The following is a 144,179-nucleotide window of genomic DNA, read 5'->3' on the forward strand; positions in this document are numbered from 1 at the left end:
AAATCACTGGCGTGTTGGAATGGGGAAAAAAAAACTTCTCTGTAAAATAGCAATACAATGTATACTAATAATATTATGGTCTTCTCTATCTAGGGTAGCCTCTTCAATGCTGCCACTGCTCTGGGCTATGCCATTAGCATTACCCGAGGCTTTGTCAGGAATCCATTTATATCGTCGGTCGCTGCCATTGTTTGAAAAGACATCTTGTTTCAAGGGCGTTAAAGGCACTTGACGAGGATTGAACTGACCACCAGTCCTCCGATTGAACGTCAAGAGTCTTATCTTGATGAATTTGATTGACATCACACGAAAAAAAATATCTCGAGGAACATAAACTTACATCAACGACTACTAAAAAATGGATAATAAGCGATGTCCAAACATTTTTCTAAATTAATAGGCTACCTCGTACATGAATATTACCACTGTGTTTTTTTTTTTTCTTGCAATTTTCTTTATGACGTAAATACACTCACGCGAATCGCACTTGTGTTGGTAGCTCCAAAGCGTGCTTCTTATCTCGGTCTGTAAGATCACATATAGCCCCAAGAGTAAAGCACGTGGAACAAAAGTTGTCACAGTTTGCCGATTCTGTTACAAGAGAAAACAAAGAAATTGACCGAAACGGAGAAAAAACTAACAAAACTGAACAAATTTACCATTTCCCATCAGTTTATGTTGCTCTATAGTCATCAACGACATAAATTGTTTAGTACTTCAAAGAGCATTCGTCCAATTCTTCTGCATTGAACATGCACAGAAATACGTTGAATTTCAAAATTATTTATATGACATAGTCTGCCTATCAACAATGTTTGATCAAGTCAAAACTAAGGTGAAGATTGTTGAATTTTCAAAACTTATATGCCTACCACAAAACCGTATGTCCGTCGCGTCGGCACACAGCGCCTCTGTGCCATTGCAGAGCGCTGTAAGGGGAAAACACGTGTCCGTAGTGTTCATACACCTAACGGTGCCTGCTGTGCAAGTTCCACCGTCGTCTGCAGAAAGGTGTAAAGACAGAAAACATTAAAGGACAAGTTCACCTTCATAAACATAAGGATTGAGAGAATGTAGCAATATTAGTAGAACACATCAGTGAAAGTTTGAGGAAAATCGGACGATCCGTTCAAAAGTTATGAATTTTTGAAGTTTTTGTGCAGTAACCGCTGGATGAGAAGACTACTGCAGTGTGTGAATAACTTAGATGTCACATGCGTACAACAATATAAGGAAAATATAAAGAGAATTTCACAAAATTTCATCTTATGAAAAAAGTTCACATTCCCCCGACTCGTTACCGACAAATGTTATGGGTAATTATTATTCCCCCTGCCTTTAGAAAGAGCCAAGTCAAGTGCTCTTTTATTATGTGAAAAAAGTGAAAATATGTTGAATTTTCTTTATATTTTCTTTATACTGTTGTACGCATATGACTCACAAGCTGTAGTAGTCTCCTCATCCAGCGGTTCCAACACAAAAATTTTAAAAATTCATAACTTTTGCATCGATTGTCCAATTTTCCTCAAACTTTCACTGATGTGTTCTACTAACATTGTTGCATTCTCTCAATCCTTATGTTTATGAAGGTGAACTTGTCCTTTAAGTGTTAATTTTTTTTTACTCAAGCAGTACTACATTTGATAAGGATTGATTGATGTTTGTAGGAGGGAAACTGTGTAAGTGGGAAACACGTGCTGACTGTATTCAAACACCGAACAGTGTCAACTGTGCAGAAAGATGTAAACACCGAAAACACTTAGTACCAATACTAAAGCTGCATGTACTATACACTATTTTGATAAAATTTGAGTGATGTTTGATTACCATTAAAGCGCTGATAGAGAAGAAAGTATCTCCATTCTACATTATAAGTTCGCTAATCAAGGCAATATGCCTACAAATTCAAAGCTATTATGATATGTACTCTTAGATATGTTGAATAACAAAGAGTCTATAAACTGCCGTAGAGATATAACTATGAAAATTGCATTATACATATCACATGCATTATTGAGCGGGATCATCAAGAAGATTCCTCTTCGTTTTCCAATATACAAAAAGAAAAATGCAGATGAGGTTCAATACTATCTTCTGCACGAAGATATAGATTAAAAGAGTGAAAATCCCTGGACAGTACAAGATTGGAGAACATGTTTATATGTTTGTTGTTTTTGTTTGTTCACAAAAACCTGACTTTTTCTTTGTCCCACTTCACACACACACACACACACACACACGTAAAGTTGATACGATAGCAACTCTTGCTGGAATTACAATTGTCATGGACACGACAAGAATCCTGATTGGCTGTTGCTATGGGAAGTTGCCATTCAAGTAAGAGTAGCTATCCCAACATCTTTTATGAAATGGGGCCCTGGTGGACTCACCACACATGAATTCGTCGTCTCCTTTCGGGCACAAGGAGTTCCCATCGCAGAGGTCTGATGGGCCGTAAGACAGGTCGCTCTTACTGCACGTAAAGGGCATCTCCGGCAGGAAAGATGTCATCTGCATTACCTCAGCTTACACAAAATGAAATGATCATGGAAATAACATGACCATGCTATTTTGTATCTATGCAAAAGTAAACTGCATACCCATTTAATCAGACTAAGATGTATTGGATTTACATTAGATCTACCATCAAGAGGGACACTCCATAATGCCCGGTTGACGTATAGCCTGTTGCGAGTATTCACAACTCTGTCTTTCATTTCACTTTATAGTTTTCACCATTATTTTTTATGATGGATGTTGATTATTCTGATGTAGCTACATCAGAAGAATCAACATCCATCATTAAAATGGTGAAAACTATAAAGTGAAATGATAGAAAGAGATATGAATACTAGCAACCTTTTTTGTTTTCATTCAAAATTGAAAATAAGACAAAGAGATGACGTCACGATCTCGTGTACCTTCTACTGTAGCTATAATGTGATGAGACGGCAGCCATAATCATACAACCACACATCACGTACGTCAATCGCCTGTCAATATTCCAAGTCTGCGTGAAATTTTGGCGCAGCTATAACATAGGAGCGCTTTCAATATGTTGTTGTTATTGTTGTTGATTACACAAATATAAAAAGACGAATAAAACAATTCAAAAAGTTAATATCTTGTTATAACAAATGGCAGCATAAATTTTTACTACATAAAAAGACAAAATCATTTCTATGTCCGTGACGTTAATTGATTTTGTGTGTAAGACCTTATTATTATTATTGTTGTTGTTGTTGTTGTTATTATCATTATCATCATTATTACTATTATTAAGTATGAACCCTTCTATTTTAGGAGAACCCCGATAACAACCTGATAAACAGTAAAGTACGTCTTTTTCTCCTTAACTCAAGTCGATGAATACAAATTTCTCTTCTATTTGCGATACCTCTATACGGACGAGATCATGCATATTTCACGCAGTTACACTGAAGGACGTATGTGGGTTGAAACCAAACGAAGTTTTAAAGCATGCATGTACATCCGCCCCTCCTATCAACTATTCATTAGCAAGCAACAATCGGTTAACTTCTCATCATCATTAGGATTTGACCTAGCCCGAGTCTGTTGAATTTCATCCCCATTATGAGTACTGTACACCCCACTCTGTAAAACGAGAAACACGCCCACGGTGGATTATAGCGAATATAAAAAGCATCCTTGGGGACGACGCCAGCTCGAAATCCTAAAATCAAATGGTTGACGTCATTGGTGCACCAAAAAATCTGATGAAACATTTTTGTTTTATTATGAGTAATGTATTTTGTTTCGTATATCCGAGATATTTCTTCACCATTATATTCCCAAAAGCAAAAAACAAAACAAAACAAAACAAAACAAAATGAAATAAAAACAAAAAACAAAAAACAAATTAAAACAAAACAATGCCATACAATACAAAAGTGACAGTCTAATGCATGGATAGACTGAACATACTTATCATCATACTATAATGGAAATTCATTTTTCCTTTATCACTTTTAGCGACATTCAGATTATTACATGATTGACACAAATTATGCTCAATGTTCAGCGCTTTTTGTGCAATTATACACAAAAAGGATTTTCGATATGCATATAGGGCATAACGAGAAATTATCATTTGACAATAGAATGATGTTTGCGAAAGGATTTCCATTGCTCATCGGGGATGCGAAAGATTTAGTATAAACCACGGCATGATGTAAAGATGATATTTAGGTACTCATTCAGGTCTCGAAGGCAGACTAGCTAGTATGCTAAAATGTATGGGCAAATGCCCATTTTCATCGATTAGGCTTTCAATTACGAGACTTAATGAATGAATGAATTGATTGCATAGGCGATGCAAATCTGCAGGCGCTTTCATCAACGAGAGGTAGTTATCAGTTTGGCAATGTTTACAGAGAAATTATTAAGTTATGATCAATTTCAGCGTCAAATAGGTCGTAAGATATAATAGTATGATAGGATCAACGTGTAAAGGAATACATAGGAATGAAAAAGTGACTGTCATGGCTGTGTATGATGTTTCCAATTTAAAATATGGCCTTGCTTCATATCCCAGCATCCTATAGCCTCTAGATACAGTAAGACGATGTCGCTTGCCCGGACAGTTTTACGTTCGGTATCTAACGACAGCATGCAGACGAGATTATAGTCAAAGATTGAAGTCAAAGATTGAAATCTGATTAATCAAAGTCAGATGCCATCCTGTCATTGCAAATAAATGTGAAAAGATTTATCGCAAAACGAATTAACTCCATTCTTTTAAATTTGAGATAAATGGGATTAAAGATGCCAAAAGCAAACATAATATACTTACTCTTACGCGTTTTTGTAATTAAAAGCTTTTTATGTACGTGCTGTATGTACTTCATTACTACCAGTATATTTAATTTCAATAATTAATTCAACATGCAAAGCTATTCTGCATTTGGTCACCTATACGGGTAGGGAAAATCTGGCACACTATAGAGATCAGTGTGTCGTTAGTCGAGCTTTGTGCTCATTTTCAATCTCATCATTATTAGAAAATTAAAATAAACTAAAGAAAAAAAACATACAGAAATGAATGTATGAAATCTCCAGTCAATTCCTCTTTGAATATCTTGTCTTAAGTAGAACATGATCTAAAATTTCACTGAGACTGTCATTAAGTACACTAATAAGGATAACCCTTCACCGCAAATCGATTTAGAAATAAAGACCGATAATTACCATGATTACGTACGGGGAAAGACTGGAAAGGACAGAACTATTACCTGTGCCACTGCTGATGTGAAGCAAGAGATGAGAGCTGTAATTATTGTCTGAACTGCCACTACTAGTTGAGTTTACAATTACCTGTTATATCATTACGGGCATTACCTATTCTTTTTATTTTTGCAGGAAAGGGCTAACTGCTATATAGGGGTTCCCCACTTAGGCATGGTGACTCAAACCCGTGGATATGCATACACAGAATGAAACCTGTTTTCATGTAATTTGAGTTAACAAGAAGAGAGGGGGTCAGGGACGTTAAAGAAGAACCAGAGGGGGAAAAAAAGGAAAACAAAACTGTGTCCTTGCCAAGGCAGTTTCTGGCGTTGAAATTGTCCCATTAGGAGTGACAAACACTGGTCAAAAATTCTGCACTTTTACTTCTTTTTCTTTTCTTTTTTTTAACCCACGAAGTAAAAGAAACAATAAATGTTTCATAAAATAGAGACCTCTTTTCCTGTTTTCCTATAGCTTACTTCCCATTAGCTAGATGGCCATCACGTAAATCTTAAATGAACTGTCAACTTCCTAATAATCGAGAAATTAAACTTGAATTGCTTACATCAAACTGCGTTGGTATGATCCAACGGTGATGTATTTTGATAAAGAGTAGTTGCAATCGTTATGTTATTCATTGACAATATGATTATGAAATTATAGATTTTATAAAAATGTATAGAATTTATTTTTTGTGTAATAATAAAGCGACAACAATGAGGGATTTAATAAAATGAGGGGGATGTTCGTTATTCCAAAGATTCGGTAATCTGAAAAGGAAACAAGGTTCGCTATTCCGTAGTTTCATCATTCAACCAAAAGTAAAGATCGTTAGTCGGAATGCATGCTTCATTACTCCGAAGGTTCGTTTTTTTTTTTTTTTTAACGGTTCGTTAATTCGAAAATGTAATAGAGGTTCATTATACCGGAGGGGGCCATAGTAGGAGCGTTCACGTCGCGGTCCCTGTCAGGTTCTTCTAAGTCCCTGCGAATCCTGCTACCACATTGCACACCATTTCACCATTTCATTAACAATTGCTACTTGAACTTTCAATTAGAAGTCATGTCATTAAACGAAGACTCTATAGAAATGCAAGACAGGAGGTCCTTTTCAGGACCCGTGATGTCAGTCCTGTCCTTCAACGTTGAGGGAACTTCAACAGCCAAGCAGGAACTTCTTGGTGATATATGTGTCCAGAAGCAGTGCCAAGTACTCTGTTTACAAGAGACCCACCGCGGCCAAGATGACAACCGGCCTCGAGTTCCTGGGATGAAACTGGTTGCCGAAAGGCCCCATGATAAATATGGGAGTGCTATCTTCGTTAAGACAGGCACCCATGTCCGCTCTACTGCTGTATATGCAGAGAACAATATCGAAGTCATTACACTCATCCTTGATGATGTTTCTGTCACCTCAGTGTATAAACCACCCATGCAGGTGTTCCAGCTTCCCCCTGGGTTGGTTGGCCAACACAGAAATGAAATCTTAATCGGAGACTTTAACTGCCACAGCTCACGTTGGGGCTACCAAGACACAGATGAGAATGGTGAACTCTTAGAAGACTGGATGGACCTGAACAACCTCCATCTCATCCATGATCCCAAGCTCCCTCCTTCCTTTAACAGCGGCCGATGGAGAAGAGGATACAACCCAGATCTCATCCTTGTCAGCTCCAACCTTGCACCTATGAGCACCAAACTAGTCCTAGACCCAATTCCCAAGTCTCAGCACCGCCCTGTAGGGCTGCTACTCCAAGCAGTAGTTCAACCCGAGATAACACCCATGAGAAGGCGTTTCAACTTCAAGAAAGCTGATTGGAAAGGCTTTGCTGAGGACCTCGACAAGTCCATCGGGGATTTGGAGCCCATACCTGAGATGTACGAACAGTTTGTTGACAAGGTAAAGGCGTCGTCGAGAAGACACATTCCTCGTGGATGCCGCACAGAATACGTCCCTGGTCTTTCCCAAGATTCTGCTGCCCTCTATGCGTCATACAGGGAGAAGTTCGAAACGGACCCTTTCTCAGCTGAAACCATCGCTGCGGGGGAAGGGCTTTCTGCTGCCATCTCAGCGGACCGGCGAAAGTCATGGCAAGACCTGATTGAATCTGTTGACATGACGCACAACAGCAAGAAGGCCTGGTCCACTCTCAAACGTATCAACAAGGATCCAAAGAGAGCCGCAACACTTCATACAACGCAACCGACGGCTGATCAAGTAGCCCACCAACTCCTTCTCAATGGCAAGACAGGAACAAGAGAGAAGCGACACAAATCTGCTGAATATCCTGAAGCCAATGAGGAGCTCTGTAGACCATTTACGATGGGAGAACTTGATGCCGCTATCTGCACAGCCAAAGCTGGGAAAGCTGCTGGCCTGGATGACATCATGACCGAGCAGATCAAGAACCTGGGTCCAGCCTCGAAACATTGGTTGCTGTCTATGTATAACAACTGCATGGAGAGGTGCTATATACCAAAGATTTGGCGCCGTGCCCGTGTCATCGCCCTTCTGAAGCCTGGGAAAGATGCCGCTGCAGCAAAGAGCTACAGGCCGATATCACTTCTTTGCCATACATACAAGCTATTTGAGCGCCTCATCTTGACCCGCCTCGTAGATGTAGTAGAACCATCTCTCATCAAGGAGCAGGCAGGGTTTAGACCTGGAAAGTCGTGTGTGGGACAACTCCTGAATCTTACCCAACACATCGAGGATGGCTTCCAAAAAGGCATCATTACAGGAGCTGTATTTGTTGATCTGTCAGCAGCTTACGACACTGTAAACCACCGTCGACTCCTACATAAAGTACTTGCCGTGACTCGGAACTCACACCTAACCAGAATGGTGGAGTGTTTGATCCAAAACCGACGCTTTCATGTTGAGCTGTCAGGAAAGAGAAGTCGCTGGCGTAAGCAGAAGAATGGGCTACCTCAAGGGAGTGTCTTGGCACCCATCTTGTTCAACATCTACGTGAATGACCAGCCTATTCACCACAACACCAGGAGCTTTATCTACGCAGACGATTTGTGCATCACCACCCAGACTGTGGACTTTCCTGAAGCGGAAACTACTTTGACTGAGGCACTTGACAACCTGTCCTCCTATTATAACGCAAATCACCTGAGAGCAAATCCATCTAAGACACAGGTGTGCGCCTTCCATCTGAAGAACATGCACTCAAACCGGAAACTAAAGATCTCATGGAATGGTACAGTCCTAGAACACTGTGACAACCCTGTGTATCTTGGCGTCACCCTTGATCGTTCCCTAACCTTCAAATCGCATGTCATGAAGTTGAAAGGGAAGGTGAGCGCCAGGAATACCCTACTTCGCAAGCTGAGCACATCATTGTGGGGAGCAAATCCAACAACCATCAGGTCAACAGCTTTGGCTCTCTGCTTCTCTTCTGCTGAGTATGCTTGCGCAGTGTGGGAGCGTTCAGCTCATGCGAAGAAGATCGACCCAGTGCTGAACACAAGCTGTCGCTGTATCACTGGCTGCATGAAGCCTACCAAGACTGACGACATCTACATTCTCTCCGGAATCGCCCCCCCTGATGTAAGAAGGGCGGTTGCAAGCAAAAAGGAACGCCTCAGGCAGATGGAAGACGAAAGACATCCCCTTTTTGGCCATGCTGTGATACCACAACGCTTGAAATCACGCAGAAGCTTCCTGGCCACTGTCTCCCCCTTAGAAAGCAACGTATCAACAGAACGTATGAAACTGTGGGATGACAGACTAAGGGAATCTGGATACGACAATCACATGCAAATCAATCCAACCGAGTCACTCCCTGCAGGTTCCAAACAGTCATGGACCACCTGGCGTAGTTTGAACAGATTAAGATCGCGCATGGGGAAGTGCAAGGCAAACATGCTGAAGTGGGGGTACACTGATAGCTCTGCAGAGTGTGAGTGTGGGCAGGGCAGCCAGACTATGCCTCATCTTCTGAGCTGCAATGCAATGTTACAACCTTGTACCGAGAAGGACCTGGCAGTGGCGAATGACGTGGCTCTTGCATGCGCTAGACATTGGGAAATGGTTGTGTGATGCCACGAGATGATTATACCGGAGGTTAGTGAATCAGAAAATGATAGGGAAAAAAGGAGAGCGTAACCTTATCTATTTTCTGACTAATGAACCTTCGGAAGAACTATCCTTATTTCACTTTCGGATTTTCGAACCTATAACCCGAGCGAACCTTATTTCTTTTCGGAATAACGAACTGTAGCCCTCTGATTCGAGGACAAAATTGCCGCATTATCTGATTTCCATTAGTTGTCATTGAGACCAATGTCACCTTTTGTTGCAACATATGAAACTTTTAAAGCCGATTTTGATCCAGACAAAAGACAACTCTTTTATTATATGTGCTTTATATTATTCAATGCATCATCGAAGTAAACTTGAACATGACGTGAATGACGCTTGATAGCAGGAACGGGACAACAAACACCGTGCGGCATTATGTTGTGCGGAATTGCCAATCATTCAGTTTTTCTTTGGTTTATTATACTTCATCAATTAGCAGGTTTTTGTGAGAGAAACAATGAATTAATGATGAAAAATGCGAAAACCAATCTTGTAAGTACGTATTACGTGATAATCAATGCTAGTCAGTGTATGCATTGTAAACTCTTGATTGATGTGAATGTTTCCAATTGGAGACTATACACAACAAGCGTATCAAACAAGAACGTGTACAGTATATCGGACGCGTGTGCATCCCGCCCTCCGATATCTTAATACCTAGCATGATATAATGTATGCCATAACTGAAGCTTTCGCGGCGTTGTGATTAGTCTGTAAGTCATGAAACATACACATAATTCATTATATTCAAGTAAAGAAAACGAAACTCTCGCTTTTCAAATGTAAGTGATATCATAATCGAGCTGCGTCTAGAAAAAATGTTTGATAATCAATCAATTTTTAAATCTGCGATAGCCAAAATATCGCATGGAAATTGATGTGGATAATGGCCTCGCATCAGGCGCTTATTTTCTTGGTTTCCGATTCGTTGATAGATTTCGCTTACAAGGCTTCTTGGCGGGCGCAGCTCTAAAGTTTGAAAAATTGAGTCTATTGTTTGAATTTACCATAGAATCTTGATTGCTACGTATTGTCTTTGGGCTTGTCCACTTGTTAACATCATGACCATCACGTGCACAGTATTGCCCGTCATGCGTGTGAGTCGTGGTGGAAATTTGCCAACTCTTACAGGAAACAAGTTGGCATGCAATTTTAATATCCTTTGCTTCATTACATTAAGTGCACCGCTTTTAATCAAATCACAGAGAAATTGCATACCCCCCCCCCCCATCTGTCGATAGATAGATTGATAGATAGATAGATAGATAGATAGATAGATAGATAGATGATAGATAGATAGATAGATAGATAGATAGATAGATAGATAGAAGTGTTCTGATATTTTTTTTTTCAGGGCAGGTCACATGTTGCTCGCTCCACCTTTTCCGCTGAGAATACCTCACACAATTGTAAATGAGAGGCGTAAACTCACAATTTATTGAATTTGCTCGACTGTGGACATGACACGCGTTCTGAATATCCAGTCTGACCTGGATTATCCTACCCTGTCTTATTCAGACTTACAACTCCTCCAAAACTCTTCTATTTTACCTATGATATAACCTACAGAAACATATCATTATTATGGAATTTACAGTAAAATGTTAATATTTCATGACTATGATTTTTAGTATAGGCTATAGCAAATACTGTTGCGGTGTACTTTACGCAGCTTCCTGAGTCGGCAGCCTATTGTACTTATTATACATAAACTTGGATTATCCTCCGTCTAAATCGCTTATACGGACGGGCGCCCTGGCGGTCCTGACAGAGCCGGATAAAAGAGGACGGACTGTATAGTTATACGTTCATGATGTTGGGTACTATACCCGTAAATTCTGTCAGTGCAGGTGTTGAGTCAAACGTAATTGCACTGTGCGCTTGTAATAAACACTTTATATGTCACTTTGGTAGTAATCTCTGTCTATGCATTTGAGTCACTGGACAGTTTCAATCGAAGATTTATGAGAATCGCAAGCATAAATTTAGTCAATGTTAATCATCATTTCAAGTGAGTCTGTTATGAAGTTACAATATCGACTAACATCCAGCGATGAACTGTCACACTCAACTGCCTTTCTACCACTAGAATGCGAATTTCAGGCAAGTCTTTGGAACCACGTAACCCATATAACATGCAGGATGTTATTTCATGTACTGTATATGAAAGGCAGCTCACTCGTTTGTAATCATTTCTTCGTTAGTTTTTGTCAGGCAGTGGTCCTTACTGGACGGGCCAAATATTGTCAACTGACACTCTGATGATGATAATGACCTGACATTAAAGGGATCGCACAGTTTTGGTTGAGACCTAATTTCAGGTTTCTAACATTTTTGGTGAGATAATGAGAAACCTCTTATGAAATATGAAAGAGAATGTAATTCTATAATATATTCAACGTTTATTTGATGAAAATTGGTTTTGAAATGGTTACGATATCCAGAAAAGATTATTTTAATAAAGCGTGGGACCCACACTCTACTACGATCGTTTTGTTTTACTTTGTTTTTTAATGTTTCAGTCATTCCAATCCCGATATTCATCAAACAAACTTTGAATTCCTCTTAAAATGGTATGCTCTGTACTTTATCATAAGTGTTTTCTTGGTATTGGTTAAAAACCCAATTCTCATCTCCACCAATACTGTACTATCCCTTTAATGCTCCTGATTGAACAACGACTTCCCCGGCCATTTATTATTCTATAAGCGTTTCTGTATACGGAGAGATCTATATAATATAAAATACAGTCATGTTGCTTTCATCACGTTACATAATATGCGTGGTGTTTTGTATTTTTAAGCCGACCTTACCTATACACATGTCTTCCTCACAATCACAGCCTTAGACATGTCGAACCTCTCACTAGAAGGGATAATCATGTCATGCCTGTAGAAAATGACACGATAGCGTGTAGAAAATGACACGATAGCGTGTAGCAAGGTGATCCCATCTTTATTTAAGATCACTCGCTGGAAAAGTTGGGTGAATACTCTTTGTTGATTGATATGACGCGTTGATAAACGCTTTTCTATTTTTTCACCGTGCGGAACGCCGTAAACAGATAGGCCTATAATAAGCGATCTCATAAACTGACACACAATGAGGGATATTTCCAACAAGATGCATGCCAGTGTATGGAGGTGTATGTTTGTAATCTTTCATGGTTGAACGAAAGCCTTGGATAGCTTCAAATTTCTATGCCAAAAGGGCAAACCAACAGGACAGCATACAAAAAAACTCTGACACACGTCATCACGTCACCTAAAAAGAAGATGTAAACGAAAAGGAAAGAACTCCATACACTTTCGCAGAACACGATGCCACACATACGAGCAAGTGTACACTGAACAAAAAAAAAAATCATAAAGATGATGATAATTACATCATGATCACATTATTGATATTGGTGGTGAAGAGTGTGATGCTGATAATGACATATCGGACGTTTTAACTTTAGATCAAAATTGTGACGAAGATGTAGCATGTCAGCAGCAATTCTGTGAAAGATGCTCGGTTTATAGCTTATAATCTTGCCTAGGTCTTATCATAAGACATTTGATAGCTGATGGGTTACATTATATATCGATTACTTTTTATGACACCGCCACGAGCATTTTGACGAAGTGTCGCCTGGGTCGTTGTGTTTTCGGGTTGCCCGTCCGTCTGTCCGTCCGTAATCGATTTTGTAAACGGTTTAACTTACGAACCGCTTGAAGTATCCAAATAAAACTTGGAATATGTGATCTATGTATGAGCGAACATCTGTCAACATGCTCAAGGTCGTCATAAAGTCATAGATCAAGGTCAATTTTTTAGATTACACTAAGCTCACTACATCTCTCAATCTCTGCAAAGACGGAAGGTATTTTCGTAAAATTAAGTGTCTACATGTATGTATTATCAATAGAGATTCTTTAGAAAATGTTTGGTTAAAAGGTCACAGGTCAGAGGTCAAAGGTCAATTGTCGAAGTCCAAGTGAATATGATAAACTTCACTTTTTCTCCATATCTCGCATAATATATGACTCAAGGTAGCTCTATGTAACCTGATAATGATTCTCTCATGAAGTTTTGGCTCATAAAGTCAATGGTCAAGGGTCACAAGTCAGATTGAAATTGTTGTATTTGATGCTGAAATTACAATTATATAGATTCTCCACACACCATGGAAATGACTCAAATGTATTATACTTCATGAAATTGGGTATGTACAGGTAATGCTACAGTCAAGATGTAGGGAAAGATTTAGGTCATGTGGTCAAAGATCAAATGAGTTAGCATTTCTCTACTTTTTCATATTGTTTGAAAATGGCTCAAAGTATTGTCATGGAAACTAGTTTATTATCAGATGATGACTACTGGCATTTGCCAATTGTGATGTAAAACGGTCGCCTCATATTGGCAAGACATACTGTAAACCTATTGGGAAAATAACGCGACCTAGCAGAGGCCTACCAGTTGTCATAGCGATGTTTAATTATTTTTCTTACGATGGTTATGTTAGAGTTTGAAAATTTCGTATTAAAGGAGGTGCTTACTTGCATTTTCCATGTTGGATTCCGCCAAAGCATATTGCCATAGAACAACCAGACATTCAGCAAGGAGACAGACATGGGCCGGATTCCATCGAGCCATCCTTCCGTCCTACCGCCGAACCGACCGCGACGCAATGCAAGAGCTCCTGTGTATATATCTTCCTCTGACGCACAATTCGACAGTGTCCGTTGTCACAGCCTGCCAAAAATCGGTCTGTGCCTGCACTTTTGGTACATGTGTCGTGTTTTCATCAAGAAGTTACTCTTACCGTTGTTGACGCTGATGGCGCATTTCATTTTACAGGCATAAAAGGCTACCCGGATGGATAATTCATAAAAGTTTATTCTAATTTACCCCGCAAAACTATTGCTGTATGACGCAGTTGATAAGAACTCCATTCCGTCTGTATACTATGCCTCCTTGCTTTTATTATACTGACTATTTGAGGCTCATCCGATCCCCCTAAAATGTAAAAATTTCAGCTTTCGGATGAGTTCCGATGAAACCTGATCCGACAAGCTCCAGGGCTCTCACCAAGGCTCACCGAGGGTGTTACCAATGCCAGAAGAGCCCCACAACCAAGAGTCAAGTTAACCTGTCCGATGACTTTTAATCATCTGAAACTCAACAGATTGCCATAGGACGTCGACTGAACATGCCTAACAACCGCCCACGACAAATCTCACGCGCATTGGACTCAACTCGACAGTTTGATAGAGGACGGACTACGCACTTATCCGACACTGACTCGACTTGCCACCGGATATGGCATCCGACGACGAACTGCGAAGCACTGATCACGGAGCTACATAAGCTCTGAGCTTAGTGTGGTTCCTTCGAGCGATCTTGTCTCATCGGATCACGACCAACACAACTGACATTGAACTGAAAGTCGACCAAGACTTAAACCATCGGAACAACAACTACAACTACAAAAGCTTTGCGTCCGACGAGTGACCGATGAACAAAAAGCCATTGTGTAAGTGCACACACCTACAATGACCACCTATAGTCCAAGCTGTTAGCTTCTTGAAAAATTACGTCATTAATCAGTGTGCTTGCTGGGTGACAGCACCTTCTTTTATTGTCAGCTGGTTGTTATTGTTGACGGTACTCGCCAGTTTCGATAGTTTATACGCATATATACAGTCACCACAGCCTGTCATTAAATAGAAATCCTGTAGAAACATACCGTTGACTTTTTCAGGGGTTCTTAAAACCATGCACTTTGTTCAGTATCTTGATATACCGTACACATAGGCATATAGTATCTGTCTTCCTTAAGCCCATGCACTTCATTTTATCTATACTTGATACTGCTATCACTAGTAGAAGGTTAAGACAATCCAACTCGTTTAAAGGAGCTATGCACTGCAAATGCATATTAACTTGCATTTCCTCATGGAACCCTGATCATCACTTCTGTAGCAAAAAAAGAAAGAAAAAGGTCTAAATATGTGCCATATATTTCATAACGACGTCTGTACTTCTTTTCTTCAGATTACTGTACTTTAATAGACCAACAAAAGCCTTCTGCCAGTGACATCATGTGTCAATCATTGCCAAAGTGTATATGAAAGACATTAATATGCACTTTCCTCTATAGACGGAGCAAAACTTGCAATGTTTCCCTGAAATGTCTTTTGTTAATCATAATCATATGGACAAATGCAAGTTATACTTAGCCCCTAACGAAAGGAGCAGTCCAATTTCTTGTGTTAATCATATCAATACTTTAACAATGATTGACAGAATGATTTCAGGGGCAGAATCTGGCTTTGAAAGTTTTGTTGTTGTTGTTGATGTTGTTGTTGGTGTTGTTGTTGATGTTGTCGTTGTTGTTGTTGTTGTGGACGTAAGGGTCCAAGTAATCTGAAGAAAAAAAAAATCCAAAAATTATCATTAAAAAAAGGCATGTATTTAGATATTTATTTGGCCTCACGAGGGATGTCGAAGGTATTATGAATCAACACAAGTCATGCATGCATAAGCATTGTAATATATATATATATATAGGTGCCAGGTAAAGATGTCAGAGGTAAAATTGTCAGAGGGTCAGAGACAATGTCAGAGACAAAACATTTTTACCTCTGACATTATTACACCGAACCTATGTAATTATATATATATATATATATATATATATATATATATATATATATATATATATATATATATATTATGTCCCTCAAAGAAAAAATCAAAATCAAATTTTGGCATTGATAACACCCAATATGATCAAACTGTCTGATTGCTACTTCAGGGTCTTAAACTATAACATCTTCATAGCTCTATTTTGCAGAAAACCCCATTCAATTTGGTTAAGCTGTCACAGAGAAATGTGAAAAGTTGTAAAGCACATCATGAGTCTGATTCTTCCAAGTTTAGCACTTCGATGCTTTTGTGTGTGAATACAATAGACAGAACTTGGAGGGAAGAGATTCTTGACATCCTCTACAAAATTCCTAATTTCTCTTTGACCACTGAAGCAAATCGAATGGGGTTTTCTGTAAGATGTGGGCAATGAGTTATAGTTTAATACCCTGAATTTGTATTTGGATTGATTTACTATTTTAAAGATATCATTGCGGAGGGTCCCGTTTTATTTTTATTTTTTGGACATACGGTATAGTATATGGAATGTTATCCATACTAAATTATAGTTCGGGTAAGATTGGACTCCATATCCTACTCTTGTTTGTTGTTTTCTTTCTTTCTTTCTTTTTGAGAGAGAGAGAGAGAGATTAAGTCCTTGACAAGGTGTTTCGAATAGACATCCAAAACATCTCCATACTGTAGGTCAGGCTTTCGGCAAAAATTCCTCTCCTCATTTGTTAAGTGCATGGAGGTTGCAAACCTGAATCGAGTGTACAATATACCTGCATCCTTTCAAATCTCGAGCTTTCGCCACGCACAATCAGTGGTAATGGACCAGAGGAGGCAAGATATGTGAGCTATAAGCCTAATTGAAGCCGGGCCTATTGTGGCCGAAAACTCTATATACGTTATCTCGTCCCACTAACAGGTGTAATTACAGGAGAAGTCGGGTTGCGAGAAGTAATTAAACCTCTACTGTAGCCATCGTAGCTCCATGGACAACAGAGTTCGGAGAAAGGGCAAAGTCATATTTTTCGACCTCCATACCTGGACACGTTTACAGCACACCTGCTACTTGTCCACTTCCGGCTCGACCAATGAGTGTCTTATCAAAGTTGTTGTTGTTGGGTTTTTTTTCCATTTGACACTAATTTTGATACTAGGCCTATGTAGTGATTTTGCAAAGTGGAAAATCATATCCGCTTAAATAGATATAAAAAATTGAATATATCGATATAGTCATGAATATATTATATTCATGCCTATTGTGCAAGGGCATTTTCTTACCATTGGTAAGACAAATAATGCCCTTGCACAATAGACATGATTACAAGAATGACTCTAATATCATTTATTCTTGTATTAATATATCCACTTTAGTCAAACCTGCTCTAGCAACCACCAGCGTTACCTGTAGGCCTACGCTACTGGCGACGACAAATTTGTATAAAGTTTGACGACGAAAAGTGTGTGCTGTACTATCCGAAATTGGCACTTGGAGACATAAATTCCACAAATGTATTATTACATGGGACTATTGATTTATGTTCCACATGAAGTGAAATCATATGAATAGTTTGAAATGCCCCTTCGAACCTTTTGTGAAATCAAAGAATCGAGAAGAGAAGGGAACGTTGACTCATGTGGCGACTTCACTTCATGTTGTATAATCACCTTCGAGTATACAATGTCTTTGAACAGTGTATGATGCGCAAGATCCCAATTTGCCATGAAATAGCTTGGTTTCATGTAACAGTGTGTGGCTAAGGTGAATCATTGCCGATGTTAATCTCCTTGGACATATTTATAACTTTAAAGAAAATTATTTGTTGTGTGAATCAACTTTTTTAGGTCTGTCGCATAAACAGATTGTTTTAAAGCGTTTTTCCCTACGAATTTGAAGCGTTAAACTTTTCATCATGCTTTCAATTCAATTTGACTCAATTACATTTTTTCATTTTTCATCCACACAACATAATACAAGAAAGTTACAAAAAAAAACCGTGGGTGTGCATTGATTGTCTGCAAGATGAAAAAAAAAAACACCAAACATTTACATCATAGCTTTTGCCTCCATAATATCTTATGTATTTGACCAATTGCTTGGTTTCTGTCGTTGCTGCCAGTATTATTTTTATTCATTTGTTATTCTCGCATGTACGGGAGAAGGTATTTACAAGTACAAGCATTCAAAAGGTACGTTGTAAGTAAAACAGTCTTAACATTTTGATAATCATTCAGATATCACAGAGCAGTGTCTTTCTATGAGCAATTTCTGGCGATTTTTTTAAATATTCTTTTAATGCCAGAGTCAAAATCGTAAATGGCATCGGGGTGGACAGAAAGTACAATGAGCTGAAATGAAAAGAAATCCATATCCATTAGGTAGAGTAAGGAATGTTAATAAAAGACGGCCATCAACAAGCGATCAATACTCATCCACTTTCCGTAGGAAAATGTAGGACATGATCTATTCAATCTTTCTATTTGCTCTGTCAGAATCTAATGCGATCTAAAAAATGATTTTTGATAGGAGAATAATACGGTCAGACAAATAACCCGTCGTGCTCTTAAATGCAAAAGTGAGGTCATTTTGGCAGAGAATGTTTTTATGAGATGATAAGGAAAACAAGAATACATTTAATAGTTATGTGAGATAAGAAAAAGTACTATTAAATGGTATGTGTCATTTGTGATCTTCCCTTTTATGATTTCATATGGTTTATATTTTCTTTGATTGATTTAACTGAATCATTTAATTCCCTGTTCCATATATTTTTAGTTATCTACGAAGTTTTTTTTATTGTTGTTTCATGCTATTCTAGTCTGATGAATGTCTGGACATTTACCTTCATAATCATGAAATGCTTTGATGCGATAACTTCCGTTGAAGGGTTAAAGGATTTTTTTAGCTCTTTCTAACTGTTCTCTCTTACCCCCTTCATTTTTTCCTTTATCTCTTTTGCTCTCTTGAAATTCCCTCTCCTCTCTCCCTTACCCCTCCCCCTCTATCTCTCGTTATCGTTTCTGATCAATGGACATCTTTAAACAAATTGGTTAATCATACAAAGACTCAATCATGAATATGCTTTTATTTACTGGTTCCTGTATTATCATTGCATATGCACATACATTTACATGAATAAAAAAAAAAAACATTTCAGAAATCATATCGACGCTGAGTTGAAATATCATAGTCAAGTGCTCGAAGATAAGCAAATCAATAATTGATTTTTTTTTGAAAAATGAAGACATGCTGTAAATAGAATCAAGTTTAAAAGTTGACATAGAAATCTGTAATTCTGCTGCATTTTTTTTGGGGGGGGGTGTGTGATTATTATTGGTAACCCTCCCCCCCCCCCCCCCACACACACACAAGGTTTTCTGTGAGTCCTTCCAAAACTTTAAAATACAGCGGGTCTTATTAAGGGAATGAATCAATATTTTTTTTTCTAACCAGCATGAATTATTCATCATGCCGTGGATTGGGAATTTCTTGAACGGCGCTGTGAAAAACAAAATGAAGACAATGATATTTCAAAATCTTCCTCCAGTATATTACTGAGATAGTTTTTCTCGCCGAACCTTACCATTTACTTCGTTCGAACCTGAATCCATGTCTACCTAAGCCAAAATGTTGACAATTATTGTAAAAGGACCTCCTTCCATGAAGGCAAAAGCAACGACAGATGAAATTCGTAATACATAACCTTTGAAATCCTTTCATTTTTTAAATCTATTCAACTTGATTCAATTCAATTCAATTCAATTTTTTATTCGGCACAAAATAAATCAAAACTACATTATGTACACAATAACAACAAAAGCAATGCGTATATATACATGCACATATTAAGGAAATTAATGCCGGGACCCCTTTTAAGTATCTAGTGCTTGTTGTTGGGGCCCAAAACAAGATTATACAAAAGTACTGTCGTTAAATGGCATATTGTGCAAAAATGAGAGAAAAAAAAAAACAGAAAAAAAAAACACACACACACACACCAAAAAAAAAAATTATCAGCCCTACACTATACACACACCATGTTCTTATCACACACACAGCGCACACCCAACATACACATTCAGTATTAATGTCAGGATCAAAGAAGTGAAGAGAAGAAGAAATTTGGTAGCAAGCAGTCTACTCAGTCATGGATAACAGTTTCTTAAAAGCATGCTGTTTGAATAATGTTCTGAAGCGAGAAAGTGTAGTGCTGGACTTGAGATCTGGGCTAATTGCATTCCATTCATTTACACCTGTAAAACGAATCGAATGAGTCCTAACTGTTAAACGGGCTAATGGCATTCTCAGGCTCTATCTTTCCCGAGTAGAATAATCATGAAAACACAAATTACATTTAAACATATTATCATGAAACAAAAGTGGGAGAATACCTTTATGATGCTTAAACATAAACACTAATATATTAAATCGAACAAGTTCATAAATGGGTAGAATTTTTAACTTAACAAAGATTGGTAAACTTGAACTGCGAGAATTACTCTCAGAAAATCAATCTTATCGCACGCTTTTCTCAACATGAGTTTTGTATGTCTTACCCCATATTTCATTACAATGATTAAAATGTGGTAGTATTATTGCTTTGTATAATCATACAAAATAACATTTTTCTGGGTACAAGATCTACCATTATTTAGATAACACTCCAACACATTTTGATATTCTCGAAGATAATTTTATGTTTTCTAAGTGGTGCTTCCACTCAAGAGACTCATGAATAGAAATACCAAGTTGTTGATGTTGTAGTAAACAAAAAAGTACTTAGTAGCATCAATTCTAGTTTCCTTTCTTGCTTCCTTTTTCTGTTTTTTCCCTCTTTCCTTTCCTTTAATTATTATACTTGTAGCTTATACACCTTTTGATGTATTTATGGTCTATTCTTTTGTATGGCAAAATAATGTCGGACCGCAAGAAAAAAAAAATCTACATTATTTTTTTATTTTTGTAAATACGCCTGAATGGTGTGTGTGTGGGGGGGGGGGGGGGGGGCTCCGTTTCTTCCGGAGTTATCTTATGTATTTTCTCCTTCATTGAATGATTATTGATTATCTGAATGCGGAAATAAAAACAATAACAATTGACACTATCTATCCGACTTAAAACAACAACAACAACAACAATGTAAAAGACTGAGAGGTCTTTCATACTCAATGTTAGCGTAATTATTGGGGGGGGGGGGGGAATAACAAAGCAGTGCAAAAATCAGAGCATAAACGAAGTGCGCCCTCTGCAGCTGGCATCGGGCAGCTGAAGTGTTTCATCTAGGCAATCATGGCAGAACTTGGTCCAAGACTCCCTCCAGGTTGGGCGCCCAGCTGCAACAGAGCAGTGGACGATGAGGAAGATGACGACGAAGAAACATATGGGCCTAAACTTCCACCAGGTACCGATAAGAAATAATGGCACATTCCATATAATACCAAATTGTGTACATATGTGCAGCTCTGTGTTTGTAGCCAGCAATGTAGTCCCAACCGCTTAATCCTGTGTTGTGTATTGTCTGGTGAGTTAAAAACGTTTGTGATTAGAACCTATAATATTATTAAGTTTAACACCATGTTAGACCATAGTCCGAAGAAACAATTGCAGCCCAAAATGTAGGTTCTAGACGTCTAGACCATTTTATTTATTTTTTCACTTTAAGCATGCATGCAGAGCCATAGATTCGCTATAGGGTCAATCCACGTCAAATCATCCAGTGCTTGTCACCCGACCCCCTCCGATTTTCTTTAAAATCGCACCAAATGTTCCCCAAAGTGTCTGACGGAAAATTCCAAAATATTTTGCCCCAAGGTCAATTGGTTGCTAAGATACAGCCTCACATAGCAACCGATGCGCATTCCAAAATATTAGTTAAAAGGAAATTATGCATTTTTGATTGATTGTGGTAGCATGGATATTTATGCAAAAGTGTTCATTATCTGGAAATTGAGAGAACTTTATAGTCTTTGCAAGAAAAAGTGACTGTGATGCGAATTTGACTTTCCGTTAACGTGCACGAGGTCACCGAAAATGGTGTTAAATGTTAATTTCGAAAATTTTAATGCATATTTAGAGGCTAATATCTTCCACATTTCATCACCTTAGGTTCTAAAATATTATGCTGTTGAAGGCTTTGACTTGCTCAGTAATTTTGAAAAAAATTAGCGGATTCATGCTCACCGTTTTTACAGAGAGCGCCCTCAAAGTTGACAAAAATGAAAAATGTGCCAAATTCAAGGTCACGGATCACCCTTCGTCCCACCTAGGAATGGCATTAATTTTTTTGTATTGATAGACATTTACCTATATTATCTTGGGTTACCAAAGAAATTTTGCTACCGAAATGTTCAATGGTAAATTTACCCCACTGAAAATGGACGTAAACGGCCATATTCCCATGTAATATCACTTATTGGGTTTAGAGGACATTACAAATGTCCATGCTTTCAAGCTGAAAAGCCCTAGCCCTGTGATATTTGCTGTAGGGGTAGTCTGTTATACATATTTTAATAATATATACCACAAAACACTTTTATTACATAATAATGACCTTGAAATTTAATCCAAAATTTGATAAAAACAATAAGTCGCTCTATTTTCCTCATTGCACTGCATGTAATATGTGTTTTGAAAGACTTTTCACAGAGCAGTATTTCAAGAATTATGAAAGCTGACAGCCTACCATATTAAGGTTCTAAACTATTTGTGCTCTTCTTTCAGATTTATTGTCAATTTGATCATGAATGTTATGCCCTTGACCTTGAAGTGTTTCTAAAAATAGCTGTAAATTTGTTAACTACAAATTACACACATGACAGGTGTTTTATGGCATGATATACAAATGTACTTGTGATTCTTTCACGAACACAAAAGCTTTTTATAGTGTAAATGTTATATACTGGAATTAATCTATACGTGCTTGCAAGATTATGTTACAATTAATTACTTTGTTTTGACAATGACCCTCAATTTCAATCACAAAAGGGGACAGTAATATTTTGTGATTTTGTGTGCATTTCCTATGGAAAACAGTGCTTTGTGGTGAAATTCATAAAAACTTGACCATTTTTACTATTTATCACTTTGATTGATTAATTCTATTCAAATCATGGTAGAAAAAGTGGGCTGTGACAATTTCCAATAAAAAAACCGCACAAATGCTGTAGAAAATAAAAAACAAAGAAATACATAACAAATATTCCAAAAACAAGAAAATACATAAGAATGGAAATTATTTTGGAAGTTGTCATAAGTTACAGAACAAATCCCCCCAAAAAGAAGACTCTCAGTGCTTTTAATGTGCGTTTCACAGGCTAGAATAAGAATCTTATGTGTTGGGTGCAATGTCCATAATATCAACTATTACTTAAATACAGGTCTTTATGGGCAGGAATAGGCATTTCTCCTGATTTTGAAGGTCATAAATTCAGGGTCATTGTCAGAACAAAGTAATTGATTGTAACATATCTTGCAAGAACCTATAGATTTATTCCAGTATATAACATTTACACTGTAAAAACTTTTGCGTTTGTGAAAGAATCACTAGTATGTTATGCCATAAAACACCTGTTGTGTGTGTAATTTGTAATTTTAACAAATTTACAGCTATTTTTAGAAGCACTTCAAGGTCAAGGGTATAACATTCATGATCAAATTGATACTAAATCTGAAAGAAGAGCACATATAGTTTAGAACCTTAATATGGTAGGCTGTCAGCTTTCATAATTCTTGAAATATTGCTCTGTGAAAAGTCTTTCAAAACACATTATTATACATGCAGTGCAATGAGGAAAATGGAGCGACTTATTGTTTTTATCAAATCTTGGATTAAATTTCAAGGTCATTATTATGTAATAAAAGTGTTTTGTGGTATATATTATTAAAATATGTATAACAGACTACCCCTACAGCAAATATCACAGGACTAGGGCTTTTTATCTTGAAAGCATGGACATTTGAAATGTCCTCTAAACCCAATATGTGATATTACATGGGAATTTGGCCGTTCACGACTATTTTCAGTGGGGTAAATTTACCATTGAACATTTCGGTAGCAAAATTTCTTTGGTAACCCAAGATAATATAGGTAAATGTCTATCAATACAAAAAAATTAATGCCATTCCTAGGTGGGACGAAGGGTGATCCGTGACCTTGAATTTGGCACATTTTCAATTTTTGTCAACTTTGAGGGCGCTCTCCGTAAAAATGGTGAGCACGAATCCGCTAATTTTTTTCAAAATTACTGAGCAAGTCAAAGCCTTCAACAGCATAATATTTTAGAACCTAAGGTGATGAAATGTGGAAGATATTAGCCTCTAAATATGCATTAAAATTTTCGAAATTAACATTTAACACCATTTTCGGTGACCTCGTGCACGTTAACGAAAAGTCAAATTCGCGTCACAGTCACTTTTTCTTGCAAAGACTATAAAGTTCTCTCAATTTCCGGATAATGAACACTTTTGCATAAATACCCATGCTACCACAATCAATCAAAAATGCATAATTTTCTTTTAACTAATATTTTGGAATGCGCATCGGTTGCTATGTGAGGCTGTATCTTAGCAACCAATTGACCTTTGGGCAAAATATTTTGGAATTTTCCGTCAGACACTTTGGGGAACATTTGGTACGATTTTAAAGAAAATCGGAGGGGGTCGGGTGACAACTTTTCTGAAAATTGGATGATTTGACGTGGATTGACCCTATAATATGTTGCTGGGCAATGTTAGTTAATGATACCGTGTTGCATGCTGTTTGTCTCTTGATGACATTTTTTCATGGAGAACGCACTTCATTTTGTCGTTATAAACTTTACTCTTTGACCGCATGAAACTTTAATTTCATATTAATCGTGAACTGGAGCCAATGGCCTTTTTCATCATATGAAACTTTAGCGAATAACCGACCATATTTAGCATGAAAACTTGGCAATAGAGTATAAATCATCCCTATTAAATTTGCAACTGCACTGGGTGCCTATTTGTGGCAGGGGTCATTCCATTCGTTGATGTACCAAAAGGCCAGTTCAGGTGCAAGAGTACTCTCACTTCCCTAAATGCCTGCTTGTGAGTAACTCCTGCTTTTGTTCCAAAGTGAGACTAAGCACACCTGATGCTCTTAAGCTGTTTTATCAATGAATCATGAAACTACCCCTGCCACAAGTACATGATTATGCAGTAGGCACCGTGTCGCATACGGGGAGGATTCCTTTAGTACTACTGCCAGTGTACTGGCAATGAAGATTCATTGGACGTGCACTGCTTGTCCATTTATAAAATACACAACAAAACTAAATGTGTGCAATTTACTTTCATGAATCTTGGCTCCTTGCAAAATTTGCAAAAGTTTCATGCACATTAAAATTTTCTTAAATTTTAAAGTGCCCTCCACTACTCCCAATCTACACAAAGTACACTACTCTACAAGCTACAACCATGACTGATAGGTCCATATGACATGATGTTTATAACTACTCATCAAATGTTTATTTTGGATTTATACACATACAAAGTGAGAGGGTACTTGGCAGTTGTATCCACACTCACTCATTTATTTTTGCAAGTGTAGTTATTTCTGCTCCATCAGATGAGACATTTGCTTAGAAGTGCTCTGAAATGTATTTTTTATTTCACTTCCCCCCCCCCCCAAAAAAAAAAAAAAAAAATTGATGGAGCATACCAAGATAGGAATTATTTTTACCAAACAGCTGCCTGCGGGCAAACACCTTCCTGACAAACTGTGGTTAATAAAAGTACTTTCTCTTACATCTATGGTAGAATTTCACACCATTGATTCACGTTATGATTTTGCATTACAGCTGGAGCATCCAGTGGCGAGACAAATGAGTCTGACGTTCACACCAACAGTGCTAATGAGGACTGCCCAACAATAGGAGTGGCCTTACCGCCACACCTGCAGCGAAATGCAGGAAAAAAGGCAGACGATGATGAAAACTGTGATGAAGAAAAGGATGTTGTCATTGGGCCAGCTCTGCCTCCACACTTGCAGAGCAAGAGGAAGGACACTGCCGATGAGGGCTCCAAAGCGGTTGAAACTTACGGAGTCTCGCTGCCTCCGGACTACAGCAGGTGGAATACATTTGATGTAGATGCTGATGCTGATGCCCAAGGAGATAGTGCAGACCGCAGCAGGAATTCCATAGTCCCCAAAAGTACGGGTGGAGATGTTGAGGAGGAGGAAGAAGATGATGACACCTTTGGGCCAGCTTTACCACCAGGACTTCTTGTGAGGAGGGATAAAGAGAGTAAGGAAATCCCATCCCACTCTTCAAATCAGCAAACTTTTGGAAGCACACCTGTGGATGAAGGCAATAGTGATGATGATGATGACGATGATGACATTATAGGTCCAATGCCCCTGGCACCCGGAAGAGAGGCAGAATTTGCCAACTCCGCTGCAGACGAGTTTGAAAGAAGATCAAACGCCATGAGACATAAATTGCAGTCGCAGGTAAGTATTTTGTCTATTGATGTAATGAAATCGGATCATACCCTAGTGATGAAGAGTCATTCTTTTTTCTGTCATTTTTTTCTCCCTTTTCGGCAGTTTTGTGCTTGCAAATGCAACCAATACTTAGCTACACTGATGTAATGTATCTCTTGGTGACAATTTGTGTGCTGTTTGTGCAGTACTTGTAAGCATTCCATAAAATGCACAATTTTGAATGACAAAGACCCAGTATCATTTACGGTAACAAGCAATTACCAAAGTTTGATTACTATCAGATGCAGAAAGGAATGAAAGTGGAATTGATACAAAATAAAGTAATTCATACGCCAAAGATCTCTAGTGGGATCCATAGCATGAAAATCATCCACATGCTTACATGTTAGTACAATTGTATGCAATTGAAAAGTGAAATATGTTGTACATTGTAATCACATTTGTAGGATACTGTGGTAAATTGTGGACATTAATGCTGAAATATGTTTATCTATGTTACAATCATAGATACATGATGTAACTCTAACATATTGTCCTTATTTCTGTGGTGCTTTGAAAAAACTAGATTTATAAATGGTGGCTGATAGTTTAATCGAGTGGGAACTGAGAGTATGATAAGATATCAATCCACACTATGTCATGACACTGATTCCTCACTGCAATATTGTACAGTCCTTAAATTAATCCCTTGTCCTCTTGAATCTTTTCCTGCCATTTTAACCCATTGAAGATGAGTCCCGAAAATACTGGGGCAGGTGTCTATGGAAAATGTGTGTTATAGCAACATCAGCCCATCCTCAATGGGTTAATCTACAGTGTAGCTCTCATTCTTCATGTGATAGCTACTCTCCTTTGATCATTTCCATCTATGATTTGATAGTGGTGTATATATAATTATGAATTGATATAAAATCAAGCGTAAGAATAATGCCATGTTTGTCACTGTCACCAAGGATGAGCCAAAGCAGCCTTCAAGAGAATCCTGGATGACCGAGCTTCCCGGCTACTCCACAAATTTTGGCCTCGGGCCACGCAGCTTCCGCAAGACGGCCAGACCAGACGGAGGGGACAGGTCTGTGTGGACCGACACGCCAGCAGACAAAGCGAGGAAGGCAAAGGTATGGTGGAACAACCAGAATCTACGGTGTATTTACACAAAAGGGATGCTGCATTTATACTTTGACAGAGCAGTGACCCATACATAGATGGGAGACTCCTCTGTTTGAGAAAGGATATTAATAATGCTCAGAGAAATACTTTTATGTGAGATTACACGTCAAAGAGTTAAAAAAAGAAAAAGAATATATTTCATAGTTTTAATGCTACACTATGTAATGTGCATTCTCTCAGCAAAGTAAATTCCCATGTGTAAGTTGCCCCAGATCATGATATTTATAAATATCAAGTGATTGCATTTACTTATAGAAAAAAAAGTTACGATAAATATGTATGCATATATATATATATATATATATATATATATATATATATGTATACAATGTACATGTGTTTGTATAGAATAGTTTATACATATTATATTTGTGCTTTATCTATCTATCTGTATCAATAGTTATAAGTCTTTACAACACAAGCAACAATTTATGCTCTGAATTTGACATCATGTGAACAAATAAAAAAAAGAAAGAAAAAGAAGACAGATGTAAATCCATACCTTAGTGAAGACATTCATATCATACTCTCTATGTGTGGAAATCACCAGGGCTCCATTTCATAAAAAGTTGATATGATAGCAACTCTTGCTGGAATTGCAATTGTCATGGTAACAACAAGAATCCAGCTCTGTGATTGGCTGTTGCTATGGGAAGTTGCCATTCTAGCAAGAGTTGCTATCCTAACATATTTTATGAAATGGGACCCAGATGATGACAAAATTCACTGTATTTTGTGTTACACATTGCTTAAGTTCATCTGTAAGATAAACTTAAAAGTCTCTGACAAAAAAGCCAGAAACAGATCATTAAATATGTACTCTCCTTTTTCTCTCACCTTCATGGTAGGAAAGGGCAGAGGGGAGGTCATCTCAGGGGAAAGCTGCTGACAAGAAGAGTGGGGAGCCCTCGGTGTCCAACCGGGACAAGAAACTGGCCGGCCAGGTGGACGAGTATAACAAGGCCAAGAGAGGGGAATCCCTCGTTGATATGCACAGCAAGGCACGCAAGAGGAAACTGGTATGATCAGATGCCACACACTTATTCCAAGAAAAAGACTGTGACACTTATTGTCAAACCTTTTTCGTTGAGAATGATTTCATCTCTATTTTCAGGGAAACTCTGCTGTTGTTGTAATGAATGAATTCTTTACTCGAGTTGTTTTTATTCAACTGATCGACAAATTTTTCGTCGACATGAATAAATACCAATTATTCAGTGTTTTAGTGGTAGCCATGATAAAAAATCATGGCCGTACATACTCGGGTTGCACTCTGACCAACGATCTCCTGATTGCTAGACAGGCGTAATATCCATTAGACCCTCTTGCACTGGACTACCGAGTTTTCGCCCAACAGCCACTACTGGTTCTTATCCCTATTATCAGTGGGTACTGTGTATGTATTCAGATTAGAGAATTCTTGCCTCGAGTTCATTATTTTAATCATAGCTGCCATTGTTTGTGTGAAACTATTGTGCTGTTGTGAATCTATTGTTAAGGCCCAAGGAATTTTTCTTTCTCTGAAGTAAATTCAGTCTCTGCCAGTATATATTGGTACAAGTATCAGCTGTTAAGTGGGTAGTCCAATTAGTGAGGGGATGATTTTGAGTTGTCACTTTGCCATTCTTTTGCATGGCAATTACTATTGGTCATTCATAAAACCCAAACCTTAACTGCCTCTATTTCTTTACACTTCACATCTTGCAGGAAGAGCAAGGGGCGGAGCCACAGGAGCGGCGGCCGTTCAGCCGAGAGCACGACCTCCAAGTCAACCGCTTCGACGACGCTGCCCGAAAGCGTCTCATCAAGAAGTCGGCAGAGCTAAACACTCGCTTCTCTCACAGCTCAGATAAAGTGTATTTGTGAGAACGGATGCAGACGGCAGTATTAGTTGGCCACCCATACCTCTTTTACATCTTGATTGCACCAAAGTCGAATGACAGCGTGTGAGGCATTTATAGTAACAGGACCCTGCAGCGAGAATTATGGTACTTTAAATCAGACTTAATGCAGTGTATACTGTGTGACTTGGCTTTCAACATATCACAGCGCTGGTTATTTTTCTGAGAATGAGGCAGATGTATTTTGAAGTTTTTCATGCAAAAAGGAGTTGGTTGACCAAAAAGGAGATGGTTGACCCAAAAGGAAGTAGAAGAAAATAAAACAAAGTTAATGTCAAAGTGATCTTTCTGTATATTGTAGCTTTTTGAGCTTAAGTAATGATGCTCTAATAGATAAACTGAAGCAGTGGTTTGTAGGGTATATCTGGCAAACCACTGTGCTACCACCTACATGGAGAAAATAGACATACTGTACATGTAGTACCTTACAGGGAGGATAGTTACTGTAGGTACACTTGTAGTACTGTAAAAGTGGATATTTTCGCGCGACAAATTTTTCGTGCTTGGCTTTGTAAGATGAGTTTCGCATGTTTTTAATTCCGCGGAAACAAGACATCAAGTACCGGAACATATGGCATGCAAAAATATTCTTGTGCTTTAATTTTTGTGCTAGTTTATGGTTGCGCGATATATGCGAAAATTTCAACACCATGAAAATTTCCACTGTTATAGTACAGTACATGTATTTGTGGAGATCGATGGTCTATCAAGGCAAGGCACATTTATTTTTGGTTGCACTTGGAAGGGCATGAATTGTCAGTCAGTCGTCATGGTGTCATTTCCTTATTTTTTGTGTGTGTCAATCAAGGACAAGTTTAGGCTTCTCCAGTCCCAGCTAGAGCCCAGGTGTGTATGGAGCACCTTCTTGGAAGCGGAATGTAGAGTTTAGTGGAAAGATTTGGTGTCTTTTTGGTAGTAAATTGGATGGGGCTGGCCAGAGTACTTCCAAAACTTTCTTTGGAACCGAAATGTCTTCTATCTGATGGTCCTGCCTTGCCTATGCTAATCACACACATGCCTTGTTCTATATTGAACACCAGATGGCGCTAGTTAGCAAGAACCGGTCAAGTGGCTTTCTTATAAGTATTGTTGTTATCATCAATATAATTGTTTCTGTTATTATTATCATCAATGTAAATGTTGATTTTAGTAGTAACATTGTTATTATCATGATTTATTCATTTATTTATTAATCACTTAATTAATTAATTTATCAATTTATTTATTTATTTTCTTTACAATATCCTGCAGGCTTGGCCTTTCCAGTTGTACAAAACTGTTTTCCATATATGCCCTGCAGGTTTACATGGATTTATACATCTACAAGTACATGATTTATGTATCACTATTAATCATCGGCAATATGAAATCTGAGATGTTCTGATTAAGCACTATTCCATCTCTTGTCCATGGTAAAAAGCATGAAAGTAATGATGATGAAAAAAGAGGTTACCATTCACTTTTTTCGTATTATAAGATATTTGAAATCATGTTATGATAATGATTCCATGATAGTGTGTTTTTCCTCTCCATCAAAAACCGGTAGGCAGTGATATAAGTGGAAACCAATGATTACAAGTTGATAGAAAACACGAACGTTGGGTACAGAGCGTTTCCTAGAATTGCACCTTGCTAGTAAAGCTTTTGTCTGTTTTGACGCTACAGATGTTAAAATGTAAGTCGGTAGTAACACAGTAGCCCACCCTGACACCATGACACCTGAAACGCCTATATGAGGAAAAAAGTGCATGTAACAGCACCATGTACAAGTACTACATGTGTACATGTATGTTTCTTTCCAGTCATACACCGAAGTTTCCAATTTCCATGAACTGGCGAGGATGCCGTTATAGTGTACATTTGTCCTTGCCAGGTGGCAGATCAATTCCCTTTGGTGATATAGTATATCACCTTTATGATATAATTATTACCGTATGTTTGAACTACAACATACATACACTTCACATGGGAGCCAAAAACTTTCCATGTTGAGAAGTAATCAACCAGTACAATTGTGTGCCTCCTTTTCAGTGAGTGTGTACATTGTAGATATGTGAAACCGCATGTAGAAATGTACATGGTATAGTCCAGGAATCGAGTACTGTAGTTTAGATAAGATAATCTGTTATACATGACTTGACTGTTGTAATATCGTTGTGTTTTATGTAATGTACAATGTGGTGTGTATGTGTGTGTGTGCGTTTGTTTGTTTTTGCTTGTTTGTTTGTTGATCATGTAATGTCCAGAACTTGAATGTTTGAAGATTACTCCACGCACACACACACACACACACACACACACACACACACACACACACACACAATTATTACAATATCATGTAGGTTGTGCATTTGCTTGTTGTCGCTGTTGTTATTGTTGTTCTTGTTTTGTGCGTGTATGTGTGTGCGAGAGTGCGTGCGCGTGTGTGTGATGAGTTCGGGAGGAAGAGCGAGGGTGTTTTTTGGTGTATATGCAATAATTTCTTTGATCATAATGATGCGTGAATAAGCACAATCATGCAGTTCATATTGCAGTACAAATGTATTATGCAGTGTAGTAGGGTCAGCCTTATTAATCCCTAAACTGAAACATCGCAGGACTAAAAATCACCCCCCAAAAAAGAAAAAGAAAAAAAGAATAAGTGTTGTTCATTAATCCTCAATACTGTACAGCATATGTGATACATATTTTTATTGTGAATGAAATAACTCTGCATACAATTGTTGAGCATTATTATGCATTCTTTCAATCGGATGTCGAACCCTGCCTGAAATGACGAATGGAGCACTCCAGTAATAATGCCTTGTAAATGGATCTGATTTATAAGTGACAGAAGAGAATTCTTCGACTTGAATAGCTGAATTTCACCCTATGCACAATGAAATTAACACATTTTTGTACAGTATCACCCGGGATAAATTTTCTTCGACTTACTCGTGAAGGACAAGTTCACCTTCACAGACATGTATAGGTTGAGTGAATGCAGCAATAGTAAAACACATCAGTGAAAGTTTGAGGAAAATCAGACAATCCGTTCTAGAGTTATGCACTTTTGAAGTTTCTGCTCAATGAAGGCTGGATGAGAAGACTACTATAGCTTGTGATGTCACATGAGTACAACGATATAAAGAAAATACCGTGTATAAAAAAGATTCAACATATTTTCACTTTCCTCGCTTAATAAAAGGTCTTTTGACTTCCCTCTTTCAGAAGGCAAGGGAAATAATATTACCCTTAACATACGTCCGTGACAAGTTGAGGAAATGTACACTTTTTTCAAAAAGTAAAATTTGGTGAAATTCTCTTTTTATTTTCTTTAAGTCGTTGTACGCATATGACATCATACACTGTAGTAGTCTTCTCATCCAGCAGTAACTGCGCAGATACTTTAAAAATTCATAACTTTTTAACGGATTGTCCGATTTTCCCCAAACTTTCACTGATGTGTTCTACTGATATTGTTGCATTCACTCAGTCCACATGTATAATATGAAGGTGAACTTGTCCTTTAACCAATATTTTTCGATTTGTGCGAGATCAACGTGGGCGAGGTTGACTGTACCTGATGTACAGTAGTGTGATTTTCCTTGTTAGTCATACTTAGTGGGAGAAATTCCTTTGTTTTGGTTTTTGTTGCTATGTTTAGGTTTTGCTTGAGGGTTGGGCTTTTTAATTGTTTTAATCTATTCTGCCTCGCATTGGTGTGGTTGTCTTTGTGGTATACGAATACACCTGTTTATATTTTCATGTTATTCATTTACTTTTCGGTCATTTACAAATTTATCTGTTCATTAGCTTCTGAGAAAAAAGAGGCAATAACCTAGTAAAAGTGTACATGCATGCATGGCTGATCATCCGCTTTTCGTACACCAAAAATATTTCCTGTTTAGACACCTGTTTTCTTGATATGTATAATTTTAGGGTTTGAGTCACGATATTTCATCGTCAGTTTTTCAAAGTGTTCTGTTTATAATGATTATTATGATGTATTATCTAGTTAGATTAATTTTCAAATTGCTGTGTTTATGATTATTTTGATGTATTATCTGTTTAGATAAATAATTACGTTTGATGTAGAATAATTGATATTCAGTGAAAAAAAAGTAATCATAATGATGCTAGCTATTCAACTCTTTCTTTATTTCATACCAATGGACTGATAACAGCCCTATCGTTGACTCACTAACTTGTCTGATATAATACAGTGTATTCGATGGCATTGCGGCCGCAATAAGTCACCGGAAGATGTGGTACGTGTAATTTCATGAACAGTGTTTGTTTGAGGGCACCATGGCAACAACATTTCGGCGAAACGGTTTAACAGGAAGTAGAAAGTGCATTTCTCACAGCAATTACTACGAGCTGATGTAAAGTCGATCTTTCAACGCGTTTAAAGGGAAATAACTTGTTTGTGCATTGGCGATTTCTCAAAGCAGGTACACTAAACATGCTGTGAAACAAAGTTATTTCAGTGTGAATACTTGGTTTACACTGTATGATCCTTGAGCATATTTGCGTAAATAGATCCATAATGGGTTTACAGTATGTACATACATTTATATCTATACAGTGCTTGTCCGGAGGTCCAGTGGAAACTCTAAATTTGAATAGGGCCGGGAAATAATTATGTTTAAGTTTGACTGGATTTTTTTTTTAAATCAAATTAGTATCCAAAACATTGAAAAAGTAATAAATACGTTGGTTTTATGAGGGAAATAGAGAATTGCTTATGCGGTCTGTCGGGTGTTTCGTGCCATGAAGATGATAATAAAAAAAGATTGACACAAGTATGCTAGCATGTAAAGTGAGTGTAGTGTCGTGTAACAAAGACGAGGCTATCTCGTATGCAGTGTCAATCTAGTAATTACAGGCAAAATAAATAGCCAATTACGTGTTTTTTGCCACATGGGAACAGGATATTGTTCAAAATATTGCCCCAACGTTTAACGATATATACGTGTATAGAGTAGACATGCTCGGTGGGTAAGTCCGGCAGACATGGTAGACGACAACAAATTTTATTGCCTCTGAAGTGAACAGACCTGGATCACCTGGATTCCTACGACAACAGACAGATCAGATGTCCACATTTGTCCCCGTGTCAATCATTCAATAAATTTTAACACCCCCACACCAAACAAAACCAAACAAAATATATAAATAACCAATAAAAACAACGAATACAAGCAAGAAATGCCGGTATTGATGGCGCAACGTCACTCATATGGAGATTTTCCCCCCCCCCCCCCACACACACACACACCTCCAACAGTTTCCCTCCAGCCTAGATACTGGTAGTTTGACGTGAGTGACATCAGCGGTCCGATGTCAATGTTCCTTTCGCGGATATTAAATGTTGAAGTCTCAATTTGACAGATATTCAGTCGTCTGATTCCAGACAACTCTGCCTCGCGTGCAGTGAGGTCGACTGAACTGTGCAATCTCCTGACGTTTCCCAGCGGATTGGGAGGAGAGAGAAGAGGAGATCGAGTCGACTCGATTCAGAAGGTGGACGTTTAAGACAGAACGAAGAGGGACTTTGTATCACTCTAGTACTTTGTCCCTTTGATCAACTATGCTTACGTAACTCATCTTCTTTTCTTCTCCTCTATACTGGTAAAACGGGCAGACGTAAACCGGCATAAGAGTTCGAAGTATCTTGCAATAATATACGCTCAAAATGTTTGCGAGCTACAGACGGCAAGGCGAGACTCTCTGCAGTATTGTCGTCCTGTTCCTCGTCGAGACGAGTCTATTTGAGGTGACCCTGACAGAAGGTCACGCACTCGGTCGTCTTCGAGATTGGCCATCGAAAATCCGAGGTCGCGAACGACGAGCGGACGACGCCAACATTACGTCGTCGTCTGCCACTGCAACGGAGGCTGCAGTAACGTACGGGGACGGAACTACGGCAAACCTGCGAGATATCTTCCTTGGAAGATGCTTTGAATATCGATGCAAGTACTGCGACGAAGACAATCAAAAGTAAGGACGATAATAATACGATTTTTTAAAACTTTAGTCATCCTCTGGTCTTTGTTCATGTGAATGTTAGTTGTGGTTTTTTTTTACTCATCATAAGTGTTGTTTCATATGCTGTAAACTGATATCCGGACTCACTGAAAACTAGCCCTGAGGTTGAAAGCATTTTTTTCTTAAATCGTATTGAAATAGATAAATAATGATAAAAAACATGATTGCGTATAAAGCCCTACCGCTAAACGAAACGGTCAAATGGAAATCAGCGGTCGTGAGAGAACAAGAACGAGATGGTGGCATGTATAAGTATACGGGGAGAGAAAGAATCTTATTATTATGCAGCATTCAAACAAGGCAAAGTGATGAATATACAATGTACATACAAAATATAATCATATTTCCCTAACTTTGAAATCGATGGAGAGTTTTCGTGATCTGAAGATCAAGGGTAGAGGTATAGGTGTTACACTGCACTGATTTCAAGAACAAATTCGCAGGTTCCTTGATGTATTTTGCCCTACTCTGACACAATGAAATCACCATCTCTTTTAAGCACAAGTTTGAATTGTTCAAGCAGAAATACTCATATTACTCATCGTCCTCAGTATTTAGACGTCATGACATAGCTGCGACGTCATTGTGCATGACAAATATCATTGTTCGTTTAATTTCTAGCACTTGCCAAGTCTATAACATCTCGACCTGTTCTTGACCTCATCATCCCGACACCAGGATTGTAATCGTTATTGTTTTGATTAGAAATAAGTCAACAACACTAACAATAATCCAAAAGAGATGATTTATACTACCGGAAATGCTCGTCGGAAATGAAGCAACCGCCAACTACATCATGAGACATAACTTTTATTCGTAAGGATGAAGGTCTGTCAGGCACTGCAGTGACCAAATTATGGCTTTGACAGGTGATACTAAACGAAAGTTCAGAAATTGACTATACATATTTTACAAACATGATTATAATTGCATAAGATTTTTTTTAGTCAATAATCATGCTTATATCCATGTATCGTGGATCACAGCTCGAGAGGGGAAAAAAGCCTTTTCAAGAAAGTCCTTGTTCTAAATTGGCAAGAATGTTGTAATACATGTACTACAAGTGCTAAACAAATCAACTTGATATGAAAAAAAATATAACATTTTGAAACATTTAGTTGCCTATTGAGGAAAAAAAACACAAATTATCTAAAGTGATGAAATAAGATAGCGACGCCGTTAATGTTTGTACGATGCAGCCGTGAGGTGAGGTTCACACATAGTTTTGGGGAAATGAAATCAAGTCAATCGTAAAGCTTTATAGCATGTTCGATTGAAAACAGGAGACATTAAAGTATGAATATTAGTAGCAGAAGGAATTATAGTAGGTCTGATAGAAATGGTATCAACAACATGTTTTCAAAGCGGCAAGAATGAAGCAGTTAGAAACGAGGGTATGGATCCCCACAGTTGTCAGAAGAGAGTCGCTCTCCTCAATGTCACATGACTGTCACGTGACTGTGATGCTCGTTGTGAACACCCCTCTCTTCCCTCTCTCCCCTCCCCTCCCCCTACCCCCGTCCATGTCTATATGTACGAACATGAACCCAAGGGCCTTGCTCTGACTGACAAACAAATACTGCAAGTAAGGAGACGGAGAAGGGGCAGGGGAATAAAAAGGTGAAGGATTTATGATAAACTGAACACACATAAACACTCACACGCACACGCACCACATGTTAATTTTCTGGACCCTGTTAAAATCAATAACATCATGAACAATATAAGTTACTAGTATTGGATAAAGGCATCTAAAATTGTCATTTTGATTACTTCTACCAAGACGACGGTTAAAAAAAAAATCCGAAAATTTTGTTGGTGTGGTAACAATAAATTTATCCATGTATCATTAATTTTCAAAACCGAAATGTATAGATCTATTCCAGAGAAAGTATAAAGCAGGAATATAACACATCGAGATAACTTTTATATTGTGATGCAGATGAATGAAAAATAAAATAAATTCTAAAATAGAACAGCAAATACAAATCTAAACAAAGCCACTTTTATGTCATAATAAATGCGCTTTAAAAGAGAAGCTCTGAAATAAGTGTGTGCATATATACAGATATATGCATATACAATGTGTGCGCCCGAGTGTGAGGTTTGTTTGTTGTTGTTTGTTATATTTCAATCATTGTAACACTGAATATTCATCGTTGGAAAAAAGGGCAAAGAAATGCTGAAATTTTCTTTGTGAATTGGAGCTCAAATGTGAATTGATCATAATAATGAACAAAAAATGGGCCCAAGTCTTGAATAACGGTCACAACACAACAGCAGCAGGGCAAGCCCTTATTATATCAGGAATTTCGTGGATCTTGCGTTGTTTTATCCTGTTTATTCATTTGTTTTAGTCGCGCCATACAATTGTATTGCGAAATGAGTTTTTATGTAAACACATATACATCACTTGTTGCAACAACCTTTTTAACTTACAGACTAATTTGGCATGAAGTTGTAGCAGTTTGCTACTGATGGTGGCCATTATTCGCGCCCATTGTCCTCATCATAATAACATTCAGGTGTTACGTGGTTTGGTCATTGGTTGATAGAGCTTTGGACCTAAAATCAAGGGATCTTTGATTCTAATCCTACATATATCATAATTTGGTTAGGTGCTTAACTCACTCTGACATTGTATGATAGCTTACTGGAAACGATAAGGTCATAATATGGCGTCTGCGGAGGGGGGGGGGGGGGCATTTCACGAAGCGTTTCGTCAGATTTTTTTTTTTCGACAAACAGTTACAAGCTATTGAAACCCTCGCATCTGATTAGCTGAGAGGAAATTTGTCCGAACAAATTTGTCGGACAAAATCCTTCATTAAATGCCCCCAACGGCCTGAAGTGCAGGGAATCGACGCAAAGGCTATTCATCTAAAGATAATATATGACCGTTTCTTCTACGTCTACGTATCATCGTTATACTCATTACGAGAAGCACTGACATCTCATGTATCTATTTTTGCCCCATCTCTTGCAGGCCTATTGACTGTTTGGTATTATGGCAAGCTTTCAATTTAAGTTTTGCTTACCGTAATGAGTGCTCCACGTCGCCGGAAGATTTCGAGGCGTATGTCAACTTGACCTTTACCCCTCTGCCTCCGCATAAGGTATGGCGAATCTTTCGATTCGACACCCACCAAATCGTTAGTCAACTCTTATATATATATATATATATATATATATATATATATATATATATATATATATAGATATATAGATATATAAACATGTTGGGAATTCACGTATTGGCTCCAATATAACGAAGAATCAAGAAATAAACTAGTAATGCATTATTTCGGCAATAAAGAATGAGTTTATTGTACTCAAATTTTCGATGGCCTCCACCTTCTTCAGGAGTCTCTCCGTCGAGACTCCTGAAGAAGGTGGAGGCCACCGAAAATTTGGCGAAATAATGGCGAAATAATTCATTACTAGTTTATTTCTTCATTCTTCGTTATATGATTATATATATATATATATATATATATATATATATATATATGTATACATATATATATACATATATATATAGAGAGAGAGAGAGAGATACACACACAGAGAGAGAGAGAGAGAGAGAGAGAGAGAGAGAGAGAGAGAGAGAGAGGCGTACCTGTGTTTTGGTGCCTTGTCTGCTACCGGCGGTTTCACGCTGTCGCGATCCTCAGGCAGAATGTATCAAACTCTACAAAGGGGATCACTTGTCTCAAGCCTTTGGCTTTCTTTGTGAACTCCCCGACACACTTTGCACTGTATATATATTTCTATTTTTATGATTATCAATAAAGTGAAATTGAACTCTATCTTTGCTGCCATTACAAGAATCACTCTTAGTTAGCTACTTCTTTTTTTTTTAAATCAGTTTTATTATTCATTGTTGTTATCATTATTATATCTGTTTATGTCATCATCATCATCATCCTTGTTATAATCTGGTACGGCTTTCATCACTAGGAATCACCTGCATGTTAATTATCATAATACGTGTTGATATTCATCACTTTTTACACGGCTTTCATAAGCTTTCATCGATTGTGTAAACTATCGTAGCATCCATCCATCATTATCATTACCATATAGCTGCTAACATGTATAAGGCGACTATCGAATTTCGAAATAATATCCCTCTACATGTACATGTATATTGCGCAGAAGATCGACTCAGATTCTAAACTATTCAACAAGAGACATTTTCTGGTAAACATTCTTGTTGAATCCGTGAGGTACCGTCTTTTTTCCCCTACATGCAGTCAAGAAATAGAGCGGTGAAGAACATATTTAACATAATAACAATAAATCATTATTTTATGATTTTCTCCCGACCTATATTGCGATAGTCTAATTTGTTGGACGAGTGAATGGCTCAATGATTATTATCTGTGCCATAACTTTGTTATCTATAGTTTGTACTTCCTCTGTACTTTGAAATAAGTATTGTTTACAATATTCCTTTATATTATGTTATTAGTATCATAGTAATGCTCTATATAATTATAATACTTCGATTAATTTTGTGTATTATATTATGTTATCAGTATATCGGTGTTTGTTTGTTTGGGTTTTATTTTTGAATGATCAACGTCTTACGAGCTCTGCTAACATCACTATATTTATTTCTATCACCATTGCAATGTGTGTTTATTGTTTTCTCATTATAATATACAATTCCTACACAATATATTTTGATTACGTTTGGCTTGTGGCCCTACTTCCTTCCAGTTAATAAACAATATGAATTTAGAAATATATACATTCTTTTGTATTTGTAGAGGGAGACAAAGTGAAGAAACTCTCATCTGAACCTTCACCCTTCTGAATAATATCTTTCTTTCATTCATTTCATATGCCTTGTCCTCCTTGGACCACTTATGTAACAATGTCGGAATTTCGGAGCTCAAGTGGGTATTTGTTCCATGTTCATCGTGTCACTGCCGGCAACCAGGGACAGCCTGGTGGTAGTATCGCTGCCGGAAAGCAGTAGATGACAGGTTCGAGTCCCACTGATTCCTTTTTCCCGACACATTTGTTAATTTACAGATCAGCAGTTGCGATCTTAACAAATTTAATTTGCAGAGGGAGACAAAGTGAAGAAACTCGCATCTGAATATATACATTGTATAATGCACGGTATACTTTTCGGTTTTTGGAAACAGAGAATTAAGAACTATTTTTCATTGAAAAAAAAAACATGAAAACGCGGGTACATTTCTGAATTGCAGACACTCTTCTACTCGGGAATGTACAGCATTGCCAATACTATGAGCTCACTCTCCGATGATCATGTCAACATTGAACGGACCTTACTGGGCCGACTGGTTGACGCGATGATTTTCTGCAGTCAGCCCCACGCTCCCGGTATCAATTACGACAGGTGCCCCGTGTTCGACAGTTGTACTCACCAGACTCGAGCTTCATTCTGGGCGAAATCGTCACAGCGGGTATGACTTGACCGTATCATTCACTTCATTCGTGCGTTTCTTTGTTTGTTGTTTAATGTTCCTTGGTAAAATACCACAAACAAACAAAAAAGAGAGAAAAGATTATTAGTGTGGTGTTGCATTAGTCACAGGTCAATGAACTTCCAAAGTATAATACATGTATCTTTGGCCAGCAGCATAAACACGATTAGTCATCTTGCACGTAATTATTATAAGTATTGGCTAAATTCATCTTATGCGACTCCATTCAACGCAATCATTTCCTGAAGGAAACTAGGTGCGGATGATTACGAGGAAATTACATTTGGATTGACCCGGTTCCCAATAGATGACATTGCTATAGCGTATAGACCTATTATAGGCCTATATGCATTTTTAAAGAATATCAGAAATCGCAACACTAGAAATATCTAACAAGAGTGCACATACACAAATAATTCTGTATATTCATCGAAATTCATCGAAGTCTGAAGAAGGACTGTTGTCTTTGGTTCACTTGCAAGAATGGCAGTTTTACACACTGAATTTTCCGGGACTGACTTTTAATGCATGAAAATCATTCTATCTGTTGCTGTTTTTATCGCACTTAGAAAAGAAATACATGAAAATTAGTACTCCAACGCTAACGATTCAGTTGTTATCATGGCAGTAAGAATTTACCCCAGTAAATCTGAAGACAGAGTTCTGTTTGATGTTAACATTAATGGGAGAAGCATTACAGACACATTAAGTAAAACGACTATTTCCTCGTGTTAAAAAATCAGCTTAAGGCACTACTTTGGGATTTCGCTCAGGATATTTTTAATAAAAATAATGAAAACAACGTGAATCGAGAAGATTACTAGAAGGTTTAAGGGCTATAACATACACGTATACTCTTCTGACGAAACAAAACGATGAGTGCGAGTATGCAGCGGAGTTCTCACAACGTCTAGCTGATTCTATTGTGTAGTAAAAAAAAAAAAAAAAACAGCTCTAGCCGAGGGGAAAGTCAAATGAACAGACGACAGTTCATTCACCAGAAGTGACGATCTTGACAGATGGGGGATGTAACAGCCGGTCGTTGTTCCTCCGAAGGACGTCTTTCCCGTCTTTGAGAACATTAAGTATTTTGCAGTGCCTGAACTTTAAGGTCATTTCTACACCATGTTCAAAATGGCTTTAATATCTAGAGGAAAATGAAACAAAGAAAATGGTTAAAAAATAATGGAACTTTGAAAATATTACAATAATTTTCTTTGAAACAAGAGATAAAAAGTTAGAGTCACATGTCATGCAAATTATGCATAAGGTCGAGGTAACGATTTTGAACCGCGGCTTCACATCTCTGCCATTGATACACCCACATTTTAAGTGAATGTCCTTTTTCTTTCGTTAAAGAAACACGACAAATGTGAATAGATGAATAAATGAATAAATTGACTTTGTGTGTGTGGGTGTGTGTGTTATTCTGCGCTTCAATATTTAGTTGCGTTGCAAAATCAAAGTAATGTAAATGTGTAAGGGTATATAAAGGGGCTTTAAAAAATAGAAATATAAATTATAGACTGAATGAGAAATTTCCGAGTTGATATCATTACCTCAATCATTTTGAATGGTTCATGCAAATATCGAGTATACTAAATCTCACAAGCTTTCTTATTTCATGTATGATTTTGAAGAAACTTCTGCCGTTCATTTCATCGTTTCGTTTGTTTGTTTGTTTGTTTGTTTTTTTGTAATGATTTTATAAGTCAACCTGGATGTAATCGAGAATTGCACTTTAAGTATAGGCCTATATACTGTAGTCTGCGTTAACGAGTTCAAGTAGTTAACATACTGACTACAACATAATCTGGAAACGATACAAATTCACATAATCGTTGAAATGCGATTTCCTCACACAAGAGGTCCGACCTTTGACACATGAAACCTCTTCAGATGACTTTAGGAAGACCAAAAGGATAGAAAGTATAGAAAAAAAAATGACCAGAAATAAGATTGTGGGGAAAATACCTATAGAAAAAGAAAGGAAAAGAAAGGAGGACGAGAAAGAGAAGGCGAAAAGGAAGACAAAATCGTCGAAGATCGGAATTGACGACGAGAATAATACAGATGGTGAGAAAAAAAAAGGAGGCCAAGGGCAAAAGGATGATGCGGAAAAGGTTAGAACAAAAATCCAAGGAATGGGGCTAAGACATTAAACGAGCCTCTAATAAGAACCAGCCTGAGAGAATGAACTTTCCTGACTGCAACGGATAGATCGAGGTGAAAAGGGGCGTCGTCGGATCACGTGACGACCAATGAACACACATGTATAGGATAATTCATTGGCGCTGCAATGGTGGTGCTTTTGAAATGATACTGTCTCTACTCGTGTCAATATCATGAATGATGTTTTCAGGAAAACCATCCCATTTACACTTACTTTACCTGATCTTCATTAACGTTCTTAAGCTGACGTTCCGCTCGACGTATGCCTACTGCACTGAGGCTGATATTTTAGAAATTCAAACACTGAACGGTTTGACGTTTTCAGGGATACTAGATGAATATTAAAGTGCGGTATCTTCACCTGGGTATGTAGTTCTAAATATTTTTCTAGACAATTCAAGTTACTCCTTCCGCTGAACAGTTAATTCTGCTGTTATATGTTTTCATGTCGAGCTTTTTCGTCTTCCTCATATAATATATCTGCTTTTAGATTGAAATTTGTTTATTTCTTTGTTTGCTCTTCTGCTACCATGGTTACAGTTTGCCGGCGAATCCAGCGGTGACGTCATAGTGGTACTAGATGGGAGTCGAATCGACGGCGCGTACAGGGAAACTAGGTAAGTGCAATAAAGACGTAACTTACAGCTCTGCTGAAAGACAGACTTGTAAAAAGAGTGGTGAAAAATGATTTCACTTTGAACACGTATAATACATAATTACAAACAATTGTCGTCGGTATAAAAAGTAAGTTAGCTTTTGGTAAGTTTATTCCCCGTGTTAATTCTGAAAGCGTTTCCCCATGTTTCATTCAGGCTTGTCATTTTCCTTTGATTATTGTAATGGTTACAGGCGTTCCATAAGGTTGACCCTCTTATGGTCTGGGAAGCTCCATATAGGCGTGTTGCCTGCCTCTCCTGTGACAGGCAAAAGTTTGCCATTTGTATGAAGAAAGTACTTCTATTGCGTCAATCTATATCAATCGTTTTTAAAATCTTTCTTTCATTTTTCATCATCTTCTCTCTCAAGACTCGCACACCAATTAAAGTTTAATCAAACTCTCAATCAATCTAAAAAACACAGACGACATTTTTTTTTTTTAAACCGGAGTAAGTAAAAGTGTTACTACAAGTATGATCAGTCTTATAAAACACAGAAAATAAGTAATTATTTTCCTTACCTGAGTAAGAAAAAGTGTTATTTAAACAAGAATTTTAAGAAAACAATATTACACATTTTTATTGTCTTTGTGAGATATATCCTGAGAGTATGTAGCTATCATGACGTGTGAAGCATGTAAACAGATCATTGTTGATTTCATCGAAAAATAATACACATGACTCTGAGTTACACTGAATTAAAGGACAAGTAGGTTATTCTATCTCACTGCGTGTTCTCACCGTTAAAGAGTCTATTGAAAAACATCCGGGTGACTGAATGCTCGTAGAGTGCACACTATACTCGCCAAACTATGCCTGTTACCTGATAGGTCTTGAGCACTGTTGTAAAAAGATTTTCCGGGTTATCCGGGTGCCACCAGAAAATCGTGTTTTTTGTGTGTTTTTTTTTTTGAACGATCCTTGTGATTGTGTGGGTGTGTGAGGAGGGGGGGGGGGGAGAACTTATTTTTGTTTGTATCGAATTAATGCCATACAAATTCAAAATCCTACATTCACAATGACTGCAGCGGATATACATGCCGTTATCATGTTTTTATTCACTATGGAAATCTATCATACTTTATACGACATCCTTGTTATTTCCTGCGTTGATGCTATTTTAATTCACTCATATATTCTTATCCCATTTATAATTACAAAAAAAAAAAGCATGAAGCATTCAAGTATAGACCCAAAATCATATGTGATTTACATCACTGATAGTCGTTTGCTACCTTCGTGGTTATATTGCCGAAGTTGATTCTTAATTCCGATGCAAATTATATATTCATATGAAGACAGTATCATTATTACCATTATTATTGTTATTATCATTGTTATCATTATCATTATTACTATTACTATTATTATCTCTAATACTACTAGTAGTAGTACTAATACTGCAACAGAATTTCATATATTGTGATAACATGAAAATTTGAGCACTAATTGATTGAAAATAGATTATGGTTCATCTCATCACTTCTTTGCCAGTTCCTCCTCTCCGATCTCTGCGGCTTTTCAGCTTTGCCCGTTTACACCTATTTCCTCTTTACCTCACTTTGCTGTACTTTGACGTGTCTCTAGAAATAGGCGTTTTTGTTTTGTTTTTAGTTTTCTGTCTTGCAGTACTGAATTACTTTCAGGCAGTTGTCTTAATCATTTGATAATCATAATAAGGACTTGATGCTTGGCAGTGCTTGGTATACATTTACTTTTATGTGTGTGTGTTTTACTATTCAGCTTTTTCCGCTCCAAAGAAGTGCAGAACTTGGATCCGTCAAAAGTATCCTCACTAACGGCATACGTTGTTCATAACTTGGATGGCACGATCACGTGAGTTGGCTGAAAGACAGGATCGAATCTTATTAGTCATCAGCGTCTCTTTCACAAATCGAGTACAGAACTTTACTTAACTTTGAGCAGAGTGCGCCTCTAAAGCTTAACCAAGACTATTGCAAGTCTTAGGCCTAATGTTTTTAGAAGAAAATTTTGATCTCAGGAGCAGGTCTTTTAAGTCAATTCAATTTGAATTTAATTAAAAAAAACATTACATTTTGCAACAGAACAAAACTTCGCAAACTATACAGATCGAGGCGAGATGACTAGAATTCACTTATTCAATTTGCACAATATCAATCTTTTGACATACGTAGTTATGCTTACCATATGAAATTAAAGAGAATTCAAAACATATTCATCGAAAATTATAAGGACCCTTCACAGCCAGCGCTCTTAATAGGTCCTTAATAGGAGATCCAAATAAATGGATTAAGAAAAATACAAGTAGATAATGGATAAAGAAAAAGACAACAACTGAAGAAAACAAAATAATTCAGGACAGGACATTAGACAATAATTATTACAGCATGTGGCATAGACACTGACAGGACAATAGACACTACAGTTTAGACAATCATGAGAAAGAGACAGAGGACAACAAATTAAGACAAAGCTCACATTATACACTGCAAAAAGTCCGGTGTTAAATAGTGAACACCGAGCTGGTGTTAAATTTTCGGTGCTCATTTATGGTGTTAAATTAACACCTCCGGGTGCCATTTCCAAATTTTAAACTGTTTTTTTGAAGAGTTTCTTAGTAACTGCACTTCTTGTTGATTTTTAATTTAAACAAGACGATCAAGAATTTTACATTAAAATACTAGATTTTTGAAAAAATGTGAAAATAAATTTACACCAAAGTAACACCAGCTGGTGTGGTCTCTTATTGAAGCTGAACGGGTGTTAAACCATTGATATTAACACCAACAAATATCAAATCAACACCATGTGGTGTCATTTTTTAATTAACACCAGTACAGTGTCAAAATAACACCAGGTACAGTGTCAAATTAACACCACGAAGTGTCAGGTGAACACTTTTCAACACCATCACAGTGCATTTTTAACACCTGTGGGTGTGGTCCTTTATTGAAGTTTGATCGGTGTTAGATTTAACACCCGTAGTGTTAAATCTAACACCGATGTCTTTACAGTGTAGAGAGAGAGAGAGAGAGAGTTAAGTAAGAAAATAAGGAGAGGGATCAGAATTCTAAGTTGAATTAATATGGTACTGACCCTTGATTCTTCACTGGGAATATTCAGAGCCTCGTATGTGTAAGTGTAAATGTGCAAATCTAGTAAGGTAACCTCAACATAGGAGTAATAATAAGGGCCTATACTGTTATTGTTTTATTCAAACAGACTTGACAGAGTCTGATAAATGATTTTACTGGGGATGTCTTCGAAGTAATTACCATAGCATAGTATTTTTATGAGAGAAGAGAAGATTGCAACTTGAGAAGAAAAACCAAGACGCACACCCACATAAAGTGAACGCACGTGTGTTGTGTTCTTGTATACTAATCATGAGGGTATACAATCATTATCACATAGAATATACACACAATATTATATACACACAATATTATATAATACGTATAGGCCTATATATGCATTATGTATGCAACTATACGTATTTATTACATGACCGTAATTCACGGACTTGTTTGTTGCGACTCATTTTTTTTTTTGTATGTTTGCTTGTGGTTTTTTTTTTCTTATTTGCAGAACTTGGCAAGAAAATGAGTATGCATTTTTGTCATTGTCGGAAGAAAACTGATCCAGCGGACTTGCCGAGATTGACGAGTGCTTTATCCCATGATATTCAAGTTGTATGTGAACAGTGTTTATCTTTTTTTTCCACACCATCATTGTTATGGCATAGATATTTTTCGTTTTGACATTCGTTTGTCTCGGTCTTCTCTTTAATGATTTATCGCAGTGAGAGCTGCGTAAATGGATCTCTACTGGACCTGAAGCAACATATAGAGGAGAAAGGAATACAATTCCACTGCATCGACAATCCGAGGTATGTCACTCACTTCCTTTATATTTCTCTACTCTTGATTTCGGCTCTTATATAGGCAGTAATATGAAAGACGCAAAGGAATGTGAGCTCATATTCTGCAGAATTCATAGAAAATACCTTTTTTCCGAAATGGTAACGGCAGAAAATTTCTTCAGCAAAAGCACCGTCATAAAAAAACATCTTTCCTTATCATGTATTCTATCTCTCTCTTTTTTAAAGCGAAGTGATCTGTACAGAATCAAGTCCGGAACATTAGCCCATCCTTTTTTTAACTTAAACTGTCATCTCTCGTTCTAATCTAGACATCTATCATCTATTTGATATAGGGTTTAAATATGAATGTTTAATGGTCTATAGTATGCAAACAGTTAACATTTCTGAAATGCTGTGAATATAGGTGAAATTCATACGATCTTGATCTACACAAACCTATTACAATATCCTTCGAGTAATCTAGTGTTTTGATAATGAATACCGCCATTGCTCTTCATGTATATACGTCTTTTGTGATTTTGATTGAAAGTTTGTTTTTTTTTTCAAGTACGAAATTATTGATGCTCTCTGTAAATGCAATGAGCGGTGTGACATGTCCTCGTAATCCAAACAGTTCTCTTGACTGCTATACCGCTGTAGATTTTTCCATACCAGCAGATTTATTCATTTAAGTAATACCTTGTCGAGACTGACCCGTTCAGTGATTTAGATGTAGACCTATATACGTGTATGTACGTTACTCTTATGCCCAGGGTCCTGTGTGATTGTTTTTACGAGTCCTCCAAGTGACTTGCAAAGATGAATTAAACTTTTGACCTTTGACCTCTGTGCTCATTTCGTCATTATTGATGCCTTGAGCCAGGATTACTGCACACACATTGTAGCATTACAATATCAAAACTGCCAGCACTTTATACGAGTATATAAACAGATTGTATGACATACAGCAATGGACCATGAGGGTCACAACATTTTTGTCATGCGATTACCAATGTACTCCGAAGCAACAATGCAGGGATTGATGAAGATTCGGCAAGAAAGCGTATTATATAGCCATTCAAAATGTTAACATTGACCTCAAACAGGCTTATCCAATGGAAGTAATAATAATATTGTCCAGATTAGTTTATATCTTTTCTATCAAATTGCGTTCCCACTGACCTTTCTTGCGACGACTACATAAAAATAATTTTTACCGAAATTTGAGTGGCGATTAACCTGACCTTTACTTTTCACCCCATCACATAATTGTGCACATAATATTATTATACTTCTTTCCTCCCTTGTACAATTCCATCGTACAGAAATGCATAAAGTTTTTCAGCTTTTGAACCTTGAACTTTTGTCTCGACGGTCCTTTTTCTCATTTCTTTTTAACGTAGCTATTGCATATATCAGCGCGTCTTAACACCTCGTAGTGTATTAGACACTTTAGTCAAATAACGATATTTCCCCCATTTATTTTGAATTTCTGTTTAAAATAGCGAGATCCTATAGGCAGAGGTTGATATGGACAATAAAATGCATACAATCCCAGAACGATACCTCCGTTAACTTTTGATGATGTATAATGATCTGAATACAGACTTTTTCACTCAACAGCGTGTCACTAGGAAAAAAAGTTTTTTGGTTTTTTTTTTTTTTTACGTAAAGAATTGTTCGATTTGAAATCAATGCATGTCACCAGTCACACAATTATCACACGATAACATGCATATACATAAAGTAAATTTTACTTCCTGGAATAAATACGATATGTCACAACGCATCAATTTGAAGAACACCTGTCCAAAAAAAAGAAAGAAAAAAGAATCATGTCTCTCCTGCTCAGTATATTTCAGTACACAACAATATCAGAGCTCATACTTCTTCGATCTGTCTTTTTATTATTTCTGATCCAATATTGCTTTACTTTATCTCTCTCCCTATCTATCTCTTTTTCTCCAGTATCACGCGGTATATCCAGTGCAGCTCTGACCCGGGTCACTCTACCTGTACCTCCTGCCCGGGGTCAGGGGGCGTAGTGATCACAGTGACGTGGACCATTTTGTTCATCACGTGTCTATTCCAGAAGATTCTAATAGCTTGAGGGCTCGTCTTTGACAGTTTGTTTCATGAACAATCTTTCAACAGAGGCTCTAAGTAGTGCTTGAAGGACAAGTTCGCATTAATAGATACGTGATTGAGAGAATGCAGTATCATTAGTAGAACACGTTAGTGAAAGTTTGTGGAAAAGTATATGAATTTTTGCAGTGTAATCGGGGCAACCATCGCTTGACGAGAAGACTATACTACAGCTTGTGATGCATGCCACATGCGTGGAACGATATAAACAAATTGATGAAGAAAATTCAACATAATCAATTTCACTTTTCTCGCATAATAAAAGGGCTCTCGATTCGCCACTCTCGGAAGTCGGGGGAATAATATTACTCTTTCGTGTACAGACCTCACTATAAGTTAAGGGAATGTGTACTTTTCTTCAAAAATTGAAATTTTGTGGAACTCTCTTATTTTCCTCATATCGTTTTACGTATGTGACATCACAGACTGTTATAGTCTTCTCATCAAGCAGTGACTGAACTGAAACTTTAAACATTCAAAACTTATGAACGGATTGTCCTATTTTCTTCAAACTTTCACTGAAGTGTTCTATTACTGTTGCTGCATTCACTCAATTCACATCTATATTAATGTGAATTTGTCATTCAAGTCTTTGTGCGCCACGTTCATACGCCCGACTCAGTCGACGGCTTGCCAGCTTCGAGTACATGCATTGAATAATTTTTACTGAACCGTACATCTCACCCCAAACCGATTTGTTTTGAATACTGGCCATTTGCAAGGAAAATAGCTAGAGCTTTGGCACAACATTTAGGCTTACATCGCAACAAAGTTTCCAAGACTCTTTACAATTTTTACTGTTCTGCATTTCTATCCAAAACGCTATTGTAAGAAGTTACATGGCTTTGAAAAACAGTATTTCCCCCCTAAATAATTCCCTGCTTTGCGGTCTCAGAATAATGTGGCACATAAATAGCGGTTTTACACAGTGGCACGCAAAGAGTTAAGATGCAGGGTTGCTGCATATCTATGGTTCTATCATTTCATAGGCCAAAATGACAAAACAAAAAGAAATAAGTTCAGAGGGATGGGTTTCTTTCTCTCTCTTTCAATAAGAAAGCATGAACGTGTTTCAGAAAAGAAATTACAAATTATAGAAATTAATGATGGGAGGATGAATATTGAAAGATTTTCGTATCGTCATCGTGGTATGATCAATGGACTATTTTGAAGCCTGCTATAATAACAACTTCCAACGCAAACACACATCCACTCTTATGTATATAATACTTTGGTTGGGTATTATTTGAAAAAAAAATGTTTTGGTATAAATCATTAATTCACATAAGTTGCGATGCCACGTGATAATCCCATCAGCAGCCCTTTAGTACGGATGCTGAGATTCCAACTGTGGCGTATATTAATAAGAAGGAAACTTTCGGTCTGTACATCAATAACTTTGCTTTGAATGTTTGATATAATGATGTGTAATTTGGGTGCCATTTCTTGAAGAGATTGGTAATCATTTCAAGTCGCAATTAACGTAGGTTCCGACTTGGAAACGAATGAAATACAATTCATTCTAACGTGATGAAAGTTGGAGGTTAATCGGCAAGGGCTTTGCTTTAGAGTTAGACTCTATAAAACGAAAAGTGTAGAACACAATGTGCAAACTTGTATGATTGACAAGTGCATGGGTAATTTCAAGGCTAGTAGGTCATTATTGAAGTAAACTATAGTCTCATTCATGTGCACACAGTCAGTTTCATAACCAATTTACCATCACAACCTTATATTTTTGTAGTACAGTTACGTTTACGTCTTGCATTGTGGGACAGTCACGTCATTATTATAGACTAGCAGCACCCGTGGAAATCCACAGGTCTGAGGGGTTTAATTTTTTTTTCTCATAATACGATTTTGCACATTTTTATTGAAGAAATAAAAAGAAAAGTCTTCTCATTCTTTCGTTAATTGTGCTGTCTTCTAAATGACCACCCTTCCCAGAAATTTTATAATACATTTTTGTAGTATATGCCAGGCGATCCGGTCCATTGGTAGGGATCATTCCCGCCACTACTTGCTTTTATTATAGAACTTGAGTTTCGAGGGGTTATTTGCACCCGTTGAAGTCCAACAGTTGTCTTGTTGCCCCTCACCCCTCCCCCCCCCCCTCACGCACACACACATTTCCACCTCCGCAGGGCAAAAAACAAAAACATTCAGGGAAAAATTACCAAAAACGCAAATGAGATTCCCCGAAAGTTCTGCCCACAGGTTGTTCCCGTCGAAACGGGAAGATATTAACACTATGACTTTGATTACCCCCTGCTCTTGCATCCACGCGGGCACCCGCGGGAATCCACGGCTGGTCTCAAGGCCTCGGTTTGTTTTGTGGTTTTTTTTTTTCATGTTTCTTTTCCCCACGTTATGAGAGAAAAATAAGATATATCTTCATAATTTTGCTCCCTTTTTGTTTTTAATCACCAAAACTTGGCTTGATATATCATATTAATATAGAACTACATCTGCTTCAGATTGTACATTATCATAAAAAATATTAGGCCTACAATTATTGCTCCTATTATTGTTATCATTATATCATTATTATCATTATCCTTATCATTATTATTATTATTATTATTATCATCATCATTGTTATTATTTGGGGAGGGGGAGATCATAGTCATCAGGTTTAATAGGCACCCGTGTGAGTAGGTTCTCACGACCTCGTATTTTTTTTTCTTTAATATTTTTCCCATGTTATGGAAGAAAGAAGAATATATACATCACTGCATTCGTCTTCATTTGCTCCCTCTTTTTTTTGTCACCAAAACTTAGTTTGATAGACCATAGAACCACACATTCTATTTCCACTTGCAATTTTAAAAATAGGCGGTCGGCAAAGCGAGGTTTTCCTCTACGTCCGCTCATCTTATGAATATGTATGATTACAGCAGCTCTGCAGTAAACGAATGGACACAGCTGCGCGTGTAATCTGATATGTAAGGGTACGATCGGCAAATATATTTAGCCGCGTCCTAAACAGTCTGCGTACAATGACACCGGACTTGAGAGCAAACGGCGAGCAAACTAAATGACGTACCTGAGCTGCATATAGTATTCTGCAGTTGTGCAAAATACAATTACATAACCAACGTTCGTTGTTTTCATTTGGGGACGCCAATAATGGCGAACTGTACGTAAATGCCCTTGTAGTCCATATCACGCACACACAGACTCGTGTAACCATCGTCAATACATTCAGTACACGTAACAGGCGGAGGCAAAGGTACATCACAGAACTATATACACACAGTGTAGAGTGTGTATAGAGTTCTGCGAGGTACATTGTGTGTGTGCGTGCGCGTCCGCCGGAAGATGTCAGAGATTTCGCTGCACCATCATCTTTAGTATCCCCCAGTGTCTCTGCAAGCTAAAAGATGGAAGATCGAGAAAGCAGGAGGCCAGCGCAGGTTTGGTGAATATTGAAACGCTCGGCTCTTTCGTCACGCACAAAAATGCATTATGCATGTTGCTAATTAATTTTTCTTTTTCGTCCTCGACGTCGACACGGAGGCGGAGAGGGGACGAAACCCGCGCCATTCGATGTAGGATACTCTCCTGCGGCCGACGGCACCGGTCGCAACTGCCCGGAGCCGACGGCTCGGGAGGAGATAGAGAAACCAGCAACGCCGAAATAAAACAGGAAATACATAAGGCCGCGACAACAACAACAACTTCGAGTATTATAGTATAGGATAGTTTAAAATATTGCCCTTTTCCACTCCCATGTGAGATTTGTGATTAGTGGTTTTCTCAGAATCAGTGCCTTATCTTGTGATTCATGTCTATCAAAACAGTCTTTGATCAAAGACTCTTTTCCTATTCTCAAAGGGACGTGAAATTGCCATTTTATAAGACTGACATGCTGCAAATAAAGTGAGTGTTCATGTATAATGTAAACATCTAGTGTTCGTGATACGTTAGCTTTTGCTGAAATGGAAGTTGAAGTCTTCCTTTTTCGTTAAAATCGATAAAATTGAAACAATATAGACGAGAGGAGCTGAATTTCGATGGTTGATTATGTTAGCATTTCGTCGGTATAATGTTATTGTTCTTGTGTTTAGATGATTGTAAATACTTCATTATCCTGATGAAGAGAAAATGACGGAAACGTTTCACAGATCACGGAACCTGTTAAAAAGTCTGTATTTTCTGTAAATATATGAACTTGCAAAATTAGAGGTTTTTAACTTTCTACAAATACAATGCTTTAACAATGGTGTGTTTAATGATATCACAAGCCATCGAAAGCTATGTTGCCGGCTGAAAGCAATAACAAATTTACTTCTTGTATATTATAGAAAGAAAGGCCACGCGAAAGTAACAAGATTAAATGCCCTGTTACTGGGAATTTGAAAACAATGATGACATTGTTTCCATTCGTGTTGCGTCGTTGGTTGTCGGCGTGTTTCCTCTCAAAGAGTGTGATTAGTGGGTTAATAGATGTCGGCGTTTAATGAAGTTTGTACAATATAACAATATTGGTTACAGTTTATTTTTCCGAAGGTTCATTTTTTGCAAAGGTTCGTTATTCCGTAGGATCGTCCTGATATAGATTCTCATACTGAAAAGAGAGTTAAACAAACTACTAGTCCTGGTCCTTTCTTAGCGGGGAATGTAATGATGATATAACAATATGAAATAACGCACGATATAATTTTATTAACAGAACACAGAGGAGGGAAGTTTTGAGGAAGATCGGACAATCCGTTGAAAAGTTATGAATTTTTAAAGCGACGGTGCTGCCATCGATGAATAAAAAAACTACCACAATGCATAATAGCATCGCTCCTGGACAATGATATAAGGAAATTAATTATAAAGAGAAGTCCAGAAATTTTCTTTTTTCTGTAAATGAAAAGTACATCCACAGTCCCTCAGGACTTGCTATTAACATATCTTAAGGGTAACGTCATCCCCTGCTATTTTCTTTCTATCCTTCTTCAGGTGTACCGTCAAACTGTCCTAAACCAAGGATCCTACATCCCCAACTAATCTATATCGACATGAAAAAAAAAGAAGAAACAGACAACAAAGATTTTACACGTGTCTATCTGAAAAATTGCACACAACACACAAATGTGATTCCGTTCTAAAACTGGTGAAAGCAAACACACCCATGTGGGGCCCACGTTGGCAAACGTGGGTAAAAGGTGGGCAAGCCGGGTTGGAGTTGGGCAAGGGCTACTCGAGGTTCATCCTTCAAGGGGCCCTTGTGGGCCAGCCAAGGGCATAGATAGGAAAAGCTGATATGGGTTTCACATGGGCTTGCCACTTGGGTTTCACATGGGCACAGACAGGGCCAGCAGTGAGCATGATGGGCTTTTGTATAAAGGGCTAGCCCTGTCTTTTTATGTGAGTGTGTGCGTGTGAGATTGTAAGTGTGCTTGTGTGTTTGTATGTGTGTGTGTGTGTGTGTGTGTGTGTGTGTGTGTGTAGGGCCTATACATTTGGTTCCTACTTTAATCTTTATCATTAATCAAACATGACAATTTGATACCAGTTAATCCCTGTTGGGAGTGTACATCTATCTACACGATATATTTATTATATACATGAATATTCAATTGAGAAATTTGGGTGATCCAATTTTAGTAACGATGTCTTCGCGCATTATTATTATTATTTTTTTGGCAGATATAAAAAAACCGTGACACAGAATCATCAGTTAGGATTAGGAAGTAGGAAATAGGTCGATACATAGGGGTAGGACATTAGGATTAGGTTAGGGTAGGATTATAGTACTTAGGGCATAATCCCCGAGTGTGCTTGTTTACACAAACTCTCGGCGTGTGAGTAACATGCCCAATTTAACCCATTCTTTTCCCCAGATGAGTTGATATGAAAACCATGGGCTCAGCTGGGTCCTACATGGGCCTCACATGGGACCCAAAAGGGGCATACTTATTTTGGGGCAAGCCCATTTACCCTCATTATAGTCAATCACTTATAGTTGACTAAATGAGGGTAAACATATCTGATTATGGTACCCGTATGATGCCCACCAGCGTCCCATCGGGCACGCATACGTGGGGCCATTGCAGCCCCCGCGGCGAAACCATGAATATTGGCCCCATAACTGGGGCCAATGAAGTAGCCCATATTGCCCACATGGGCCCGTTGTTGACAGCCCGCTTTAACTCCCATTTTACCCAAAATGGACCTCACGTGGATGTGTTGGCTGGGCCCACTTGACAGATAATAAAAGACTGAGATATACCGCCAAACATGCGTCAGGCGTATAGGCCCTACATAATTCTCATTTAACTCTCTTTCTTTCTGTTCATCTCTTCCATTCATTCCAATCATTGTCCTTTGAACAAACCAAAGCGTACTAACATAAATCTTTATTTGAAATATGTATATATATATATATATATACGTATATAATATACATATATGTATATACATATTTGTATATATATGTATATAATTTTATACTACGTCTTGATTAATCATCTCAGAACGAGCATAAGATTAAGTTTATAAGAAATCAAGAGTAAGACCTAAACAAACAATAACTTTACCAGTCTAGTAACTTATGATTGCTGACGAAATATGAGTAATGTGTATCGCATGATTAAGAAATCACATACAGGCCTCACCAATTAGGCTCATATCTTGGCGTAGAATCTCGATGGGAGGCACGTCGCATCAACTTCTCTTGAGAACATTTTCCACATCGACTTTCATGACTGATTTTTGCGTGCATGGCCATTAATTAAACAAACGACTAACATTAACACTAAAAGTAATCATGGTAACTGAAATGATCTATGAAATGAATTTGTGAACGTTTCTATTTCTATACTCTTTCCTGATATTTTGATATGATAGAAAAAAAGTCGCGTTTCATTGACGTCTCTTCCCAATAAGACGCTAAGCAAGCGATGGCAAGTGTAGTGGAATTTTCTATAAAATAATAAACTTTACGTCCTTTTGATATCGGTGTTCATGTTTATAAACGCAGTATGGAGAAAACGCGCAATACGCGTACACCACCCACGATATGGCGTGCGTATAATGGCGCGTCAGGAAATGTGTAGTGCGCCTCACCTGCCGCATACGACGCGCACCCACCAATGAGCATGCATATTATGTAGGAGGGTCTATACACAACGCTTGCAAGTAAAGGCTCGTGGACGGACATCGACAATCAATTACAGTAGGCTAACTACATTAACTTGTTCAGTTGTTGTTAAAGGTCTATTTGTTAACGTCAGATTTTCCAGATTGGATGTGCAGCACAATATCCCGCGCAAATTACGACCCACCCACGATTCTACCTGAATCAGTGCATGATTGATTGTATATATAGCCTACTTGCCATAATTTCAGCACCTCTCTGTAAACTGATTCTAATTTTTTACTCTAACTCAACTGGACTCTGGAGACACGGACGGGCGACCCATTCATCGTCGAAAAAACACTGGCGTGTTTTCTACAACTTGATTCACCTGCTGAGCCGTTTTCCTGTGGGGATTTGGTGAGTTTATCATGAAAGATATGAACGTGAAGAGTTTTCCCTAACTAACTTAGGGCCTACATTTCAATTTAAGTTTAAAAGTAAAATGAAGAATAACTGAAGATTCTTCTTCTTCTTCTTCTTCTTCTTCCGGTAAAGTGCTGCCCTCAAATGGTCGAGGATGAACCTTAACCTTTACTGTTTAAACATATAGGAGAGCAGCAAAAAAAAAAAAAAAAAAAAAAAAAAAAAACTGCCTAACAGTTAAACTTTATTGCAATGTTTTTGTAGGCCTGCCTAGCCTAACTAACGTTCAGGGCTAGGCCAGGCTCTCTGTCTTTTTTTATTGTTATTAACAGGGCAATGGCCATGCAAGGGTCTTGACTTCGAAGAAAAAAAAAATCGTAAACTCAGATACGACAGTCGACAGTATAGCCCATACATAGGCCTAAGCAGGCCTAACATACACGCTCCCTATAGTCTAACAATAACTCTACACTGTAGTCTACAGACTAGACGTCTATAATGATAGACTAGTCTACACCAACATAAGTAAGATGATACCTTGGTGGGGTAGGCCTACTGGTTTTCCTAATGTTAGACGTCATCGGTGTATTTTTCTTGAAGCTGCCAGTAATTATACACAAACTTTAAATACACTAACTGTAACAATGTTCGGTAGGCCCTAGGTGTAAAAAGACACATTCATAACATCAATAGATTCCATGTTCATCATTTTCAGATCAAGACAGTGTTCTGTTATTTTGACTGAATATGTGACTCGCTGATGGTCAATGAATCATCGATAGCTTAAAAGGACTGAGAAAATTGTATTTGAAAGCCGAAGGGCTGTGTTGTACCTTATTAAAAAAAAAGCCTCGCTTTTACTTATGACGGCTGGTGTTCATTCTAGATGGTTTTGTTTTTCTTGGTTTTATCTACTACGGGTACGGTCCACAGTAAGTGCAATAGGTCCTAATTACTATATAGAATACATTTTCTAGTTGTTGGGTTGTTTGGTTCTTTTTCAATAGTAAACCTCTTTAGAAAACATCTAACGCTAACTTGTGTTAACAGTGTTCAAATTCACCCGCAATACACACTAAATTGTCTACGTACATGAATGACTTTCTCATTTGCTTGCTTGAGGACCAACAATTTCCATCATCATCATCATCATCATCACCTTCAGGTCTTGAGTCTCACTGGTCACTATGAATCAGGACTCCTCTTCCACAGACGATGACCTGGGCAGTGGTCATTCCTCCCCCTTGATCACTATCTCTCAGGACGACATCCAGGCAGTTGTGAACTCGCACACAGGTATCCACACCGGAAGGTCCTGCTCTCACACTTGTTGTAGCACTTTGGCTTAAACTGATTGTCTCTTACACAATCGAATTATACAGTAATGCCCTTGACTGAAAAGCCCCTTACAGAGACAGTTGGTTTTTACGTTAAACAATATGATGAAATTTTGGCAGCACTATCGATGTTAACTGAGCTTTTGAAAGCAGTGATATTTGTTGATATTGTTCATACTTGTTGCCAGCACATACGGTCTTCTTCTTCTTCTTCTTCTTCTTCTTCTTCTTCTTTACATGTATGTCGCCGCGGTTCTATTTGTTTAATTTTGTTCTTTATCAAAATAACAAGTATTTACTATGGTAATAGTAGTTCTCCGAAGAAATGAGGAGCAACCAGATGAAGGTTGAAGTTGACACTTGTATGAATACATTATAGTAAATAGACACGGGGGCCCTCGTTGTATTCAACTATTGAACTTTTTGTTGAAAGGTGATTTAAAAAGTGATAGGATTACTTAGATCATGTAGATCAAACACTGTATTTTGGCAGTCATATGTAAATGGTATTATGTTTAATGAGTGTATATTATGAGTCTATAAATATATCATAAAAATCTTCACCTAATAGGACGAAATTCATATATCTCTCCTTGTAATGTAAAGATTTACATTATCATATACCACCACTACTTACTATAATTTTACGGAAGACCAGTCGCAGTATCAAAAAACAAACAAACAAAAAACAAACAAAACGTCAGCACCATAAACTCTACAGCAAAGTAGCATCGAGATACTACCAGTTGAACATAGTGTTATTATTCTCTTCCAATCGCAAGATATTTCCGGGCCCGCGGACTTAGACTCTAATGAGCAGCGCGTAGCGGTGGAGAAAGGGTCTGCTCTCGGGCAGCTGGAGGAAGGAAGTTTACAAAACACCGGACAAGCAGCTACCACTTACGAATGGTGAGATAAATCTCAATCACTACGCATCAAATTTTCTCCCTTTTTGTCATGATTTCAGCTCAGTTCTTTTCTGTGAGTGTCATCTATCCCAATATTCCCTTCGTTAATTGTCGCCACCGCTGCTATCAAAATAATTGATGCTAACAGTAATAAATATTATGATACCTTAAACAATATAATGCTTTACAAGTAACTGATGGGTATCCTCTTGAATGTTTGAGATACGCTTCCAGAGGTTCTCACCATTTACATCATTCATTATCCCAGCATTTTCAAAAGTACAGTACCCATTTCTGCACCCGCACGAATATGGCTATTTCTGGTTAAAAATGTCGTCCAAGGCTGTAATCTCCGAACATGATTAGAATTCAGGGGGGCATTTCATGAAGCATTTTGTCCGACAACTTTGTCGGACAAATTTGATGTCATCCAATCAGATGCAAGGACTTCTGTAGCTTTTAACAGTTTGTCGGACGAAATATCTGACAAAACGCTTCATTGGACCTCTTGTGCAAAGGTCCAGATACGTGCCCACTATACCATCACTATGCCCATTTACACTCGTAGGTGAATTCCATCTTCAAAATTAGTTTTACTTTACCTCTTTCACTGTTCTGCATTTTTATTGGATTTTTTTTTCTGCGTCTATTCACACTTAAACTAACTGCCAGAGTGGATTTGAATGAACTTCCTCGTGCAGGTTGATGCAGAACTATGAGGCGTCACAGGGCTATTCCTTGCCCCGCTGTCTCATCTACGACCACTACTGCGAGTGTTGTCAGAAGGACAACATCCAGCCCGTGAACGCCGCGAGCTTCGGGAAGGTAAATGATGATAATGCAGTCAAATCCAAATGACAAATCACGTTCACATTCACATTTGATAGAGAAATTTCAATAACCGGCATGGGAATTTAAGTTTCATGTCAATGTATTTTCACCTTTGAACATTGATATCTTGATCGGTCGCAGTAATGTGCATATTTATTAGAGCGGTTTCATAGCTCTTTCACGTGGGAATATGAAATAATCCGAAGCTACTAGTACTCTCTCATGTTTGGCAATTCGAAAACTTTAACGTTTTTGTGAGATGTGGGAGTCATTTTGAAACTTTGGAGCCCCGGATGATTTTACTACGTCTATGATCTAAATAAATATGAGATCACGACAAATGTCAATGGTTTCTGAACACATGTCACACTTTGAAATATATAACCACACTGTGTATCTTAGGTCCGACCCCAATGAAGCGTACCATAGAAAATCACAAAGACCTGAGAAGATTTTGCTCTGGTCCAATTTATTCATGCATGTGATGTTTGGAAAAAAGATCTTTCGATAATGCCGTCGCGACGGCATCATCGTCGCGTCGCCTTCTGCTCCTACTATAATTCGAACGTTTTACTTTCACTCAAGTCAATCCACAACACTATATCATAGGCAGGAAAGTATAAAAAAAGACTTCTTTTTTTTTTTTTTACTTTCTCTGACATTCCCGCAGATGATTCGACAAGTGTTCACCGAGCTGAAGACTCGCCGCTTGGGAACCAGAGGGCAGTCCAAGTACCATTACTACGGCATACGCATACGTGGCGACTCACCCTACTACTCCGCCCTTGTGGCTTCACAGCGCATGTCCCTGCCGTGTCCCCCTGGTGGGGCCGGGACGTCGACGGCGAAGACATTCGGTTCGCTTGCTTCCTCGCCCGTGATGACACCGCACGCATCCAGTCATGGTGATGGACTCGGCGCGAAGAGAGCTCCCATGATGACGCAAGATAGGGGAAAGGCGGGACTTGGATGCGACCTGATGACCCCGACGCTGCCTGCATCAAAGCAAACGCTAGGAAACAGTGCCCCAGTAAACAATGATTGATATCATTTGACCGTATAACAGCATTAAACACTATGGGGTGGCTCAAGTTCAGAAATTGTACGAACTTTAAGCTGACTGAGCTCCATGATAGATCATAATGCATGAACAAACATAGTATGTACTGCCATTGTAGAGAAAATCTCTGTCAGATATCACTATCTATGGCAATTATCTCCGTTTGCAGAATGCTTTACTCTAACAGTTCTGTCCAGGGGAAATATTAGATGTATGAAATCCCCCCCTAACAGATGTTTTTAACTTTTTCGAACATTCAGCATATTCTTAACCCATTTTTTTTTTGTTCATAGTTTCATCAGTTTGTATGATTTCTACTCAATACCAGAGATTCGAATAGCTGATAGGATGCGTCGCAGATCCTTCAAAGTAGAAAAATTGTTACACAATGCCTTGAAAACTGTTAAAGTTGGACTTTTCTTAGCTCTGCCAGAAGAAATGATTGCAGAGGGAAAGAAAATAAATAATTTTAGTTAATGGTCGGTTTGGCTTTCCTAGTGTTGATTGTCATTGTCCCGGGACCATTAGAAGATGCGAAAAACATAATGGTGCCCCAAATGCAGTAGAGCATTCCAAGCTAATGAGATCGAATGATGCCATTGATTAAATGCTTGACTTTCATAAAAATCTGAACGAAAGCAGTTGGAGGGGTGAGTTTTATGTAACTTCAGAATGTGAATATCAGGTATTGACCGATTCTGTGACGCGCTGTGTGTATTTTTGGCATGGGCGCAGCCATAGTGGGTGTATCAGCCGACCCCCCCCCCCCCTCCTCCGCACTCCCCCACCCATCTCCCTACATTAGCACGCGCGCAGAATGAAAAACTGCTTTTAGCTAATAGGCGTCTCGTACTGAGTGCGCGAATGCTTGCTTAGTGCGCGAACCTTTGTTACAAGTGCGTGATAAACATGTTGCCCCGGGGTGGGGGAGAGCAGGGGGGGGGGGGGGGTCGGCTGATACACCCACTATGGCTGCGCCCTGTGCCGTAAAATGTCTGCTGCCCTCAACGAACCCGAATCGGTCAATAGGCCCTAGAAATGTGATTCTTGCGATTTCTGAAACCCACATTCAAAAGATGCAATCATGACTATACTAGACTATGCAATCTGGAAAACGATGATCCAGCACGAAAAGTGCAGACGGATGTATGTTCAAAGGTTTACTCGTCATTGGGAGAATTGAAATAGACAAGACTTGCCAAATTTTGTACTCGCAAGTACAAAGAGCCATGATTACAAAACAGCAACCGCGACAACGCTTAAATCTGAGAACAATGAAAGCCGCGAATCATCAGAATTCGGATATTGTATTCTCTTCTTGGTATGTCATAGCACTTTATGTTTTCACTTTAATGACCTAAAGTATTATTTTACGTCACTCCATCTTGTCAGGTTGTACCAGTCCCTCCACCCAGCATCAGTTCCTTGATTCCTCCCGGTGAGTCGATGCTGCCGGATTTTCCCAGGGCCTGTCAGCTCGTCAACCTTCCGGCTACACTGAACAAAAATGAGGTGAGCATGGTGAGGGCGCTTCAGTTCCACACCTGCCGCAGCCGGCCATTCCTTCACGCTATGCTTAACTAATATGGCGGCCTTCTGCACTTTCTATAGCTGCAACTTTTAACTTGTAATGCAAGATCAACTTAATCAAGTCTACTTGTATATTTTTGTTTTGAGTTAAAGTTTGTTAATTCTGTAGCTAACTATTTCCACTTGTGAAGTTAATAAGATTTATGTCGTAAAATGTTGTGTTCCTCCTGATTAAAAAAAAAAAATGCAAATCAATCAGTCAATTTAAAAATCTCCAAAATAAGGAGGTACCGCAACGACCAACTGTGGTTGGATGGATAAGACCACGGACTTTGAATTACAAGCTCTGTGATTCGAGTCCCCTGCCAGCTGTGGCTGTGCCTCTTTGGCAAGGCACTTAATCTCCATTGACTAGTTCTGCGGATGGGACCTGTAAAAGTCGGTCCCGTACTGTAACTTGTGAAAAATGCGTACATTACATTAGCGGTCACTGAAGCAAACCATAGTATACAACTTCAATTCAATGCCCAGTTCGACTTTGTTGCTCGTAGTACAGCCACATGATCAAAATTTAAACATACGCACACACAAACTCACTTCTCCGGATATTTCACTCGCTGGTACACATGCTTAAATTTCACTTCCCGATCGTATAATGCCCGTGCATGTGATACCATTACATCGGCGTTGTTGACACGTTCTCCTTGCACCGCTAATAGTAGCATAATTTTGCATAGGGCATTGCTCTAATTTGTTCCTCTTTAATTACTAGTATCATGTTTTGGTCGTTCTACTTCTGCTTATGTGTGTTTGTTTGTTTGGTGGATTGTTAAACACAGGTAGACATTCTCCTTGATGACTACAAGCTACACTCTACAATGATTCTCGACGTCGTACTCAGAGGCGGCCTGGATGAGGTAAAACATGGCGTGGACAAGGCCGTTGTTCTTAAAGGACAAGTCCACCTTCATGTGGATTGAGTGAAAGCAGCAATATTAGTTGAACAAATCAGTGAAAGTTTGGGGAAAATCCGTTCAAAAGTTATGAATTTCTAATGTATCTGCGCAGGTACTGCTGGATGAGAAGACTACTACAGTGTATGATGTCACATGCATAGAACGATACTAGGAAAATATAAAGACAATTTAACAAATTTTATTTTTTTTTTGAAAAAGGTGCACATTTCCTCGACTTGTCACTGACGTATATTAAGCATGTTAAGGGTAATATCATCCGCTTATTCGCCTATTTTCTTTATATTTTCTTTGTATCGTTTTACACATGTGACATCACAAGCTGTAGTAGTCTCCTCATCCAGCAGTGACTGAGCAGAAAATTCATAACTTTTGAACGGATGGTCGTATTTTTCTCAAACTTGTATTGTGGTCTAGTGATATTGCTGCATTCACTCAGTCCACATGTCTATGAAGATGGACTTGTCCTTTAATTTTAATCCGGCCATTAATTGTGTAACCACAAGAACAGATATTGTTGATGCCAGCACAATGAAACCACCAAGCTACATATTGGTTTTCATTATCACTGTAATACGGTTATCACAACAGCAAGGACTGACTTCATCTTGTATTGGTACAACGGCACGTGTCGTGTTATCTTATCCTAACCCAGGCTATGTTAACAACAACAACAACAACAACAACAACAACAACAATAATAATAATAACAATGATAATGATGATAATAATAATAACAGCAAAATCTGTTCGAGATCGGAGTGAATAATTCAAAGACAATATAAATAGATGATTACAGCTGAATATTAGCAAAGTTTTTTGTTTTGTTTGACCGACTATAACCTGATCATCGGATTGAAAACAAAAAATCAGATCAACAGCATTTGATTGGAGTAGGGTCGTTACACTAAAGATCATAATGCTTTTGTAGCTCTATCTTTAACTGGACGCATTCGCTCACTGTCTAGATTCCTTTTATTAGCATAATTACGGATTTAACAAATTTGTATAACTATTGTTTAATCTGTAGAAGCATGTTACGAATGTTAATGTACAAACTTAATAAGTGAAATGAAATGACCCAAGTATAATATGTGTAATAACCAAAGATTGCATTATGCGATTTCGACTCATCAGGAGATGGTTGCCGTCAGTAGGCACCACGAGCACACACCACAAAAAAAAAAAAAAAAAAAAAAAAACAGAGCTTGCATGGTATGACCGGTGATTTTATCAAATTTCAGAATTGTCATTTTCTCTTATCCTAATAGAACAGCTTTGTCATTAAAGACGTTTATATCTTTGTCACTATGATAAGAAGCTCTAGATATGTGACCGTTCTCCTCTCTCTCTGCATCGTGTTGCAAAGTACGTAGCTTTAGTGTCGCCAAGACGCAGCCTATAGAGCCTACAAATAGCTCTCTGCGCCATATATTTGAACGGACGCTAGAATGGGATCAGAACCGTCGGGAAAACTCAGAAGACGCGAGATTGTGGGGTTTTTTTTTTTTTTTTGGTTTTTTTTTCTGTTTGTTGTTGTTTTTTGATAAGCTGTCTTGCGCATGCGCAGAACAGGGTACCCCTCCCCATAACGTCTACGTTGCAAATCTAAAGCTCCCACTAAGTACTTACGGACGGGAAAAGATGAGGTAGGCAAAGCTATGGTTACCAAGCCAGAGGTTCTGTACGCTCCGAATCTCTTCTTGTTTTCACAGATTGACTACTACGTGCAGACGTTCTGGGGCGCCCTCGGCGTGAAGCAGCGAACCTTGCTGGAGAGCTGTCCCCAAGTGTGCGAGGCGTTGGCTGTCTGTGACACCTACGTCTACCACACCATAGCATCCGTGCTCATCCCAGGGACCATTGCTCCCGTTCCAACCAAGTACGTATAATAGCCGTGATAGATCACTTACTGTAAAACGGCAAAGCGTTGAAATTTACTCTACTGCTTGGCGGACAGACTGGGGACAAGCTATTAAATCTCTCGTGGATTAGCTCCAAAATATCTTTTCATGTATTTCAATATATTACCACGATATTATAGGCCTTACATTATTTGATCTTAATTGGCAGAAAACTGCATAACTGCTTTAAACATCACAAATCAAGCATTTTTAAACACAAGATTTACGTTGTATTCTTAGGCCAGTGGTGGAAGACGTGACATAGTTATTGCTTTGATATATGCGTGGAGATCAAGACTTTGGCAACTATTGATTTTTATGGCGGGCACGGGAAACGTTAATGATCTACATCTACATCTACATCTACATCTACATCTACATCTACATCTACGTCTACATCTACAGTACATCTAAGCGAAATACTCACTCACTCCAAACTACTAGAGTGCAAATGTGTGTGCAGTAGAGGTTAGTGCTTTTCACGTAGTAAAGGATGATATCTGTGTTGAGCAAGATTCTGTATTCAGCCACTGAATGATTACTAGTATATGATTTTGCTTTTTTTAATTTCATTTTTGATAGTCTGTTGCAGAGCATCCGTCAGTTTTCCTGCAGATTTCCGCAAACCGTGCGGACCACGTGCCCACAGCATTTGGCCCAGTACAAGCTGCCAGGTATAAGGAGAATGTCAACAATCCGTTGTTTTTAGGCGTTTTATGAGGAATGCTGACTTAAAAAGGCCTCGGCAATCCAAAATGTATGTGACCTTTACTGATGCCTTTTGGTATGTTCATAACCAAATACGGTAGCCGTATTCTTCATGAAAATATACGTCATATTATATTTTCGAAACATTTTTTTCCCGCAATGTGTTAAGTACCACCTCTAAAACGAAAATAATAATGATAATGATGATGAAGATGATGATGATGATGATGATGATAATGATAATGATAATAATATAATAATGATGATAATAAAGATAACAACAATGATAACAATGATGATGATAAGATAAATAATAACCCCAATCATCTTTGTTCATAACCCAGCAGTAGCATCATCATCCTGTAACACTTGAGCTGAACAATTAAGATACAGTTATGTGCCTTACCCTTCATTGCAAAAAATTGTCAGAAACATGTTGGGGAAAAAGAACATAGATTATGGTGCTATATGTTGTAAGTGCAGGTATAGGCCCTGTATAGCAATGAAGCGTCTCCTCTCTTGTTTATGTGATTTTTTTTTTCTAGCATTATTATGGCTGCTTTTCGCATTTGCAAACTTTCTTCCCTGGAATGCTGTATACACCCATCGATCCCGTAGATGATGCTCTATGAATTTGATTCGGTGTTGGTGTTTATAGCTTTTCAACAAACGAAAACTAAATCTTAATGCAAACCATTTGAAAGATGATAATCTTCGTCTACATTGTGTCGGAAGATGCTAAAATTTACCAGCTTGGATGAGAGGATTTAATTTATGTTTCTCTCTGCTCTTTCTCAACATGTAAACGTATTTGTCGTTCATGTACTCTCTTGTGTTGTTGATTTGTTAAAGTGGCGAAGCGCTTCTCCCAGCTGCTGAAAAGGAAGACCTCCCTTGCACATCTTGCTCAGGTTTGTCCAAATTCCCGATGATGTACCAATGAACGTAGTATGAATTTCTATATGTTGCAAACCATTGACAGATGACGACATAATTTGATGTCTGATTCCCACGTGCAATATCAACGATAGTATTCAGCGACTATGACATTATTTATTTCTCCGATTTATATGACATCTCTTCTGATTCGTTTATTTGACTTTGACTCTTACAGAGCTGCCAACTAGTACTGATTTTCAGTAATTTCTACTGATGAAATTGGATAAGAATACTGAAGATTAGAAGCAAATTACTGATTTTAGAAATCAGTGTTTGCGATATATTCTATTACACTATTAAGGATTACTGATTTTCACTCAAAAAAGGTGCAAATTGCTGATTTTCAGCCATCAAAGTACTGAAAGGATTTTACAAAAATTGGCAGCCCTGCTTTTATTATAAAAGTCAATTTGTACACAGAGTGGAGTTTTCCCTTAGAGGACACCAAGGAGAATTCAGGTAATGGTGTAATAAACGCGAAACGCAACCTCACACAATGAATATCATGTGTCTGTCATTATACCGGTGTACATTTACAGTATGCTCATTACCCGTAAGGCTAGTATCAGTACTGTAATCCCACGTGGAACCTACCAGCTTTTCCTGAAGTCCGGCTCAACAAGTGAGATTCGGTGTCCTTAAAACTTCTCACCGAACTGTGGGGCTGCCAGACATGCATACCTTCACAACTTACATGGCGCAAATTCTTGTCGGATTTATTGCAGGGGTGCAGCACTATATAGGCCAAATTTTGTCGTCCCATTTAATGCAGTATTACTAACAATTTCTGCAAGGATGTGTAAGCTGAAATTATTCAATTCCAGCATAGAGAGAAAGTGAAAAAAAAAATAACACACAACATATTTATCAGTGTATGCATTATTAGCACGTAATGAGTATGTATTACACATGACAAAGGCACTAAAGCTGTTATAATCAGAGTAGGGTCCTTCTACATTCTTCTAGGCATAAATCTTTCGTTTTCAAGTGTTGTCACGTCAGTACAAAACATGTTTTCTGTATTTTTGTGCTAATTTCTATTAACAGGATATTTTTATGCCTCCGCCACGAAGTGGTGCCGGAGGCATTATGTTTTCGGGTTGTCCGTCCGTCCGTCCGTCCGTCCGTCCTTCCGTCCGTCCGTCCTTCCGTCCGTCCGTAATGAATTTTGTGGACAGGGTAACTATCAAAACCTTTTGAGGTATCCTAATGAAACTTGGCATGTATGTGTATTAGGGGGTGAAGTTGTGCCTATCAACTTTTGGGTGCACATGCTCAAGGTCAAAGGTCAAAAGGTCAAGGTCAAATGCTTAAAATTGCACTATTTCCCCCATATCTATGCAATGCATGAAGATATTTTCTTGAAACTTAGTGTATACATGTATTACCCAATTAAGATTCTTTGGTGAAAGTTTGGGGTCATGAGGTCAAAAGGTTAAGTAAAATGTTAAAATTTCACTTTTTTCTCTGTATCTTGGAAATTGTTCAAAGTATCTTTATGGAACAAAGTATACATGCATGTACTGACTGGCAGTAGTTAGCTAGGGAATTTAGGGTTCATGGGGTCAAAGGTCAGGGGTCAAAGGTCAAGGGCAATACTTCGAAATTTTACTATTTTCCTTATATTTATGCAATGCCAGCAGGATTATTTTTTATTTTAACTTAATGTATGCATGTATATTACCCACTAGAGATTCTCTGGGATTTTTTTTTTTTTTTTGCCAAGAAGGTCAAAGGTCAAAAGGTCAAATATCAAGTGAAAGTGCTGAACTTACTACTTTCTCCATATCTCGGAAGCGGCTCAAGTAATCTATTAAGCTTAGTATATATTTATGTATGTTCTGCCTGACAGTGATTCTCTTATATCAAAGGCCAGATGAAAATGGTAACAATTTACTGTTCATTACAGAAATTGCACTTTTTCTCCATACCTTGAAAATTACTCAAGTGTGTAAACTTATGAAAGGGTCAAAGTCGAAGTTAAAGTACATGCTCTCCTATTCATCCAATTAAACATAGGTCAAGGAAGGTAAACATTCGATACATTTGGGACAAACATGTCATTTTAATATTTTGCCAATTTTGTGAAAATGTAATCACACATTGTCCACATGTACTATAGACCTATTAGGAGAATCATGCATTATGGCGGAGGCATACCAGTCGCCACAGCGACATTTCTAGTTTGTTCTTGCAATTCATTGTTTGTATTTGCATAAGGTAGAACAAAATGTATTTCCCCCATGTAGTAGTTTCAAAAACCTTTTATTGATAGATTGAGCAAATTAACTTCGTGTTCTTTTGTCAAATTGGCAATTTCTTCAAAATTTCAGTCCTTATTTTGAGCAAATTTGAGGACTTTCGATAAGTCGAAAAAAAAACATCTTTTTTTAATATATGGGATCATGCACTTTACATATCAGGAATGTGTGTAAATAATTTTCAGTCTCACGGTATTCCTGTGCATTCTTCTCGTGTAAATGACTTTATACAGATTTTATCATAGTACATGTAGTTGACTTGAAGGGGTTAACCTATGAGACACTGTGCGAGAATAATTTATGTGTCTGTCTCTGTGTGTATGTCTGTGTGTATTTGGATGTATGTGTGTGTGAAATGCCCCTTTTTGTGTCTTTCTTGTTATTTTTTTTTTCTGTTCCTCTTGGAAATAGGCGACTCGCAGCGCCTTGGGTGCCGATGTGACCATCACTCAGATGCGGCTTGACTGGGACCGACGCACTGAGCACGACACGGTGTGCGACCAGCTCATGTGGGCGGTGCCAGAGGCGCGGGGCGTGTCTCACCGTGAAATCCGATGTCGTGAGTGGATCGTAGAGACATCCGTATTCCCATCATTATCTCCTACAAAATTAATACGTTTGGATGATGAGAGTCAGTAACACATGAATGAAATGTGACAATCTTTGTAAGCAGTGATTTCATTTTTCCCTCATCATCTTTCGAACGTTCTCTTTAATGCAATAGCATTCTATTCAGTCCAATATTTGTATGACGATTGAAAGCACTTGGAAAGAGCACACCTCGAGTGAAACGATGCCACGTCAAAAATTCTCCTGGGGAAAAAACACCAAAGGCATAATCTACAGACATGACATTCATCCACCAATACTCGGGCTATAAAAATTCATTAATTGTCATAATTGCAATATTGTTCAAAGGTCATGATCATCTTTACATTTTTTTCGCTGCTTTCGAAATAACGTTTTAAATTGTTTTTATCAAAATTACAGCGTGCATCTCGTATAATCGATTGGAAATATTTTGCTGGTGAGGATTCGAGGATAGCCATGAATTCCTGCATTGTAGGCAGGGGGGGTGTTTCAGTATAATTATAATGTTATGCAGAAATGTTATCACTGGTCTCCGCTGATTCGATATTCTTTTTTCTTTTCTGAATCTGTCCGACAATCCGAGTTTGTTTGTTCTTTATCTGTTATCACTTTTCTGACAATCCTGTCAGATATGGACAAATTCCGGGAACTGCTTGACACACGTGCATCTGTAGAAGAACACATCAAGTGGGTGGAAGATGCCCGCTGCTACTTTGTCGAAAAGGTGAAAGGTCAAATTAGACTGGTATCGTTGATAGCACAACGCAACTGTATATTAAGAAAGCTTTATTTTCTTACATTTTTCTATTGAGTGAAAAAGATATGTCGTCTGCAATTTTCTGCATTCCTCGTTCAATTCATTGCAATTACAGTTTCAGAGACCATACTAGTAACACATACATTGTTCATCAGTTGTTATGTAAATCACGCATAATGTATTTTACCTGTAAGTTTCTTCTCGTCATCATGATCATGGGCATGAAATAAACAGATATGCGCTGAATTATGATACATGTATATAAATAACATAACTTTTCAATTATCTTCATTTCTTCATCGTTCTTTTGCTCTTTCTTTCTTTCTTTTCCTCTCCCTACCCACCCCTTTCTCTAACTCGTACCATCACTTTTCCCATTGCCTCTCTTTGCTTTCTCATTCTTTCTGCTCATTCCCAGGGTTTCCCGCGGGAAAGCAAGCAGTACCTGAACGCAGAGCGCGCCTTCTTGGTTGGTTGGTGCTACATCTGCAGCCTGATCATCAGAGACCAAACACTACGCAGTGCCACCAGCTTCGGTAATACATACATAGTATTAAACACCGTAGGAGCTGGCCGGGGATTGCCATTGCGGATGATTTCATTCGTTTTAATCAAAATGTATCCCTATACCGTAAACCAAGGAGTTGATGTTTAAAATCCCTTCACGCAACCACGATCAAGTGCAGATCTTATCGCAGTCAGATGGAGAACAAGCCTTCTAACCATTCGACGTTAGATGATCAACAGACATTATCATTTATCGGGTAAAAAGTGGACTTTTTCATATGACTGTGACGTAACTAGCAGAATTTCTATTTTCATTTAAATGTACCTTCATTTCGATTTGATATAATTCTAATTTGCGTTTCAGTTGAAAAGATATTTTCTTCGTCTTTGTTGAAGATAGATCATGGACAATGTGATCAGACGAGCCCTTTAGAATAGAATTGTTCAATTAGTGCTTTGGGCGAAATCTTTTGAATTTGTATCATTTTCTATTTCTTGTTAAGGTTGTTTAGAGCTAACAACCTCCGATTTGCCAATGAGCCAAAAAAGGAAAAAAAGAGGGACCAAAGGCAATATGAAATTTAAATGATATACCACATGCCTATATCATGTGTAAGGTGTTTTGTTAACTGAATTTTTGGATTACATTCTTGAATAGTTCAAAGATAACCTAGACATGTTATTATGATTGTTAACACCAGGGTCGTTTCACCTGCTCAACCTGTTCTACGAGGAATACCTTCTCTACGTGTCGGAGGTGCACAAGTATCAGCGAGAGGAAAGCGCCCTCTGGTGTCGAGTGATGGGAGGTCAAACCCCGAGTGAGTGAACACACATCGTTTGGGGCAAAGTCCAGAAAGAAATCTGCCCACAATACTTGACATCTTCCTGTCATTCTCATCTTCCATCACCATCGCGATCGCTTTCTGTTTTTACCCTGATGATAAGTACTACCTGTATCTTCAGAATCACTTTCAAAAAATAGTAATTATACTAGAAACTATATTACAGAGTATGGTAAATATATAAGCGGTAGTATACTATAACTTCGCGAGCAGCAGCAGTTGTTGTAGAAGGCCGTTTTGCATGAATTCTCATTGTCGATTGTAGGTATGGTAACCAACTTTGAAGTTAAGACACAGCGTGACAATAGAATGTTTTAGTGTCATTACATCAGGGGGCCGACGCGTGAACAGATTCCATTCTTCGCGGTTGTCAGCACTGTCTTGAGAATGTCTGTACATAGATAACATGTCAAGTCAACAGTAATTTTTGATGTAGGCCTAGTAGTAATCTCCCATGAGAGTAGTTTACACCTGAATGGGACCCTCAGCTCCTCTAAAGTACAAACAGGAAAATATCTATGAGTAAGCTTTTATTTCCCGAAATGTCATAAAAAGACAGTTGTTCCCATCTCACCTCCGAAGATCCGGCGTCCATTTTGCAGATCACAGCAATTAAACATATCAATGAAGAACCAAAACACTGCTATTCGGCACACTTTCAGCACCTGTTCCAAAGAACACAGAGTTGTATAAGGCCTACAAAAAAAAAATGGATAGACAATGTTATTAAAGAAAAAATCGACAAGAAATCGTGTCCACAGATAAGCGTACAAAGCAGTGCAGTTGTCGCTGGTGACTAACCTCAAGACTTAACATTATCGCACTGTGGCTTAGTGGAGAAGATCCCCGACTCCCCATCGGAGAATCGGAGTTCGATTCCCGTCCAGCGCTGTACGTCCTTGGACAAGTTGTTTTTACCTATCATGTCCCTCTCGACCCAGGTGTATAAACGGGTACCTGGCAACGCTAGGGTATTAATAATGGCAAGACCCTCTGGTAGAGCAGGGGCAACACTGAAGACAGGCAAGACGCTACCCTGCATAAATAGGACATTATGATGATGATGATAATAATAAAAATAATAATGACGACGACGACGATGATGATAATGATGATGAAGATGATGATTATCATTATCATTATTATCATTATTAATGTGCAATGACGGTCATTTTCACCTGCACAGTGTCGGATAGATTCCTCCTGATGGACGTCGATCTCGACACGGACGAGTGCGACGACCTCCTAGAACAGCTGACCAGCCCCGGAAAGAGCGGGACATCTTCGGGACCAGCGATGCTCGGCAATCCCGCTGACTCGGCTGAAAGCAGGCCTACGGTCACACGTAAGGTATGTTAAGACATTTTGTAGAGGTCCCGCCGACGTATCCGCGAACCTACCACATAATTATGCTAGATGATTATTGAAAAAATAAAGTTACTCAAGTAAGCAAAACAGTAAAACTGTCGTTATAATCGGAGAAGTTTTACATGTCTTTAGAAATAGTGGACATATAAAGTAGATCACGCTCTTGTTTAATTATGCAAACTTGAGAAAGCGATGAAGTCATCGCCTCACAAGGGAAGCATTCGTATTGTGTCATCTACTTTACATCCTCTTACTAATTGAAAAAAAAAGAATCTGACTTTGCACAAACAAAGACAATACCTCAAAAATCTAGTGTGCCAACTCATGAGGCCACACTTATAAAAAGAAGAAGCCAGTAAAATGAAAACGTATATAGTCAAGCAAATTCTAGTCACAATTATAAAATTCACATTTCAATCATTTCCTACTTCAATTAAAATAGACTATCGCTATCTCGGCGCCATATCCTGCGGACACGGCTACCCCTGGCTCCGATGGCCCTAGCTGCGGTCAAGCCTCAATCCGGAGTTCCGACATCATCCCCTTGGCGTTCGCCGCCTCAGCCGCGAGTCCGGGCGTCACAGGGGACGGAGACGTTCTGGCAGCGACGCCAGAGAGGGGCCGGAGCGATGCTTCTTGCTTCAGCGCTTTGTCTGGTACGAACGTTTCACCCGCCACCACTGCACAGCCAAACAAGGCCTCCACAAAAGGTACCACTACGCCTGAATGTCTTCCACCTTCTTTGAATCTTAGGTGAACTTGCAAGGTTAAAGCGAGACAGCCCTTCCATAAGCTTTGAGCACAATTATTAAGCATAGTGTTTCTATCCCATGTGATAGTAAAAGCGAACCTAACCAAGATAACGGTAAAGAGATTATTTTCTTTTTCTTTTTCTTTTTCTTGTTTTGCTTTTCATCGTTTGTTCCATCGTTGCATCATAACTAACTAACATTATGTCAATCATTGTGGCCTGTAGCTTTTCTTCACTGACCCCCCCCCCCCCCCACACACACACACACGCACACAGACATCAACTTATCTACTCTCAGAGACTTGTACCGCGGACGCTGGCTTGCTTAAAGATGTTATTGAAATGTATGGGATACACAAATACACAAAGAGGGGGTAAAATACACAGAATACATTCATATCTACACAAGATATCGGGCATCATGACCCTTGCTAGTCTCCTTTTTAACACACTTCTACTGTTCTGTTAAAAAAAATCAGAACGTTGCATTGATCTATGATCAGTTATTTTGGGGTTTGTCTTTGTTTTATTAATTGCTTGTTTGCTTGCTTGTTTGTTGTTGTTTTGTCGCACGCCCACTTACTCATACTATTAGGACAGCCATAGACCAAACGTGGTTCATGGTCCCTATTTCCTAGGAAATTTGCCATTACTAGACCACGGGGTATCACCGCTCTCTTTACATGGTTTGTTTAGGCTCCTTGTCGGTGTACAGTGACTGGAACCAATAAGTCCAATAAAACATAAGTCTGTGATTTGTGAAACGATATTTATCATCATTATTATCATCATTTTGTATTCATTTATAGCATTTCATACTATATCATAAGGTACAGCATATAGATCGTCTTTCACTTAGTCACTTTTTGGGCCATGTGTAATTTTCACTTTCAGGAGGAGAACTTTTAAACAAAATCGATTTCATGTTAATCAATATGATGACTTCGTTAATTGGCTGCTGTTGCGGGGAATTATGTGAAGATTGAATGACTTAATCAATGTCAATTATTTTGTTTTTCTCAATATGATAAAAAGCTCGACACTTGGAATTGAGAGGTGTTCAGTTCAAGGCAACAAGTTGATTATTTAAAGAGCGAAATTCCCCGATGGTTTGAGTCTCTATCATACATCCTTTGCTCACACCTCCTTTCCGTCCTTGTTTAGTGGTGCGATCGCCTGCAGGAGTTCTCCGCCAAATAGCTCCGGGACCAGGCTCCACTTCTTTCGTCACCAGCAAGCTGGTCCGAGCAACGCTACTCCCGAGCTCCATTGCCGACCCGCCTGCGCAGGCCAGCACCGCCGCCAGCGGGGAAGGGCCCGCCGTCGAGAAATCCACGACGAATCCCCCACCTCCAGTCCTCACACTAAATGTGCCTACGGTTCCGGGACTAGAGCTGCACAAGGGCCAGGTACGGATTTCCTCTTTGTATATTGCAGCCCTTCATAAACATTTTTTACCTCCAAAGAAATGGTCTTCTTTTCACTTTTTTTCTACCACAAAATGTAATTGGAGGGCCACCAAAAGAAAAAGTTAGTGTCGAGCCTCGTATAATGCGCATGTGTGTACAGCATTGTGCAGTGAGACTATACTTTAAAGAAATTCGTTAATGGCTTCTCTAGGTTTCATGTTTTCCAGAGAATACATCTTATTTTTCGTTGTTTCCTTTTTAGCCTTTATCATGATTATTGCATCTCCAGCGAAGTTAGATGCGGTATGATAGGTATTTCTTCCTTCTATGATCATTTTTCATTTGGTCTACATTTTGTTTTTACATTTGACAATTTCTTTCATGATATTTTTCTCCATTGCAGTTCTTGACTTCTGGAGACGGCCGGAAGTACGTCATAGACGACGTGCAGACCGTCATCCAGCCAGTGACGTCACCGCAGATTACGGGCTGAGTGTTGATTATCGTCTCAGTGCAAATCCCTTTAAAGCACAGCTTGTCGGTGTTGCTGAAGGACTTAAACGTCTAAGCGTGTTGAGTAGACACACATGGGTATATTTTCATCAAATCAAACAATGGTAGCACATTACAATGTCCGAATGATGTATTCATTTTCTCTCTTCCTTCGGCTCAGTTTAGATCAATTACTGATTATAGTGTACCAATTATAATACGCTAGAGTCCACATAAAATCAATCTCTTGCTGTATTGCATAAGGGTGTTGTCAGAAAGTGGAACCTGCCCCTTTTCTCCACGTGCTGACGTGTAAGTGTATTATATCTGAATCATAAATAATACAGATTTTAGTCTTCCATGCTATGCAGTAAAGCCTCTTTGCTCTTCAGCCATTTTTTTCTACATTACTGGTCTTTTGACTCTAATTGATTACCTACCTGAACATGAAGTTAAGGATCAAAGAATATTTGGCAGCCGCTTTTGACTATTCACATGGCCTCGTACCTCGACGATACGTATTCATGTGACAAAGATCACATTAAGTCTACAAAAAGCGTTTGTTAGTTCTTTATTGTAGAGCCTGTCATAGGCGATGGGTGTTGGCTTCGTGCCCGGGATATCATTTCTTGTTCAACCTGTCACAGTTGCCTCAGATGTTTCCCCTGTATAAGCAATATCAATGTACCAAAAAAAGTTATCCCCTTTTAAACGGATTTTATTCAGTTGTTCACCCTTTCATCTTTTTTTGAAAGGATTACTCTACAGAAGATTTGATGCTGTTCGCTTTCTGTGAAGTTTTTGTTTGACCATTTGCTTTTTAGAAATGTTTACCTTATGCCGTTGCCATGGTAGCGATTGCTTTTATTCACGGAATCTATTCTATGCTTTGTTGGACAACTACTAATAGCTCTAAACATGGAATGTTACAGAGTTTGCTTCAAAAATTTGTTTGTTTGTTTATTTAATAATAAAAGTAGCGATTGATAGAGAGACCTACGCAAACAAAAAATATCACATTGTGGAAGCAGTGTGTATCGTGTAGTTGTGTGGTGAAAATGTATTAATATGTATTCAGACCTCCCAACTATTCTGAATTGATAGGATAGAATCTGAATTTTGACCATTCCTAGTTCCTGTTTCAGTAGGAGTTTGCTATTTTTTCGCGGCAGTTTTATTACGCACTTCCAAGGAAAACTGTTCTGTCATTCCTACTTTTGAGCCAAATCATCCTTTTTTTTTCAGTCAGAAAGGAAGGAAGGTCTGTGTATTTCATATTTGGTGTATTGTGCATTACTTCATAGACATGATAAATGCAAGACATGCATTTGTCGTAATATATGTGTATGTGTGTGTGTGTGTGTGCGTGAGCGTTTGTGTGAGTTTGTCTACCATTCCTTTGCAACGCTGTGTGCTTATGACAGTTACACTGGGAGAGTAAAAATCATTTTGTTGGGTGGGAGCAGCGTGGGAAAGGGGTTGAGGCATTTGGACGGGGTCAAGTTATCGTCGTCTTCCACATGTTGATGACTAATGTTTATAATGAAGCAGAACTTTGATAGCTAGGCATTTGCTAGGTGTGCCATATCAAGGCACACGATTACACACACACACATGACAGCGCATAATGCAACTACGTACACTATATGCACTTATTTTTATCATCCAATTCTGAACCAACGTAGTTAAAACAATAGGCTGATTTTCTTTTTCCGGCGTGTAGTTACAGAGTCTTACACCTTGAATTAAGTTGGACTGAATTGAACATACTTTATTCTCATATTTCACGACAAATCCAAATACGATATATATATTACTGGACAAAAACAATTTCAAAATCATCAAATTACAGTTCGAAACATAGAAAGGTATAGCTAAAAAAAAAACCACCAAAACTAACTACAATTTTATAAATCAACTAGAAATGTCGCTAAGGCGACTGCTATGCCTCCGCCATAATGCATGATTCTCCTAATAGGTCTATAGTACATGTGGACAATGTATAATTACATTTTCACAATACTGGCAAAATACTGAAATTACATGTTTGTCACAAATGTGTTGAATGTTCACCTTCCTTTACCTAGGTTTAATTAGATGAATAGGAGAGCATGTATTTGGGGATTCAAGGACTTTAACTTGACTTTGACCCATTCATAAGTGTATGAATACTGTAATTTTCAAGGTATGGAGAAAAAGTGTAATTTCTGTAATGAAAAGTACACTGTTACCATTTTCTTTTGGCCTTTAACCCTAAAATTCATAGGATAATCACTGTCAGGCAGAACATGCATAAATATGTAGTAAGTTTCAAGATAACTTGAGCAACTTCTGAGATATGGAGGAAAAAGTTAGTTCAGCACTTTCCCTTGATCTTTGACCTTTTGACCTTTGAGGCAAATCCCCCCCCCCCCAAAAAAAAAAGAGAAAAAGAAAATTTCCACATAATCTAGGTTATACATGCATACACCAAGTGCAAAAAAAAAATGGCATTACATAAATACATATGTATGAGGGAAATAGTAAAAATTTGAAGTGTTGCACTTGACCTTTGACCCCTGACCTTTGACCCTATGAACCCTAGATTATCTAGATGATAACTGCCAGTCAGTACATGTACATATACTATGTTCCATGAAGATACCTTGAACAATTTCCAAGGTACAGAGAAAAAAGCGAAGTTTTAATATTTTAACTTGACCTTTTGACCTTTGACCTTTGACCTCATGACCCAAAACTTTCACCAGGGAATCTTAATTGGGTAATACATGTATACACTAAGTTTCAAGAAAATATCTTCCGGCATTGCATAGATATGGAGGAAATAGTGAAATTTTACGTATTTGACCTTGACCTTTTGACCTTTGACCTTGACCATGTGCACCCAAAAGTTGATAGGCACAACTTCACCCCCTAATACACATACATGCCAAGTGTCATTAGGATACCTTAAAAGGTTTTGATAGTTACCCTGTCCACATAATTTATTACGGACGGACAGAAGGACGGACGGACAGACGGAAGGACGGACGGACGGACGGACGGACGGACGGACGGACAACCCGAAAACATAATGCCTCCGGCACCACTTTGTGGCGGAGGCATAAAAACAGCTAACACAATGTTAATTATTTGTAAATGAAGGAACCCGGGTTGAGGTCCATCACTCAAAATAAGAGTATAAAATAATGACGGCACCATCTAAAAGCTAAAAGTAATTCTGTATAAACACCAAGTCGAGACTGAGGCTTAGAGTTGAGATTCAGTCTGATCAGTTGTAAAACAGCGTGGGGGCGCTGTGGTATAGTGGATAAGACTCCCAACTCCTGATCGGAGGAGCCGAGTTCAATTCCCGCACAGTGCTTACGACCTGATTGGATAAGATGTTTTAACCGACTATGTTTCTCTCGACCCAGGTGTATAAATGGGTACCTGGCAACGCTAGGGTAATAATAGCAGGGCCCTCTGGTATAGAGCAGTGGCAACACTGAAGAGGCTACGCTAGGTAAAAAAAGACTTTTTAATTATTGTAATACTATTGTTACTAAGAATTAGAGAATGCTTCATTACAAAAAAAAAAAATGTGAACCTCTATGTCATAAACGTTGTTCAGTGTAATTTGTTTAAGATTTTTCAGAGTCTTGGTTTCTCTGCTCAAGGACCACAATAAATTCCTCAGATCTATACATGGAGATGTCGATTTATGTACTACATGCACCGATGTGTTGGCTCAGTGAGTAGAGCGGCTGCTCTCACAATCGGGAGGTCGTGGGTTCAAACCCCGGCCGCGTCATACCAAAAGACATTAAAAGATGGGAGTTGCTGCTACCTTGTTTGCTGTTCAACAGTTGAAAAGGTTAGGGCAACGTCGATCTGGCGCTGCTCAGTGGCTGCCGGGCCCACGATCAATTGGGCAAAAAGAATTTCCATTCTCAGACAATAAAATTTGGAGTTTGTATCCAAAAACAATTATTATTATTATTATTATTATTATTATTGTTATTATCATCATTATTATTATTATTATTATTACATGATGTGAAATTATGAAAATCATCTGGATTGCCTCTTTAGTATGCGCCATAACCTTATAGCTGTTTAAGTATATAGGTTCTCCAGCCCGATTGCGCACTTTTGCAATGCTGCATTCAATTTAGAAAAATTCAGCACACATGACATGTTTGGTATTTCAATTTTGTGATCTCTTCATTCAAATTCATTTTCAAATTACAATCAACCTCATTCTAATTAACACTTTTTCAATTTGAATTCGAAAAACAAGCACCACTTCATTATTGTTCATTCAAACTATACATGGTATGGTCACGTGATCACGTATTTGCTGCGCTCGTTCATTCGAATTCGTTTTTGGGCATCCAATTTGACATTTTTTGCAGTCAATTTAGCACACATGTTTTTTGCTTTGGTTCTTTCTTTATTTCATACAAAATAATTATTGTTTTGTAAGCACAATTAAGTTTCATATTTTCGTATTTATTTTGGAGATTTCGGCAACAGCTTTTTTTTTCCAAGTGTGCTTATTGAGTCACCCAGTCCGAAGACAGTGCATGTGGCCACAACTTATCTGGCCGTTGAGCGCTTTATTCTGAGTGTGTCGACTAGGTATGAAGTCAAGGTTATGATCATCTATTAATGTTCCTATAATTCTTTCTCTGTCTCCTTGAAACATAACGTCTGTATCTAAATTGTGCTGTCATGACTGTAAGAAGATGAAGCTACAATGTAATCGGTATTATTGGTACATGTAGGCCTATAATGTATGAAAGATACACCTCCCAGCTGTCTGTGCCAGATCTGTAACATTTATACAGTAGTCAAGACAGCATTTATCCGATGTCCACCACTCCCTTAGATGGTCGGTTCACCGTCTATGAAAAAAAAAGAAGAAGAAGACAAACAAAATATTATGTGTAAAGGAAATTTCATCGAGGAAAAATAAAATTCATGCTTAGGGTAGCAGCTATACATAAGTTCTTCGTGTAAGGCAAGCTAACGTAGGCTTAACCTAATGCTTTCATTTTCATTAATTTTCATACACTGATTTCAAATACGTATATCAAAACAGCGCGTAATCAAAGTGAAACTTACTGTATCATGTTGTCATTTCTATTACTATATAGGTATAAATGCTGACTTTTCTGCCGATTTGAAATGGCAATTAACAGCAAGTAAGAGACCCAATGTGCTCAGGGACAGCCGGTTTTCATTTCTCTCTTGCTATCAGACGGTTCGGTTGGAAAGCACTTCCATTACTTTGTTCAGTAATTGTTGATTACGGCGTCCTTTTTTGTCGCTACCTCCACAATAGATTATCGATGCCATGCAAACATTCACTTTAAAATGTAGTTGATAGATAACAGGTTCTTCCGTCTTTGTTGAAATTATCATTTGTTTGTGTGTTGTTGTTGTTGTTGTTTTTTTTTTTTGGTTAATAAACACGTACATAATACAAAACATGAAATTTTAAGAGTTATTACGGAACAACGATACTGCGTATGGTTACGATTTTGTATGTTTTAATCACATTATACATATTTCCTATATAGTAGATGGTGATCTCTATCAAGTTGGTTTGTTGTTTGATTATTTGCAATGGTATCAAGAAAACTTCCTCACCTGCACAACTGGGCACAGCAGAAGGGTTCCACGTACCATCCCACTCACACCAGCCTGTGGCCACACCAACGAGGGTAGATGTGCCTCCACACCCGAAATCGACCCTCTCAAACGCATTGTACTCCTGCTTATCTGGCGATATTGTTCCCTTGTCGTCCAAAGTAGGTCTGCCACACGTATTCTCTGAATAAAAAGAAAAGTAATCATGTAAAACTTTTAGATGAAGCGGCAAAGATTTCATACCATCAGTACAGTATTCTACAGATTATTATGTATATGTACGGATGTACATACACACACAAAAAATAAGTGAAAAGCAAGATATTTCGCATTTAGTGTACAGATTCATGATAACGACTTGAACTAGTATACAGTATGACGTGCTAAATTCCTAAGAAATAGATAGAACAAAAGAACACACACAAGAAAACACCAGTGGACAATAATTGTAGAATGTGCTGAATAAAATCAAAGACAAGAAATTAAAGAAACAAAATGTGGTGTGGCAAAACATATTTTGTTAAATTTTGTTTTTTTTCCCTGTTTTGATGCAAAAAAAGGCCAGCTGTAGGGCTGCGGACTTATTTAATAACACTTTATTAGTATTTAACTGAGGTAGACAAAATTCAATAGTAAATAGAAATTGATTGCGTTTTCTCGTCGCATGTACCATTCCTTCCTGACATGAAAGAAATCAATCTATGTGACTGAATTTTTGCTGCATTCCATGTGTATTAATCAACCTATCATTTTGCATGTCGCTGTCATTACCATAACAAGCAGGACCAAACGGAATCAACCAGGTTCCTCCAACGCAGTCATTATAGGTTGGCCCGTGGAGGATTCCCGGACATTGATACAGTATACGATCGCCTCTCTCGTAGCAGCCTTTGTGTGGAGTTGGATCGTGGTACGTTCCAAGTTGTGTCGGTATCTCCTGAAAACGACATTCTATGCGAAGGAAGAAAAGTGAAGAACGTTTATGATTGATAAAGTGATAAATGAAACATAATGGAATTGGTCATTGTGACTCTGAATGTATAAACAATGGTGAACTGACGCGAAAATTCAGCAAACTCGCAAACTAGCAAATCAATCTCGCATCCAAAACTCATCAATAAAAAGATGAAACTCAAATAAATACGTGGATTGAGTGATTGCAGCAACGTTTGTAGAACATATCAGTGAATTTGGGGAAAAGGAAATTGAAAAATTCGTTCAAAAGTTATGAATTACAATTTCGGTGCCGTTATTGCTGCATGGGAAATAGACTACAAAACTTTGTGACGTCACGCATGGACATGGATTCGAAGAAATTAATAATCGAAGTCAACATATCTTCATTTTGTAGCTTAAAGTTAAAGCATTCGACTTGCCTCTTTCAGAAAACAAGCGGATTCAAAATACACCTAACTGATTATAATAATGTAAGTGTCAAGACGATGGAACGCGTATACTTTTCTTTCTTTCTTTTTTAATTCTCTTAATATGAAATAATGATAATTTGTCTCATGCATGTCAGGTAATTGATAACGGTTTCCAGTTAATACATTCTTTTTTTTTTCAAATGGCACCAAGAGGAGATATAGTATCGTTTACTTGTACATATTATGGAAGGAAGCAAAACACGGCATCAGTTGCGTGAATTCTGATTGAACACAGAGGGAAGAGAACAGTGATATACGTAAAATATTACTCTTTTATAGTCCTACGCTTTTGGCAGAACAATGCGTTCGAGTCATCTAAATGAACAAGTTTAAACCCCAAACATTTTCGTTGTCAAGTTGTAGTCATCCCAGCAAACCAGGTAAATGATACTTATCTTGTCTTTAGTCATTACGCTTTTACTTATTTTCTTAGAACGACATAGGCCATACTATACTCTAATCATGTGTAACTTTTTTTTTATTTTTGTTCATATAAACTAATTACTACGTCTAGGTATATGCAAAAAAAAAATATAAAAACACACGTATACATGTACATTCATGCAGTGAATTTATTCACAAAATATTAGTAATTCAAAGTAGTTTGCACTTAGTAAGTAGTAGACGGCGAGTTGTCACAATATTGGGGTGTTCTTAAAATTTTCTGTAGATTTTGATTTTTTGTGCTATTTCCCCTATTTTGGGGGTGCTGAACACGAATCCACTAGTTGCCATTTTTCTAACCGACGTCTTCACCCGTTGCCATGGCAACGCATTATTTTCCTTAAAAGAACATGCATTCTTCATCAAAAATCATAAAAACATGATGTAAACACCAAAATATGTCATTATACATCATTTTTAATTAGACTTGAGAAAGAATACAATTTTTAGAATGTCATGGTTACCTTATAGCAATGACGTTTACCATGGCAACAACTATTTATAAAGAAAAATCATATTTTTAATGAAAAAGCAAGAAAACATGACAAGATTGAGTGGAATATTTATCATAAATTACTATCTACATTATAAGCTTATTTTTCCACTATGTTAATTTCACATCATTTTCGTTGCTATAGCAACAACATGACAAAAGCTGCCTTTTAAAGAAAAATAAGCATTGTGATTGAAAGAAAGTCAAGAATACGTCCATAGATGATAAATTTCTGAGAATTTTTTAGTGACATTTTTGAGCTATTCTCTTTATTTTGCCGGTGCCAAACACGAATCAACCTATTGCCATATTTCTAAATGACATCTTTAGCCGTTGCCATGGCAACAAATTATTTTCTTTGAAATAACATACATGTATTCTTCATTAAACATCACAAACGCATGCTAAAAACACCAAAATAAGTCAATATAAACGTATCACGCTTCAATTAAATTAAAAATCACAATATACGAGTGCCACAGCAACCTCATAGCAATAACGGTTGCCATGGTAACAGCTATTTTTTAAAAGGAAATTACTTTTTCGTCAAAAAGCATGAAAAGATGGAAAGTTTGAGTAGCATACTCATTACAAATTGCTATGATAATCATCAGCTTTTTTTTCACTACGTTCATGCCACATTATTATCGTTGCTATGGCAACAACTTTTTTTCCCTGGAAAGGAGAAGTATCCCATTGAAAGAAAAACTAGATAAACAAATGATCAACTTTTGTTTATTATAATTATATTACAATTCTTTATTATTACCTTTAAAAGAATGTGTATTCTTTATTAAAAAAATCATAAAAACATGCAGTAAACAACGAAATAAGTTAATCTAAACATCTCTTTAATCAAATTAAAAATCACAATTCTTATAACGCCATGGTTACCTACTAGCAAAGATGGTTGCCATGGTAACAACTATTTTAAAGAAAGTAGTGATACTTTCATGAAAAAGCAAGAAAACTAAGTGACAAGATCGGGTGGAATATTGATTACTAACTACTATCATGACTATCACCTCTTTCCCATTATGTTCATTTCACTTCCTTTTCGTTGCTATAGCAACAACATAACAAAAACTGCCTTCTAAAGAAAAAAAATAGGTATTTCAATTAACAGGAAAGTAAGAATGAAGTAAATCCATAAATAATACATTTCTGTAAGAGTTAGATTTTTTGTGTTCTCTCCCTTATTTTAGGAGTGCCGTACACGAATCCACCTGTTGCCATATTTCTAATTGACATCTTTAGCCGTTGCCATGGCAACAAATTATTTTCTTTAAAAGAACATGTGTTCTTCTTTAAACATTATGAAAACGTGCTGTTAACACCAAAATGTGTCAAGATAAACATGTCTCTTTAGTTTAGTAAAACATCACGATTTTTCAATTTCATGGTTACCTCATAGCAATGACAGTTGTCATTGTAATAATAATTTATTATGAAAAACATAAAAATGACAAGATTGAGTAACATATTTATAACAAATTACTGTAAGTTCTTTTTTTTTTCACTGTAGTCATCCCACTTCGTTCTTGTTGCTATAGAATTAACATGAGAAAACTGCCTTTTAAATAAAAAAATTAACGTTAGTCATTAGATAAGGAAGGAAAGAATACACTAAACAAAAAACAAATGAGTAAAAACACAAAAGCTTAGTCAGCTTCCTGAATTTCTGATCACATTGCACCTTTAAAACCTTAAATATCGGTGACAATAGTTAATATTTAACATGGTTGCCATGGAAATGCATCAATTTTTGTAGAAAAAAAACTTCAAGAAAAAATGTGAAATTATGGCCTAACCTTTGAAGTATTACAAATGAGCAAGACTATAAGCCATCTGTTCACATCATTTCTGTTCCTATATCGCAACAACATGAGGAATAGATTTTTTTAAAACTATAGATATACCCAGGAAACATAAAATACAAATAATAAGCAATACAAATGTCTAAAAACCTCCCAAAAGTTCCAATTTTATTGTCATGATGTACTCTGTTTCATCATTAATGTCTCCAAGACATTTGATAACCTTAAATAACTATGATACCTCCTCTATAGTAATTTCCAACAGATTGCTACATGTATAGAACTTTAATCCTTAAAAAACATTTTTCTCATATTATTGCTATGGAAACAGAAATGATGTGGAATGAACGTTGTGAAAACAAAAGCTGATAGTAATTTGTAATGAATATGGTACTCAATCTCGTCATTTTTTCAATTGTTTTTCATTAAAATTTCAGTATTTTCTTTTTAAGAATTGTTACTATGGCAACTGTCATTGCTATGAGGTATCAATGTAATTGTAAAAAAGGATTGTTTTTATTAATTGAGGAAAAATGTATATAATGACATATTTTCGCCTTAACAACATGTTTTTATGATGTTAATGAAAAACACATGTTCTTTTAAAGAAAACAATTTGTTGCCATGGTAACGGCTGAACACGTAATTTAGAAAAGTTGCCATAGGTGGATTCCTTTTCAGCATTCCCAAAAGAGTAAAAAAAAAAAGGCCGAAAAATTAAACTCTACAAAAATTGATTATTTTTATTTATCTAGTTTTTCTTTTACTGGGGTACTTCTCCTTTCTAGGGAAAAAAAGTTTTTGCCATAGCAACGATAATAATGTGGCATGAACGTAGTGTAAAAAGCTGATAATTATCATAGCAATTTGTAATGAGTATGCTACTCAAACTTTTCATTTTTTCATGCTTTTTGATGAAAAAAAATCATTTTCTTTTAAACATTAGCTGTTACCATGGCAACCGTTATTGCTATGAGGTTGCTGTGACAGTCAGAAATTGTGACTTTTAATTTGATTGAAGCGTGATACGTTTATATTGACTTATTTTGGTGTTTTTAGCATGCGTTTGTGATGTTTAATGAAGAACACATGTTATTTCTAAGAAAATAATTTGTTGCCATGGCAACGGCTAAAGATGTCATTTAGAAATATGGCAATAGGTCGATTCGTGTTTGGCACCGACAAAATAAAGGAAATAGCTCAAAAATCTCACTATACAGAAATTTATCATCTATTGACGTATTCTTGCTTTTCTTTCAATCGCAATGCTTATTTTTCTTTAAAAGGCAGCTTTTGTCATGTTGTTGCTATAGCAACGAAAATGATGTGAAATTAACATAGTGGAAAAAAAGCTGATAATCTAGATAGTAATTTATGATAAATATTCCACTCAATCTTGTCATGTTTCCTTGCTTTTTCATGAAAAATATGATTTTTCTCCATAAATAGTTGTTGCCATGGTAACCGTCATTGCTATAAGGTAACCATGACATTCTGAAAATTGTATTCTTTCTCAAGTGTAATTAAAAAGGATTTATAATGACATATTTTGATGTTTACATCATGTTTTTATGATTTTTGATGAAGAATGCATGTTCTTTTAAGGAAAATAATGCGTTGCCATGGCAACGGGTGAAGACGTCGGTTAGAAAAATGGCAACAAGTGGATTCGTGTTCAGCACCCCCAAAATAGGGGAAGTAGCACAAAAAATCAAAATCTACAGAAAATTTTAAGAACATTACAACTCGCCGTCTACTAAAGGGTGCGTATACTTACGTTGTGACGTGCAGGCTGAGGTGGCGTTTGCGTATAACAAAATTAAAGAAAAAACACGTTAACTTATTGTAGCCAGACAAGATAATGTTTACCCTTTGCATTTAAAACCCATATCAGCTTATTTAGATACGTATCAAATAACGTCTCTGTATACATCCTTATATTTATGACACTTTCTGTCATGTGCTTCAATATCTTCAATATCATGTTTATGTGAGTATTTCATTCTTTTCTTTTTTGTGTGTTGCTATATTCATTTGTCGGCCAAATGTCGGCCAAATGTCGGTTAGTTCCCTTTACTCATGATCCTATATAGATAAACGAATAAAACAGTTTTGCTCATGAAACTGTTCATAAAGATTTATATGACCGGTTCTAAACATAAGCGAAATGTTCAAATGTGTGCATACGTGCATGAAATGCAAATGTTTTGAATGGGTTAGAAATCTGAACTTTGCCTTCACTATATGAAATTAGATTAAATGCCCTATATCAGCAATTTGCAACTACGGACACGTTTCGACAAGTTCAAACAATGCATTGTAAATTACGAATAGATCCCACAGAATGGACTCTACTATCAAACTTTGTCCCTTTTGCAAAGGCAAGCACCATTGCAAAGAACGCATAGAAAAGAACTGAAAAAAAAGAAACGTGACAAACAAAATTTGATACACTAATCACGCAAACCTAAAAATGCACATAACAGGATAACAGTCAATACAGCGGCATCTGAAGGTTAATTATTCAGAGTTTGACAAGTTTCAAAAAATATCTTTTTAGTTTCTTGCAAATCATTACAGACAAGACAACGCAGAACATAAAAAAAACAAAGCTTAAAAATATGAAAATGAGATTTTAAGATAACGAATACTTTTCTCGTACCTTTATCAAATTACATGTGCCAAAGAGTGCGGTAGGTTGCATTCAATGTAATGGTCAATCTCAAGACAGTATTTTGTCATGTAAGAATTGTTCAGATGGAGACAGCAAATCAATTAAGTAAAGAGGGAAACGAATGTTCAATGTCATTATATTTTCAGTGCATCTGTTTGAACAAAGGCTTACAAGCGAGGTGCTTGGTGTATTTGTTGTAGGTTTTCAGCAATAATCCTTGGAACTCTCAATTGCGAAATTCCTTCACGGTTAGAAGCATAAAAGTTGGCAGGAAGAGGTAAGATATGGCCATACTGTGATCATGGTGATGCCCAAGATAAGTTTGTTATTTCAGAGGTCAATAATAGTTGTCTGTGAGGACCTATGGCTATCTCTCCAGGTGGGGGTTACTTAAGTCAGTCAACAGTAAGTCATTCAGCTTTAAAATGAAAATCAATAGATATTAATGATTTGATTAATAAATCACAATGGTAATGACCAACACTGTGATTTAAAAATGAAATCCACCCAAAAAATGAATAAACTTCAAATGAAAGAGAAAAATATTCCCTACAGAACGATACAAATATGACAAAAATCGGATAAGATACAAGGGAGATGTCACATTTTGAAAATTTTACATTTTTTTCGGAAAACATTTCTTGACCATAGCAGGCCTTCTGAATATTCAAATGAGCAAGTTGACAATGTCGTGTTCTCGCAATTTTTTATTCATTTCATATACAGAAATCTCATATTTCAGCTGTATAAATATAAGATTTGCTTTAAAACCACCCTAAACATTAAAAAAAACCCAAATGTTAACTCTGATATATCTTGAGAAGAGAAAATGCCTTTACTTGTATTAGCTAAAAATAACAATTTTTCCGAATTTCATATATTATAACATACATGAAAGATTGTGAGGGCATGAATCATGACAAATAAACAAACAAAAACAGTAATGCTCACCTGCACAGCTAGGCACGATAGAAGGGTTCCACGTACCACCAGACTCGCACCTACTTGTGATCACACCCACGAGAGAGGAAGTGTTGTCGCACCCGAAGGTAACTGTCTCGAAAGGATTGTACTCCACTTTGTCAGGAGAGATGGTGCCCTTGTTGTCTAATGTAGGTCTAGGGCAATAATCGGCTGGAAGGATAAATGAGATGGTGCCAAATGTATTTGGGGTCGTACTAACGGAGAAGCATAATATCTTATTCTCATTAAATTTTTGTAAATGATAACGAGCGAACCGAAGAAGACAATGTTCAGTACATATGAATCTGCGCGATACCCATGTAGAAAATTCAATAACTTATTTCTCATTTTCGTCATCCAGTGTGCACACCTCGGCTTTAGGGAATAGACATTATCACAAAGTGTATACTAAACATGAAAACTACATGTTTTTAATTCATTAGTTTAAAGGACCTCCTTAGAAGCAAAAACGACGGTGTTACTAATGAGACAAAATAACTCTCCCTGATATCAAGTGAGCAAGTTACACTTTTACAAGATTGCCAGCTCACATATGACGGACTTGTTTTACCACAGTTGCATAAGATACTTTTCCGGATAGATCGAAGTTGATAGTTCTACTTCAGCACTTGACAGGATCCATCACTCTGAATGTAGCGTCGAGGGGACTAGTGACTATTTGAAGCTAAGAATTCATCTACCTTTTTGTAGTAATTGCAGGTATAGACTTCCCCAATGAGAAGAGACAAGAAACACAAAATCCTGTTTATGGGGCTACTGTAGACGACCTTTAATTTCTTAGATGTCATTTAAAGGACGTTTGATGTTTCACATAAGCTTTGACAGACCACGTGACGTTTTAGATGTATCATCATACCTTCACATGTAGGGGCAAATGGAATGGCCCAAGTTCCACCGTTGCAGTCATTGTATGGAGGTCCGTACAGAGTTCCTCCAGTACACTGGTAGAGAATACGGGTGCCGCTATCGTAGCAGTCTTGTGTTGGACTTGGATCGAAGTAGGTTCCTTCTTGTGCCGGTAAATCTTCAAAACGACATTCTATGTGAAAGAGATAGCATGGAGAAACTGCAATTCGACCTTTTGAAAGGGAGGGGACTGGAGTATTGGATGTTAAAGATTCAAGTGTTCCTTTAAACACATTGACTGATCTGGAACAAATCATGCGTCACAGGAATTCTCTTCGTTATGAAATACGACTGTGAGTGAAAACAAAAGCAGTGAAGAAGGCCCTTGTGCGTAAATATGTTTAACGTTTATGAGGCTTTATGTACCAACCGCTTAATATACTTGCCTCGATGCACGATATGGTGGACATATCTCTCCTATTTTTCCGACGTATTGATTCCTCTAACTTTTTTCTCCATATTTTCCGATTTCCTAGACTTCCTTGCATCATCCAAATACTGCAACCTATACAGTAGTCATTCCTATAATTAAAACTTTTTTATCTCGATCATAGGCCCTTATTCAAATTGTCCAATAATAAATACTCCTGCTATTCGATTGACTCACACAGAGATGAGAGAACACCGACAGGCGAGTGATATCTCAGGACAGATGGCGGTGGGGAAGGGGTTAAGATATATAGCTTTGTGGGAAGACATTGTTGCCATAGCGATATTTGATTTGTTATACTCAAATCTGGATGGAAGAGGGTGACGAGAATAAAGTCATCAGTACTCGTGCATAGTCATGCTTTATTCTCTTTATAATGAAGGGCGGTGAGTTGGCTCAGTCGGTAGCGCGTCTGCCTCACGATCACGCGGCTCGGGTTCGAACCCGAGTCTGGACTGAGCAATGTTGTGTGTAAACATACCATCCCCTCTAGCAAGAGGCAAAACACTCTGTCCCTCGGATAGGACATAAAATGGAGGTCCCGTGTATGAGAGAGTCACAGCTCATGCACGTAAAAGATCCCGCTTCATTCATTCATCGCAAAGAGCAGGGTGTCTAACCCGGTGAAGTGGTCCCACCCCACAACCAACTGGACCCCATGGAAGACCAGCTTAGTGTAGCTGAATATGGGCTATCCAGCCATCTTCACAGATGGAAAATGAACAACAACAACAACAACAACAACAACAACAAGTGCCTGGCTTGCAAAGCGGGACACAGAAAGTGGTAATGGGGTCGTTTTGTGCATCCTCACCCAACCCTCATGGGAATGAGGGAGAGAAAAAGAAGGGTTAGAAGCAGAACTAATGACAATGCGGTGTGTCTGTGTTTTCTTTTTCTTTTACCAGTTATTCCTCGACACCAAGTTCATTTCCAAATATGGCCTAACAGATCGCTTTTGTTTGACACCAAACACGTTATTTAGCTGGGTATAAACTGTTTTACTAGATACTTCATGGGACAGTCCCTCCCCGTTGTCTCTACCCATACATTTCCACAAACACACATGTCAAAAACCAAAAACAACAACAACAAAATCAATCTGCAAATGCATTTAAAAAGTGTTTAAACCTCTGCGTGCCATATCGATTGCCTGCCCATAGGTATATTGAACTATTGCACTTTAAATCTCAGACTCATAGCCACAATCTCCGCAGTACAAATGATAGATTGACATTGCAGATACCCCAAATCAAAACAAAAGTTACCTTAGGTGACCGATCATTTTCTTGTGCAGCCCCTAGGTTGTGGAATAGATTACCATTAGACATTCGGAAATGTCAGACTTTAAATAGTTTTAAATCAAAAGTGAAAACTTTTTTGTTTTAGCATGGGCTTATTTCTTTTTGTACTTCCCATGCAGCATTGTGCAACAATGGAACTTAAGAGCTCTTGAAGCGCAGTAGAATATATAGACATAGTTTCTGCGCTTCATAAATGATTTATTATTATTATATTATTATTATTATATGTGTGTGAAATTTACGCACATTTAACTCATTGACACATGAAGGGTTATCTTCATTTCAAATCCTGAAATATATACGGGTTGGTATTCATCTCTAAATCTATTTAGACCACGGTTTCACCAGAAATAATGATATCATGTAGTTTATTAAACTGCGCCGAAACATATCAGAACCCAAGAAAACTAAACAAAATAAAAGTGTGATTGGCGATGTCAAGGAATTGAAAAAAAAAAATCAATTCCCATGAATTCTGATTAAACCAAGGAAGAAAAGAACAGTGCTTGAGTGGAATTATAGACATTACAATCAATACTTTAGTCATTGTTAGTCGTACTCGTCGATAGATTTATATGAACAAATTCAAACCCTTATTATTTTTCCTGCAGCAAACAACATTGAACAATGCGCATGATATTCATGTTGTCTCAATAACGTTTTTGATTTTTTTTTTTGTGCGTACATATACAAACCGTGTATGATCTAATCACAAAATAGTGAAAGTATTTATGCATGTAGGCCTATATATTATTCCATGTATCGTTGTAGATTTTACAAACCAATGGTAAGTTTAGTATATACTATAAACACACACAAAAACATGCGTTGGGTATTTTGCATTACTATAATTTGAATTCATATCTCGATTTAAGGACGTTCCTCAGTTGAGTTTGTGCGCATCCTAGCTGCTCAGGTGCCAGTGACGTAACAAAGAGCGTAGAAGCGCACGCACGAGTGATGAGCTGAGCTAGCTGAGCTGAGCAGCTGCTAGTAGATCGAGCTAGAGTGTGGTATGTGTACGTACGGATACCCGACAGCTCCCCACCGCGGCCGCGCCAGGCAGCCGCGCTGGGCGGCCTCGCTCGGCTCGCGTGCCGACTATACGCGTTACAATCTGTACATACCACGCAAAGTTCAGCGGTCCGAGCCGCATATGGTCATTGTACCACAACACTGATTTACGGAATCGCGAAGCTTGGAAGTGGAACAGAGCTGTTTCCATTTTCAATCCATAGATCTGTTTTGCGAAATGAAGTTCATTATCCGGTCATCAACATGGTAAAGTCGAGTGCTAAGGTACCAAGGGCCTATAGGCCCTAGTCGGGGTCTAAGGCTCACTAGTCTTTTGGACTAGGTGTTAAAACAACAACAACAATAACAACAACAACAACAACAAAACAAGCATATGACACACATATCATCTTTAGGTCTAGCAGCTAAAATAATCTGAGTGTCTCTCTTAAAATCTAAATTAGATCTAAACTTGTCATTACTAGTAATACAAAATATTGTTTTTTTTTTAATTTTTGGTTACAAAATACAAGGTCACGAAAGTGTTATCAAACAAGGCTATTCATCACTTTCACCATTCATATATTATTTTTTTAATTACCAAATCTGGTGTAACAAAAGGAGAATCATTTTTTTTTTTCGGGGGGGGGGGAAGGTACTTCTCCATAGCTTACAACACGCACTTTACCAACCACTGCAACAACCAACACACCGTGACGCAATCTACAATCAACGTCATTTTATTAAGATTTGTTTTTCATTTGGAGGACGGTCAGACTAATGCCAAAACTCCCATTTCCTTATATTTATTCTTCTTCCTCCATTATCACTTTTTGTACATGGTTACAGCAAGTGGGTAAAACAAACAAACAAGCGTGCATATCAATAATATGGAGTTTTCCACGCTTGCATCCACATAATATCATTATGGCTGTGGAAGGGAAATGATAACAAAAACGCGCATGGACCTTTCTTTCTGAATATTTTTCACCATATCACTGCAATTGTGACATGTTTTTTTGTTTGTTTGTGTGTGTGTGTTTTTTTTTTTTAAGAAAATGGGGTTTCGAGTGAACCGCATGAGATTCATGCATCTTAGCAGGGTATATCCCTGCATTGGTTCCTGACCAGATTTGGGGGTCTCAGTTACGATGATTTCCGTCGCAAGGAGGCTCTGCAAGCACTAAAACGAGCACATGAACCCCCCATTTTTACAATTCTTCTGCATTAAGTAACCCTTCTTCTACAATTTGATAAAGTTTCGTGAAAATGACATGGGTTTTGAATGAACAGCTAGCATAAGTTTTATGAACCCACTTGTCAGGGTATCCCTGCATAGGTTCTTGACCAGATTTTGGGGACTTACGATGATATATGTCGCATGGGGGCGCTGCTAGCACAAAAACGAGCACATGAACCCCAACTTTCAATTATTTTTCTGGAATTAGTAAGCCTTCGTCTACAATTTGGTCAAGTTTGGTGAAATTGACATGGGTTTTGAATGAACAGCATAAGCCTAATGAACTCATCTTGTCAGGGCATCCCTGCATAGGTTCCTGACCAGATTTTGGGGTCGTACTATAGTATATGTCGCATGGGGGCGCTGCTAGCACAAAAACGAGCACATGAACCCCCACGTTTGATTGTTTTTCTGGTATTAGTGAGCCTTTTTCTACAATTTGGTCAATTTTCATGAAGTTGACATGGGTTTTGAATGTACAGCATAAGTTTTATGAACCCACCCTGTCAGGGCATCCCTGCATAGGTTCCTGACCAGATTTTGGGGACTTACGATGATATATGTCGCATAGGGGCGCTGCTAGCACAAAAACGAGCACTTTGTCATGAACCCCCACTTTTGATTGTTTTTCTGGAATAAGTAAGCCTCTGTCTACAATTTGGTAAAGTTTCGTGAAATTGACATGGGTTTTGAATGTACAGCATAAGTTTTATGAACGTTGTCCCTTTGCTCACCCCTAACAGAAAACGTCGATGAGAAGGATTTGAGAGATTTCGGTGTTTTCTGCCGCGTGAGGGCGCTGCTTGCTGAAGAATGAGAGTGTAAAACCTAACTTTAAAACCTTTTCCTCGTTTTGGGTACCCTTTTCTGCAATTCTTGCAAATTTGGAGAAATAACGTGGATTTTGAAAGAATTATGGGGATTTACGTTTGTCATTGCAGATTTTGTTGCCGATCATGGTCTTGATCATGTAACGCTATCATTTTGGTACAGGACGGCAGATTAGTCATATTCTTCAAAGTCCCGTAGAAGAAAAACAAGCACATGAACCTATGGTTTTATTTACATATTTGGGCTTCGGATGGGTCAAAGTTACGGTATGGAAAGTTTCAAGAAAATGACATGGATTTTACTTTAACTGAGGAACGTCCTTAAATTCAAAATGGTTTACACTCATGACACTCATTGCACTCAGTAAAAGTGTGTATGTACTTACGTCCTGGTGTACAGGAAGGGGTGTCATCTACGTAAAAAAAGAAAGAAAAAAAAAGTAAATGTGTTTGATTATTAATGCCAGACAATAATCAGCTTACTCGTTTGTATATTCAATATACGTTTGATCTCATTTCAATTAATTTCAGACAATGTGTATTTGTGTATGCATCCTTAACAGTGGTGTAAGCTATATAATTACTCGTTGTCTATCTTGTGCTTCGAACAGTCGAATTGTTCAAGTTCTGTTTTCACTGTGATTTCACTATTTTTTTATTTGTTACAAACGTTCATTCCCTACCTTCATGGTGTGCTAATGAATTAGATAAAAATTAAGTTTCTACTGCATGGGTTAACAAACACAATAAAACACAAATCAAAAACACGAAGAGACTAAAATAAAACAGTTCGTCCGTGCATGAATTGAGAAATTTCTGGTGTAGAATTTAAATGTTAATTTATATTTTCCATACTGCAATGTTCACAGAACGCAACACAGCTGTCGACAATCTAAACTCTGCCCTCACCACATAAGAGGGTAAGATGTAGATCTAATGCATATTCACTCTTTCGGGGGAAAATCAACGAAAAACGAGTGTGACAGCGAACTATAGCCATGATAGCAGCATGATCAGAATAATACAGTAGTTTCTGTATGGCAAGTTTAATTCATTGATTCATTATTTTATAAAGTTTATGTTCTTAAACTCTATAAAGAACGTGGGTTTCTTATTACACTCATACTATGCGTTGGATTGGCTATATTTTTGGAGTCACTAAAGATATCTATAGTTCGCTGTCACACTCGTTTGATTCAAGGGTATCCTGTAAAAGTTGAAATTTTCGCGGTGTTGAAATTTTCGCGCATTTCGCGCAACCAGAACCTAGCGCGAAAATAAAGCACACGAATATTTTTGTTTGCCATATGTTCCTGTGCGTCATGTCTCTATTCCGCGGAATTAAAAACACTCGGAACTCTTCTGACCCGGCCAAGCGCGAAAAATTAGTCCTGCGAAAATATCCACTTTTACAGTATTATAAACATGACATGTAATAATAATAACAATAACAATAATAGTAATAATAGCGGCTACTTGTATAGCGCACAGGTCCACTTTTCAGTGTTCATGGCGCTTCAAAAATGAAAAGATACATGCATATACATGTTCAAACATGTCAACAAAGAAGAAGATGGCAAACAAAAAACAAATATCATACCAAATAAAGATTAAAACATATACCAATTATAGATGCAATATTGTTCCGAACATTAATGACATACGACAATTACAGTCCTCAGTGTGAGAGGAATAGATAAGTTTTACGTTTGGATTTGTAAGTGGTGTGCATTATCTGTTTGGGCGATATCAATGAACAACGCTATCTTACCATGACAGGACGGCTCGGGTGCACTCCAACTTCCGTCTGTACAAGTAATGGTAACGGCTCCCACCAGAGTGTAGCCAGAATCACAGGTGTAGGTCTCTGTCTCTCTCTCTCCCTTTTGCGTCTCTTTCATTCTTCGTAGACGTTTAGTTATCAACTCAATCCGAGGTACAGTTGAATGTTCAAAACGGAATGTTCACCTTCTAATCGATATTTTGCCATGGCATTATATTCACCGATGTTATCATCCGGATCTTCAATGTTGTTGGTTTTTGTTTGTTTGTTTGTTTGTTTGTTTGTTTGTGTGTTTGTTTGTTTGTTTACTGAATGAAATATACAGAGGCCAACTAGGTATGGGGTAATTATGCTCACCGTAGCACACGGGGTCAGCAACATCGAAGTTCCCATTGTTACAAGTCATGTCTGTATCCGTGCCAGTCCCTGTCGAGTAGCCGGGATCGCATTCCACCGTGATGGTGGTGGCATGATCTACCGGCTGTAGCTGCGTGGCGTAGTCTGAGTTAGCTACCACAGGTGGGAGACACTTGTCTAGATCGGGAATAAACGGGAAAACGCACAGCCTGTATGAAGGATTGCATGTAGAGTGCTTATATAGTACGGTGTCGGGAGGGGGTGGGGGTGGGGGTGTAAATTATCATCTTAACAAAGGTAATCATTGATTGAGTGCCTCTGAATTTATCTTTATATCTGCACGCAGTGACAAAGTACCGGTTTGAGAGAGAAACAGGAATTCGAATAAACGTACAAAGACAAGATTTCTTGACAATTTCATAAATACTGAGCTTGCATAATTATGTTCACACCAGGGCGGCAAGAATCACTGTATGTCTCCCTCCCTTGACTCGGACCTGTTTCTTGCATGTCATGAACTTTAGACCGGAACCAGAGCAAATGGTAATATACCACAAGCCTATCGAGCAGAGTAATGTGTCTCTTGGTTTGTTATGATGTATAAGTATACCATGTCAGTTTGTCATGGGTGACGTAAGCTCGAGTCATCATGCTCACCTGCACAGCTGGGCACGGTAGAAGGGTTCCACGTACCACCAGACTCACACCTACTTGTGGTCACACCCACGAGAGAAGAAGTGCTGTCACACCCGAAGGTGACTGTCTCGAAAACATCGTACTCCGATTTGTCAGGAGATATCGTGCCCTTGTTGTCTAGGGTAGGGTTAGGGCACGTATCGGCTGAATGGAAAGAGTTTGAAATGAGACTTGTAAAAGGATACTGACGAAGAAGCATATTCTATCGTTATTCTAATCATGATAAGACTATAGTGTGAGAATTTCGAAGAAATAAATAGACAGTATATCATACACGCGTATCGGCACCGATACCCATGTCAGAAAGTACAATATCTTGCCTCTATAGTTTTCGTCATCCCATGCGCCCACAAAATATGTAAGGATTATCATTTCATGCTTCATTCAAGGAGAGTAGAAATAAGTGTATCAAAGTACAAAAGTAAAATTTGTTTATTCTTAGCAGCAAAATGTATATCAGATATCCAGTGAGCAAGCTGAACTTTGAAACGTTGTCAGCTGATACTTGACAAATGTTGTTTCCCACATACTATATGCGATACTTTGCAATGTGGATCAAACGTAAATAGCAAACGTACGAACATATTGATTGTTTGCAATAGTTGCTGGTAAACTTCCCGAACAAGAATGGACAATAATCAAATCCAATATCATGTTGACCCATTGTGATTGAGATGTCAATCTAAAGGACGTTTAATATTTCATTTAGCTCTGACAGGCCACGTGACATTTAGACGTATCACTACCTTCACATGTCGGGGCAAATGGAATGGCCCAAGATCCAATACTGCAGTCGTTATAGGGAGGTCCGTACAGAGTACCGGGGCAATAATAGAGAATTCGAGTACCATCATCGTAGCAGTCTTGTTTTGGAGATGGGTCATAATACGTTCCTTCTTGTGCCGGCATATCTTCAAAACAACATTCTGTAATGAGAGAGCAACATGAAGCAGCGAAAGTTATGTGAAATGAAGAACAAAAGTGGATTCGTGCTCATTTGTCTTTGTTTTGTTCTGTTGGGGTTTTTTTTTTTTTGAGGGGGTTACCGACACACAATCATTAATCTAGGACAAACACAACGCAACAACAAGTGACAAAACCGGAATCAAAGAGTTTTCATGACGACCAGAAATCATAACAGAGTCGACCGTGCCATTCTTCCTAGACGTCACATTTCTGTCAAGCTTGATAGCATCGAAAGGTCAAGTACAGGACATTGAATATGAATGTTGTGCCCATCTTTACAGCAGAATTATCACTGACAGTGGCATTAATCACATACAGACTACATAATGAATTACACGCTAATCCCTGTGAACCAAATCTGAGATCTATAAATTGGAAATTCTATAAAGAAATTAAAACTCGGTATACAAATCATTCCGCTGTGTTTATGCTAGAATCTGGAAAATGACCAAGATAATGCAAGACTTTTGCTTATTCCACAACGGGAATGCAACAAGCGTGACAAAAGTAAAGAGAAAATTAATACAATGTCTGCAGTAATGCAAGCGCTTTTAATGAATTCGGGAAAATTCAGCGACGTTGTTACTGATGTAATGAACTGGACCTATATAACAGCAGCAGACGACGTGCTGCAGCTAAAACATCATCATAAGTGCATTCATTGCTACTGAAGAAGAGGTTAAATTTCAGTGAATGGGGCAAATTGTGATATTCTTCAAAGGAAAAGGTGGCACATAACGCTCCTTTACCAGTACCCGGCTTAGAAACCATCACTGGAAAGGCATATTTAGGTTTTAAGAAGACAAGGGCCATTGCATTTTCGAGGTTGAAAAGCCCGCCGAACAATGGTGAAAGCCTGTGAACAGCAAACCATCCGGCGCGATCGTGCGGCTGAATAAAAAACTCAAACAGTAGCAAGGCCACGCGAATGCTGACGATGATTGTGGCCAGTGTTTGGGCCGGGCAAGTGCATGAAAGACATTACCTTTTATATGAAAGTTTGTCATTACTGTTGATGTTTTTAAAAGCAGATCATTCAACTCACACGAAAAAGCGTTAGATTCACCGTGCATGGCATTTATCCCGGCAAAATATCGATAAAACACTCCTGAACCTATGAGTATAAGGAAAATAGTCACAACTTTGAATGTGTGCTGTGTCTATAGGACGTAGTCTGCTTTTGCTTGCTGAGTCCATTCAGTGACGTCACAACCAATCACGCGTGTTCGGCGAGTTTATAGGTAGGTTTTTGAAATAGAAAGGTGAATGGTATTCTTATGATCCCTACTTCATGCTCCGAAGATTTTTGGCAGAGTGCATCATTATTGAGTCATTAAGTTACGAAGTTGGAAAGTTTTAATTAGTCGAAGCGGAGCAACTCGCATAAATAAACTCTGCTCTCTAAACAAAGTTGATCCTTAGCCTATGCATGACTATCTGCATTTGTATAGCTTGAATCATTATAATGCATGTTGGGTTTGGACGCGTATGAACTGAGTTTTATTTTCAAGATCCACGTAACGGGAACTGATGACACATTTTAGCTCTGCCACGTATACGTCAAATCATGCTGAGGGGAAAAGAAACAACAAAAAGATAATGATAATGATAATATATGATAAAGCTGTGAGTACTGTAGCGAAGGGAACAATAAATCACTCGAATAGGCGCAAATGATACAAAGGGTAGCAACATTTTAGTCTCCAAATTACAGAAAAAATACCACAACAACAAAATATGTGTCATCCCCCCAAAAAAACAACCCGACAACAAACAAACGAACGAACAAACAAACAAACAAACAGATGATTAAAATGGTACGAAATCCATAACACTGCATCTCGGTGGAATTCAGAACACGCACTTACACATATACAATATATATACAGACGCAAACAGACAGAATGCACACATCTACAATAAGCATTCAAAAGTACCCCTCACACACACACACACACACGCACACACACACTCACACGCACACACACACATACACATCTCACATTCACGCACACACGCACACGCACACATGCACGTGCTCGTGCGCGCGCGCACACACGCACACAACAGAATGTTTATTGTTATTGTCATTGTCATTGTCATTGTCATTGTCATTGTCATTGTCATTGTCGAATTGTTATTGCCATCACATTTATTATGGAAGAATATTGATTAGTGACGCCGTCCGCATACTTACGATCTGACGTGCATGATGACGAGGGGTCTGGGTGAAAAATAACATAAGATTGTTATTAGCCATTGTTATGACGAGAACAACATTCAAATCTGACATTTCTTTACAGGTATCAAAAATAGCAAAATTCTCCCACTAATCATAGAATAAAGCTTAATCTCTAAGGACCAGCTTTCATGTTATCATATAATATCTATATATTTTTCCTCATACTCACTAAATGAAGTAGCGCCCCATTCTGAAGGTTAATTTTACGGTTTTTTTTTTTTACCTTTGATCATCTTGTTATCATCATTATCATGCTTATCCAGTGTTATCTGGCTTACTTTAACCATGGCTTGTATCTTCAAAGTATATGTAACCGCACAGCACGTAAAAAAGGAATGGCTATTGGCTGTCATTCTGGTATTACATCTGTTTCATTGATTATTCTCCATTCAACATATGAAAATTGGGTGTCCTGCTTTAAAGTAACCATTAACATCGAGTATTAATTGTAACTAGAGAGCATCAGTTATTGCATATGCATCATGCAAAAATACTTACTATTATTGCATAATGCTTGAACACCTGGAAAGCACGAAAAAGAAAGGAGGAAAAAAATCACACTATATACGTAGATGTCAGAGTATACCTGCCGCAATCACAAAAACTGAAATGCAGAGATTAATAGCCACTTAATAAATTAGGGGTCTTTTGAAGGACTTTAATCAAAAATGCTTTTCAATTGACTCACACATGTCAAGGACTTTCATTCTCAACTTTTTGAAGTTGGTGTTTTACAATCTGACAATGTATTCTATGAAGTAAGATACTATAATTACTGTGTACTCCAATAATGTTTCATGATATATATCTTATCTCTTTCTTCGGTGCGCTGCCACTTCATTGCTCGGAAGCGAAACAAATTGCAAGGCAAAAGTAAGACAATGTAAAAATGGAAATAAGATTTGATAAACATTCCCTGTTAAAGATATTCATGCAATTCGTCAATACATAACTCTTTTTTCGCTGATTGGTGTACTTAGCCTTGCCTTTAATTGCTGTATTCGTGAGCTATATAGTACGGACAATCCTGTATAAAATCAAGCAAAATAACTGCATTTTATCCTGCCTGGCCACTAAAAGTTTCTTTAATAATGGCGGGTCGACATTTACTTCTGGTGGCCCTATTTCGCCGATAATGTGAAGCCTTGTTCGCACAAACAACAAGAAAAATGGAAATAGAGCGTTAAGATAATTCATGTTATCCTAACCAATAAATCTTTGATATACGGACCTTTAACAGGCCCATGGCCAAAAAGATGGCAAGTTATCTTTTCTATATGTTTTTATTTTCAACTCGCTTTTGCTACATGAATGTATGCATATATATATATATATATATATATATATATATATATATATATATATATATATATATAATTGTATGGGTTTCCCCGGCCAAGTTCATTGTTTTATCATTTAATTTCATATTATCAGTAGCATTCATTTTCGGCAATGGTCATTCAACTTCGTCTCACCTGTCGCCACATCTTTCCCAGCCAAATTCGGATAATGAAACAAGTTCATAAAAGACTTTAGTGCTTATTTATAAGTATATACGTGCATTACCAAATTGAATGCTCAATTGTAAAAATCGCTTGCTAAAAAAAGAAATTGACAGTGCTTTTAAGTGCTTATCGAGCCCCTCGCGCTAATTTGAAAGCACAAAGTTGGAAATCGATGCCCAAACATGAAATTGAATGCTTACATCCGACTTTGAACTTCTGACCACTACTTTGGGTGCCTTAAAATGAATTTGAAAGCACTTTACGTGAAATCGTTTGATCAAGTCGGTGCACCGCTTCAAACATACGAACTTGAATGCACATAATATGAAAATGAATGACAATTTTACGAAATTGGCCGGGAAAAACCTATTATACAAAGAGAGATAGATACACAAACGCACGCATAATTATACCTATTAACACTTTACTGAAGGTTCCAGAAAAAAAATCGTAACTTTAATAATAAAGAAGGATATCGGAAGGCAGTGGATTACAATCACCTTACATATTTATCAGTGATAAGCTAAAGGATAACAATGAATTTATCCCTATCAGATCGTTACGTGTTCATTATACACACAGGAATGTAGGCGACGGAATTATATGCATCAACTAAGTCACTATGAATGTATACAACGTTTCACCTATCGATAGGCCTACATCTGAGAACATTATACACGTATTAATGAATATTTATGCACAGGTGATAGTCACTAAAAACAGGTACGTACCGGATATAACGGCAATGAAGACTGTTGTATGTAGCGCAGCTTGATAATCGAGAATCATCGTCTTTTTATGTCCTGGACACGCTGGAGATACCACCATGTATACCAAGATGTCTGTTAGTTTTGATTTTTAATCTCTTTTCTGGACATGAATAGGCTATGCCAATATCATTGAAAGACTGGTTTCGCACCAAGGAAAGTCACCTGATTGTATCAGCATGTGGAATCTAGCGGTTTCCCACAACATGAAGAAAAAAAAAACCTCCCAAACAAAACAACAAAGAATAGCTGATAGAGGGCCAAAGCATGTGAAGGCGCCTCTGTGGGGTTAAACAGAGTAATTGAATCCTACTAAGCTTGCGATTAACCTCTTGCGCGTCCGGACTTGAAGAAGCTTTCATACAGCAATTCTGCAAGTTCTTTCACGAAATTGGTTCGTTTGTGTCATTGGGGGAACGAAGCACGACGTGCAGAGACGTGTTGTTTAACAGCAAATGACATGATTATCAGACGAATGGTTTATTGTCAGACGAATGGTTTATTGTCATACGAATAGGCATGTGGAATTTTATTTTCCTTGTGTGTATTAAATGTTCTCGTTCCCACCGTACTAGACAAATTTGTCTTGTATATCCTTGACTGATCATTATCTCCTGGAGATAACGATTTTTTTTCTGGATTTTATTGATCAGAACAAAAAACATTGTCCTTTTTCATAAGTCATTATTATGGAATATGAATTTTTGACATCACAAAAAAACAAACATTTTTAACAGCATTCAATGACAGTAAAATTACAAAGCGTCTGACAATGTCTGATCCATATATTTGGACTAGCATATAGACGTTGACATCAATACACTCTAGAATCATATACACAGAAAACGAGGGAAAGAAAGAAAAAAAATAACAATTATACTCTAACACACTCATGTTGAGGCCACTAGGAAATGCACTCTGTGTGTTTGACACTTTCACACTGCATTGTAAGTCAGTGAGTGGATGTACCTTGGCTTTCCAACAAAGAGGTCTCCCGTTCGAGTATAATACGCTTGTAGCTTCAATGTCTTTACCGAAAGCAGTAGGCCTATACGTGTGCTCTTCGCATTCATAGTCATTCGGTATGATTCTACGACCATCTCTCCTGTGTAAACTTGCTTAAAATATCTGAATACTTCCTTAGTTGCATCTTTTATCCTCAGTCCTCCGTAAGAGTTACCTACATGAAAGTATTGTTTTCACCGGTAACACGATTATCAGCATTGATATTGATATCCATTATCTTTGTTTTGGAAATTAAGTTTTAAAACATCGCACTTTGTCAACCATTCGTCAAACTGTCACTGTAGTACGTCGATAAGTAAAGCATAAAGAGAAATGCTAAATGTCCAAAAATGTACGCAAAATCAGTGAGTCGCACCAATGAGCACACGACGCGTCCAGAGAATCTGGAATAAACATGATGGCCGTACAGAAAACAGAAGTAAAGAAGACAATATGCCAGTTGGTAGGAAGGAATATGGTTTTGTTTTTTGTGGGGTTTTTTTTGTGTGTGTTTTTTGTGTGTTTTTTTTAACCGGCTATAGAGAGCAGTACATGCAGACCTGAGGGGAAGAGCAACACAAAGTACCTGCCTTAACCTCGATGTATTCTTGTCGTTCGTTTTTACAATTTCAATGTGAATCCCATTTTCTTTGCTCAATTTTCCACTAATAATTTATATTCTTTCTGGTCAGTTTATTCTGTCTTTATTTGTTTCATTTTAAATGATCACCATCCGTTCTGTCCTATCTCGTCAGTACATACATAGCGACGTCCTTGTTAACATCAGCTGGGCACCGTTTCATGAAAGTTGTCAGCCCTGACAAGTTATCAGTTTCTGACAAATACCATGGTAACAGTCAGACACCAGATCTTCTCAGCCAATCAAAACCAAGGATTTTACTGAAGTTGCCGGAGACTGACAACTTGTCAGGGCTGACAACTTTCATGAAACGGTGTCCAGATGAGAAGCAGCATGCCTTTGTACTGTAGTAGTATATGATACATGTATATACAGTACATGAATATAGAGTTGATCGCAAAACTATTGAACCTCATTCTCGTTAAGTGGAGATATTTGTGATTAAAACATTAAAAAAAGAGGAAATGATATGGGATATTTTTTAATCAAAAGCTGAAAAGCATTCCTTGTTATGTAACAAATTATCACTGGAATAGTTTTTTTCTGCTCTATCTGAGGATGGACTTCTTTTAAAAATCAATGGCTAATATTGCGCTGAGCCATCTTTTTTAAAGCCAGTCAAATTTTTCATATATGTGTGTGTATGTGTGTGTGTGTTTGTGCGTTTGTGTGTGTGTTGGCACGGAAAATGGATTCTTGCACATATGAAATGAATGCATGATTTATTATGCATCGTTGTTTACAAAATTGTATATACACTGTACTATTACGTGTACTCAGCCCCAACCTGAAAAGCGTGATTTCAGTACAAAAGGGGCCTACTAATTATACAATTCCCTCCTATTCAGTAATGATCTCGTTACAGTAATAAATATTACATCTTCATATCAGTCATTACCATTGTCGACATGACAAATTAATAAGCAAACGAAGGCAAGTGTGGAGAAATCAGCATCATCGACAAAATCTAGTAAAAAAAGAGTACATGTCCAATGTAATACCATGTTCAGTCGAAATTCAGTTTATTCCAATGGACATGGAAGAACTTTACAGAAGCACTTGCATATTCCATACTTTATGAACATGTACATTCAAACAATCACACAAATCTAAGAACAGACAAGCTAATATAAACAGAAAAATGACAATCTTATTGCGAATAGCAAAAAGTATCTTTGAAATATAATACACATGTAGCATAAATTGAGGGGGGGGGGAGAACGAAAGGGACAAGGAGATGCATGTATATGTTGCATATTAGAATTGGCGGTCATATATTCATGTATTCATGTACAAGTAGGCCTACATGAGTTTGGTATGAAATAAATTACTGCAAGTCACTATTTGCCTGGAAATGACGCATTAAATTTCAGCCTCGCGCAACAATCATTAACTGCTGTAGGGCAGTTTTAGTGGAGAGTTATGACATTGGCCATCGAGCGTTTTTTTTTTCCAATCAACGCCCATCAACTGAAGATGATAATACTCGACACAACACATTTACACGAACACAATACAAATAAAAGAAAGTCTGAGGTTGTTGTTGTTGTTGTTGTTTTCTCTCTTTTTTTTTTGGCAAAGTACTAGGGCCATACTGTAGCACTAGTTGCTCCTTATTTGAAGTTTGATTTCTGTCATAAGATTATCAAAGGAAGACTGGATTCATAATACACCCCATTCTCAACTGAATACTAGTAACTTTCTTTTTGTACAATGCCCACTTCAATAACATGGACATGTATCCTAGAGTTTTACAGTGTAGTGTCAAAAGATCGACTGGGCATGTGACTACCAATTTAGCACACAACCACACACAAAAGAACGTTTAGTCACATCTCCCCCCCCCCCTTCTCTCTCTCTCTCTCTCTCTCTTTCATCTAAAACTTGCTACAGCACACTTACGTACAGAAATCTAATACCACTCATTTTTCCCTTGCTTTCATTGTAACAAAACATATTTTTATAGAACTGCCAGTAGAAGTGCGCGTCTCCTCACGCATATACTACTAAATTTTGTGTAAATAAAGTCAGCAACAATGAGCAACGCCTAATCATTATCCTTTAAATTCAAGACAGGTAAACAATCATTCACTTGCAATAATTACCTCCGCCAAGGGAGGAGGTTATGTTTTCGTTACCGTTGGTTTGTTCGTTCGTTCGTTCGTTTGTCTGTGTGCAAAATAACTCAAAAAGTAGTAGGGTATATGACGTAACAAAGGCTTCTACAAACTGTATATTGGGAAATCGGGAGACTTTCAGCACACTATTATAAACACTTTCAGCAAGCTATAGTATAAGTATGGGTGGAAATCACTGATTTCTCTATAGAAGAACAAGATCAGTGATGGAAATGAGCTGCATGCTTGGCGGAGGTCTGCGCTCTCAGAGTGCTTCTCTAGTTTGAATACTTGAATACAATATAACATACATACAACAGAGCACATTAATTGGTAAATACTGACATAATGGTGATTCCTGACATTTTCACTGAGACAGTCGGTTTTGTTTTGGTTTCCAATACACGGCAAGAAATTGGCGACTTGTACTGCATGGGCAGTGAACTTGAGTTATAATCAAGGTGAATGGGTTCAATAAATTCCACTGGCTGGCCTTTAGTGTGAGTGACTTCAAGGATTATAGAGTAAATTGCCAATTTCATCCATTGCATTACTGTACAGATTATCTACTTCAATTCAACAGCCAAATATGACACTAACAGTGCCACTTCTGTTCTGTCTTTTACACATGTACAAAACAAAACACACAAAAAACCCCGAAAAATCTGTTTAGTAATACATTGTAATCATCATTATATACGGCCCCTATGGGTACAGCCAGATTTGGAATATGAAAGGCCAAAAAGGAGGACCTAAAACATGACTCTAACGCAATCATTTAAAAATCTTTTTTCAAAACTCTTTTCATGTCCACACATGTATAAGCACCATTTATTCTTATTGTTTAAGTTTGGGAGCAGTTTTGGTTATTGTTTTTCCACTGCATTTGAATGATGTGGTTTGTGCTATGGAATTTAGCACTCCTCTATGCTCCAAGATGCTTGCAATAAAAATTTTCTTGTATACCAACTGATCACAATTAGTGAAAATAAAACAGATGCATCTATAATTAACACTAGCAATACATGTACTTCTACTGCATTTCTTTTATAGATATCTTTCAATGTAAATGCATCATAGATATTGCTAACTTATTCACTGTGCATGTGCCTACACTGTATTTTTGTTGTAACACATATAAACACCTGTCTGTCATCAAGGGTCACCCTGTTAAAACTATTACAGGACCAACAATGCATATTTCACCAGCTCTATGAGATCAATGTTTTTGCAGCAAGTTTGCAATATGTTAAACACGATGAAAAGCGATGAGGCTCTTCAGAATGCAGTTTGTACCTGGATGCAGTACCTCAAGCGAAAACAGTACACAAAAAACAACATTTTCACTGCAGCGTGAAGAGTGAAGTTATGACATAGTGGAAGGATAAGTTAAATTCAGGAACCCCCAAACTGGCTTCTTACACTCACTGATTGATTAGCATGAAACAATCTTTTCAGAATGCATACCTGTGTTCTTCATTTACTGTACATGTACTATCTGGCTGACATGGTTTATTATTCAAAAATGAGAAAAAAAAATACAATCAACATAGGTCAACCTTGACAGGACGGAGGAAAATGCAATTAACCTGAGAAGATATTGAACTTCTGCATGTAGAGAAAAATACATTAGTTACACAGGTATGGCTATGAATGTAAATTGGTACCTTTTTGTTTTCATCTACTTAGATAATTATTTGACGCATTGTTGACGCACAAAATTGTATGAAGAGTTGACTGCATTCTACATTACATGTATAACTGTACATTGGATTTCAGTGTTCGAGTACTTGACTCACCATCAGTGAATACACTACAGCAATCTGCTTTGCATCTAGCATGACCTTGGCCCACAAAACAAACAAAACAACAAACAAACAAAACAAGACATATACTTTGTCCTGGAAGACAGTACAAATGCAGCAGCCAAAAAAGAAAAGTTCAGCCAAATTACAGATCCGATGCAAAAATTGATTTGCATATGACTGTACAGAATACAATCAAAGGCAGGCGTATTACAGCTTCACAATTTAAATGTAATGCAAACTACATATAGATGTAGATGAATAAATAAACATACATTGTATTTCATTTCTAATGAAACACTCCTAATGATTTTTACAGTACAAAAGAAGATTCTTTATTGACACAGACAAGGACATGCAGTAAAGCAATACAATGATAACTCCAATATTGATTCCATTTCTTTGACTCCATTTTACTCCACTGGCTCGCCACTATTGGAATAAAAGCAGTTTTCAGTACGGGTTAGCTTTTTTTTTGCTATATATCACATTTGATTCTAAAATGTATTGTTTAAAATTCCTGTTAATTTTGATGCCAAATGTCATCTGGGGACGAAGTACTTGGAAGCATAAAAAATGGAGCAGGCTTCTAATGCAGCGTACCTTGAAACTCCACTTTGAAAGTGAAGGATACTATTCCCTGACACTTCAGAAACTGTTCTTGTCACTTCTCTCCAAAACAGCAGTTCGTATACCACAATTCTATGTAGTCACAGTACTTTTCCAGACACAAACCTCTGTCACTCACAGCTGCCCCAGGTCAGAGTTGTCAAACTATTTTCAATGTGAATTCATACAAACTTCTCAGTACCAGTATTTATCAAGGTGGCCTTTTCCTCTACATATTACAGTAAGTGTATCTTGCAGACTATGTAGTTGAAAAACATTTGGCACTGAAACAAATGCACAAACACACACACACACCTACATGCAAAATGCAATCAATAGATTAAAAAGTTATTTAACTTGCACGCACCACAATTTGAGTCTTTACCCAGTAAAGCAGTATGTGTACTTTCAACACACATCAAATCCAATCAATTTTCAGGCCAACTTGCCATGAGTGCTTGCCAAGTTGCCTCCTTTTTAAGAGCATCAAGTTCCTTTTAATAAAACATTTTGAACAACATCTTATATTGTATAGCAACTTAGCATGCGGTGGTTCTTTAATTCCCAGCCACTCACATTCAAGCTCAGCCATCACAGGACAAGACAATGCCATCATCAACTCATGCTGTTCTCGTCCACACTCACAATGCTGAGCTTCCGGTGGCTGCTCTGTCCACTGTCGACCTCACCTTTGACCTCCCGAGCATCCTTGCGACCTGACTGTAGCCTCGCTGACCTACGCACTGGAGATTTCTCCGACCGGTGGACATCAGCCGTAATGCTACCCACTTGCTGCACCCTAGAAGTTGTTGCTTTGGATATTTTCTGTTGCCCGGAGTTTGACCTTGATTTTTTGCTGGACGGCGGTGGACTGGTTGCCCTGTTCGACCCGATCTCATGTATGCTTGCCAAGGGCACGCCAGATACAACTGGAGATAAATTACAATTCACAGGCAAACATACTTTAGACACAATTCCAAGAATGGCACAAGGGATATCTGAACATATTTATCCATACGATTAAGGGAGATTTATTACTTAAAAGAAGCTATGAGGTTTGTTTGGTGACTTTCTTCATTTCTTCAGTATGTTACCTGTTATTACATCCCATGACTTCATATTAGCCATACATAGGTAAAGTGATGTGATTTGTCTTGTGCAGACCACACAATGATATTTTTTGTCTTTAGTGAGCCAAAATAAAACACCCTGGTTAAGAAAAAATTGTAATGTCACAATTTACATATTGCACAGCTACGTATTAACACCAGAAGAAATTTATAGATAGATAGTTTTAATGAAATAAACTAGCATCAAACAAGGAAAATTAGATACAACAAAACAAATGAATGAATGTCCAATAATGACCCTGAGTATGTATCACTATGTGATTGTAAAATGATATTTCCAAGACATTTTGTATGGTTATCATATTTATCATTTGTCTGTTTTTGCTAAAACTTTCACTGAGCCCAGACATGAGACTACATTGTATTTGCCTAATGAAATGTACAAGTCCCATTTTTTCCCTCTCATTTCAGAGTATAAGAGAGCAAGTATCACTACAAATACTTAAGAGAGATAATGTTTTGACTGACCTGATCCATTGCTGGAGGTTTGCTGTCCAGTGGTGGTGACAAGGGTACTGTTGGTCAGCTTCCCTTTTAGCACTGTTGTGTAGCTCAGATCCGTGATGCTACCACTGATGCTGAGACGGCGCGACTCTCTGCGCCGAGCCAGAATCTTGTCGTCATCTCGCCATGCCCATTGGAGGCTAACAGATCGCGTGCAGAACATCCCTAGGATCTCATTGCGCACTGTCTTATTCCACAGAGCATAGATTACAGGGTTCAAGATTAGGCTGCAGTATGCCAACCAAACAGCGCCTGCCTCAAACCAATCTGCGACATGGTAGTCTCCCAGAACTGCCTCACACAGCAGCTCCGCAACAAATGGAAACCAAGTCAGCATTAATGTGCCTACAGTAATAAGGACTGTCCGTAAAGCCTTCGTCGGCGAGTTCATTCGTATGTTCACTAGCAGTGACGTCCTGCGCGATCGCCTCCGAGACATGATCTTTATTGCTTCCTCCACCACGACGTTGCCATGGCTCACCCTGCGGGAACTTTGCCTAGCAACCTTCAGAATGCCCACGTAGCAATAGCATATAAGGAAAAAGGGAAACAGGGTAGACGAGACGGCAAAGAAACCGGAGAAGGACACATGGTGGTGCCATTCCGTCATGCACGCCGCCTTCGCTGGCCGATACGTATACCTCGACCAACCAAACGAGGGCGGAAGGGTACAGATGAGAGCCAATATCCAGATGGACACCACCAAGTGCGAAGTGTAATTTGATGTCATTTTCAGTGGGTACAGCATGGGCTGAACTATTGCATAATACCTGTGGAGTACAGAAAAAAAACAAAGCAAAATAAGAATAAACATTAATTGATAACAGAAAGACATATCGGTCATATGCTAGGAAATGAAATGAATTATACACAATGCTGCACACTGGCGCTGGTCCAATGGTCCAGGACCAGGAAAAATCACTGTGGGGCTGGGAACTTTTTTCAGGAATGAACCAGTAAAAAATTGAAAAACTAGGTACCTATTGGTCTGACCTGTCTGTCGGACAAGAAGAAAAAAATGTGCTAGTGTGCAGCCCTGTTATATGATATATATACATTGTAATATGTAACTTATTTCATTTCCTTGCATATAGAAAGAGCTCATGACATTCTACTTCAGGGGACCATTTCATGAAGGAACTTGTCGGATAAAATATCTGACAAGTCAATTATATCCGACAAGTTTTGAGAAATTCTTTAGTCTGATTGGCTGATTTCTCTGAACTTGTCAGATATAATTGACTTGTCGGACATTTTATCCGACAAGTTCCTTCATGAAATGCCCCCCAGAAGGCAGGGGCAATGATATTACATTTAACATAGATTTATGTCTGTGACAAGTAAAGAGTATTCCACTTGTACTTGTAGTAAAAAAAATAAATAAATAATCTTGTCAAGTTTTCTTGATATTTTCTTTGTGTTGAATCGTTCCCCCACCATGATATCAAAGGTTGTTGGAGCTTTCTTATCCAGTGATGATGCCACATGGATTTAACAAAACCTACAAACTTCATAACTTTTGAAAGAACAGATAGTCCAATTTCCTCCAACCTTCATCCAAAATTTTCTTCTAACTACATTCACTGAATACACATACTTACATGTACAGTTGTACATGTAATACATGTATTTGGGTTAACAACACAAGTAGTTACAAAAAAAATCATATAAATAACAATAACATTGATCATAGTAGTAGTAATAATAATAAATATGCAAAGAATGCAGGCAAGGTGCATTTGTCGAATATTACATGTAAACATGACTGCTGGGGGGGGGGGGGGGTATGAGGTGGTTGGAGGAGAGATTATAAAGAATCAGGGTATGTCACAATCCTGCTATAAATCTTTTCTGTTGATTGCATTTGGGAAAAAAACACACACACACACACACACACAAAACAAGGCAAGCACCCAATACCTGTCAAGTGTAATAAGGGCGATGCTAAAGATGGTCCCAGTCAATGTGCACAGTGTGATGAAACCCATGAGATTGCACATCACCACACCAAATATCCAATCTCCAATGATGACAGATGTAAAATTGAAAGGCAGCACCACAAATGTCATGACAGCGTTAGAGATGGTCATGCTGTAGATGAATCGGTTGCTAGGCGTCTGGAGGTATATCCTCTTGCGGATCGTGTGGATGACGACGGCGTTGAGGGCGCCAGCCAGCATGGTGATGACTGCCAGGGACACGGCCTGCAAGATGATCACCCATTGCGGAGTATTGGTGTCACTTTCTCCTTGTCCCAGTCCTTCAAAAGTTGCAGTGGTTGCTGCTGGACCATCTGAAAGCTCTGTCGTATGCTGGGACATTGGATTGGTCATCAGGTCAGGAGTGACAAGGGCCATGGTGATATTGTTCCGCTCTGCGGTGGCTCATGACACTAGAGTTTCAAAAAGACTGGTAGAAAGGGTGGAAGTGAAAAAAAAGAAAAGCACACACCATAATGCATGACATTCTACAACTTTAACATCGTCATATCACTCAGCAACTGTTGTGAACTCCACTTTTCACTGCAAATAAGCATTGATCGAATTTATGGAACTCTTTCTGTCATTGTAAATGACACAATATATACTCACTGACATGATTTAGGTACCAATGATCATGAGCTTGCACCGCGCCGGCGCACAGTAAAAAAGGTCACTTGCGTCTGTCGCAGAGAATTCTGCACGTACGATATGAGTCAACATTCTGAGCCCATGCCGTAATCATGGTAATACAGCAATTTAATCTGTGATATTTTCTGCCACAGTGAAATGAATTATAATTTTCTAAGGTGAAACTGAGGTCGTTACACGTATACACTTGACTTCGGCCTTCAGCAAAGTCTCCAGACTCTAGGAGGTCTAGCTGCTTTTCAGTTCTCGATTTTTACACAAGCATCTTCTCCTGGTAAAAGGTCCGTCGATTGTACATTATGTTTCCTCTTTCAACCAGGCCGAAGGTAGCATTCGTAACAATAACAAACCAAGGCATTTTGCATGCTTGCATACAATTACACAAGAGTCAATGATGTTGACTTACCACGGCTTATTCAAATCAGTCACACACGGCACAGCAGTGTGTCCTCGTCATGAAGGTCTCAACACAACTGACGTCATATCATCAGCAGCTTGTAAACGTCCTTTCGCTGAAAATTACGTTCTACTTCTAGCAAAGATCACGATCTTTGGTTCTACTCTAGACGGTTAATACGATCGTGGACATTTTTGCGCAAGGGGGGTAGAGTTGTGTGAGGTGTAATGCCAGAGAATTATTGGTTACTATTGCGCACAGTACACTGTTACACATGAAAGGTTGGTCCCGCTACGTTGGTCACTGTGGTAGCGAGAGTGACTCACAAAAGCTAAGTAGAAATGTACACTATTTCGTCGCCAATCCATGTGGGTGGCCGAAAATAGCAACCTCACTCGATAAAACTACAGATCTATAGGATTTTATTTACTTAAAATGTCCTGTTTAGAATTATCGAATACTTAAAATAAATATATTTTAAGTTTTTTATTGCAATTTGTCAGAAAATAGCAAATTTGAAATTAAAACTTAATAAAAACTCATATATTGCTTACTTAAATTGGCAATAGGGAGACCACCCAAGTTACTAGACTCAATGCGCATGCTCACTAAACAAAAAAAAAATTGGCGTCTGCTATCGCTTTATCATGGAGCTGCCAGTTGTATCTCCATGGCTTGAGCATGCAGATGGTTCGAAAGGGATAGACCATGCATGGACCTATACTACACCATAGAAACTAGCTCAGACCAGACCTAACCATGGAAGTGCGGGAGAGAGACTGATTTCCCTTCAATCAGGGAGGTGACACCTCCCTGCTTCAATTTGTCCCTGCTCCGATTGTTGTTATGGCGTACGATTTGTGTGTCGAATACTGACACCATCTACGTGTATCTTTCTGTATCGTTGATTTGTTTTACAGGTCCGGTAGTCAAGTAGTGAAACATTCCTCCCACCTGATTATTTTTCTTTATTTTTTTTTTTAAGAGAAAATGTTCCATGCACCGAATGGCGAAGTAAAATGCATTTATACAGGAAGTGTACCATTACAGGACTAGTACGGCCCACTTTAAAAAAAACAAAAACAAACAAACAAACAAACAAACCAAAAGAAAAAAAACAAAGTCCTTGTAAATGTCACTGGTCTCTTTACCATCGAATAACGATTTTTGTTTACTAGGTATTTACAAACAAAATTACAGGGGTTATTTGCAAATCTGTGCTGTAGTTATAAGCAATAAGGGTTACAATAATGGTGAGAGGAGAGTAAGGCTAACATCAATTCTGTTGCTGTTGTTGCTCTTTCTCCGCAAAATTCTTTTGCTGAATAGTTGACGAAATAGATAACATGTCTTGGCTATTTTTTTAATATATATATATATAAAGGGGTTCTTGCACACAGTTATGGGAATGTTATGGGCCATGACATCATCGCCTTTTACACTAGAAACTTTTAAAAACATCGATCGCGGCCTGTGTCATCATTGAGAGAAAACATTTAATTTTATTTATGCCTATTTATGCCCATATGATATTATGACTGTATGATATAAAGTTTTTGTGTGGGCGTGTTTGTTTGCTTTTTATTCTGTTAGTTTGATATTGCTCTATCTTTTTAATAAGTAGACTTGAATTGAAGTGACAATGCACTTTCATATCTTTCCCTAAACATAAGTACAGTGAAATTAATCACGCAATGTAGAATTTTTGTAATGCAGGCACGTGTTACCGAGTGGTACTTATGTTCCCCGATTTCTTTCCAGTGAAGAAAAGGGTAACTATTGCATCATTAGAGATGCATTGTCATAAATTAAGCATTGTGACTCTTTGCAAATGGTATTATAGCCGCTTATCTATTGACTAACATTAATTCCATTTCATATACAACCATAACAAAGGAGAGTTGTGAAGGAATGACCTCATCATCTGACGTATGAATGTGGTCATTAACTGTAATCGTCACAGTTTGTTTTTTTATAGCTTCATTATAAAATTGTCATTTGACAATTTCATGTGCTGACATCGCTTGGCAGAAACTTCGCAATTACTGGAATATGATTTTTTTTAAGCGATGGGAATGTATATTCAGTAAAATATAATTTTTTTCGTGATTAGTGCGCAATTTTTGATTTGCTACTGAAATAACTATGTCAAGTCAAAATAGCATTTCGTGTGCCTTCTTGGGAAGCTGACAGTAGTGGTCTTTCAGTGTCATAGAACAATATGTTTTCGGTTTCGCATAGGTTTGTCTGTCTGTCTGTCTTTTCGAGAATGTATAAACAAATTTTCTCCAAACTTTCAGGGTGTGTTCATATAATGACGTAAGAAGGAAACGAGTAAGGCCTAAATTGTGGGGTCTTGAGCTAGGTCAAAGGTCATAGGGGTCAAAGGACATACATTTTTCATTTCATTTCATTTATTAGGTTTCCACACAAATCATACAGTGTTGTGTTTACAACATCCATCAATGACAATGTAAAGTGACAAAAAATTATAAGTTATAAGCTCAGTACAATGTATATACAAAAAACATACACATAACACAAAATCAATTGAAATTATTCTCAAAGGTACATTCATGACGGATAAATAAAATTGTGTGTGGAGGGAAACTAACATAGAAGCAGATGCTTCCCCAGTTCCCCGAAAGAAAATAGAGACAGGCTGTTACACACACACACACACACACACACACACACACACACACACACACAAATGTGCCTAATCTCCCAATGACTAAAGAACGGATTTTCACCAAACTTGCAGAGTGTGTTTACAATAAAATAGTAAGAAAAAAAAATTAATTTGGAGGTCAAAAGTGAAAGGTCATAGGGGTCATAAAAATAATGAAATAAAGTAAGCTTATTTCGCAATAACTCAATAGATGATCGGATTTTCACCCGTTATAACTTACAGGATGTGTATATGAAGTAAGAACGAAACTAGATATTGGGGTCATGAGGCCAAATGTCAAATGTAAAAGAGGTTATGAAGGACATAAGATGAGCTTAATCTTCAGTACAAGATGTCTTACAGGAAGATAAAAATACGCATAGGAGAGAGGGTATAGATGCTATAGGGGGATTCAGGATATTCTCTGCATTCCAAACATGATTGTTAAGGTGCCTTTCGCCACACGTTGTCAAGAGATCGCATGTTTTTCGGTGAGGGGCGCCTCTGAATAACATCATACTTAGCAATCTTTTCACTAAAGTGCCTATTGTCATGTTGCACCAGGGAGATATTACAGATGGAGAAAGAACTACTCTTCTCTTTATAGAAGTCATGCTCGAAAACGAAATGCGCTTAACTACAGGCGGTATCCTGTTGCTGTGACAAAGGAGAGCGTTCAGTAATCAGGACAAGCGCTCTCCCAACGATTCTTCATTAGGACAACCAGTGGACAATTACTCAAGACCCTTCCCTGACCCTAACCCTAATCCTAATGTTGCACCTAATCCTAACCCTACTGACCCAAATTCTAATATTCCTAACCCTAACCGTATAACCCTAACCCTAACCCTAACCCTTATAGATTTTTACCCTAACTCTATGATATCACTAACCGGTATTCAAGTGTGGGGGGGGGGGGTGTCCTGATACGCTCGCAGCAGAAAAGACTTTCCCTGCTGCAATTCGCTCTTTCTTTCAATGTGCTGGCATCAATCAATGTGTGTGCTCTTAATTGGAGCAGCCTATCAAAATGCATTGGATAATTACACATTTAAAAACAAAAATTACCAACACACGCTTGAACACGCTTTAGTGGTACTTTCAATTGGTTGAAAAATCAAAATATAAAAGATAGAAAACTAACAGGAACAAATGTGCGCGTAGAGGAATATTCATTTTAAAGAAGACCTAATTTTCATATCACTTCGATTTGCGCATAACAGAAATACATCTCAATAATGTTGAATTCTTTCTTAAACTATTCTACTTAATATATTCTTATATTTCATTCAACTATCACGTGATTATAGATATACAGCTTGGAATTCAGTGAAAGGTGAAATTTCGTCTTGAAGCTATACAGTCGCGCCGAGCACGATTTCAAAGCGAATAGGAATGATAGATATCACATAATAGTGCTTTAGAATCATGTGTTTGCATGGACTAGGAAGTGTTGTCGCTCCATCATTCAGGGAGGTGAAATTTCGTCTCACGTACCTCCCTGGTTTGACGTACCGTATACACCAGGGCCGGTGGAGCGTTTTCAAAAGTGGGGGGGGGGGGGGCACTTCTGGGTTTCATGAGCTACAGCTCATCTCTCCCCTTCAACTTCCGGGTTTCTTCAGCGGACAAGCAAAACAAAAAAAAAAACCAAAAAACAAAAAAGGGGGGTGTTCAGCGCAAACACATAACCTTACCGCGCTCAAGTCTCATCTCTCCCCCTTCCACTTCCGGGTTTCTCCAGCTGACAAGCGAAAAAAAAAAGGGGGTGGCGCTCAAAACTTCAAGATCTCTACCTATTTCTTTTTAGTGCCACTTACGTATATACTTCCGGGTTAAAAAAAAGAAAAAGAGGGGGCCCAAAGTGATGACATCTTATTATTTCTTTGTATGGTGCACAAAAAATGGGAGGAGGCCGAGGCCCCCCCCCCCTTCCGCCGACCGTGTACACGTGCAGAAGCGATTTGCATTTCGCATCGTTTATGAATCCTTTCCACCGCCGAAGTTTATGAAAATGCATAAATATGGCTATTAAACACATTTAAAAAGATTTATCACGAACACGATAACCTCGTCTCCCCATACCTCCTACAGGCCCCACCCTTCTTTTGTCAATAGATCTGCTCAAAAATGTTCACTAGCTTGTCTACTAGAAACATCACAAATGCCTGATATAGCAACAACTTAAAATATGTTTAAAGTGTGAGCATCAGTTGCAATCTCATTTATGCCTTTAGAGCGGTCGTTTTTTTCCAATACCTTGTCGACATTTATCACCCTGCAGTTACCACAAAGCAGGGTTGCCCCAGGGAACCTGGTTCACATGCCCTATTAACATCCTTTATAGCAGCAGTTCAGCCTGGCGGATCCAGAGGGGGCGCACCGGCGCCTCCCCTTTACGGGATTCCTGGATCCGCCTCTGGCAGTCTGAAGAACAAAAGTGCATGCTTCCTAATAGAGTTTACTTTCTCTTTTCCACGATCGCCATCTTTATTCTTTATTATAGTCATCAGCACCACCACCACCATCATCAACTTTGACATGATGGTTGCGCAGTTTGTTTGTGTTTGTGTTTGTTTGTTTTGTTTGTTTGTTTGTTGTTGTTGTTGTTGTTGTTGTTATTATTGTTTAGATTGGCAACAGGGGTACAGTCATCTTGGGTGCGTGCACGGGTGTTCCATTTTCATCAAAGCGCGTCCCATACACTACTCTAGTATCTTGTCGTGTATAATCGGTACATGTTACATAATACATCGTACACGACTGTATATTATCCAAAGAGATTATACCTATAGAGTAAGTAGTCGCCATACGCGTGCGTACAAATAGTGCGTCCAAAATTGAAGAGGGAGCGCACACTCAGCTCCTGGCACTGGATCTAAGTCTACGTTCAAGTCATATCTTCTCATATCATATCTGGAATGATTTGTTATTCTTTATTACACATTTTCATTTTCAGAATCACAATGTGGTTAATTATTTAAATATTAGTTTCTACGATGATATCATATCATTTGAACCATTTGGTAGAGTCCAGACCTTTTTGTTGTTCGCAAAATAAATAGTGGAAACTTGGGTGTAGACTAGACAGTACTTGAGCATTATGACGTTTGTTTCGCGTACATTCCCACTCATGCCATAAAATCAAACAACATCAGCACCATTATGACGCTTAAACATGACCATTGTGACGTCACAATAAAACAACGCACGGTCACTGCGCCGAATATTCAAGTCGAACGCATAAAACAGTGCGCTGCCATCTACTGATTAATAACTGTACAGGATCTGTGCAATGGCGGCTCCCACAACGCGAAATGGCAGCTCCCTCGAGCGGCTGCCTCCCCACCAGAGCGGGAACCCGCTCTGCTCCCCACTGGACTACGCCCTCTTGTGGTATACTAGTAATCTCTTTGATATTATCACACATTCCCAGGTCATGGATGCGGGAAGTCAAGGTAGGTCCAGGGGCCCTGTTCGGTTATTTTACCTGGTTGCGCTTTCTTTTATTTGATATTTATTTGATACTTTGGCTTTGGACGGTGACAGCATACATCTTAGTGATGTTGTTGGTCTGTTGTCTGTAGACAGAGTGATGGTTTATAGCCATATCCATCCGGCTCTGCAGGCCTCGGATACGATACCATGCCCATGGTCCATACATCCGTATACCGTGGCGTGCATTTTAACGTTTCTTTAGTCCCAAACATTGTGTTTGATGTTAGTGGATAATCGAGGAGTTAGAATAGAAAAATATTTTACTGAAACGTTAATGCGGTTACTCTAAACAGCTATTGTCTCCCGTCTACGTTAATGTCAATGTGTCGTGCTAGTAATTGTTTTTTTTTTTTACTGCAGTATTGTAAACTTCGATCTCTTTTGACATTAATTATTTGACTCTGAATTGTTTGTAAAGTTTAGACTAGAGACAGAGTCTTTGACTTTGTAAACAGAGAAAGCAGAAAGTGATGAAACTAGCATACACTAGAATTTGTCCGAGTATTTTTGAAAGTGCATCATTCTAAAGAATAAAATTTATGAAGAAGACTCAAGAAGATTAAAGACTGTTGTTCAATCAAAGTCTTGAATTAATCTAAGGTTACTCTCCACAGATGATGTGTGATTATTTAATACATCAGTCAATGATGTGTATTTTATTCCAATTGTGTAATGATTTTAATACACATGGGGTTAGTATAGTAGATAGGTATGGGGTATTGATATCATGCCATCTCGATGATTAAGGCCAACCCATATAGAACCTACTCTGACTCTATCTGTAAGCTCTTCCTGCAGTCAGCAGCTATGTGATGATATTGAGTGATACATTGTTGAATTTTTAGGTTCTTTTCTTTCCTGTTATTGTTTTTTCTTCATCTTTGTTTTTGTTTTGTTTTATATTTTATTTGGCATTTGATTCCAATTCATGAATTGTTATGTACTGTGGTTATCTAAGGATAGGGTTTGCTGAAATTTACAGATTTTGCTGAAAATGACTAGACATAGTATGCATCTCTATTTTCTTTTTAATAAAAGAAGATATTCATACACTGCAGACTACATGTAGGATAGAGTTCTACTAGGCCTACACATTGCATATCAATTATCATTAATGATGTAGCACTGATGTTGATTAATATTTGTCAATGCTTCTCTAATGTCATCATATGTCTCAGTTCGGGAAACCCACTCACAAGGGGGGCCCCTCCTTATAAGTAACCCGTCCCCCTTATAAGTAACCCCGTCCCCCTTATAAGTAACCCCCGGGGCACCCCTTATAAGGAGTCTCCACGCTTTTTTGCAATGCAACGCGAAAATGAAAGGACTGCGGCAATTCGCTTGATTATGTCCATAAAGCTTCACAAGTTTCCTAGTTACTCACGAAATTTGAGCAAAATCGGTTTGAGGCATCATATCTAAAATCATGGATTTAAATGCGATGTCAAACGACCCATGCGAATGCGGAAGTGCGAGCGATTACTGGCGTGAGTGTCGCCAGGCGCGGCGGCGCGGCAATGCTTGACGCCTTGAGTGCAGACGTACGTGGCGACTGAGTACGAAAGTCTCCGTACTCAGTCGCCACGTCCGCACTCAAGCATTGCCGCGCCGCCGCGCCTGGCGACACTCACGCCAGTAATCGCTCGCATTTCAGCATTCGCATGGGTCGTTTGACATCGCATTTAAATCCATGATTTTAGATATGATGCCTCAAACCGATTTTGCTCAAATTTCGTGAGTAACTAGGAAACTTGTGAAGCTTTATGGACATAATCAAGCGAATTGCCGCAGTCCTTTCATTTTCGCGCTGCATTGCAAAAAAGCGTGGAGACTCCTTATAAGGGGTGCCCCGGGGGTTACTTATAAGGGGGACGGGGTTACTTATAAGGGGGACGGGTTACTTATAAGGAGGGGCCCCCCTTGTGAGTGGGTTTCCCGAACTGGTCTGCATTGTATGCAGGTACATTTTAGTGCGACGGTTGGTTCACATTTGAGCTCGGCTATGAATTCTGAGTAAACCAGTTCACTATCCAAGCATCCACCATTTGACCAAGGGCACTTTTCATTCAACCGTGAGCCATCATGATAGTGAGGCAGTGTGTCAGGAGAGCCTTGCTCCAGCCGAGGTGGTACTCACCCCATCTTGCTGCTCGATGCTTTCAGATGAGCACACCTTTGAGTTGCACAGACAGTGTGCAGAGGGATCACCAGTCTTCAAGTCTCCCAACAGCCAACAAGCCTTTTTTCACAACTCCAATCTTTTATGTTAACTCAGGTATTTGATAGAGAAAATTAAGATTTAATGAGATACCGGTACAGAATGTCTTGTCCAGAACTTTAATTTAAGTATGTCATTAGCTAGAATTTTATGCCGCGAAAATGTTGTGTTTTACAGTGGGTATTGTTGTTTGTGTTATACATAGTAACCCAATGAAAGGAAACTTCTTTTAATTAAGTTTGTTGGTATATTTAATTTTTTTAATCAGGATTACCCAAGATCTCAGAAACAGCCAATAACTCTAGAAATCTTTACATCAAATCAGAACTCTGTTACATAAAAGTTCAGATCGAAGACGTCAGAAAATCTAACAGATGTCTGTGAATAAGCAATTCTGATAGGCTGATACCTAACCCAGGGCTCGACACTAACAGTGGCCTGGTGGCCCAGGGCCACCAAAAACGCACGTCGGGTCACCAACATTTCAGAAATGTAGATTTTGGTGGCCCAATCGGGCCACCAAAAAAGTCGGATGGTTGCCTTTATTTTAGACATGGGTACCTGTATCACTTCAGTAATAAGTATTTATTTTTGTATGTTTAGTAGGACCGATTTAGTTGTTCTTATGTTTTTCTTGAATTTTTTCGGGCCACCAGATTTTACTTCCGGGCCACCAAAAAATAAAAATCAATGATTTTGGTGACCCGATCGGGCCACCAAAAACAAAAGTTAGTGTGGAGCCCTGCCTAACCTATATCCAATTTTCTAGGTTTTTATGTTTAATTGCATTTTTTGTGCAACAGGGCCCTTCAGAATGCTCAATTTCAAGTTAGCAGGCCAATGGCACTTTCAGATTGTTCTGCTTTTATAGAAATTTACCATGCCCTGGGAAGGCCATCCTGGTTGAACAGACTGGGTGAGATCAGGCACAAGGGGTTAAACAAATCAGTTCTGTTAGCCCCCCCCCCCCAAAAAAAAAAAAAATAATAATAATAATGATAATTGTTGATTACACATGAGGGATATAATCCTTCTCTGAAGTTTAGACAGTAGAGGGAATTGGAAAGTTCAATCAACTTACAATTTATCTCCCCTTCGTTTTTCCTCAAAAGTGCCCCACATTGGCCACCTCTACTCTGCGTGCTTGGCCGATGCGGCTCATAGGTGGCAAAGGATCATGGGAGAAACGGACACCATCTTTGCCACGGGAACAGATGAGCATGGCCTGAAGATTCAGCAAGCCGCTCGGCAAGCGCGGAAGGAGCCACAAGATTTTTGCGATGAAGTGTCCCAAGAGTTCAAGGTAGGGGCACAGCACCCTCATCAATGCGTGGAAAAAAATCACTCTCACCATAAAGTTGAAGAGTGGAAGGTCACAGTTTTCCATTTTATTGTTCCTTGAATGATGCAATGAACATACTGTTGATTTTTTTATACCCCCGCCAAACAAAGTTTGAAGGGGGTATATAGGAATCAGCGGACGGTCGGTCGGGCGGTCGGTCGGGCGGTCGGTCGGGCGGTCGGTCCGTTGCAAATCTTGCGTCGCGAACTACTTCCTCAGTTTTCAACCGATTCCCATAAAACTTGGCACAGATGTGTGCCTTGGGTTGTAGATGTGCAAGACATATTTTTTGACAGTACCCAAAAGTACGTTGCCATAGTAACGGCATATTATGGGCAAAAATGGGTACAAATCTTGCGTCGCGAACTCCTCCCACAGTTTTTGATCAATTTTTATGAAATTAGGTACAGATGTTCATCTGAATAATGTTAATGTGCAAGACACATATTTCCGCAGTGGCAAAAAGTGCGTTGCCATGGTAACGGCATGTTATTGGTAAAATATAGGGCAAAATGCGTCATGGCAAAACTGCTTCATCAGTATTCTTCCAATTCTCATGGAATTCATATTGAATGTTTGTCTTAGGATATAGGTCAGCATGACACATTTCTTGACAGTGACAAAAAGTATGTTGCCATGGTAACAGCTCACATATTATGAGCCAAAATGATGGAAAATTTTGTGTTGCAAACTACTTCCTCAGTTTTTGCCCAATTTCCATGAAACTTGGTACAGATGTGTGCCTTTGGTTGTAGAAGTGCAAGACGCATTTTTCGACAGTACCCGAAAGTACGTTGCCATGGTAACGGCATATTAATGGCAGAAGATCAAGGAAAGATCTTGCGGATTTAACTACTTCCTCAGTTTTTTGACCAAAGCTTATGAAATGTTGTTTTGACCAAAGCTTATGAAATGTTGTTTGGCGGGGGTATAACCAGTCGCTGTAGCGACATTTCTAGTTTTTCATCTCTTTAGTACCATATTCAGACACTTTTTCAAATTACTGATTTTAAGAGGAAAATATGATATACTGATTCAACTTCTTGATTATTCCCTCGAAGGGCAACGGTCAAAGGTTCGGTGCAAATCATGTCACTGACTAAAATGAGACAATTCATCACACATGCATATAGATCAAAGATATAGCAAACTTTTACTAAAGCAGTGGAATTTGTCTGTTCTTGATACGTTTTTTCTTTGTTTATGAAACAAGTGTTACAAATGAAATTCTACATGTGAGTAACTCAAAATTATCTTGCACCCATCAGTACTTCCGATGATATTTTGATCTTTGGTGTCTTGATAGCCCCACAATATTATGGGGTGTTCTTTAACCCCTCCCCCCCCCCCCCCCTTCATAAGATCACCCGAGCAAAATATTAACAATCCTTCACCAAGGCTAAAGAATGCAAGAATTTTAATGACCTCTCAGTTATGTTGTTAAAAGATAATGCCAGCACTATGTTATCCTGATTTGATATACACATTTATAATAGACATACTGGACAAGTCATGTTCGGAATCAGTCCAAACTCATAGCATGTTCTTGATACACACACGCACGATAATTGACTTGTATTGATTGCCATAGTTTGTGGAGGCACAAAAATGTATGCATGTGATATACATGATAAGCAGCACCTTACACAAGTACTGCCAAATACTTTGAATCAGTATATAATAATTTATCAAAATATGTATATGTCATATGAAAATGATGGAAAGATATGCAGCCTTATCTTCAAGCATTATTGTTTTGATTTTCAAATTCAATTTTCAGGCCAAAACGTGTCCCGAATTGTTTGCAGTCATGTTTCTTCTCTCTGTCCAAGCAGTTTTTCAAGCTAGCTCTCGCATTCTCTCTTGCATCTTGTAGAGGCTCTTCAAGCTGAGCAGCATTGACTACACTGATTTCATTCGCACCACAGAAGAAAGGCATCACACAGCAGTACATCAATTTTGGGTGAGCTCAGCGTAAGCTTTTGACATATACTTTCCATAAGGAAGGGTATCATCCTACTGAATGCGCGAAATATTATTTAGACCAAAAGATTACATTTTTTTGGTTTGGAGCTGTCAAATTCTTGCAATGTGAGCTCTTTTAAAATGTCTTATCGAAGTCCCAAAGAACAATGTAAAATTGGAGATTCATTGGTCAAAGGGCATTAAAACAAAAGATCCAAAGCTTGTCTGTGTTTTTTAATCCAAGCTAATGCCTTTGTCACAGCAGCACAATGTGTTCTTTGTGTAGGGGACAAGTTTATATGTCTTGAGTTTCTGGCTTTCTCTTCTCATTATTTATTGTGTGACCATAAGTTACCTATAAGAGCTGTGAGAAATTATTCTGTGAAGGGTAAACGTCTAAAAGGAGGCTATGCAGAGATTTAGCTCTAATTTCTACACATTCTTTATTTCGTGAGAATACTGGCCTTCATGTGTTTACACAATGTGCATCCTCCATAAGGAATGTTAGAAGGTCACAATAAAGCAACCTTCAAGGATTTAGACTGCCCTAATGTTTAGAAAGTTATTTTCAACATTTTTCTCTCTCCCCTGTGAAATACAACAGCTCGCACATTCAAAATATATGCTGAACATCAAACGTGTGCATTCCGTATCTTTAGAAAAAGAGAGAGATTCCTGAGTCTCCTCGGTAGTGTTTACTCATGCTCTGTACATTCCTTTCTTTCTTTATCTTTTCTTGTAGAACACTCTAGTGGACGAAGGTTTCATCTACAAGGGAGAGTATGAGGGATGGTACTCTGTCACAGATGAAAGCTTCTTGACCAATGCCCAGATACAAGAGATTGATCGAGGAGATGGCAGTACTATTAAGGTACAGAATACTGTAACTCTGATTCAGGAGACTGCAGATAAACGTGTGCAATTAAACACAACAGGACCATGCAGAAATTTGCGTATGTCCATTATTGGCCTATACACTCAAGGTCAGATGAGGTCATTCTTCCGTTTAAAACGTTCTTGTACATCTGATTTTGCAGACACATTTGCCTGTCATGTAAACAAGATACGAGACACAAGATACTTATTTCCCATACCAAGGTATCCTACAGTGCAGCACTGGTCAATGGGAGTGCCTTTCATAGATGATTGAACAAATTTGGATTATTTGGAAACCCCCCCCCCCCCTTCCACCTCAGAGTAGAATTTTGAGGCATAACAATTCATAACAAAAGTAAAGCTGAGCTGAAATCAATGGTTCTGCTTTACAATTAGTTTATCTGATATGATATACCTCATTTGGTTTGTCTAATCCATTCATTTTCTCATGAAAAGCAGAATATTACTGGTGTTTTTCTTAAATACCCTTTCTGGGGGATCCAGCCATAGATGATATTCAACAAAGAGTGCCTGGTGATATTCTTTTTCCCAGGTCTCGGTGGAGAGCGGCAGTGTTGTTGAGTGGACAAGCGAGGTGAACTACATGTTTCGGCTGAGTGCATTCAAGGACAAACTTCTGAGGTGGCTTGAGACTAATCCACAAGGTTTGATTAAAGTTGCTGTGTTTTAATAGGAAATGGTCAGTGTAAAGTGTCCATTTGTCCTTTGTTTTAATGTATCTGAATGTCACAAAAAACCCCACAGGGGTTGGGGTGAGACAAAATGCTCATGTAAACCATTGGAATGATGTTTTTTGATGGAAAAGCTTACTACAACAAGGTCTAGCATTGTACAATGTGGAAAACAGTTATACTCAAATCAATTCTTTTGCAGTTTATTGTCTGCAATTTCTTATCATGACATGTATATCTTTGTTTTGAAAAAAAAAATAAAAAAAAAAATTTTAGTGCACAACACACTGACCTTGACCTTGAGAACTTAGACAAATATTCAAGCATTTATAGGGAATACTTGATTATATAATTGCATGACAAACTTACAAACATAAAAAGAGTAATTATGATATAGTTCCTCTCATTCCATCCTAGGTCATGTGTTATACATATGGGAAATTTCATTTTCACCACATGCATGGTTGTGAAATGTGCCCCATGGTGTGTTAACCATTAGTCCAAATATTTTAAATTTGTGATCAGAAGATGTGCAAGACTCTGGGCTCAAAAGTCACAATATATAAGGTGCATTTTTTCCCCTGTAGAGTTAAAGTAGGTAGATAATAGTTATTCATGACTTTTGCTGAAGAAAGTTTAGATTTGAGAAGGAACTTGAAATATTGGTGGTGGGGGGAGGGGGTTCTGTCTGATGTTATATCATTGTAATAATCTATTGCATATTCCCCCTTTGCTCTGAGCAGCTGTGCAGCCAGCCAAATTCCATGCTATCGTCACTCACTGGCTTGAAGAAGGTATCCAAGATCTCTCCGTATCACGACAGAGGGATCGGCTGCCATGGGGTATCCCCGTCCCTGGAGACCCATCACAGACCGTAGGTTATACCATGTTTAGGATTACTGTATGATCAAAACCATTGATAACATTATGTATGCTAGGATGATTTTGAAAACAAAAAGAAATGATGCAACTACACATGTGGAGAATCATGGATATACACATGTGGAGAACGGCGCTATAGAAATTGTATGTATGTATGTATGTATGTATGTATTATTATTATTATTATTGTTATTATTATTATCATTATTATTATTATTATCATTATTATTAGTATTATTATCATTATTATTATTATTATTATCATTATTATTATTATTATTATTATTATTATTATTATTATTATTATTATCATTATTATTATTATTATTATTATTATTATTATTATTATTATTATTATTATTATTATTATTATTATTATTATTATTATTATTATTATTATTGTTATTATTATTATTATTATTATTATTTTGCTCATCCCTCAGAGCAAATTTCACAATACCAATCCTGTCCCCACCCCCCTCCAAGTAGAACAAAAATGGTGAACAAAAATTTTATTAGTGGTGACAAAAGTGATATGGTCATATGAGGTAGCCAATCAAGAAATATTCAACATCCCCCCCCCCAAAAAAAAAGAAGAAGAAGAAGAAAAAATAATAATAATAAGTTATTGGACTTGTATTCCATCAGTAGCTCATATCATGCTTATGCCCTGGTACAATGTAGGTAATCTGGGTAATGATTTCAAGTTGCAATCGTAAGCTTCATCTTCCAAAATTTCTTTTCCAACAAGACATTTACAGTTTTCATGCCCAGTGCCATTTGATTCTGCTGGTAACTCATTGAGGACTGGCTGATTTTGCTACAACATGCATTTCCCATAGACGCCTACCCGGATATACTCGGAACTCATCCTCAACGGGTTAATAAAAAAGACGATGTCCCAAGGAACCACTCTACAAGCATTGAAGTGAAAGCTGTGTTGACCTTTTTTTTCACTCCTGACAGATTTATGTCTGGCTGGACGCACTGGTCAACTACTTGACGGTCAGTGGATACCCGGAGCAGAAGCGACTGTGGCCTCCAACCCACATTGTGGGAAAGGACATACTCAAGTAAGGAGTCATATCTTAAGCCTTTCGCATCCAAATAATGCTGATTCCCTGTAGGCTTGTCACACATTACACCAGGTTTCTTTTCAGCACTGGGTATATTGACATATATTACCATTCCAAGAGGCTGAAGCCGTCAACAGAGTGGTGATGCTGTGCGGTGGAGCATGGCTTTGAAATATTGTCACAATATTTCAAAGCCATGCTCCATCGCACGGCATCACCACTACTCAGTACCCCTGAAGCCTTCCCCTCCATCCAACCTAAACCCACACATAGTCCCCAATATTTGTACAAATTTCTCTGCACTTCTCTATGACATCCTCAGATACTCTCACTTTTTATGCCCCGCCATACGTTCATTTTGCTACTTGCCTACATTGGTTTTTTTTTTCTTTTTTGTTTTGTTTTGTGTGTTCTGTTTTTGTAAGTTCTGACATGAAATGTATGCAATGATGTATGCACTGTGACAAGTACTATGTTACACCAGGTGATGTGACGAATGAGTTCACTTATAAAAGAGGAATTGCTTTTGCATAAATATGGTACATACTTGAGCAGTAAGTAAATGATAACTTCAAACATTTACCGTTTTTATGGAGTGATGGTATGATTTGGATTTACATGTAAATAGAGAAAGTAATATGTCATTAAAAATAGTAAAATTGGGAAATCAATATTGATAGCCCAAGAGACATATTTCAGATCTGCTAAGAAACTGACATTTGTGATTTCATGTGGGTTTTGTAATTCCAGCTCATTTATGATATGAATTGTATGTGGGTGAGCCAAAGCTGATCACCTTCAAATATCTCAGCCATTATATTGGTTTAATGCTTAATTTTATCAGAGTTTTGCAATTCCAATTTCTTGTACAATTCCTATTATATTTTATCTACTGCATATATCCAAAGCATTCCTCCTACATGTCACTTTTTTTTTTTGCAATATCACTCGTTTTTCCTGAAGATTCCATGCCATTTATTGGCCAGCGTTCCTGATGGCAGCAGACATATCACCCCCGGCAACCGTTGTTTGCCACTCCCACTGGACAAGGGATAACTTCAAGGTGAAATCCTCCGCTTATTTCCACCCCTAGATTAACTTCTTGAAATCATCTCCCTAGGGGATGGCTTTGACTTTTTTTTCCCTCTTTTAGTTTTAATAGTTTTAAACCACCTCTTTTTTATGCCTCCGCCAACGAAGTGGCCGGAGGCATTATGTTTTCGGGTCGTCCGTCCGTACGTACGTACGTACGTCCGTCCCGTTTTGTTTTTGTCGATATCTGAAGAACCGTGTGGTGGTTTTACATCAGACTTGGTATGAGGGTATATCCTGGGGGGATAATACTTTGTTTGGATTTTAGGGTCACGGGGTCAAAGGTCAAAGGTCACAGGTTATTTTGTGAAAAAAAAGGTTGAAAATTTATGTTTTTCTCCATATCTCGCAAATGGTTCAAGGTATCTTCATGGAACTTAGTATATATGCTTGTTCCAATGGGCAGTGATTATCTAGGGAAGTTGGGGGTCATGGTTCAAAGGTCAGGGGGTCAAAGGTCAAGGTCAACTCCTCAAAATATCACTACTTTCCTTATATTTATGCAATGCCTGAAGGTTGTTGTTTTTTTTTAAACCTGATGTGTACATGTATTACCCAATATATATTCTGTGGGAAGTTTCTTGCCAAAAGGTCAAAGGTCAAGTGAAAGTGCTGAATTGCACTTTTTCCTCCATATCTCAAAAGTAACTCAAGGTATCATCATGAAACTTACATATTTATGCATGTTCAACCTAACAGTGATTCTCTTTGGAACTGTGAGGTCAAAGGTCAAAGGCCAGGTTTAGATTATGCTATTTTCCCATTTGATACTGAAATTATACTTTTTCTCAATACCTTGAAAATTACTCAATGCATAAACTTATAAAAGGGTCAAAAGTCAAGTAAAAATCATCAGTTCCTCAAATACCTGCACTTTGACATTTTAATCATTCATCCAATTGACCTAGTTCTAGGAAAGCGAACATTCAGCACATTTGTGTCAAACCTGTCATTTTAATATTTTGCCAATTGTGTGAAACTGTCATCACACATTGTCAAGACATTGTACTATAGACCTATTAGGAGAACCATGCATTATGGCGGAGGCATATCAGTCGCCGTAGCGATATATCTAGTTTTTCTCTTTTTTAAAAAAATTTTAACAAAGTCTCCGATTCCTGGCTTTGCAATGCTTTTTTGAGATGAAATATTTTGCTGTTAAGCTGCAATGATATCAGTTCATGTGTTTTACACATAATTTGAATTTTTGACTTCTAATCATTAAAAGAGCATTTTCATTGATGAGCAAAAAACAAATTGTTCATTGAAAAAAAAAGAGAGATAACAAAAGTACTTTTTGATATCAAATGCAAAAACTTCTTGATTTTTTTTTCTGATACAGAAAAGAAAATAGCTGTCTTTGTATTGTTATCCTAGTGATGCATTGTTATTACAAAGGTAACTTTGCACATCATTTCCTCTTTTTTTTTTGTCCAGGGGCCCGTTGCATAAAAGTTACAATTATGGTAACTTTACCATCCAATGGTAACTACCATGGCAAAAATACTCAACAGCCAATCAAAATCAAGAATTCCATGGAAGTTACTATTGGATGGCAAAGTTACCATAATTGTAACTTTTGTGCAACGGGTCCCAGGATGAAGCAGTTTTCCCAGTCATGTTCACATCTCTTGCCATATAGGAAGAATAAACTGATTTTTATGAAAATTGACAGATATAACAAAAAATAGCTATTTTCTGAGGGTTCATCATATTTTACATTGTAACATTTCCTGCTGTAGAAATGTTTATTCTTTAAGCCGTTTGACGGAAAATCGTAATTCATGAGACCCTAATAATTCTCCCTTGCTGTTTCTGTCTCTCGTTAATGCCCTCCTCCTTCTCATTACCTTTATGTATGTATCTCTTTGTTTCTTTCTCTTTTTTTTTTCTGATTCAGATGTCTAAGAGCAAAGGCAATGTCATCAACCCTTTTGACAGACTTGCCCACTACACAGCAGATGGCCTGCGCTACTTCTTGTTGCGAGAGGGAGTCCTTCACTCCGATGGAGGTGGTTCATCCAAAATCTCTTCGTACATGATAATTATGTTACTTTTAGTGTAGATAATTATGTTACTTTTAGTGTAGAAATGTCATTTTGGAACTTGTTAGAAAAAAAAAAATAATGGAAACTAATGCTCCACACGTGGATTATGATTTTCAGTGGTGTTTACATCTGTTTTTGAGATATAATGAACATTTCCAGTGACATGTAGTTGTTTTATTTTTTCCAGTATAAAATATGCAGTGAAATGATAGAGGTGCCAATTTGATGATGATAAGATGATAACTTCAGTGATCTCTATAGCAAATATCTAGATAGCTCATTGGCCAATCGCGATGAATCCACCATGCCGCCATCTTGACACACACATCTCCATACACTTGTGTATGGAATTCAAGACATCACATGATCTTGGTGACAGTCTCTGCTAGAAAATGCGCATGCATGTCCACTTAAAGTGTGTGTGGTAACATGGTGGCGCGGTGGCTTCAGTTGTTTGTACAGTGTGAATGGGCCAATGAGATATCCAGATATTCTTTTAGAGATGATAAGTGGACAATTTTTACAACCAAAATCTTACATTGAGTTATAAGGTTACAAAATTACTTCCTCTTGTGTGTCTTCAGACTATTCAGACATGAAAGTATCAGCGCTGCTCAACGCAGAGTTGGCAGACACGTTTGGCAACCTCCTCTCCAGGGTGGCTGCCCCGACACTCAACCCTCAGCAAGTCTTCCCCGTACTGGATGCCAACCTCTTCCCCAGCCGGCCGGGCGCTTCTCCAACAGCGAGGAGTGTGGATGAAGATTACTTGCTGGTCAATTCATTGCACAGATTGCCGGGTAGGACGCAAGTCAAAACCACGTCTGTCATTTTTTTTTCTTTCTTTTTTACACAGTGTGTGGTTGACACCATCTACAGTCCTTTACTGGTCGCTTGGAATGAACATTATGTATGTGTAAGGAAGGGACAACTCCATCAGTATAGCACACTGCTCTCCGCAAGAAGTGACGTGGAATCTTTTGTATGCACAAGTTGTGACCCCCAACACACATGACTACTGCTTTATGTACAATAAAAGGGACAGAGTGTTTCACTTCTAACCAGATTTGATAGGATTGTAGACACACAACATTGCTTGGCTGGTTTCACAGAGGCCTTATGATTATATACAGAAGAACATATAGGCAACCAGTATCATAAGACATGGTCATTAAATCCTATAAGGCCAGGGGTAGGATAGGGTAGGGTAGGGTGTCTCCAGTGCCCCCACCCTTCCAGAATTTCTCTTACTGCCTCACAATGTACAGAAATTTCAGCTAATGCACTTGCTTTTGTCCCACCTGAATTGGCACATGATCAAGTGTAGACAACACTGTTGTTGCACACCGACAGTAATGTAGACAGCTGTCTTTATTTCTACCCTCATTTTGTTCTTTCTCATCACTTTCAGAAATTGTTGCTGAAAACTATAACCAGTTCCTATTCTACCGCGGCCTGGAGGAGATTATGACTTGCCTTCGCATGGCCAACGCCTTCGTCCAGCGCCACGAGCCCTGGAACCTGGCCAAGAATCCCGTGGACCGCCCCTGGCTTGACTCCATCATCCACGTCACCATGGAAACGCTGCGAGTGTGCGGCATCCTGGCCCAGCCTGTGGTGCCTCGGCTGACGGATAGACTGCTGACGAAGATGGGTGTGGCTGAGGGGGAGAGGGGGTGGAAAGACTTGAAGTGCTTTGAAGCCATGTCCGGTGAGAGCAAGGGTTGTGGAGGGAGGCAACTCAGCGGAGACTCTAGTGTGCTCTTCTCAAGACTCAAGACAGAGTCAAGAAGGTAGCACCGGTATCAGATTTATCAATTGATGTGCACAGGGCCACCAAGATGTCCACAGTCTTGGTGCAAGTGGGAGTGATGTTGCCAAGAAAGTCGCCCAAGTTTTCTGCGATCTTGTGAAGGTTATCAAAGAACTCTAGGTGATTGGGCAGGATCGGCATTACGATAAATGATAACGTATCTGCAGTGAAACAGAGGAACAGCCATGTATTGGTTTGCTTGATGTTTTGTGATAGCAGCCATCACTTAGTTGAAGGAAAATTTCCAGAGAATTATTATCAGAAGATAGCTGTGGATGTGTGTGATTATGATAAGAGTATTGATAAACAATGTTATTGCCAATGTCATGGTACTTCACCTTTTCCACCACATTCATGGTAGCCCCACAACATGTCACATATTACTATTATAATCATGATTTCAACAATCTAAGCCGGATAGAGGGACGAGCACTTTGTAGGATGGGAAAGGGATCACATCTGTAGCATTTTCTCCCCAAAAGTGCATTTTTTTCAGCCCTCGGAATACTGTAGTGCTATTTGCCAGGTTGTCATCCCAGCTGTGTACACAAAGTTAGCCTCATGCAACAAAATGCAGGGTGGCACAATTATATGTTTCTGACTGTATGACAGTTTTGTGCAATTCATTATGTGAGAAATATTAACCTGAATATTTGTAGGTTCTGGTTCTGAAGTGGTGATGGTGATGAGTGCTCTTTATTTTGCATTTATGATATAGAATTATAATAGCAGACACAATGGTATTCTTTGTAGCCAAGAGCTGAATTCCTCTAATACAGATGTCACTAAATTCAGTGATTGGTTAAAACTACCTCTGCTAATAGAACCAGATATGGAGAAGGAAGATGCATTTTGTTGCCTGTAAGCAGTCTCCCTTGTTAAACAAGGGACTGCTTGATTTTTTTTTTTCATTAAAAAAAGATTTATAAATTTTGCATTTATGTGGAAATTCCTTTGTGATACATGTAATGTTTTCTATACACTTTGGCCAATGCAGTAGAACTTTATATACAGAGAATATGTTATTGCTACAAAATATTTAGCCCCTGATCATTTATTGCAAACTTCTTTTTTTTTTTTCTGTGGTGGCCATTTTGGAATTCAAAAAGGTGGCTGAAGATGTACTCAGATTAAAAAACAAAAACAGAAACAAAAGAAAGAAAAAAAATGGTGATCAGATTTCAGTAACCAGAATTGTTTTATCAGATAACCAGAGTTAGCATCATAAGCAACAAATAATTTGATTTCATAAATCCTTCTACTTTACCAGTAAAGCTTTGATACAGAGTGTATAAGATTTGACAGGCTTGTGCAGCTTGTTGAAGTGTGGCTAGTCCATCAAGTACGATGCTACACGTTGCAGATTTAATTTGTGCAGTGCATATTAAGGGAACTGCTTGGCAGAAGCTCAGTTTCTCTCAAAATGCATTTTCACTGTAACGCTTGTACCAGAGCCTTCCAAGCCTCTCTGCCTTCCCGTTCTCTGGCACATGTTTACTTGAATGACAATATGATTATGGTGCTTCTTGGATTAACTTGCTTTACATGCCAGATGGCATGTTATGCAAAGTTTGGGTATCTTGGCTACTTGGAGCCGACCTACAGGTGTTTCCTGGAAGTTCAAACCTGCGCCTTGCTCCTCCACTCACTTGAAGTGATGGAACTAATGGTATATCAGGCTAGCTTTAGCATGAAAACTTATGTAGATATGTGACTACTATGAAAGAATATCTGGCTCTAAGAGCACTTATGCAGTTGTGGTTGTTTTCAAAGAGAAGTTCAATGTGTCATTTTGTGCATGGCCCAGACTTTCTGTCATTATTATTGTTTTTTTGTTTTTTTTCAGGGGAGGGGGGGTTCATAGTTGTGTTTTGTCGGATAAGGACAAAGAAAAAAGATTAATGTTTGGGTGGGAATGGAGCAAAGTTATCTCATGTTTCCTTTCCAAGATGCTTATTTTGGACTAGTTCAGATTCGTTTGCTCCAGAGGTTGACTTTTTTATTGTTTGCATCCAGATACAACACAATTTGTGAACCATTTAAAGTGAAAAAGGAGTATTTTATTACTGCTTACTCTGTAATCATGAGAATCTTCAGACCAGCTGTGCCTGATATTAGTTTGTGAGAGGCTGTCCACAGAGATAAGAGAAGTGTCACATTCTTTGTGTGTGCTGCCCTGAGAGAAGTACAATTGAAGTGCTCCCTACAGGCAAAAATTAGTATTGGTGGATGAAGAAAATTGGCTTGAAAATCTCAGATGTGTGTAATATTTAAGCAGAAAAATGTGTGGAGTGCAGCAAACAGTTATGTGCCAATAGAATTGTATACAAGAGGTTGCACAACATATATATCAAAGGCACAGGACTCTACATATTGTATCGTTGTGGAACAACATTCTGGTGAGCACCAGTCTATTTAAACGAGTATGATAATAATATAACAACAACAACAACAACAACAACAACAACAACAACAACAGCAGTAATAATGGCCTCTTAAAAAGCGCTGAATTCCATCAAAATCCATTGTACATTTTGATGCAAGAGGGTGCTTAGTTATGGTCTGCCCTCAGGATTGTACATTGTATTAACCTCAGAAATGCCAACTTTTTTTGCAGCATTTTGTACTGTTTGTTACAAAATGTACTACTGAGTTCATGGATAACGCTCTTTTCCCGTATTGCATTTACACATATCTATTGCAGGAAAGGGTAAAATACTGCTTTCCCCAAAAATATATCCCTTTTCAGCCCTCCAAATACTGCAATTGCTGTTTAAAGGTTGGCATCCCTCCATACTGTGTTTATGCCTGACAAAGATCAAAAGGCATTTATATTATGCTTTTCTTTCCCACTGATCAGTACATTAGCTAGGACACTTTCATTGCCGTTTGGCCCAGATATATGGAAACCAACTGTCGATGAGAAAAGTTTATTTAACCCCCTGATCTCCAATGTGTCATTTATGGCCCTACTGTTGAACTGAGGCAATCTTGCATCGGAATGGGTCATAACTGATACTTTAAGTCATAGGAAGGTCAAGTTTTTGAAGGTGAGCATATTGCTCACGAAAGAGCTAATTACTGTATAAGTGGTTTCTTTCGCGGTGGTTTTATTTTCGCGCTTTTCGCGCTTTGAGGTTGAACCGCGAATTTAACATCACGCGAAAATGCTTTGAACTCGTCGGTTGTACAATGCTATCATTACCGACCGCGAATTTAAACACACGCGAAAAAGTCCGCACCGATGGAAACCGCGAAAGTTTCTGTACGCGAAAGAAACCACTTTTACAGAAGTATATCTACGTGCGTGGCTACATAAAGCTTTCATGTGCATTACAATATTTTTCTTATTCCTAGTGTACTTAGTTCTGCATCTGGATATTCAAACAAGTTTACAATAGCAAGGTGATACAACCAGTTGACAGTGTGAAGTATTTCATAATTACAAAGTATGTTGCATCTTACTGATGTGTGGAAATATTTAAAAGGACCTCGAGTCTGTCAAATCATGATGATTGTCTGATAGGAAGGCAAGACATTGTATATTTACCCGCACTATTATAGAAAGATCTAAAGGCTTATTTGATGTGCTCTGTGCTGTGTTATAATAACTCTGAGTCTGCAAGATTCTTTGAAGAGGTAATTTGATAATCCCTTCCAAGCTGTTGCTTTTGACAGTTCTATGCTTTGAAAAAAAAACACACACACACACACAACACACACACACATACAGAAGTGAGGAATTGCCCTTTGCTTGACCTCTGACCTCTGACCTCAAAGCCTGTGTTGTCAAAGGGCAGCTTTCCTGTGGTTAGAGCTTTCTCTCTCAGAAATTTTTATTGAGAACATCTTTTCTTGACCAATATGCATTCATAATTGAAATTTATTCTCATAAACTCTATCACAAAGTAGGACTCTCCTTTTTATCTGACATGTTTTTGTTATATTTGATAAGAGCACTGTTACATGTGTGAGGATTAAGAACATCATAACCTAGTGGAACGAAAAGTTTTTGAATTTCTGTGTGCTTCATCATATATTGTGCCAATATTGGCCTATCTCTTATAAGTTCCCCCCCCCCAAAAAAAAAAAAGAGAGTAAAAAAGTACTTATTAGCTCTGAAATCACAACTCGTTTTATTGCTCAATTTTGCCTTGAGACTTAATCTTGATTAGTGAACCAATGTTGTCTTGTAGACTCTGTGTAAAATGTTCACCCTAGGCTGGAATGTGTGCTGTTGTTCATTTTGCACAAAGTGTTTCCAGTGGTTCCAAGTCCACATGGATTGAGACGAAAGTATCATTTAGAAAAGGAAGTAAAAAACTCAACACAGAGACCATACTATCATCTGTATGAACACTATAACCTTTGGCATTCACCCAGGTAAAGGTTATTGCATTAGAGTTCATGCTAAACACTATCTGGCTAAGTGTTATGCATCTCATTCGTTATAATTGTTTTGAGTCTCATGTCTTTAAATTTTACCACAGACGTTCATTAATCCTTAGCCAAATTTTTATCCACTTTCGAGCTTGTTTATACGACTCCACAACTTCTGTATGGCCATTGTGATACGACTGTATTTTTATTGGAAATAAACCAACAAAAAGAGAATTCTAAAGGATGTCATGTGGTCTGTTGTTTGTATGACAGTCTTTCCAAGAAGAAATATCTTTACCTTTAAAGTTTTATGTCACTCCAGAAAGAGTAAATAAGCCAGAGACCTGCAAAGCTTTCACTGGGGCAATGATAGAAACAATAAGTAAATGCAATGCTAGTACTTGTTGACTTGTGTTCACATTTCATACCAATACCTTGAATCATCACTTACGTGGCCAAAAGAATACCCGGTATCTTAATATGTGCTGTATATTTTACGATTATTATTTTTTTTCTTTCTAGTGGTGCTACAACTTTCAGTGTATCCTTTTCATTGAAAATTTGAATTAAAAAATGAAAATATATATATTTTTCATTTTAAATGTGACGTACTGGTTCATTGCTCTCATTTATACTTCTAGTAGAGCCAACTTGATCACAGACTTTTTTTTTTTTCTTAATTGAGTTAAAATTGAAAATCAACAAGTTCACATCAATGACACTAGCATACTTGCCAACTCTACCGCATTTGGTGGTAGACTACCGCTTTTGAAAGATTTCATTAGCATTCAAGCTAGTGCTGCTCGCATAGGCATCCTGGATTCTACAGCTTTCTCAAATGAAAATGTTGGCAAGTATGCACTAGTGGGTTGCAGTTTTGGTCTGTTTTGTTTTTGGGGTTTACGTTGTTTCTTTGCTTTTTTTTACTAACTTTTGTTTGTGACCCTATTCTCGCATGTAAGCATGCGTGCATGTATTAAAGGACTAACATTTTGATATGTTCACAAGAGGCACCATATCTATGGAGCTGGGCCGGGTGCCTCATCCCCCTAGGCCCCTCCCCCCTCCACCCCCCCCCCCCCCCCCCCCCCTCCAACCCAACCCCCGACCCCCATACCCACCTGACCCGCCGCCGGTAGCTAGCTACCCCTACCACTGGCAAAGAGCGCGAGCGCTCTTTGCATGCTACTACTGTAATACACGAGCTAACTAGCTACTGTACCGCTATGCTATCGCTATTTGGCTGTGCGTGCCAGTCGTGCGTGGACCCATTTCTCGCTCAGGTAGGCCTAAGTCTGCTCAGAATTTGTCAGAAGTGTGCACGTGTGTGAGTTTTTCCGTTGAATTTGTGTCTTCGTGTCTAGAAGAATGTTTAGCGCTTTGGTAAAGACAGGCCAAAGTTCGATGTGGTGTTGTGATAGCTCTCAGAGTCTCCTTTTTTGACCCGTGGACACCACACAGCACAGTACACGAGTGCAACTGTGTTGTCCCATGCATGTATATCTGTGTAGGCTTATACGTTTTATGTCTGTTATCCATTTTCGGTTTTTGCAGGAGGTTACCTAAAACTTATGTAAACTAGTATGAACCCTGTCGCCGTACACAAGTATCGCCCTGCTTTTCACTGCGTCTGGTCGGGCTATAGGTTATCTATAGACTCTAATTAGACTACTGAGTAGACTTAGACTAGACGATGTAGGCCTACACGTAGGTAATTTGTAGATTGTAATTTGTATTTTATAATCACTGTGCAATCACCTGGCAATGACAATGGTATTGTAGTGTAACAAACATGCAATGAAGCGTGATCTGGTGGGCTGGGAGCTGCTGAAACATAGATGCAGAGTAGGCCGCATTACCACATTCCGCGAAGCGCTTGCGGGTCGCCTATCCATCCCAGTTCGAAAAGCCCTGCGTCCAGTCCGAAGGGTTCTCCAGAAATCATCAACTACAAGCTTCATCCCAATCGCCATGAACAAAAACTGCTAAAGAACAATCATAGAGTGGAACTCACTCCCATCAACAGTTTCCAACATCACAAACAAGGACTCCTTTAAAGCAGCGACCCTACAATACATCCAGGAGCAAAGCAACTAGACCCCACACTTCTCCCTCCACGAAATTTAACACCAGCGCACCCCCTGTCCTGTTGGCCCCTACTAAGGGGTGTTGGACAGTACACATGAAGAAGAAGAAGAAGAAGAAGAAGAATGTTTACCATGTGGCATGTTTACACTACAGTTTAGATCTAACACAATGTGACAGTTGTTGGACGTTGATAGAATTGGACTAGATTCTAAGTCTAGTTCTCAGTCATACTCATCTAGGTATCTAAATATGGATTTAAAAAACATACATCCGCGACATCCGTCTTTACAAACTAGATTCTACACTAGATCTAAATTTAGAGTCTGTAAACTTGTAAACAAGCACGGCTGCACAGCCCTTTCGAGTGTTGCGCTAAACATCTGTCTTGACCGAGAGATCGGTCTGTATCTGGTCGTCGGGGATTTGTTCCGCGGAGACTGCGTCTGGCCTTTACGGATCCCCTCTCCGGAGGAGAATGATAACGTCAAAAAAAAAATAAAAGACTCCTCCGGACAGATGGATCTTTCTGTCTAACATCTGTCCTGCTACACACACAAATCACATTACAAATTACCCACCAGTCAAAATAATCCCCATAAAACTAAATGTTAAAGGCTGTCCAGATTGACATGGTATAATTAGAATATGGGCCTAACGTTAGAAACTTTATTTTAGTAACTTCTGGATTGTCTTATGTTTTCTAAAGTTATGGGAATAATTGGGATCTAGAACCCAGTTGGACAGTCCTGGTATGCCAGGGGTGGTGGACTTTACTCTGTCATAATTGTTAGTTTCACTCAGCATCTGCCCAGTGATTACTAACATGTAGATCTACAATTGTACATCTACAGACAGCTTAAGTACTAATGTCTACAGTAACGTGAATGCTATTTTGTCACTCTCAGACTCGCACCACACGGCAGGTACAACCAGGTGTAAGTAGAAAACCATACTACACAGTCAACTAGCCCAGCCAGATGCCATGCAAAGCACAGCATTTCTGTGCAGCAACAGGGCAGTGTGTAGTTACATGTACTTACCACACCATGCACCACAGGCACAAGAAAATAAGTTCTGCAGTAAGATATTTTATGCCCAAAATTAGGCGAAAATGTATGGCCATGGGTATAATACTTGCCTTATTATACTAGACATTAACGAACTAAAAAAGAAAGAAAAAAAAAAAACATCACTGCAGGGACCAGCACTACAGAGAAATTTGAAAAAAAAAAAAAAAAACATCTGACAAGCTCCTACAGTATGTGTGTGCAGAATTCAAATGTGCATCTAACTGCGTGGGTAGAAAATTGTAGGTTTTGAAAAGAGCTCGAAAAAGAACTCAAATTTCATATGCGAACACATTTGGTTAGTACAGGTATGTTAAATACCATTACATTAGAAAGTGGATACTTGCCATCTAGATGCAAACTGGCATTAAATAATTGTCCAACCTGTTTCTCTCCCACCACAGATGTATCATCCACAAAGAACCTCCTTGGTCGAGTAGCTGAGGCTGCAGTGCTTGGGACAGTCAGTCACATAACATTTGGGCTTAGCAGTGCTCTGTCACAAATACACAATGACCTCTGCAGCCACTCTGACAAGGCTGTGCAAGGCGTTCAAGAGTCTTGCCCTACTGGGCAGCACCCGGGGCCAAGCCAGCACCCTCTGCACCTCACATGCCAGTCTCCTCCCCTCCAGCTCTTCGCTATTACCCCAGAAATCCCTCCTGCAGAATTTGTCCGTCAGAGCCCTGTCGCTGAAGACTCCAAGCATTGTGGACAGACCATCGCACAGGGACCTGCACACCAGTCTTCCGCTAGAAAGATTTAGACCATGGAAGAACACTCCAGAGTACACCATCAGACCTCTCGGCAAGAAAAGGATTACCAACAGAAATCATACTGGTTTGTTACTCTTCAGCAGAGATTCTTTGTTCTTCACCACTCTATATGAACATAATTCTATTCCATTCTTAGTTTCTGTTGGGGGGGGGGGGGGTGGAAGTGGTCTTGCCCCTCCCCACTTTTTTTGTTTAATACATATTGTTTAATCACTTTAGACTTTGTTATGATGTGTGTTAGAATCAGGTTAATTATATACACCTCTTGGTAAGTACTTAATAGTAGCATGCTACAGGGATGCTAAGTTAAAAAAAATTTTATGAGTGAGATTTTCATGACTCGGCATCTCGGCACACGAATGTGTGCACGAGCGAGGGTGTGGGAGGGGTTTTTCCCCCCTGTGGCCTCCCATGGTAGGGAGCTTTTTCAATTTTTAGCTCTTAATGGTGCGATCAGGTACATACTTAAGTGACTATTTTTTACTTATTTTGAAAGACAAAAGGGAAATGTACCTTCAATTGCAACTACCACTTTAATCTTTTGAGCTATGCTCATTATTATAGGCCCAAGATGCAGACTTCACCCGATGCGTGAGAAAAATGGGTGCCATGCGTGAGATCGTGAGATGGCCCCTAAATGCTGGAGTCTCACGCAGAATGCGTGAGACTTGGTAGCTCTGCATGCTATTACTGAAATGGCAGTAATTGCTGCAGTGACTCATGTTGAGAATAATGTTGGAACTTATTGTGCATACAAAAATCTGTCAGGAAACTTCTAGAATTTCACAATCCTGGGAATTAAGTTAAGGATTCATCTTGCAATAAGTTTCTCATG

At 38.2% G+C, this 144,179-nt stretch overlaps 7 protein-coding genes across 7 annotated transcripts in view; 5 read left to right on the plus strand and 2 right to left on the minus strand.

Annotated features, from left to right (window-relative positions):
- The first annotated feature begins 21,272 nt into the window (after positions 1 to 21,272).
- On the plus strand, positions 21,273 to 29,990 carry LOC139710238 (GPALPP motifs-containing protein 1-like). Its single transcript, XM_071622167.1, has 5 exons — positions 21,273 to 21,384; positions 25,805 to 26,457; positions 27,405 to 27,569; positions 28,470 to 28,640; positions 29,329 to 29,990. The coding sequence occupies exons 1-5, from the start codon at positions 21,273 to 21,275 to the stop codon at positions 29,485 to 29,487; spliced, it is 1,260 nt and encodes a 419-aa protein (XP_071478268.1). The 3' UTR covers positions 29,488 to 29,990.
- A 5,212-nt stretch (positions 29,991 to 35,202) lies between these two features.
- On the plus strand, positions 35,203 to 49,802 carry LOC139710239 (ADP-ribosyl cyclase/cyclic ADP-ribose hydrolase-like). The gene is made up of 7 exons (XM_071622168.1): positions 35,203 to 35,507; positions 38,542 to 38,671; positions 40,781 to 40,999; positions 43,733 to 43,809; positions 45,592 to 45,684; positions 47,633 to 47,719; positions 49,661 to 49,802. The coding sequence occupies exons 1-7, from the start codon at positions 35,203 to 35,205 to the stop codon at positions 49,800 to 49,802; spliced, it is 1,053 nt and encodes a 350-aa protein (XP_071478269.1).
- An 8,720-nt stretch (positions 49,803 to 58,522) lies between these two features.
- On the plus strand, positions 58,523 to 76,508 carry LOC139710240 (transcription factor RFX4-like). The gene is made up of 17 exons (XM_071622171.1): positions 58,523 to 58,631; positions 59,455 to 59,581; positions 60,282 to 60,405; positions 61,082 to 61,441; positions 62,864 to 62,983; positions 63,841 to 63,918; positions 65,691 to 65,857; positions 66,462 to 66,553; positions 67,440 to 67,498; positions 70,199 to 70,346; positions 71,008 to 71,102; positions 71,554 to 71,671; positions 72,344 to 72,463; positions 73,674 to 73,837; positions 74,298 to 74,565; positions 75,771 to 76,015; positions 76,419 to 76,508. The coding sequence occupies exons 1-17, from the start codon at positions 58,523 to 58,525 to the stop codon at positions 76,506 to 76,508; spliced, it is 2,484 nt and encodes an 827-aa protein (XP_071478272.1).
- A 4,868-nt stretch (positions 76,509 to 81,376) lies between these two features.
- LOC139710241 (complement receptor type 2-like) lies at positions 81,377 to 99,452 on the minus strand. The gene is made up of 7 exons (XM_071622172.1): positions 99,392 to 99,452; positions 98,505 to 98,687; positions 97,848 to 98,024; positions 90,840 to 91,022; positions 89,951 to 90,133; positions 82,145 to 82,327; positions 81,377 to 81,396 (listed from the first exon to the last, which is right to left on the minus strand). Exons 1-7 carry the CDS (start codon positions 99,450 to 99,452, stop codon positions 81,377 to 81,379), a joined length of 990 nt encoding a protein of 329 aa, XP_071478273.1.
- An 11,362-nt stretch (positions 99,453 to 110,814) lies between these two features.
- LOC139710242 (G-protein coupled receptor 161-like) lies at positions 110,815 to 114,190 on the minus strand. The gene is made up of 3 exons (XM_071622173.1): positions 113,754 to 114,190; positions 111,798 to 112,603; positions 110,815 to 111,128 (listed from the first exon to the last, which is right to left on the minus strand). Exons 1-3 carry the CDS (start codon positions 114,188 to 114,190, stop codon positions 110,815 to 110,817), a joined length of 1,557 nt encoding a protein of 518 aa, XP_071478274.1.
- A 6,777-nt stretch (positions 114,191 to 120,967) lies between these two features.
- Positions 120,968 to 135,712, plus strand: LOC139710233 (methionine--tRNA ligase, mitochondrial-like). Its single transcript, XM_071622164.1, has 12 exons — positions 120,968 to 120,989; positions 122,990 to 123,304; positions 124,360 to 124,550; positions 126,466 to 126,552; positions 127,297 to 127,425; positions 127,984 to 128,095; positions 128,866 to 128,996; positions 129,971 to 130,077; positions 131,044 to 131,143; positions 133,073 to 133,184; positions 133,805 to 134,020; positions 134,632 to 135,712. Exons 2-12 carry the CDS (start codon positions 123,112 to 123,114, stop codon positions 135,015 to 135,017), a joined length of 1,764 nt encoding a protein of 587 aa, XP_071478265.1. The 5' UTR covers positions 120,968 to 120,989; positions 122,990 to 123,111; the 3' UTR covers positions 135,018 to 135,712.
- A 7,368-nt stretch (positions 135,713 to 143,080) lies between these two features.
- The window catches only part of LOC139710243 (large ribosomal subunit protein uL2m-like), a 4,777-nt gene continuing 3,678 nt past the window's right edge, over positions 143,081 to 144,179 (plus strand). Inside the window, 1 exon segment of the mRNA XM_071622174.1 lies at positions 143,081 to 143,408. Within this exon segment, the coding sequence (XP_071478275.1) occupies positions 143,081 to 143,408 (328 nt within the window).

The sequence above is a fragment of the Diadema antillarum genome, unplaced genomic scaffold (assembly GCF_040938485.1).
Source record: "Diadema antillarum isolate AM-2024a unplaced genomic scaffold, OU_Dant_1.0 seq00001512_RagTag, whole genome shotgun sequence".
Classification (NCBI taxonomy): domain Eukaryota; kingdom Metazoa; phylum Echinodermata; class Echinoidea; order Diadematoida; family Diadematidae; genus Diadema; species Diadema antillarum.

What these genes read in the sequence shown, in the direction of transcription:
- LOC139710238 (XM_071622167.1), top strand. Translation starts at nt 21,273, where the DNA reads ATGGCAGAACTTGGTCCAAGACTCCCTCCAGGTTGGGCGCCCAGCTGC. An exon ending in GACATAAATTGCAGTCGCAG is followed by an intron (nt 26,458 to 27,404) that starts GTAAGTATTTTG and finishes ACTGTCACCAAG; the next exon opens with GATGAGCCAAAGCAGCCTTC. An exon ending in ACAAAGCGAGGAAGGCAAAG is followed by an intron (nt 27,570 to 28,469) that starts GTATGGTGGAAC and finishes CCTTCATGGTAG; the next exon opens with GAAAGGGCAGAGGGGAGGTC.
- LOC139710239 (XM_071622168.1), top strand. Translation starts at nt 35,203, where the DNA reads ATGTTTGCGAGCTACAGACGGCAAGGCGAGACTCTCTGCAGTATTGTC. An exon ending in TGCGACGAAGACAATCAAAA is followed by an intron (nt 35,508 to 38,541) that starts GTAAGGACGATA and finishes CATCTCTTGCAG; the next exon opens with GCCTATTGACTGTTTGGTAT. An exon ending in AACTTGGATGGCACGATCAC is followed by an intron (nt 45,685 to 47,632) that starts GTGAGTTGGCTG and finishes GATTTATCGCAG; the next exon opens with TGAGAGCTGCGTAAATGGAT.
- LOC139710233 (XM_071622164.1), top strand. Translation starts at nt 123,112, where the DNA reads ATGATAGTGAGGCAGTGTGTCAGGAGAGCCTTGCTCCAGCCGAGGTGG. An exon ending in AATCTTTTATGTTAACTCAG is followed by an intron (nt 123,305 to 124,359) that starts GTATTTGATAGA and finishes TTTCCTCAAAAG; the next exon opens with TGCCCCACATTGGCCACCTC. An exon ending in GAGATGGCAGTACTATTAAG is followed by an intron (nt 127,426 to 127,983) that starts GTACAGAATACT and finishes TCTTTTTCCCAG; the next exon opens with GTCTCGGTGGAGAGCGGCAG.
- LOC139710240 (XM_071622171.1), top strand. Translation starts at nt 58,523, where the DNA reads ATGAATCAGGACTCCTCTTCCACAGACGATGACCTGGGCAGTGGTCAT. An exon ending in GCAGCTACCACTTACGAATG is followed by an intron (nt 59,582 to 60,281) that starts GTGAGATAAATC and finishes TTCCTCGTGCAG; the next exon opens with GTTGATGCAGAACTATGAGG. An exon ending in AAACAAGGCCTCCACAAAAG is followed by an intron (nt 74,566 to 75,770) that starts GTACCACTACGC and finishes GTCCTTGTTTAG; the next exon opens with TGGTGCGATCGCCTGCAGGA.
- LOC139710241 (XM_071622172.1), bottom strand. Translation starts at nt 99,452, where the DNA reads ATGCCGGCACAAGAAGGAACGTATTATGACCCATCTCCAAAACAAGAC. An exon ending in TGCTGACCCCGTGTGCTACG is followed by an intron (nt 91,023 to 97,847) that starts GTGAGCATAATT and finishes TCTTTCACATAG; the next exon opens with AATGTCGTTTTGAAGATTTA. An exon ending in ATTTGCCCCTACATGTGAAG is followed by an intron (nt 90,134 to 90,839) that starts GTATGATGATAC and finishes TTATCCTTCCAG; the next exon opens with CCGATTATTGCCCTAGACCT.
- LOC139710242 (XM_071622173.1), bottom strand. Translation starts at nt 114,190, where the DNA reads ATGGCCCTTGTCACTCCTGACCTGATGACCAATCCAATGTCCCAGCAT. An exon ending in GCCCTTATTACACTTGACAG is followed by an intron (nt 112,604 to 113,753) that starts GTATTGGGTGCT and finishes TGTACTCCACAG; the next exon opens with GTATTATGCAATAGTTCAGC. An exon ending in AACCTCCAGCAATGGATCAG is followed by an intron (nt 111,129 to 111,797) that starts GTCAGTCAAAAC and finishes ATTTATCTCCAG; the next exon opens with TTGTATCTGGCGTGCCCTTG.